Source organism: Tympanuchus pallidicinctus, unplaced genomic scaffold, assembly GCF_026119805.1.
Source record: "Tympanuchus pallidicinctus isolate F22 unplaced genomic scaffold, pur_lepc_1.0 scaffold9, whole genome shotgun sequence".
NCBI classification, from domain to species: Eukaryota; Metazoa; Chordata; class Aves; order Galliformes; family Phasianidae; genus Tympanuchus; species Tympanuchus pallidicinctus.
In genome coordinates, this window is record NW_026294813.1 from 11,646,493 (window position 1) to 11,790,671 (window position 144,179).

A 144,179-nucleotide genomic window follows, 5' to 3' on the forward strand; every position below is an offset into this window, starting at 1 on the left:
GCAGCTCACTGTAAGTGGCTCAGAACCATTGGCTATGCATATGATCCTATGTAAATCATTAACTCAGAAAGAACGAGTCAGAGGTGTGAGAGTTCGCTAGAATCGAGCGTTTCTCAGCAGGTTTATGATGAGAATTCATATCACTTTTGTTTCTCTGACTTCCTCCCAGTTCTGTGATTGTCCATAAAACAAATGACGGGAATGTATTTTAAATAATTTGTTTCCAAGTATACATCACAATATGAACAAACAAAGAAAAAATAAAAAATAACAACAACAAAAAAAAAGTAACAAAAAAAGAGAAAACAAAATTAAATGGATATGTGACATTAGGCAAATTTTGATGTATTTACAAATAGTTTTTCACTACATGCTATGTGGATAATTTCTTTAGTGAAAAAAGCTGAAACATTTTCTTATGAGTTTATCTTAAGATTTATTTCTTGAATATGAATGCTCTGTACTCTTTAAATTTAATCATTTCAGTATTTCAGCCATTCTGCGCTCTTGTAAATTACAGTGTCTTGTTCCTGCTCAGCTATCTATCCAATGTTAATATTACTGAGTCTTTCAAATAATGTGATATCTAAATCAACCTCATGAAATCTGAAAAGGAAATCAATCTTTTTTTGTTTGTTTGTTTGTTTGTTTGTTTGTTTATGCTAGCTTCTGTTATCACAAGAATTATAGAATTATGCAAAAATTTTCCTGGCAATGAAGGCACCTTACCTTTGAAAATCTGACCTTTATTATCTTTGCAATTTCTCATGTGTAGAAACTCTATGATATCTAACCGGTCTTTGCATTTTTTTTTCTTTAATTAATAGAATTTAAGTCTAGATAGGAGCACTGTAATTATTTAATCTGATGTTTTGCACAGGAGTGAGAGTGACTGATACACAGAGCTTTGCAAGACCAGGAGAAATTTATTTTGCTTCATACAATGAAAGAAGATTGACAAGCTCTGCTCCTTGCACTTGAATTATACCCTACTTTTCAGAAAGCTAATCAATTTACAGACTTCAGGGGTGAAATTTATCTACAGTGATTACAGCTCTGGTCTTTGGTGATTTTGTAGATTCTGTCTCTAGTCAACACAGAGAAACAGCCATGTCAGTAGGCTGCCACACTAAGAATAATGGGCTCTGTACCCTCCAAGAGCTGTATGTCTGTTCCTACTGAGTATGGAGGGAACCTAAACAACAGATTTTCACACAGAAATCCCATCTCAAGTGCTAATGAACATGCTATCAAGTCTCCAGTGACAGTACACTGGTTAAATACACTCTTTTTTTTTTCCTAAGTATGCCTTCCCACCATCTACACTTGCGTGGAACTTTGATAGATCAAACTGTCTTCCAGGTGAATGAGAAATCTTCTCCTTATGGCACATGCTAAAAGATAGCAATCCAGTGGAGTTTCCAATCTCTTTCACAAATATAGTAAATCAATTTCTTTTTAGTCTCCATAAATGAGGGCAGATTTTCCAGGCCATGAATTAACTATACTGTTGCTATAACATAAAGAATCAGAGTAATGCTACAAAAAATAAAATAAAATAAAATAAAATAAAATAAAATAAAATAAAATAAAATAAAATAAAATAAAATAAAAAAGCTTTGGAGAGAATGTTCAGTCCTCCTCTTTTTCCAAGGGCAGGACAAAACATTCGCTCAAGACAGAACATTAGCTAATCCTGACAAATATTTGCCTAAACTGTTCTTGAAAGCTTCTAAAAGTGGACTTTCCACAGTTTCTGTTGCTTAACCACTGTACTGCATCACTGTTTTTCTTATAAGGAAGTTTTTCTTAAGGTTCAAGCTTCTTTGGTGTGGATGCAGTTTGAAGCCCATTATCACTGCCTTTTTAGTTTTCAAGTCTCTGGATATAGAACAGGAGAAGTTTTATGAACAGCAGCATGTACAGGAAGGGCTTCACAAAGAAGAATGAGTATTTTGTCTCTGTCCTTTTTTCTCTTTTAAGTTCTGTGTGGAACATTTGTGTTACCTGACGATCTCTCTGACTATGCCCCGCTGAAATATTTCCTTAACTTTGGGATGCTGAGCATAGGTCACGCATGAGTAACAGTCCTTAATATGAAAGGGCACATTCAAAATGTGATCTGTAGACAAACTGAGTACAGAAATAAAATGGCTGTGGGAAAAACATTCTGTTCCTGGGTAACTGTCTGCCTTCTCCAGATTAGAAAAGACCATCAAACCATAGCAGCTGACAGGCTATTGTTCTTTCCAGATACATGATCTGAGCAGACAGGAAGGTGAGGAGATGAGTAGCTAAATTTGAACTTGCATGCAAATCTCTGACAGAACAAACAAGCTCTGCAGATCATTTCCTAGCAAGGAATCAGGGATATCATTCCACTTCAGGAACTTATGGCCAACAGAAAGTTGCTGAGCTAATGATGTTCCCATCTGAGTGTCATGCAAAATGCCATGAACTTCAGAAGTACAAATCGTCCAGTGAAAATTGAGGTCACACTCAGCAGGGAAAATAGAGGAGCAGACACACTATTTGGCTTATATTTCTGCAACTGTGTGTGGTGTGAATGGAAATCAATGCCATTTCACAATGATTTCTGCACGTATACCTTCCTATTGTGCCCTATCTGAACAGAGCAGCCCTGCAAAGATAAACAGGAGATACATGCAGTATCTCCTTAAGTCCACATTTTATCTAATGAAAAAAAATACATATTTACAAATTGGTAAGTACTCTATTTCCTTTCAGATTTAGCCTTCAGACTACTCGTGTACTAACCTGGCACAGAGCCTTCTAGACCAATGCTAGATACCCATTATATGTGTCGTAGAAATGCAGGAGTTAAACAGAAACAGGTGCCCAGAACCATTTTGAACCATACTTGCATGTCAACAATGGAATATTTGCAGTAATTCATAAGTAGAGCTTTGCATTCTTGATTCTTAGTTTAAATCTGAACAGGAGCTTGAAATGAGAGCACTGCCTGAAACTGTTATGTCAAGTGTCACGTTGCTTTACTATTTGGAGAGTTGAACAAACTAGAAATGCTAGAAGGAACACAGACCAAAAGTTAAAAAGGTGTGTGCTGCACACAAAATCTGATCTAAATTTTTTGAAATTCAGAGAAAGATAAAATAGTTTTTCATTGTTTTTTGTTGTTGTAGTTGTTGTTTTCTTTTGACACATTTTCTTCTGTTCATCTATGATGCAGCAATACTTCTGGAACTCCTTTCAAGAAGAGACCCATTGTAAGGTCATAGCTGAATACTTTGATATCCACCTTCTTCAGAGAATGCAGCTAAGCCAGATAGATAGATGTGATCTATTATAACATCTCTATTTCTGACACAGCTTTTGACTCGAGCCTGCATCAAAATATTTGCTGATTGAAGAGCCTCCTTGTGTGATTTATGGCCAACCAAGCATGAACAGTAATACATCAGATCAACTCAGTGCACTGAGAACAATGGTATGGTCTAAGCACAGTGTTACAAGAACATGGAGAAATAAATGTTTTGTTTGGCTACTGAGAATGAATTGTCTTCCAGTGTCAGTATGAGTGTGAATGGAGACTGATAAGAAAGCAGAGAGAGAGGTAAAATACAGCTGCAGAATAAAAAAACAGGTAAGTAAAATTTGCATTATATCTTTACTGCATTAAAATATGTCATAATTTCACTAAGTACTTGCAATACACAGATTTCAAATATTATAAATATTATACATACTATAAATAAAATACGTAATCATTCCAGCAGATGACAGATTTCAGATGAACTGACTCTTTATATCTCATCACTGAGCCCTCTCCAAATCTGATTCTTCTCCTGACCTGTGAATTTACTTTCTGGCTTTACCTTCTGTATTACCATGAACTTACCCAATCATCTTGATGCCTTGCTGAGCTTGGATACCCTCTCCAGGTCTTCTCTGCTCACCTCCTTCAGCACTGTGGGGTCTGGGCACTGGATGATGTTCTTTGCCACCTATTTTTGTGCTCAGCCCTACTCTTACCATAATTCATGCATCTGCCAGTCTCCACTGCTCCCTAAAAAATCTTGCCAATCATAGAACCATAGAATCACAAGGTTGGAAAAGACCTACCAGATCATCTAGTCCAACAGTCTCCTCATCACCATTGCCAAACCACATCTGATGCTATTGCTTCTTCAGATGAGTTCTTTTCAGCTTGCAGCAAAGCTCAAAATATTTGTATTACTTTTCAGAGGCTCTCTATCAGGACTTGGTACTAATTTATTTTCTGCAGAAATTATCATGCATACTTTATTTACTGTGATATACTTTAATGTTTGGTAATACACGTAGCATTTTTGGTGCTCTGTGATGAGTTTCCCTGGAGAATGGGTCAAAATTACCAGAATCAGACCTAAAATAAGGCCTGAATTTAATTCTACTGAATCCTTCTGTTTGTTATTTAGGATTATGCTAACCACAGGTTGACAGATGAACTGGAAGGAGCTGCAGGCATCTGAGCTCAAAGGATACACATGCATACATACACAGTACAGTGCAGAGGGTGTGGAGAAAACTTCTACCTTATTAGCTCCTTTGCTAAAGCAAATACATCCTAACTCTTGGACTAAGCTCTCTGCCAGGAGATAAAATAGCAAATCTATCCCCAGGTGGTTTCACATAGATTAATGTATCAGCTCCATAGAGCCAGCTGAGGTCTCTAACAGTACATTGTGTTGTTGATTGATGTCCTGTATTACCAGGATGAGTACTTTAAAGTGAAGATCTCTCTTTACAGCTACATTAATGCAAGGGTTTACCAAAGATAGTAAGCAGGACTTGCTTGCTGAGATGTGTGTTCTTGGCTAACAGATCTGCTGTAGAGATTTTTATGTGGATGAGAGCTTCCAGCTATGAGGAATAGCTGCTATAGGTACTCACAGAAGTGATAATTTCATTCAGTTTCTCCCTAAGAACGTAACCTGAGGCACAAGTTCAGCTGTGCTTAGATTAAAAGTTAGATCTGTTAATGGAAAAAGATCCCCAAAACATCTTGGAAGAAAGGGAAGTCAAATAGTTAAACCAGAGGCCAAACCAAACCAAAATGAGGCTTAGCAGTATCTACCAGAATGAAAGAAAGAATAAAGATCCTCTCAAGTTTTTTATTTATTTATTCATTTTTTAAAATCCAAAACAAACTCCAGGATTGCAAGCAGTTTTTAATATTTCCTTTTTTAAAGGAACAAAAAAAGCTAACTGCAATACAGTTTGTGTCATTCCACCGCAGCCTATGATTCAAGTTTCACCAAGCTACAGTAATAATCCTACTGAAGAACTCAAATAAATGCTTAAGTGGTCAAACTTTAGTATATAGATATCTGTATACAATATTAGGTATTGTTCATAAAGTAACTGGGGCATGAATTTCTAAATATATTTGGATGTAAATTTTCCATGAATGAAAAAACTTATCTTTAATTTTGTTTCTTTCAGATAAATAACAATGTGCCTGTACATGCAGCCATATAGTCCTCCTCTTAAAGCCAGATTCCTACTTCTGCTGTCATTCCTGTATCTGCGTTACCAAAATTATGCTTGCATGGCTGCTTGCACTAAGCTTGACTGTACAAGCTGCTCAAATTAGAAGATGGAGATGAAACTGAAGACAGCCCACTGGTAAGTGGTTAAGCAAACTTCTGTCTGTATTTGAAATTATGATACACAAACATGACAGCACAGCTATTACTTCTGAACAAGGGAGCAGAAACTTGCCTGTGCCTTGAATATTGTCTGATTGTACAGGAAACATCCAGGTTTGAATCTGAAAGCAGTTGCTTCAGGAAATACAAATTCATCACAAAATAAATAAGGAAATGTAAGTACACACAGTCCCACACACGCAAGAAAAGCAATAAACATGGAGCACAGTTTATTTACTTGGTTGTTAATAAAGTTATTGTGACCATGAGGGACAACCGTATCTCAAATGGGTGAATCAGTCTTTCAGTTAGAAGTATGGCCTAAAACTGTGTAACTCAAGAAATGAACCAGACTTACAGAGTGCTTGTGCCCTGCTCAAATTTTGCATAACCATGAAGTCTTCGTTGAGTTCTTAATCACATGGACTTTACTGGAGACTTCTAAACTTAAATATCTGAATCACGTAACTACCCAACGGGCCAATAGCCATTTCAGGGACTGCAGCAAACTTGAGGTCATGTTCTTAATGAAAGTAATTTAATACCTAGGTACAAAGCACAAAAAATATACATTATATATATGATACATATATTCCTGCAGAATTAAGCGATGTTATTACTGCTTTTCCCTGTCTACTAGACAGTAGCAATGATGTTCGTATCTGCCATATCTGGTTTATCTATTTATTTATTTAGCTAAGGAAACCCCTTCCATGTATGAACAACTGCATTTTTGAAAGCTAACTATTACACAGTGAGCTATTAACTTTAAACACCCTTCATTCCTGAAAGCTATGTAGTAGAAACACCTTAGGTTAGGGCAACTGCGCTTACGTAAGAGAGTTTTTCTGCCAAGTAATTGCCTTAGAAGGCCTTTATGATACAGGTAAGTGTTTGTACAGAGATTTCCACTTCTCGTACAACAGATTGCTACTGGAGAAATCAATGCCTTGCATATGGCAAAAGCAGGAGAAAAGCAGTCTTGAGCTCGATAAAACAGAAGCAAAACCTCTCCGAAGAGTTCAGAGAAAAAAAAACCCAGATGCTGAACTGTAATTCTATCTCCTGTGGAGTCCTGCCTATTGCTGCTGCTTCCAGCAAAAGCAGTGATATGCTGACACCTTGCAGAAGCTCCAGAACACCTGGCTGTCTCTCAAGGGTAAGTCTAAACTTGTCTGTGAGCTCATTAGAAAAGCACTGGTATGTTTTTCCATCTGATTTTTCTTTTTCAATTTGCCTGAAGATTCTCAGTGGAGTTTCTCCTTCTCAGATTTTCCAATGAAGAAATATTGATAAGCTTGGCTTGAAACTGAAAGTGCCAAGTTAAGCAACTGTCCTGATGGTCCTGGTCTCTCCTGGGTGTTTGAGGTTTCTATGACCTTGCAAAAACAATAGAGAAGTTGACATAAGCACTGTATTTTTCTCTTTTCCCTGGTTTGCTGGTCTGGGGACAGCATGTACTAGCTAACAAGTTCTGCCCCATCCTGTTGTTATTCTAAATTGGTACTCTGGTCAGACAATTAGATCAGGCAATTAGAGGGCTGTGTTATTAGGCTCCCCTTTAGCATGTATTTAAATGTGTAGCCTGAAGACTAATGGGAATGTCTAGCTAGATCCATACAATACATTTTGGAACTACTAAATCAATTTCATTTTTTTTTTCCCCTAGCCAGGAAAAAATTAAGGGTGTCTAAGAGGAAGGAAAGAGTTTTTGTAGTCTGTAGTCAAGTGATTTTCTATGAATGAACTTAGGGAAATCTGAGAATTCTTGCAAAGGAAAACTTCCTTGGCCCTCAAAAAAAGAAGCATGAACAAAAACCTTTCAGAAGGTTTTTGCCTTGGTTTCCACTCCCACTGGAGTCAGTTTGAATACCTGGATTTGATATCAAAGGGAGAAAAACACACCAGTGTTTCTATAGAAATGCCATTTTTCATATACTCAGCATGGAGGCTCCAAAGTTTTGACCCTTCTCTAGAAAATGTTATGGAGTTATCTCCAAGGAAAGGGAAAATTGGCTGCTATGTGGATGTGGAAACATTCATTAATCACGGGATCAGTAGTCTAAACATTTCCTGTTTATATCCAGAATAACACTTCTTTAAATGATATTGCCAGCTCCAATTTGGCATCAATGTCTTATTTTAATAAAAACAAGCTGTTATCAACTTTAGCAGTATTAGAAATGTTTCTGGAAGATTGTGAATGGCCTTTGGTTCAGATCTTACTTCAGAAAACAGTCGTTCATCAGGAGCTGGAATCCAGTCATCTGAAATAGAAAAGTTGAAGGGAATCTGCTTGAAACAATAAGTTTGGAGATGTTCTGTATTATCCACTTAATGAGAAAAAAAAAGAGAAGAATTATTATAGAGATTTCTAATTCATTGGCTTGGCTTACAGTAAGCATGCCTCTGATAGATGTGTTGCTAAAGAGAAATTGCACTTGTACAGCTCATACGTCCAGAGACATCCATTCTGATTCTTGCTGTTTGTGACTCACATTCTTTCAAAATTACCAAGATCAACAATTCTCTCTCATTCTTTATTTATTTTCCTGTCAAACTGAATGCTGCCTCTTCCTTTTTTGTGATCAGAAGTCCAACGGCACAGATTTTGCGTATTTGAATAACTGCAAGAACATATAGGCAGGTAGTGCAAATAGAAAAAGACAACTGTAGGAAGGAAGAAGGTAGCTTAACGACAAACCTAACTGTTCAGTATTTCGCTTACACCACTAATCTTCAGCACAACAAGGCAGGCTTATGAAACTACATGTGTATTACCAAATTGCTATACTATGTGGAAAAAAGCTCGATTTAACTGGCATAGAATATCTGTGCCTATTCTGTTGAGGTCTTTCACCCTCCAAAACATGCTGGCTATATCCAAACATCCACATGGGACAAGTTTCAGGGAGCATGTTTAGGAAATGCTTGGCTTCCAGGTGATAATCAGGAAAGTTCATTCTGAAATATTTTATCTGCTCTTCCTCCATGAAGGATCTATACAGGAGGGTGCTGAGGGCAGAGGCAAGCTCCATGTATCCTAACAAAAACGTGGCTTATAAAGGAAAAAGAGAAGTGAAACTATTTGCTCCGACTCGACTTTTTTCTGTCTGCTTGTGTGTCAGACCCACCAAATTAATGCAAAAAAACTACCATTCACAAAAGTCTAACTTCTGTATCTCTTATCCACTGGAAAATGGGTGGGTGACCCAATCACCCAGGAAAGGGATCTTAGTATAGTACTTACCAGAATCTAGGTCTATTTCTTTCTTATTTGTTTTATTGCTTCAGAACATGAAAGTAACAGGCTTTAGTGGCATTTAAACTGCTGATAACTGTTTTGCCATATCGTCTGAGCAACTCTGATTCTCAGGGTTGGTTTTGCAAGGTAGAATGTATTTAGCAGCCTTGGCATAAAAAGGTTCTTAGTGCTTCAGAGTTTTGGCATTTTTATATCAAGACAGAAAAAAAAGTCAAGAAGGCTGTAGTTTAAACAAAGCAAATTCAGTTAGGTTCAGAGAAACTGCCATTATAAAAAAGTGCTACACTATAACTTAACCTACAATTGTCTGCTAAGTGTTTATATGTTCAGGTCACAGGCCAGCAGAGGAATTGTAAAACTTTGGTTTTTCTGTTCAAGCTCTCCTGATGTTTATTACCCACAACAAAGCAGTCAGCCTTCTTCTATACAACACTGCCTTGTTCTGTGGCAGGGCAAGGAATGCAGGAATGTGGATCCCAGCCAAGCTGCTGGGAAGAGAATTCCCTGAACCTGGAGGATCCCAGCCCTCTCCACTCCACATCTTTGTCCATCCATCTGCAGTGTCCACTCCTCCATGCTGCCACTGTTCTGGCTCAGCCTGGGTGGCCGCTCTGGGTTTGTGCACTGTGGGGCAGCCAGGATGTGGCTGCCGGGAGGGCAAATGCAGGGAAGGCCACAGCTTGGCTATATGTACATAATATCAAAAAAGTCAATGTTCACAGGCTGAGAATACCGCAGTGTCTGAACTAAGGGAAGCTCTTTGTTTGTTTTTTCTTGCAGCAGTGCCTGTGTTACTTGAACCTAACAGAAGGCTCTTTATTTTGTGCTCTGTGAGCCTGACCCATCACAAATCAATCACAGAAAGCTTATAGGAGATCTCTCCATCTCCTCCCAGGAAGGGCAGCTGAGAGTAATTTGTGAAGAACAAACTCCATAGCTCCCAAAGAGACTTGTGTTTGGTGAGCTGCAAGTTCTTCTTTCCGCTTCAAATTCACTGAGAGAGATGATCTTTGAGTGTGATAGTGGTGGCAGGAGTAAAGGCATTCTATCCTTCACCAGCATTGTGCCTCTGATATGCTCTGTAACTTTGGAAAACATCTCTCAGGGGTAAAATGTGCTGAGCACTCTTACAGCTGCAGTACAGCAGGGCTCTGGGCTCTTGCTTTAGTTTTACTTCAGGGTTTTCCACAGTATGAAAATACTAATTTCTGGGAGGTTTAGGGTTAAAGAACAGTGGTTTATTCCTCTGCAGTGACAGGAACTACTGTGAATTCAAACTGTGACACTGGGTCCAGATGTTAAAGTTGACTGAGGCCCACCACCTCCCATTCCAGAGTCAGTGACAGTTTACAAAGGAATGAAGCTAATCAGGAAGGATTTAAATGACAGCTTTTCCCAAAGTCTGTTTGTATTCTCTGCTTTAATCATACTTTCACTGTGCCAGAAAATAATAACATTGTAATAATGTTGTGCCAGATAAGCCACTTAAAAACAGGAAGAAATAGAAATCACAAACACTGAACTGGCAAAGAAGAAGACCACTAGAGATTGCCCAAATGGTGCCAGAGTGTCTGCAAACAGTGCATGGAGACGATAGGAGACAATACACGGGAACAGAAACCCATACTGGATGGGAAAGTGTTTGTTCAGGGGATAGATGATCATGGTCTCTGAGGTTTGTATTTGATCTGCTTCATGTATGGACATGTTTTCAACAAGTATTTAAGCACCTAAAGATCTAAGTTTGTATATGTGAGATTTCAGACAGGAGCCAGGTATCTAGGTGCTTTTGAGGCCTTCATAGTTACTGCTCTGCTGCTTTAACACTGATGGAGTCTGGTTTTTCGAGCCTGATTTTCTCGAAAGTGCTTGGCTTTCAAACAAAAAAACCTGAGATCTGCAAGCACTGAATGGTCTCCATATCTATTCACGCTGTGAAGTACGGAGATTCTGTCCTCAGTGCTTCCACACCCCTTTACTTAAATTTCTTTGCTCCATCATAGCCTTTGATCTCCATGAAATTGCTCCAACAAGTAACAGTTTGTTACCAGCTTTTTAACTTTTCTTTCCATCCTGCAAGGGTGTTGTGATGCATAATTTGAGTTTGTAAAGTGCTCTGGCTGGAAAGCACTCTGATGAGCAATGTGTTGAGTGCTACAGGGGGTTGGTTTTATTCCAATAAGAAAAAAGCAACAGGAAGGGATTTTATTTAATTCTCGGTTTTTCTAAATGCATGTAGGATGCAGCTAAAAAAGCCCAGAGATCTCCAGATGTAAGACAACCTGGGAATATGCGTGGTTGCTCTTTATGAAACTGTGTTGAAACTTTTCTCATACCATTAACTATTGCATGTCCAACACTGCTGGATAATGCAGATTCAAGAGGTGCCTCTAGTTATAAAGGGTGGTGAAGGCCCCACAGCTTCACCCTTTCAGAGGTTTGTGGGTGTGATGAGTGTGACGTGACGGTCACAAGGGATGGGAGAGGATGCTCAGTTCATTGTGGTCATTCTGTAGTGGAGGAGATGTAAATGTTTATGCAAGGACAGCATCGTCCACAGCAGACAGCCTCTGACTTCTCACATAGTTGTTAGCTAACTTCTTTAACTTTAGAATTTTATCTTAGTTAAAGGGAGAACATTGGAAATTTGGAGTTTGTACATTCTTGCATCATTTTACTGGGCTTAGGAGGAGAGGTATTTAAGCTGCCTATGCAGCATGAAGATCCAAGGACTGGATGTTTGCTATGCTGACTCAAACGTTTTGTGCCACTCTGGTTTAGTGCTTAACCAGTCCCAGCTATTACGTGCAAAGAGGAAGCAGCTGCCAGCTTTTGAATCTTTCTAGCTGACAGAATGAAGGAGGACTTGTGCAATACTCACCGCCTTTTTCTCAACTGTAGAGACCTTACAGATTTAGGATTACATATCACGGTCACTTCATAAAGGAAAATATTTGGTGGAATGATCAGAAGGGAATGGGCTTACACATGGGGCCGTACAGACACATATGTCAACTTGGAATTTTATTAAATAAATTTTGAATGTGTATACGTATATAGGTAACACATACATGTGCACATATATAGAAGTAAAAATATGACAACGTATCCGCAAGAAAAAGCAAGGAAAAATTGATAGCTATCCACAGTACATATGCCCATGGATGAGCTGGTCTCTTCACATTTCCTTGCAGACAGCGGCAACAAACTGGCACTGAGCAGAGCACAGTTCACTGTTGTCTGAAACAGATCACATTTTTAAAACCTTTTTCTCTCCATTACCTGGAGGGGAGCAAAAGGTAGTATCTTGGGATACAGAGTGTCATGTTACAGAGATGAAATGAATTCTGCCTTTCCTGTCTGAGCTCTCCAGTGAATTCTGCATATTCTTTACTACATTACATGTTGCTTACAAGGCTCTTTGTGTGCATGGAGTCTTTGCATACTGAAAATCAATCAGTAAAAATGATATGAATCCAACTGAGGATTATAGCAGATTTTTCAATGAGACAACCCTGGTATGTATTACAATGTGTAGCACTTTCTCAAATGCAGTCTTTCCTCTAAGAAATCTTCAGTTTTTGCAGTCTTCTGCTTAGAATTTATTCTATTTATATGGATTAGAAACTGACTCCTCAGACATTTGTGTTAGCACAACTAAGAGAGCTCTTCCCCGTACCATGGGTCAGCAGACAGAAATCTCTTAAGTTAATTTTATCTGCTAAAATTTGTGTCAAAAGACGAAATGTGAAGGACTAGCCCAGCACATGGTTGTGGCAAGTTTACTTCATCAACAAAATAAGCAGAGTAGAATTCCAGGTATATACAGAGCAGACAGGTCATTCCTCAGGAGAAGTAAAATTAACTGTACAATGTTCATCCTTCAGTAGCACTGGCTCTGATAATAATTATTATATAACTTAAAGAATATCTCAGATGCTTAGGAGAGTTCAAGTTTAAATTATGCTGAGAAAACATCAGATGACAACATACTGGTAGTAAATCTTTTCTTATTTGCAGTAGAGATAGAGATATAGCTGAAACACAGGCATTACCCGCACTCACTCTGTCTAACAGCAGCTGCTGAGAAGCACAAGTCAGAAGTCTAGTTGTCATAACTCTCTGGAGAGTTAGTGGAGAGAGAAAAAGATGTACCCTCAAAGATCAATTCAGATTCAGATTTAAATTGTCTCCGTAGATGCATCTGTCCACTCGCTGTAGCAGGATCCCTGATAACTGAGAGTGACTAAGAACCTAATGTAGGTGCTGTGCTTGAATAGATGAATGTAGAGGTTATTTCTGTTGGCCCCTTGATAGACACTGTAAGGGATTCAAAAGGTCCACAACAGGACTAGATCTGTACTTGGTATCCAGGAGAAGAGCCTGCTTTTGCTTAGTTACTCTAGCACATTTACTGGTCAGCTAATCTCAGGACCCCTTCCTGAGAATGCTGACAGAAGGTAAATGGCATAGATTTCCAGACTGTATTATCTAAAGGGAACAGTGCCTGCTAACAGTTCATTAACTCCACTTACATTAGGTACTTACACAGCGGATGTTTACTTGCTGTCTTGGCTGTAGATATAATGGTAATTCGTTGCTAGGAGGCAGGAATGGATTAACTCTAAACAGAACGGCAAAGGAAGAATTTGCTTTTGAAAGCAAAAATGTCTGTTTTCTTAAAAATTGGAGAGTGGAGTGCAAGTACTCTATCCTCAGAAAAAAGCCCATTGGACCCAGGTAACCAGCCCAAACTTGCAGCAAGGTCTAGGGAACTGCTGAGTCCTGATTTACTGCCTCCAGTTTTGATGCTGCACTGCAGAGAAGGAAAGACAATGCTTCTATGTTTAAAGTTGCAGAAAACAAACAGAGATTCTGTCACATTTACAAAGCTGACTCCTGAAAATTATGTATCATGTTAGTAACATCTAATGCATTTGACCTAATATCATATATTTCTCATTTGATAAATCTGATAACCAGTGCCAGTCAAAAAAGTATGATATCCCATTTGGAAACAAACCGTCTGTTTTCTCTGTTCATTCTGGAAATTGTGTGAGGAAGTCCTAGAATAAGGAAGTTGATGAAGTTTATGCAAAATAATCATTTTAAAGAAAGAATATTCCCAGAAGTAATCTTGTGAGACTTTTTAAATTTAGTTTGGTTGGTTTGAATCATAGAATCATGTATTCTTTTGAGTTGGAAGGGACTCTTAAAGGTCATCTAGTCCCCTGAAATGAACAGGGGCCCTACCAACCTTACTGCAAAAAACTTCTTTTTTATACCCAAACTAAATCTCCTCACTTTCAGTTTGAAAATATTTCCCATTGTCCTATTATCACAGGTTCTGCAGAAAAGTCTTCTTTCTTATAGCACCCCTCTAGATACAGAAAAGCTGCCACCAGATCATGCCAGAGCCTCCTCCACACTGAACAGCCTCAGCTTTCTCAGCCTGACCTCATAGGGGAAGCATTCCATGCCTTGGCTTTCTGGGCACATTTCTGGCTCATGTGGCTTCCCATCCACCACTACCACCAAGTTCTTTTCATCAGGGTAAATACTGGTAGAAGGGGCTGTGCCATGACCCAAGTGCAAGATTTATTGAATATGAGGTTCACCTGGGCCTTCTGTTCAGCCTGTTTCTCTAGATGGCATTCCATTCCTCAAGCATGTTGACCACACCACACAGCTGAGCATCATCTGCAAGCTTGCTGAGGGTACACTCAATCCCACTGTCAATGCCACTAATGACGATGTTAAAGAGCACTGGTCCCAGCACTGACCCCTATGGGAAGCCAACTTGTCTTTGATGTTCATCCAGACATTGAGCCATTGACCACCACTCCCTGTGTATGATCTCATAACCAGTTGCTCATCCATTGAACAGTCCACCCACCAAATTTGTATCTTTCCAGATTGGAGAGAAGGATGTTATAGGGGATTATGTCAAAGACCATACTGAAGTCCAGGTAGATGATATCAGTGTCTCTTCCCTTGTCCACTGACACAGTCACTTTGTCCACTGATGCAGTTAAGTGGTTTGATTTTGGTTTTGGTTGGTTATTTGGCTATTTTTAAAGGAGTTCTATATTGCAAGAGAGTGGGCAGCTCCACCAGGGAACAGTGTGCTCTTTGCTGTTGCAAAAATAAGTTACAGTATGTGGCAATATCCACATTTTTTCCCCAAGTATGAGATACGGAGGTAGAAGAGAAGCAAGGCTTGGCGTGATCTCGTCAGTGCTTACAAATACTTGAAGGGAGTTGGAAAGAAGAGCCAAGCTCCTATCAGTGGTGCCCAGCAAGAGAACAAGAGTCAGCAGCACAACCTGGAACAGAAGAGGCTCCCTCTGAACATCAGGAGATGTATTTTTATCGCATGGGTGACTCAGCACAGGAACTGGTTGCCCACAGAGGCAGTGGGATCTGGTGACCTCCCCATTTCCTTTCAAACTCAGCTGTTCTTTGATATGCGAGCCTGGAGAGCTGCTATGGATTGGTGGTGTCAAAGCTCAAGACAAAGAGGATGTCAGCGGAGAAGAGACCATTTCCAGCTTGTTCTTGTGTAAAGCTGAGAAATTAACTCACAGGCTAGCACTAAAGTTTGCAGAACTGGGGGCTGTGGAGACCACATTCCTCGTGGGCAAGGGGAGTGGCTAAGAAAAATTGCTTCATTGTTACTGATATTTGTTTGCATAACCAGGAGCCAGATTGCTTTGGCTTCTTTCTACCTATGAGCCAGCAACCTGGTTTTGGTTCAGCTGATCTTTTGTTTGCTTGTTACTTCAAATACCGTAGACGCATGAGGTTAAAAAAGCAATGGAGAAAATTCCAGTAGCAAAGGATGAATAAGAGTTTGGATAAGCAGAGTAGCCTCTCTAGGCTGAATAGTCTCAGGTGTCAGCCTTTTCTCAGAAGGGAAGTACTCCAGGCTCTTGACCATCCTTGTGGCCTCCACTGGACCTTTAAATGGATGGAGGAGGAGTTGTATATGGTCAAAATAATCCTGCAGGTGTTTTACCCACGTAGTCCTGATAAATCTCTTCTTTGACTTTCAGCTGCACTCAGCTGTTAGTTTTTGTGCTCCTTGGTCATATCTGCAACCCTTGAAACAAGAAGATCTTTCAGCATGACATAGGTCCTACATCTGACGTATTCAAAGACCTTTCCAGTCAGCAGTATGGAAAGTCTCTCTGAAAAGAGGGCTGAAGAGGAAAATGTTACATGGGACAGAGTCCTCTGTTTTTAAATCTAATTTTGTGTGTGTGTGTATATATATATATATATATATACATGTATATGAATATAATATGTATATACATATATATATATATAAAACATGGAAAATCTAGTCTCTGTGTACACACAGAGGACAGAAAAGTTACTAAGATTTATGTAAGCTAAATGCTTCCTGTTGGTACTTTAAAGAATACAGTGGCAGCCTTAAAATAACATACTGGCTCAAGAAGATCTTTAAATAGCACAGGGAATGTGCCGAGCTCTGAGTCCACCAGCAACAACATGGGAAGAGGAAAGCCAGAGTTCAGAGAAGACTTTCTGTAGCAGGACGATGGTGGGATGATTTATTCCTCCAAATGTTACCATGTGTTTGACCTTGATACAAAGAGACTCTCAGTAATAAAGAGGACAGTCCCAGGATGTGTTATACTTCCCTGATTATGGAACCCTACTGTGACACAGACAGAAACCACACACTCACCATTGGTGGCAAAGTGCATATATGGCGTTAAAAGTATGCTGCCAGAGAAATATGCAGGCAGTAGAAAGCAGAACTGGAGTGAGCTGCAGAAAGGGGCAATTCAGTAAAACTGTCATGCTGTCTTGCCTGAATTCAGTGCTCCAGTGGCAAAAAATAATGGATTGGTAAAAAGGCAATTCTGGTTACTCTGTAAAAGGAATTTTTCTTACGAACTCAGAGCATTGAGCTTCAGGATCTTTCACATGCTGGGCAGAAGTATTCTTGCTATCAGAGATTATAGTTCAATTTTACAGCTATAACAGTATTTCAAATTATTGGGAAAAAACCCTATTCCTGACACTGATACCTCGCTGCTGTTAACAATACGGCAGAGCTCAGCCCCCCACTCCTTTGCTTGTTGATTTTTATGGGTGTTGCCTCATAGAATTAGTTGATAATCTCATTATAACTAATCCCATTTGCTTCTTCTACGAAGCAATCTTGTAGTGACTGACTGAGCTCCTTTTGTTCTTATTTCTCCTCTCCCTTAGTTATTTCAGAGATGTTCTCTGGGAAACATGAACTCTCTGTGCAAACACTTATCCTGTTTAGCAGCTATAGTTCCAACCTCATCAAATTAATCTCCTTGCCCAACCAACAAGTATTTTCTTTTTGAGCCAAGCAGCAAAGAAATATTATCTGTAGTTCCTTTACATTCCGTTCAACAAACTGTTCTGTGCTGAAGCAATTAAAGTTTCTCAAATTCTATTTCATGATTACATTATGCCTATAAAAAGCACTCCCCTTTACAAGATTTCTTTACAGGCATTAAAATACAGATGGCCCATAAAACTTCAGTTATATGCTAATTTTTTTGGCAGTTGGATAATAAAGTGCTTAGTAAGGTAGTATCACTTAATCCAAGATATTCCTATAACATGACTAATCATAATTATACATTTGGTAACCAGCAGCTCTTAATGAAGTTACTAAAAGCATATAAAGGTTGTTGAGGTGAGGACAAGCATTAGAAGCATGCACACACCAAGCATAACTGTAAATTGAAGTTTAGGAAGGTGAGAACCATCTACCTGTTTATTTTGCTGAATGCTAATTATATTCATAGTTGAATATAATTATATTCAACTATATTTATATTCAACTATATTTATAGTTAATTCAACTTAATTATATTCAACTATAGTATGTCTGACTGTAAGAAGATTTGCACAAATGTGCTTAGCATTTTTTGTTTTCCTTATTCAGTGCTTGCAGTAAGTGCTGAACAAATGGAAGTCTTTATTCTTGCTGATACGACTTAGTGAACAAACCCATTGCCCAAGGTTTTGTTTTGGTTTTTATTTTTTATTTTTAATCAGATAATCCTTTTCTGGAATGATGACTTTCAAAAGTAGTGAAGATACTTCTGTACACCCTATTCAGCACAACAGATCTAGGAGGTAAAGAAGGCTCATGAGTTTACTTCTGATTTCTTTTCCACAGCTATAAAAGATATTATTTAGTTATATGGTAGTTATTCTTTTTTTTTTTTTTTTTTTTTGTCTCAGAATTTCTGCACTAAATGAGGCAAGGATTATAGGAGATAGTAATGTCTTATTTTAATTCATCCTGGAAAGAACAGATAAGCTTCCAGTTGGTACATACCAAAAGTAGTTCCACTCAAAAATCTTGCCTTCAAACTCTGGACCAAGAAGTATGTAACAAGTCTATTTACAACCTCAATGCTAAGTATGGCTCAGTTATACTGTACATGGGGAAACAAATTCATCATAGTTACACAACCCACAGTTCCATTACTATACAGCATCTCAGGATTGCCTGCCCAGAACTGCTCTGAAAGGCAAGGAGTGTTGCTCATTCCTTATGATTATTTTGCATTCAGGAGCACCTTAGTCAAGATCCACTGAACAGACTATGCCTGCCAGGAAAATTTCCACTTTAAATAAGAAAGATCATCTGAATATGGCAATGCAGAATTATTCTGATTGTTAATGAGAGGGAGAGGAAAAGGTGTGAACACAGACAGCAACCAAATTTGTGAGGACAATTAAGCACCTACATATTAGGCCCACGTATCAGTACCATGTTACCAACAAGAACTTCTATGACAGAGTCATTTGCCACATAGCTGTCCAGCTGTTCAAAGTATCTCTGTCTCTGACTTTAAAATGTTGGCTTCTGAAGATTTTATCGCTAGGTATTAGGCTTCTGCACTGAGATTCAATTTATAAGACAGATAGAAAGTAAATGGAAATGGAAGATTTGGGTTTGAATCTTACTCCGGTTAATTAAACAGGAAAGAATTTTTTAACACAGCTTTACCACATCCCAGATGAACATCCTGGTCACTATCCTCTGAAGCGTTCATACTGATATTTTCCAGACCCTTCAAGCTTTTCTGCTTCCCGCAGAACACAGAAATTCTGCTTGGGGAAGGGACAGGAATCTCTGTGCTCCAAAATGATACCTTAAGCACCAAGGCAGAAGCCTTGTCTTTCTTGCCTGAAGACAATTTCAGTAATTAATATAGAAAGGGTTAATTTCTGCAGGAGAAGCAGAAAAACCTTATTTGACAACAGAGCACTCGTAGGAAAGATTTGGTCTCAGATTTGAACCAGAGGAGATCTCAAGTCACAGTCTTAATGCTTTATTTAACATGCTATGAAGCATTAACAGTTTTTCATGAGAACAGCTGATGTGGAACAAATGGATCCAGAGGAAGTGGTGCTGAGTAGAAACAGGAGGTACACGCACAGAGATACTCCTCGAGTGACAGGAAACCCATGTCCCACTGAGAGGTACCAGTATGGGAGATAGGGCCTGTGATACAACCCAATAAATACATAGCGTGTTGTTGTTTCCTCTCTACACACTGCTCTACACACTGCTAGCTTGGTTTCCTGGCTCCTAGGATGCTAGTTATTAGGTCTGTCATTGGCAAGAGATGATGTGTGAGGTACTTGGGTGTTTAGCTAGAGGCTGCTATTTCTGTCTAGGCAAAGACAGATTCACACAGTACTAATGCTGAGTGTTGTTATACTCATGCTTGGTGATGTTCCCAAAGATTTAGAGTCATGGAAACTAAATAGTGTGCCCAGACATTGTAATTTCCATTCTAGTGCCTTGCTCTCTACAAGATGCTTTTCTAGCAGTCTGTGGAAATGATTCTTAAACTAGGAGAGACAGATTTACAAGCAAGTATCCTGTGGTGGTGACAATGTACAATAATGTAAAATGAGAATCCATTAGAATTGAACCTGTTATAATGCCATAGAAAGTGCTCCAAAAATTTACCAGTACTGGTTTATCTTCTTTAAGATGAGAGCTTCTGTAGTGCAGAATGTTAGCAGAGCATATTTCCTGGGTACTTTATAATGTTGGCATGGAAGGTAAAGATTTTCCAGATAGCTCTTCTGCTTTCTTTCTTTCAAACGCTGGTCTTTTTATCTCATCTTGGTTTACTTTTACCTTGTCTTGCAAAGTCTTGCAAAGCTCTGCACAGACATACAGTGCAGTGTTTCCAGTTGGGAACACTGGAACATCCTGTCCAAGTCAACCCTGGTAGACAAACACTTTGAAATGCACTTCATGTGCAGCTTTGAAGTAGAACTTGGTTCAGCGCTCTGTAGGAGGACTTTCTGAAGTCTTCTGTACTGTTAGTTTTGAAACAACGACTCAACAAAGCATTTCAGAATACAGTTACATTTTAATTGTATTGTCAAGTTCATCTTTATTCAACAAGGAAACTGCATATACATTCAACTTAAACTTACTTACAAAATTTCCTGAAATGGCTCTTTAAAGAAGCCCTGCTTCTTCTTCACAGTGCTCTATTTTCTACCTTTTATCTGCAATCTTACTTTCCTCAATAGCAGGAAACTATGATCCTGACACCATGCCCTAAGATTACAAACAGTAGAATTGGAGATAAAAACATTCTGAGGATAAATTCTACGTCATCTTTTTCTCTTAAGGATTAAATTACACCTACAGTAGCAATCCCACTCTGCAGATAGGTGCAGTCAGACACAGATATATAGACAGATACACTGAGAAGGGGTATTCAAGCTCTTTTCACTTAATAGGACACATAGGGTTTGGGTTCTTCTGCTTTACGGGAATTCTTACAGACTTGAAGACGCGACACTGATGAGAGCATGCTGTCTCCTGCCTAAACAATTGCAAATGGTTTTATTAAGAAAGAAAAATCTTGGAATAGCATTTGCTTTAATAAACAATTTCTCTTTGTTATCCTAACGTAATAGGTGCTGACAGAAAAGAGCACAGAAGTCTTATCTGCCATGAGGCATCTCAAAGTATCTGACAGCTGCATTCAAAGCTGTGTTTGGGCTGGAATTTTCAAAGGAGTGCAAAGATGCAGGTACTCAAATTCCATGTGAATTGGAGCCTTAGTTCTTGAGGTACTTTGAAGGTAAGCCTTACTCTGCTGCAAGAAATACTCTTTGCTGCAGAGAGATAAGATGTTCTTAATCCAAACTGCAGTGAAGCAAATACAAGATGACATGCACATCATAGCCATGCTAATTAAGTTTATGAAATCCATGCTGGTTTACTCGGGGAAGACAATGAAAAAATGATTTAATGGAAATAAAATTTTATGGCCATGGAAAGAGAGGCCCATCAGTCCCAGGCATTCTCTAAGGGCTATAATAAAGGAAGGGAAGTTACCCAAGTATACTTCTGCTTCTTAGGAAGAAGTATCTCTGGCTCTTTTAGCAGCAAGAATGCTGGAAGAAAGTCAAGAAGGAGGAAATTATGTCTCACTGTATCTCCACTGGAATTTTGTCAAGCCGTTGAAATTACATTATTGGCTTTTATTGGTTTTGAAGCTTACATTAAGCACACTGTCCATATCTCCATCTGATGAGGCAGCTAATGTATTAGGAGTGAATAAATGTGCTCCAAGGAGAAAAAAAAAAAAACAAAAAACTGCGCAACACCATAAAATTGTAGAATCATGAAAGATGAATTCTGGGCTGATTGTGATACCGTCTCCAAGAAGCTTGCCAAGTGTGACACCAAAATAGCAGCGGATGGCTGGGATACCAAAGTAGAATAGGAAGATGGAGAAGACAGTGGAAGAGATCTGATGTTTATGATATAAAAACTAACAATGACATGATGAGTTGATTTTGTAACAGTTAAAGCACAGAAAATCTCTTTAAAATGTTCTCAGGCATAGATGTCTATCTAAAAAGGTAGCCCCTATGAATCAGATTACATATTTTGTCTCAAGACAAAGACTGGAAATGTAAGAATTAATCATAGAGAGGTAGTACAAAAGTAACAAGGAAATTCAGTAGAGTCATTAAAGATCACAAGATATTAGAGATATATTAAAGAAATAGGCTGGAGAGATAATTCAGGATAATTCCAAATATAAGAAAAAAGGGACTGCTTGCAAGCACGTGGGAAAGTAGATGGAGACTAACATGCAACAATGAGAATGTAACTTTCAGTCTGGTGTCATGCTAAACATGACAAGGCCTAAGAAGAACACATGGTATTTAAGTCTTGTATTTATTGAGAGTTTGCAGGATTTAGTGGATAAAATGCAGCAAGAGGAAAATGTGTGTAATGTGAGAGCCATTTATGAGAGGGAGAGAAGATCAACTGTGAGTGTGAAAAAGGACAGAACGCAAGAATGCAGTTACGGACAGTGGGAGGGAACTCTTTAATGACTTTCTTAGTACATAGATAGTTGAGCTATTTGTAGAACAGAAAAAAAAAATCAGAGAATTAAGAGGCAGTTGGAATTCTCAGAAACAACAAAGGACAAAATGTTGGGAGTTTAAGAACTGAATTACTGAAACCAGAAAGATGATGGAAAGGTCTTTGTTGGACAGTGACACAAGATAGTTTAAGAACCATGGAAACTGACTTTGTTGGAATGAAAATAGTTTCTCCAGCATTTTTTAAAAAGTTTTGAGATAGATTATAATAAGGATCATAACACTTCCTGTGTGGTACTGTTTATAAATTCCTGTTTGTGACATTTTATATACCCACCTCTTACACAGAGAAGATAACAGCTGAAGAGCAATCTAGTTTCTGGAAAATAAATTGTGGGAGTAGACACAAAGATTGACTCCTTCATGTCTCCTTAATCTCCTTGGAGTCATAGCCCAATTAAAACTATATTATAAATATATTTGCAAGAGGGACTGAAATTAGATGATCCTCAGATGATCCTTCTGTTGTTACTAATAATTCTAGTGGCAACAAAAGGAAAACAATATGATATAAAAGGTAATTGGAGATCACAAGAAAGTAGAAGAAAAAAAATGAGGCTCAAGTTAAAAAAAGGTAAAACCAATTATTGCCTGTAATCCTACAAAAGGATTTTAGACGAGCTTCTCTAGCAACTGATAACAACAGATAACAAATCTTTGGTGATTAATGGTAGTGCTCAGAATATTGCTTTATGAGATAAAGCATATTATCTCATAAAGCATCATAAAGCATCTCACATCCTCACATCTGAGGAGGTAAATGGAGTAGGAAGGTGTGTTCCTTCATTTTAAAGTAATTTTTACTTTTGGATCATGAGTAAGAAGACAAGAGATAGTAGACTATTGTAACATATTTTGTTTTATCTAGAAGTGAGATTTGATTGCTCACAAAAAGGACAGATGAAGAAAACAAATATCTTGAGAAGTAAAATATGTGGATGAAATTTCATTAGGAATGGCGGTGGATGAATAGAGAACATATACAGGGATTTAATGGAATCTCCATAGCTTCACTGGACAAAGTGTGTGATTAGAGTGACACAAGAAGCATCTATGCAGAACCCTTCCACTGCTGTGCAAGGCAGGTCAATCAAAAATAAGTGAAGCAGAAACAGTAAGCTGAAATAATGTTCTTAACATACATCCTACTGAACAAAAACATGCCCTAAGAGAAGGAATCTGGGGCAAACTGAGAGGATCTGTGAATCATTATAATTCTAAAACCAGTAAGGAAGAAACCACGTGAGAATTCAATGGACCACTAGTAGAGACTTATACTCTGCAGGCATAGCCACATGCAATCAGAGACAGCTCCATAACAAACAAGTACATTGAGATTATGGTCTGCTACACAGTGAGCAAACCAAGCTGTAAGCCATATCAACATTTACATCGTTCTTGACTTTACTCATCTTAAAATAAACAAAATTTAAAGCTCATGTTCCAAAAGATCCTTTTGTAGTTTGAATATCAGACTGGACATATTCTCTGAGTCCAAAGTGATGTGGGGAATATTCAGTTGTTGCTGATATGAGGGTGTCTGAGGTGAGTGTGAGATGGATTTTAGATGCTCATAATGCAGAGCATACTGCTGCTCTGGCCAGTATTGAAAGTAATAACAAAAATTAAGATGTAGTTTGTTGCTCGTTTGATATACACAGCAGAAGCTGCATGAGGATCTAATCTTCCCATAATTATCAAGCAGACTGTGGATTTCAGGATAGATTTAATTGCCAATATGAAAGAAATATCTTTTCCTCTTAGTTTCTGTTGACTGCATCTTATTGCCAAAGATTTTGAAAATGCACACACTGCTGCCCTAAAATACACAACCGTAAATTCCTCCCAACTCTTTTATTTAAAACATTAGCCCTGGAGCTGAACAATACCTTTGTATCAGTTGGATCTATTACAGAAGTGCACTGGAAAATCACATTACATTAACTTGCAGTTCTCCTAATACAAGTCAACAAGGACAAATTCCAGGTATCAGGACAATGAATTGTTGGTTTTGTTTATATTTATGCTCTTTCTATAATGTTAATTTGTCTGAATTTTGGATGTTCTTGTGTAAGGGTACTTTCTGATGTAACACAGGTGTACACAGTCTGTCCTTGTCCACTTGTGTGCTACTAACCACAGCTGATTCCCAAATTCTTCCAGTGTTTATCTTGTATGTTCTCATAGAACCATGAAGAAAGCATCATTTTTGGGCTTGGAAATATAGAAGAGGGCTTTTCCTTCCTCTAAATGATTGTATAACACAATTATTTTAATTACCAGCTTTTTTCTATCTACAATTGGAAATGGAAATAAAAGCTTACTATTTACTTCTGGGAATCTGGTGGCACCAGAGAGAAGACAAAATATTTTACAAATATCTTCCAGATTTGAAGGCAGAATACAGCAAGAGAGACCATACAAGCTGACCTGAATTTGAAGCTAGGTCTATATTTTAAGAATACCAAAACAACCAAGGGTGAGTCACTGGGGAGGCAAAAGTAACCACAAAGTTCAAGCACAGTCTATACTGTGAGCTTGACATGGTTTCCAAAACCTTTAATTTGGGTTAGAGGAACTAAACACATCCTTTAAACAAAATGCTGTGCTTTTATAAAGTTTATGCTTCGCAAAAATAGGAAAGATACTGAAAGCATTAACTCTTCAGTGCTGTAATCACAACAAATGCTGTGTATCTGGGAGATGTTATCTAGATTGATACCTAAAATAAATCACTAAAATTTGCCTTTGTGCAACTTCTACCACCTACTGAGAACACACAATACCTACTTCGCAGATACTTACTAAAAAGTCTATGTCAGTAAAGAAAAAAATCTGGCATCAAAATCCAAGCAGCTTATCCAAAGTTTAGTGAATTCAAAGGGAGCTTTCCACGAAGAGGATTTCAATAAGGCCGTTAATACTAACAGGCTATCCTGAAGAGAACAGTCGGGGTTCTTGAAGACATATTCTACCAGTACCAATGTGATTTCAAAGCAAAGAATTTTACTGCCTTCTGTGGAAGCAGACTGGTGAGGCAGGTATGATAGCTTGTATAAAGTAACTTCTGTTTCTTTGCATGAAATGAAAAAGAAACACAATGTACCACCCTTTTAAAAGATACTCATTACTTTGCAAGAAGGTTTTACTTAATATTTGATGATATACACAGAAGTTTGGGATGATGATAGTAATGAAAATGAATGAATCCCCTTGTGAGGGATGTTGAAATCTTTCACACGTATTGCTTCATTAGTGGAAAACTTGAATGCATTTTCTTTAAGTGCATGTGATAGGACAACAGTGTGCTTTTCATCCCCACTATGAAAAACAAGTAAAAAGACTTCAAGTGTCATGCAGCCGGAAGAATAGAGCAGGAGCCTGAGTCCTTAACGCAGTAATTGAGGCACTTTCATGAACTAATGGCTACCTGGGTTCTGGTCCTGCTTAAAGGACTGTTGGTGAGAGACAGTAACTGGGTTCAGTATGTAAACTGTCCCTGGAGCAGGGGTTAGAACTCACATTTTCTCTTTCTTAGCAAATATTTAGCACATTTGAATGTCATTCTCATGATCTTCCCCCATTTTGATAGGAATCTGGGGAAATGTGTATCATCTGTATTTTGCACTGGCATCTTTTTCCAATGAGGGCACTGACCTAAGACAATTTCCTCCTCTTGAACTCAGATTTGGTTTTAAGAGCCAAATGCTTAAGGGAAAGGTAATGTCTGGCTTTGAAGTATCTAAGAAGCAGATATTGGAAAACAGGCTTTCAAAAAGCCGGTTCAAAGCCTTTCCTAGCCTCAGGTCTGTTTATCTCAGTAGGCATATGAATATAACTCCACTCTCTGGAACAAAGTAATTTCCTGTAGATTAATATTCAAAGCACTAAATCTACATTTGTGTAACGTTAGTACTTGTGTAGCAGTCTTGCCTATAAAGGTAAAAGTACTATGTGTTAAGGATGGAAAATGACATAAATGCTGCTTAGAGTACAGGAGAAAATATACTGAAATAAGTCATTGTTTGGCTTTTATCTATGCAATATAGGGGCCAAAAATGTTGAAAACAGATCATTTCTCACTGTTTATATTGAGGAAGAAAAGGTTACCCAAGGTTTTCTATGCATTTGGCTCAAGGTCTCCGCAATATGAGAACATGTGATTTGCTAGGGAAATCCTATGTGACTCTTCTGCAGCAGCTAACCAAGTAAACAAGAAGTGAGCTGGAACTTTCTGTACAAGGACTTTTTACTGGAATCATTCAAAAGCTTACGAATATACTCAGGCTTCCTCGGGTGGTTCCCTCTGTGTTAGATCTGCTGCTGCAGGCATTGTCTCTCAGAGAAATGAACTTAAAATCATGGACTTACATCCCTTTACCAGTTCAGGATCATGTCAGCATAGTGGTTTCTATTTGAGTTGATAGGCTTTTAAAAAATATGCTCTACACCACTGACTGATTTTAAAAGAAAGGAACAGCATAAATATGCCTTTAAAACTATAATAGTCTTGCTAATAATCTTCATGCATTGAGTATCTTCATAAGGCCACAGCTCTACATTTTTGCATAGCTCCACATGTGGCTGGAGCTGGCATCTGCCTGTGTCATTAAGTCTAAAACGACTCAAAACTTCCTACGTTATTCTGAGCCTTCATTTATGAAAACCACTTTTCTTGAATCCAATGAAAAGCATATGGCAATCACTGGATGATGAAAGTCCAAATCATTTAAGGTCCAATTATGGCTCCCAAGAGAAATCAGCGGTGAAGTGTTCTCAAAAACTCAAAAACAAGAGATATAAAGCACATGATAATTGCTAAAAAAAGTTTTAACTGACTAAAGCACCTTGGCTCATTCTTATCAATGATTTTAGCCCTCATTCTGCACTGACACTTCCACAGGTACATCCCTGTCAGCAATTCTTCGAAAGAATTTGTACCTTACATAATTTTTAAAATGTTCTTAAAGGTATACATTATACAAGCTATCATGAATATAGTTGTATTCAAAAGATGAGGAGGAGGACATTTGAGTGCATTTGCTTCTACTTTTTTTCACCAGCTGTTTCTTCTCACTTGGTTTTCTTAGGCAAGCTTCCCGCATTATTTCAGAGAGAGGATCTCAACCCAGAGCTGTTGGTTTGTTGTGCTTGCACTTCCAGCAGGTACAAATAAGAAAAGTAGGTGCCGATTGTCTTTAATATTCAGCTTCACTAACTGTACCTGTTGCTTTAGTGAAACATCATAGCAATATTTTTTGCCAAAACTGGAGGAACACCAAGTTTCCAAAGCCTTGTCCATTGCCCTCAATGTAATACTACACCTTTTCCACTCAACCACTCCTTGCTTTCAATTAGTATCCAGTGCAGAAATAGTGAGAAAATCATTTATCATGTGGACATCCTGAGTTTGTACTGAAGAATAAAAATAAAATGTAAAGTTTTCAAATTTGCATACTTGTTCAAGACTTATTCACTTATAGATGTACTAATAAGCTGCTCTCTGTGTATTTAAGCATGTATTTTCAGTTTACCTTATGTTTAGTCAGTCACTATCGATCTATACAAACATACATTAGAAGAGTCCTACCAAATGTTCAGGGCAGGAAAACGTATCTTATTTGAAACTAGTTTCTGCTGATTTTTTACAATTTTTTTTAATTTTAATTTTAATTTTTTTACCAAACAGCAGTACACTCACACTTTTCATGGATTTTGTGTGTGTGTGTTAATTCTGCAGTTCTGAAATGCTGAGAAACTGGGTAACCATTGGAATGGGGCTACAGAACAACACAAGACAGAGCTATGATCTCACCTGAAAAGAAAGTATAACAATTTCACCTGGAAAAAAGAGCACATGTTTTCATATACCTCCTTTATAAGTTGCGAGATCAGCACTGAAATATGTTCTTTGTAGAGTTTCCAAGCTCTTGTCATCAAAATCTGTATCACTAAGATCACACTTCAAAAAGTGTTGAGAGAGAAGACATTGCTAGTGACGTGGATGCTTTCCCTTCTCTAGGTTTGAATCTGAAAATCTTCTCTTGCTCTTCATAAGCCTTCAGGTTTTGCATGATGAATTAGTCATACAAAAACAGTATAGCTTGTAAATGGAGATCCCCTTCTGCTCATGGAATATCACAGGTTCTTCATTGTCTAGTTCAGGATTATTTAAAATGTTATCAATTTATTCTGTTAAACTGATTAAGCTCAATAGGAGATTTTGAAGGTTACAGACTATAAAAGCAAAACTTTGTGGAAAATACAGAGTTAATCATTGCCCTTTCTCAGTTTTGAAGACAAACTGAATAAATATATAGTAATGATGCTACAGAAGACTGAAAATATACATTTGGAGGAACAAGTCCTTTATAATCAAAGGGATATGTGCCGTTTGTATAATGGTTGTACACAGAATGGTCAGCAACAAATACAGATATACTAGGATTGCTCAGAAGCTGCCTAGTGTTGTCTTTTGCCTAAAAAGAGGAAAAAATACCCTTCAAGAAAATTAAAAAAAATATATATTGATCTTGAAATTTGGAAAGATTATTCAACATTCCATTCATTTCATCACTAAAGTTGCAAAATCAGGAAATATCACAGAATCACGGAATTGCAGGAGTTGGAAGGGACTTCAAGAGATCATTGACTCCAATACCCTTGCTAAAGCAGGTATCCTACAAAAAATCACATGGGTAGGGGCCAGGTCTTGAATATCTCCATAAAAGGAGATTGCACAACTTCTCTGGGCAGCCTTTCCAGTGCTGCACCACCCTTATCATAAAGAAGTTCTTCTGCATGTTAGTGCAGAGCTTACTATGTTCAAGGAGCCTGTTGCTCCTTGTCGTATCACTATACACCACCAAGAACAGCCTGGTCTCATCCATTTGCCTCCCACCTCACTTCAGATATTTATAAACATTGATCAGATTCCACTTTCCATCTTCTTTTCCCCAGGTTGAACAGGCCCAGGTTACTCAGCCTTTCCTCACACAGGAGATGCTCCAGGCCCTTTTTCATTTCTGTGGCCTTCCACAGGACTCTTTCTAGGTGATCCCTGTCTTATTTGAACTGGGAAGCCCACAACTAGACACAGTATTCTAAATGTGGCCTGACTAGAGCAGAGTTGAGGGAGAGGATAGCCTCCCTTAACTTCCTGGCCATGCTCTTTTTAATGTACCCAAGATACAATTGACATTCGTGGCCAAAGAGCACACTGATGGCACATGGCCAACGTGTTGTCCACCAGGACCCCACAACTATGTATTAATCAGGTTTGTTTGCAAGAGCAAGCATTAACACATCTCTCTTAAACAATATTAATTGTCTTTAGAAAGGAAATTATGAGGAAAGAGTGAGTCATAGCATTAAAGTATCAATCTTTCTAATTATAATGTCATTGTCTCTGCTCCATTCATCTTTATCAGAATGATTTTGTGAGGGCACAGGCCATGAATTAGAAAGTCCAATGATTTTCTCTCTAAAACAGACAGCAAAGGTTTGCATAGACTTCATCTGCCTCTGCATAAATAAGACAAGAGATTCATACTCACTTTGCCTAGACAGATTTGATATTAAACATTACACTAGTAACTGTGAAGATGTTTATGACCCTAAACAAAGCTTAGCAGTTACACAGCTATATCTTTCCAGCTGCTGGGAGCAGAAAAATGACTATCCAAACACAGAGATAACTTTTTCTCTCTAAACTTAGGAGTCTCATACTTCTTATTTGTTTCCAATGCAGAAATTTCCTGTGAAAGATACTTCTCCATACAGAGCTGCAATTAGCAGAGAAGATCTCTGGGAAGGTATTTAGTAGCTAGGCCTTGCAACATGTTGGTTTATCTCAAAAGGTAGGAATAACATCCTTTTTGGTCAGTGATTGCTGTCATGTGAAATGAGGACCACATCTCTGGAGATTTCTACAACAGAGGGTAGTCCTCTATGTAAAAGTGTGGGACCAGACCTTTGAGCAGTTTTGGAATAATAAAAGAGCAGAGAGAAAAGGATGCAAGGACAGTAGAAGGAAAAAAAAGAAAAATGAGAGAGCATTGGCAAAGCAATAGCTAGATAGAATTTTTTAGCATTATTGATCTTACTGCCCCCCCGACCATCTCAAATTGAAATGCTTGTTCTGGGTCAGTCAGAGACTGTGCTGAGTAGTTCCCTTTGGAAGCAGATCTTACTCTTGCTCTATCTCTTGCCAGCTGTGGGAACCCATCCCACAGGTGACTCGGTACAAATTCTCCCTGGAGCGTTTGGTACACTCCCTCCTGGAACCAGAGCCAGCTTCATTACTAGGACGGATCTCATGTCCGTGTGCAGCAATAACAGCCAGCCTGCAGTCTTTCTGGTGACCAATTCTTCAAAAAAAAAGCAATGATTTATGCAACCATCATCAAACCTTTCTCTGTAGTGCATGAATTTTTCTCCCTATTCTGGAGTCTCACTGAGCTGTGGGCAAGGGAGCCATGAGATGCCTGCTTTGGAATTGTTGAAAGACACTGCTGTTCTGTTCTAACTGCTCAGAACAGGATTATCAGTTGTTACCTCCCGTGGGTTACATTTTCTGCCTGCTACTGAGCTTTGGTTGGCATATGTCAATGGCTACTGCAGTCCCTGCTGGAGCTGTGTTACAGACAGAGCTCAAACAGAAGGGAATTACACAACATTTAGGGAACTCCTGCTTCCTCCAGATGTGGAAGGTATAGGGAAAGTTTTTACCAATGGGACTCTAAAGAAAAGAACTGTTACTGGCAGAACTTATGTTAACTTTAGAAGGAGAGTAAGCTTCAGCAAGTCTTTCTCTTGTGTGGGTTTCTCTGTGGGAGGAATAAGGTCTTTCTGGAATAAAACCCCAAAGAGTCCAAGAGTTCCTCCGAGAAAATGGTAAGATTGCACAAGGTTGGTCAAGGTTGTTGCCTGTAATAAGGGACAGACTGAATCATAGTGTGACTGTCATGGGTAAATACAAGTTTCCCTAGCTTCCTCATCAAACTTAACTACTCAGTGTGAAAAAACACAGCTTCAGCACCTGAACATACAAAAAATGCACCAGCATTCCCTGGAGCAATGGCCAGAAATTTGCACTGTTGGCACAATCATACACCCTGCTCCTGCCTTCTCTGTCCCTATTGCTTCGCTTCTGCTATTTAAGGGATGGCCACGCTTCAAATATAGAGTGGACAGTGCCCTCTAGCCTAATGATGTGGTCAGAGCACTCTGGACAGGAGAAATACCCTCTGGACCCTCACACCCCAGCTTTCTAGCCTCCCAGCAAGCTTTTCATGATTTCTTGAGCTGGATGTGATCTTTCCAATCACACGTGACAACATTTGTTGTTTCTCCCACTTAACTTCAAAGGCAGAAAATTCCCTGGTGTTTAAATTCAAGAGAGAGTTTCAGGCTAAAGTACCAACTGGCCTGAGCATTGAGCATAGTCAGAACAGGAGAAAATGCAGATCAGCACTAGAGTTGATCCAAATCCAGGAGAGACTCCATCTGGATGTGACTCCACACAGAGTGTACATTCCATATCTTAAAGGTTGAGACATGTCTTCCTTGGTATTAGTCTTGCTAATCACAATCGTAAGGAGGAATACATACATGTGGCCAGAGGTCCAGAACAAGGTACTGAGGAATTGCAGCCTGTTGGTGCATGTAATAGACAACAAAACCTTATCTTATGGAGCTGCATAGGAAAATAAAGCTAAGAAAAGTAGCGAGATGACAGTAATTTGCTTTTGTTTAGGAAGAATGACCAATGCTCAGCAGGTTACTTACTGCAAGCCTTTTTCCCTGTCCACTAGATACTTGCATGGATTTATAATTACATATTTTAGTCTAGCAAAGACTGTGTCTGGACTTCTACATTTTGAGTTCTTAATTTTCCTCTAAATGAAGAAAAACTATCAGTCTAACTCAGGCATGAGGACTGTTAAAATGTTGAGTACTGCTGTGCATGTTCTGCTCCCAGTTGAATCCTATGGCAACACTGTGCATGAAGCTGGGTAGAGGCAGAGGCTAAAGGAGTACTCAATAGCCAGCGTGCTAAAGCCAGGCAGGCCAGTGAACTGCCTCAAAATTAAAAATTAAATTAAAAAATACTTCTTCAGGTTTTCCTGTAAGCTGAATATTCCTTCTCAGCTAGGTAATTCCCATGTTCTAGTGGGTATCCAAATGTCTTATTTAAAGAGGTCTGTGGAGGATAAGTAGTACTCTCATGTGCTGAGGAAAGGAAAAAAAAATACAGAAAAGAATCAAGATCTTTGCAATTAGAGACACAGCTTTGCCCTCTCTGCTTCCTCAGTTGTCACTTTCATCAGACAATGGTCAAAGTCAAGTCCTCAGTTTTCCCTGCCAGGATCAGGCCTCTGCTCAGTTGTGAGTGCACTTGAGACCTTGACCATGCCTGAAATACTCCATCCAGTGGCTAAGACTCATAGCTGAAGGATGAGCTCACCAGCTCTCCCAGACGAGGGACAGCCTGGAGCTCAGCACTGTGGTTTGACACATAGCAGGAGTGCTGCTTCAACTTTTGCCCTTGGATATTCATTCCAGCCTTAAACCTTTGCCCTTGGCTATTTTTTCCTGTTTATTCGACTTCCTACTAGCCCTCCGGTGGCTTGATGTTTGTGTTCAGAGTAACAAAGCAGGGGAACTATTCAGTTAAAAAAATACCTTCAGGGGAGGTTAGTAAAAAATAATGGAATTGTTTCCTTGATCTTTCTGTATGGATATGTACAAAGATTCATACTAACTTAACATGGTGCAGAATCATAGAAGTGACAAGGTGGATGCTCAAGTTCATAGTGCTGGCTGCAAAAGTACCTGCCAAAGCCTAATCGAGGCATGCATTAACTCAGACTGTGCCTCGTGCACTCCCAGTAGATGTCTCAAAAACATGATTTACCACCTCAATGGGGAGCTGTGCTTCACTGGTGGGAGCACTGAGCAAAGCTGCATGATTGTGAACCACTGCTTTTGCCCAGTGTTAACAAATGAGAATCGATGACACAGGGATGGCTGCATTTCAAGTGACTCAAGAGGCAAAAGAGATTGCCTACACTTCCAGCTTGGCAAAGATGTGGCATAAGAAAGAGCATGCTCAGTAGTACAGTTTTAAGCACGTGAGTACCTTCCTGGTGTCTGCATTGCTGCCCACACGTGTTCTAAGAGTTTTTCATAGAACAGCTTTCTGCCTGAAGAAGTTTAATCTTACAGCCCTGAACATTAAAAGAAATCATTCCCTGGGTGAGAAGCCAGGGTTGAGATTGCTGCCCATCCGCTAACCACAGCTTGCCTTTTAAAAACACTGGAATATACTTGTTTATTAAAGTTAGAATTTCTGCTTATATGTTTTTATAGACCTTTTATTAGCCTGCAGGAGAATTGTGGTTAACCAGAGCTCTCTTGCAGGCTAATAAAAGGTCTGTACTGATACACTAAATAATAATACTTGCAAAGTCAAACAGAAAGGATAAAGCTGCTTCTAATAAATGAATTTTGCCATGGCATCTTCCAAACCCAAGCCTTAAGGTATGTTACTTGAACATTATTTAACACTACAATATCCCAACCTCTAATGCACTACGCACAAAAGAAGTCCCAAACACACTTTTAACCCAAGTTTTCTTCCACATGTCATCATATAGAAGTCAGTGATTACTGTTCAGTGTGCAGTCCCACTTTTCCACTTGGTTACCCTCTGCAGCTTTCATGTATCAGTATGTACTTGGGCATAATGCAGACCCCATACCCTGGAATGCATCTTGGAGAGATCACTGGAGTTCTTCATATGATATTGTGGGACTGCATGCTGCATGCTGCAGCCAATTCAGCAGCAGAGATCTCTTGGACATGAGATAGATGCTCTGAGACAGGAGAATAGCTGTGCAGCAATGTAAGCAGAAAGGACTTCCCATCCTTAAATTTGTCCTTTAGTTTGCTTTGGTTACACATGGGCTGTACACAGCCCATGGGGCTTTAAAGATGTAGCACATTATATTGCCTCTAATAACAAAATGGAAAAACTGACAAAACAAACACAATGTCCTGTGTAAATATAGAACTTCATATGCTCCTGCAAAGCATTTGCTAGTTATCTCCACCTGCTCTCTGACTGAGCTGTCTCCATCTTCCTACTTTTATGCTGATGCACAGAAATTTGGTTCCAAGCAGTGAGTGGGCTCACAGCTCTGTCCAAGGGTGGTATGTATGGAAGAAGATATAATTTTTCCCCTGGATTTGGTTCAGAAGGGTGTGAGGATGTTGGTGCCTGGAAACTTTGTGCAGGGAGAATTTTGATAATTTTAATCACTTATTCACTGGTACTGACTGCTCAAGTGAGTTACAGGAATTCTCGATGAATGGCTCCTGATGGCGTAGAGGCCAGCTCCTGAGTGCATGCAAAGTTCGTCAGAGCTGAATTATTGCTTCAAATTCATCCAGCATTCATCAGACATGTTCAGGCCATGTTCTGAAGAACAGATAATCTGAAGCATCACACAAGCATTGGCGTACTAAACTTTATAGCACAGGACACATTTCTTTGTCTCTTAGAAATAGAAAAAGCATGGCAATATCTGCCTGATAAAATGGAAAACAGAAAAATGTGACAGACAGGAACAGCTACACAGAAAAAGGAAGTATGTTTGAATGTGATACACTGGTGCTGGGAGCACTGGAAGGACTTGCAATACAAAAAGTATATGAATGTCTGAGATGCCCTCTTGTATATTTTACTTGCACATTTTCATGCTTGTCTGGCTATCACTAATCTAAATTAGCCTGTGTCTCTCATAAATTCCTTTTTTCATGATGCAATTAGGCTTTTCCACTACTATGCAAAGTAAGCCTCTTTAGCTTCATATCCATAAATCAGATTTAATTCTAGGACTGGTTCCACCAACCCTTCCACAGCTAGTAAGACTGTTACCATTTGTCAGTGTTTATTGTGTTCTTCAGAGATTTATATTTAGCTTCATTTTCTTCCAAGAAATATGCCGTATCTTATTTCACTGACATGAAGACTGACCTTTCAGGCTACTGTATGGAACACTGTATGGAACTCATCCCACTTGATGATTAAGCACATGCTGAACTTCACATTGGCAGCACAGACAAAGGCAAAATAGCACACCTGCTTAAACTGGGAAGCAATTGATAATGTCTACAACATGTAGCAGAGCAACTTCAGCAGTAGTTTCCTTCTCAGACATCAGTTCACTGCAGGCACTGTAGCCATGTGTAACCAAAGTATTAGGACTCCAAGGTCTGAATGAAAATGCTTGCATGTGGAAATATCAGCAGACACAACAGAGCAAGGGCGGAAAGAATGGATATGAAAGACAGTAAACAAAACAAAGAATGGTGAGGAATGTGCTTTTTTGCATCAAGACTAGAAGAACAAGCATTCCGTTTTGTTACTAACATATAGGTATTTTTTACCCAAAACTCATGCTCTGATAACACGGGCTCATATAACATCTTCCCAAGAGAAAGACAAACAGTAGCCATAGAGATGGCAAAACAATGGAATACAGCAACAAGCAGAAGCTCTTCTTAAGGTTCCTGGAGAATATGGCAAGGTTCTGAGGCAAAATCACTGCATAATAACTGCTTCTATCAGTACAACATGAAAGACTTGTTCAAAAAATATTTGTTGTCGTCAGCCAAGAAAAATCTGACATACTTAGGGAGGACACGAGCTGGTGCCCTTTTCCTCAGCAGTCCTGATCACATCATGTGGACAGGAACGAGACACTTGGCTGTGTGTGGCAATGAGATGCCCTTGCTAGCATCTCTGTACTGCGTGGGTGAAGCTTACCTTCAATGCTAACCATAAGGGTCTTATTACTGGTAGTGATTCTCATATTTCCACCCAATGTATTTTTCAGACATCTGAGGTGGATTTTTTTCCAGTGAGAGGAATGCAAGTGCCCTCAGCATAGTTGATTTTGGCAACTAGTGTTTTTCTTCCAATTTCTTGTTAAATTCATGGCACTATCTAACTAGCGCAGGTCAGCAGATCAAAGTCATTCATTGTTTCTCCCTGCAAAAAGACAAAGCACAACAAACTACATGGGTTTCCTGCCAATCAGGGAGGTCAGGGAATTTTTTGAAGCCTTTTAGCAATATATTGCCAATATGTCACTGTGCTCTGCAGGCGTAATTCCCTAATGACAAAGAAAACTCTCTGCATTTGAAAAATACTATTTACAAATAGATTGTATCTCTGGGGTCAGAATACTCATTTCCAAGAATAGCTCTGATCCAGCTTGACAACACAGAGATGCTTCCACTGAGATCTCATAGGAAAGAACTGTTGCTTTTTGAGTGCACCAAAACATATGTGCTACCCAGTGCATATGAATAACTTGAGGTTATTCTTGGCAGAGCAGAGCCTGTTCCTCCTTGTCCTATCACAGCCAGTGTGTGTTTTGTTATTGGCTTTCCTGAATACATTCAGTCAGGCCCAAATTCACTTTGCTGGTTGCATTATACAATCATTAAAAGAACAAAAACAAAAACAGGAATAGGTGATCCATACAAAGGATAACTGGCAGACATTCTCTCACAATATTACATATTTACAATCTCTAGCTTTTATAAATACTGGTAGAAATGCTCATCACACAGTTCTGGTTAAATGTTAGGATTTGTAAAATGTGCACACAACGTCTCAGAAAAGGAAGTTCTTTAATATTCTTTATTGGCTGGAGGAAAGTGGGTGCCAAATACAACTGTGAAATGGGAAACAATGCACAAAGGAAAAGTTCCAGAACATCAACACATCCGTTTCTTTCCTGCCATAAATAACCAACACACCCATAGCAGCAAGACTAAATGGCTCCAGGAAACTCTCATTAATGAAAATGTCCTAGCTGAGCTTCTCACTTTCAGTTGGAAGTTTTCTGACCTGGACAGCAGACAAGTTGTTCTGTAAGTAATAGGAGGCACTGAGATAAACTCAGATAAACTCAAACTAGCCCACTATCCGGAGGGACTTAAATCTTCCTCTCCCATTGCCCAAGCATTAACGGTGAAAGGCAGAGCTCTGCTGCAGTTAAAATCAATGACAAAATCCTGCACTAAATCTATAAAGACACAGCATTTGTTTCAGCATCTGCTCTTCAATTTTCTGGAAACCAGAGATAAGGCAGGAAACAAAAATATGCGTATATGTACTACATGCAGATAAGTTTTGTTATAAAATATAGCAGCTGTGACACTTTACAGGGAAAGTTGCCAGGTGAGTCAGGATGCATAGGCAGCGTATTTTCTGCACATCAAAAGCTAAACGGTAAGGATAACCATAGCATCATTAGTTCATGGGGTATTTTTATTTAAATTAGCATATTACACTGTATAACAAACAGATAACAGAAACTCAACCATCAGCTTTAGCACCTTGACACTTTTACTACAATACTGTCTTAAATTGCAACTAGTCAAGAAAGTTTCTTAACTTCTAATGGTGCCACTAAACACCGAGCCATTAAATACAATACCAAAACAACCCCAGAAACGATCCCTACCTCTGATTTGTCCTGGCAGCTTCTCAATCAATCTGATTTCACAATCAAATTTTCCTGCTCAAAAAAAAAAAAAAAAAAAAAAAAAAAAAGCAACAGACACTTCTTTCCCCAGTTCCTGTACAGAATGTATACAAATTACAGGGAAGCTGCCTTTCTAATTAAAAAGAGAAAATGGGCCAAATGAATAATATTTGCCATGCAGAAAAGGAGCCAGATCCTCTGTAATTAATCATGGAGAACATTCCTTGTTCAGGAAGGCTTCCTGCCAAGTGAGATGCCAGGGAGCCATTATGAAGAAGAAAGTAACACGAGCTGCAGGAAAGGAAGGTGGTACAATTTAATTTGACATATACAATGCCTTCAAAAAAAAAAAAAAAAAAAAAAAAAAAAAAAAGTATCATGCACCTTTGGTGCAAACTTGCATTTATGGGACTACCATCCACAGCACAGGGATGAACTGCATCTTGCCCAGCCTGTGGGTCAAACACAACAAAACTTCACCATAAGCTTTCTGGTGCTGTGGATATTACTGGCTCCACTGTAGCTCTGGCTTCTATAACATAGAAAGAGGGGATGCAGAATGAAAACTACAGAAAAACAAATGCAGATTTGGTTGTAGGCAGCTGAAACAGCAAATCACTGTGTGCCTGGACTGCAAAGAGCACAGAATTAGGCATCCAGCAAGCCTTTGCAATCAGAAGAGACTTCAGACTGTGAAGAGATGGTTGACAAGCCAGGAAGGTAACTGCTTAAATCTACTAGTTGGAAGACCCCCAAGGAGAGAGCTTGACAGAAGTGTGTCCATCCTTGGAGATACAAACGTTTAAATCTGTAACAGGAGGAAACATCATCTACGGCTTGGGATTCACTGCCCAGGGCTTCACTTCAAATGCTGTTACCCTGCTTTCCCAAGAACAGTACAGTAGTGTATAAGGAGACGCAGCCAGTCCTCTTAAGAAGGTGACACAGGTCAATGGATAGACAACTGTCTCAGGAGGCCTGAAGTCAAGCATGCTCTTGAGCCAGAAGAGACCCAACCACAAGGTTCGTGTTGCTCTTGCTCTAGCATATAGCAACTTCAATTTTTTTTGCACATGCAAAAACATTGGAAAGGGGAGGAAAGGATGGAAGATTTCATCTCTACAAAATAGTTTGCATTCACTTAGCCTGAACAGGGAATGTGCAGGGCTGTGGAGAATGGCCTTGGAGACCTGAAATATACCCACATAGCCAAGGTATGACATGTCTGGCTCAGCACCACAGAATCACAGAATGGCCAGAGTTGGAAAGGACCTCAAAGATCACGAATCTACAACACTCGTGCCAGAAGCAGGGCCACCAACCTCCACATTTAATACTAGACCAGGCTGCCCAGGGCCCCATCCAATATGGCCTTGAACACCTCTACGGATGGGGCATCCACAGCCTCTCTGGGTAGCCTGTTCCAGCACCTCACCACTCCCTCTGTAAAGTAATTCCCCTGACATCCAACCTAAATCTTTCCTCCCCCAACTTAAAACCATTTCCCCTTGTCTTGCTGTTATCTACCCTTTCAAAGAGTTGATTCCCCTCCTGTTTGTAGGCTCCCTTTAGGTACTGAAAGGCTGCAATGAGGTCACCCCGCAGCCTCTTTTCTCCAGGCTGAACAAGCCCAGCTCCCTCAGCCTGTCTTCATAGGGGAGGTGCTCCAGCCCCCTGATCATAGAATCATAGAATCACCAAGGTTGGAAAAGACCTAAAAGATCACCCAGTCCAACCGTTCACCTATTCCCAATAGCTCCTACTAAACCATGTCCCTCAACACAACATCCAGTCTTTCCTTGAACACCCCCAGGGTCGGTGACTCCACCACCTCCCTGGGCAGTCCGTTCCAGTGCCTGACCACCCTTTCTGAAAAGTAATACTTCCTAATGTCCAGCCTGAATCTCCCCTGCCGTAGCTTGATCATCCTAGTGGCCCTCCTCTGGACCCTCTCCAACAGCTCTGTCTTTCTTTTACTGGGGGCTCCAGACCTGGACACAGTACTGCAGATGGGGCCTCACAAGAGCAGAGTAGAGAGGGAAGAGCAAAGTAGAGAGGGAGCACCCTCATGGAAGTACATGCAGTTCCTTACCATGTAAGCTCTGCAAAAAGCCATCTGCAGCAACATAGAAACCCCCTGGAGGAGAGTGCAAGCAGGAAAATCCAAGGAAAACAGAGAAGTTGCTTTTTCTCTCAGTCTTGCTGTGGTTTACTGGAGAACAAAAGAGGAGCCATAGGGTTGCCAGCTCTTCTGGTTTCATGAGCCTCGTGGTATATATATATATTTTAATTGTTGACTCTTGAGACTGTGGGATTGTGAAGATTTGAAGTTTGATTTAAAGGAGAAGCTGGCATGTAGCTATTGTGGCTTCAGAGAAATGCTGGAGGTCGAGTCTCAGACCTCAAAAACTGTAGGCAAATATAGTCAGTCAAGAACTGCCCGCACTTGAAGGTCTGGCCCAACACTTTGAACCCCAGATGGCTAGTGGTGTCCAAGATGTTGGACAGAAGGGTTTTCCGAGAATGGTATTTGATGGTTTCAAAGGGAACCTGAAGTGATCACATTTGTGACTTCAGTCTGCTTTCTACAGCCTGCTGGGGACCACTGGCTGCTGAAGTATCTTCAGCAACTGCGTGCTGACCAAACTCTGATGCTGAAGTCGCACATTATGACCAAGGAGAAACTGAAATCCTCAGCCCTAAAAAACCATAACCACCGCTCCTCCGCCTGGGCACAAGCGCAACCTCAGCCTCGAACGCCACAGGCAGCGCTGCCCAAGCGCAGCCCAGGGGCGCCAGGTGGCGCGAACAGCCGCGCCCCAGGGCAGGCCCGCGGGTGCTGCCTCCCGCCTGGGCAGCCGCGCCGCCGGGCGATGAGCGGCGCAGGCTCCTCCCGCAGGCAGCCCGCCAGGCCCTCTCCTCCATCCCTCCCTCCCTCCCTCTCCCTGCCTGCTCCATCCCTCCTTCCTGTCGGCGCTGCGCACTGCTGCCCGCTGGAGCTGGGCCGCCCGGGATCGCGCCGCGGACACCGCTCACACCCCCGCGGCATGAGGCCGCCGCAGGGCAGGGCGAGGCGGTGGCGGGTGAGTGCCGGACCCGAGCCGGGCTGCTTTTGCCGGCGGCGCCTCCGCGGTGGGGGCTGCGCTCGCACCTGGGAGGGTGCCGCGCCGGGAAGCGCCCCCCGCGTCCCTACACCCGCCTCGAGGTGGGGCGAATGGAGGCGGCGGGGCCCGGCGCGGGGCGAAGCGAGGCGGCGGGGTTGGCGAGCTCCGCGCTGCGCTGCCTTCCCGCGGTGCTTCCGCGCGGAGGGGCACGGAGCTCCCGCCGTGCCGGCGGCGCTTCGCAGGGCCGCGTCTCCCGCCTTGGCCGGGGCTCGGCCCGGAGACAGGTGGCGGCGGGGCCGGGGGCGCGGCGGGCGCGGGCTCCCCGGGGGAGAGCGGCGAGGAAGGCAGCCGCTGGCCGGAGCCGGCGGTTATATAGAGGCTGTGTTGTGTCAACAGCTCATTCTGCTGGCCGGCAAGTTGGTGGGTTCAAGGACCGAGCAGTGGGTAAATATTTATGCCTCTTTTTCCTTGCGTTTTTATTTATCATTATTTATTATTATTATTATTTTTAAAGTAGCATATTTCCAAAAATTAAAAAGAAAAGAAAAGAGTCCTTGGGAGGGACTTGCAGAGCCCTTTCTGTGGCCAGGAGCATCCAGACGCACCTCGCACACCGGCAGTGGCACGGCAGCGTCAGCTCACCGCCTCTATTTTAAGGGATTGAATTTATAGTGCCTTTAGAGAACGTGCTTAAAAAAAGATCACCCTAAGCCTCTAAGGCGGTTCTGGAAGGAACGTCATTCCCATGTTACAGCACAGTGTGAACGGGGCATGTTGTGCTGAGTGCTGTGCTGGTAAGAATTAATGATAGATGTGGCCTTTCTGTTTCCTAATTGTAAGTGACAGGGGACATTGCTGTAAATGGGAATCGGACTTCAGATGAGTATTGAAATTCCCTTGTATCTGGGCAACCTCAGCTTTGTGCTTATGTGTAGGAGCTCTCCCTTTGATTCCCTAATCCAGACATTTCATGCTTAACATTTCTGTTGCAAAAAGAGTCAGATTTTCATTTTCCACAACCAAGTTGGCCACGTTGTGTTAAATTCCTTTGGAATTTAACAAAACATCAGACAGGGAATAGGTAGCTTTCTTCTGTATGTGAAGTTTGGCTTGTTACTGAAGCAAGGCAATGTGACTTTTTTCTTTGATATCACACCTGAAAGTCTTTTCTGCCTTTTTTCCTTTTCTTTAAACTCTTCTTAAACCTTCAGCTGGTAGCTTGGACCCTGACCGTCAATCAGTTTTGGCAGGTCTGTCATCTGTGTGGAAGATGAGGGTCCGTGTCGTGCCATATTCCCTCTCTAAGGGAACTGTGTTGTTTCATGTTGTTCTGTTGGTGCGCATATGTTTTATTAATACATCTTTGTGCATCCTGTGGGGAAAAATGCATAAACTTGTCAATTTGCAAAAAGTCGTCTTGTTCTCAGCTTCTCAGCCATTGTATGCTGTATGGTTGTGGTGATAAAGATAAGCACGTTTGTTTTTGATGATAAAGGACAGTGAGCACTCCTGGACTGGGCCCCACTGATTCGAGATTAAAACAAAAATGTTTGATGAAGGAAGGATTAGGATGTGGGAAAGGCAGAAGCAAAGGCAGGGAGAAGTGCAGAGTGAGCAGTGCTGTGCTGCCGCCGGGTGCTGCTCTCTGAGCGGCGGCTGCCAGCTGTTAGCTGGGCAGGCGTCTGCAGGTCTCTGCTGAGAGGTCTGCTGAGGCTGCAGAGAACAGCCTAGCGTCCGTCAGGAGGCTGCAGGTCTGCAGGGATGCGTATCTAAGCCAGAGGATGATGGAGACATCCACCAATCAAGAGCTTAAAGATTACTGCCTTGGATCTGCTTTAGAATATCGCTTTCAGGTAGTAGAAGACCCGATTTGTTTGGTTTTTCTTTCTGTTTACTCAGTCTTCACATTCTTTCATCTTATCACTGTTTCACCTATTGCAACTTTTATTAGTGTTATTAAGTGATAAGAGTTTCCATTGTGCACTGTCCAAACATACCTTTTCTGTCACTTAGAGCATCTGATGGCAAGGACTATCAGGGAGTTAGGTTGCAGAATCCCTTTGCAGGTGTGCTGAGGAAAGGGAGAGATGTAACCTCTAGGTGAGGGCATGCCTGTGGACTTGCCAGACACTGTGGAGCGGGCAGGAGCAGCCAAATGGGTGGAGATGCTCTCAGAAAAACTTATTTTCACAGGTAGAAAAGCTGCTCCTGCAACATCAGCACTGAGCTCATGGGGCTTTAATTTTCATGTGCTAGATAAGTTGCCGTCTATTGTTGTGAAGTCAGGTCCGTTTCATCATCTTGCGCAGCCCAGGCTTACTCTAAGAACTTTAGTAAACATAATAGATATGGTTTTATTTATACATCTTTATGTGTAATGCTGTAGCAGAGTCTGTACTATTGATAAGAAGCAGCTCTGTTAGAGCATGAATTGTTTAATCTGGTGGGTGCCTGAAAGCGAATTTTGTACCATGAGAGCTGATGTATTTAAGCAGAAGGGTTGATGTATGCTGGTAAGAATTATACCTGAAAAATTAAATGGTACCTCAAGTAAAATATGTCTGGCAGTCTTAAACAATGGAGATTTTTATGGATTCTGACTCTATCTTGCAGAGTGCAGCGCATCATAAGGATGATGCAGATGGATTATGTTTTTCTGCAAATGACTCAGTAGATGATGTGGCCAGGTAAATGAGGCTTTTTTCCAGTTATTCTGTGTATTACTGCTCAGAGGAAAGCAGAGCATGCTAAATTCAACCATACTGCTTTGTAAGCCAAGAGGTGTTCATACATTTGCTAAATGAAAACAAAAATCTTGCACATTTTTGAAAGTCAGGTTATCTTGTAATGAGCTTACTAGAGCTGTTGAATTAAAAAGACAAGGATCTCCTAGAAGTAGTCCAGTGGGTGGCCACAAAGATGATAGACGGCCTGGAGTGTCTCCTTTAGGAGGAAAGACTGGGTAACCTGGGCCTGTTCAGCCTGGGGAGAAGAAGATGGAGAGGAGATCTGATTAATGTTTATAAATATTAGAAGAGAGGTCAGAGGCAAATGGATGAGACCAGGCTCTTGATGGTACATAGTGATGGGATAAGGAGCAATGGGCTAAAACTTGAGCATAGGAAGCTCTGTGCTAACATATGGAATAACTTCTTTATTGCTAAGAGTGGTGCAGCACTGAACAAACTGCTCAGAGAAGTTATGGAGACTTTTTTTATGGAGATGTTCAAGACCTGGCCTTGTGTGATTTTTTTATAGGGTACCTGCTTTAGCAGGGGGGTTGGAGTCAATGAACTCTTGAAGTTCCTTCCAACCTCTGCAATTCTGTGATTCTGTGAATGTCAGCTTTCAGGGAAAATGCAGATGGAAATCAGGAAGCTCTATGGGGTTGATTTTGCTCCATTTTCAGTATACAGATAGAACATGTTTGTAACAAATACTGAGATCTTGTGTTGAAACTGATATTGAAATACAGAGTTGACTTAAGTGGAGGGGTGTTATTTAGCAGTACGAGAAAGACTTGATGAAGGAGATGTAAAGATATTTGCTTACGTAAGTTTCTTAAGACAATATATGTTACTCTGGGTTAGACATCAATCCATGCCCACTGAGATGTGGAAAACAGGTGCGGAAATCAGTTTCACTGCTGTTAACGAAACTGACTAGATTTACCTGCAGTAGTTTTGTGTCTTATTGTGCCTTTTCTCCTGATATTGAGTTACAAATCCTTTTTGACTGCTAGGCATCTAATTTCTATCTAAAAATGAGAAAAATGAACTACTTTCTTCTAGATATGGCATGAGAAGTGATTATACCCAAAGGCCATTCCATGTACTTCACTCCATAAGCAGCTTAATATAAAAGACACAAGTAATCTCTGGGAGCAGGGCTCGGAGCACTGGGTCCTCCATTCTCCCTCACAAGGACACAGAGTCCTGCTCTGAGTCAGAGGTTATTGAAGCCATGAAGAGAAATGCCATTTACAGAAAGACTGGGGAAGTCTCCATCCTGGCTTGTCTCTTAATCTCCTGGTCACAGATGCTCCACAGCGTGTTCTGTACTCATTGGACCACCCGAGCAAGTAGAGCTTTCTTTTCTTGACTACTTTTTTGGGGAACCTCATGCTGGATGGCTGTATGTGACCTGTTCTGTGAACATTTTATTGGCTGGCTTAGGTGAAAAATAATTGCCTTGTGAATTTTGAGCATATAAGTGTTAGGCAGGTTTTCTGGTCTTATCAAACTTGAAATATCTGCATATATGTGTGTTAATGCTTATGTAATTTATCATCTCTCTTCTCCTCTCCTTTTTCTCTCTCCTTTTTTTTTTTTTTCTTTTTCTTTTTTTTGTTCCCATTAATATTTAGCTGCAGCTAAATGGGATTTTGGAGCGTGTTCTTCTAGGCCTATGCATCACAAAATTTGATTTTATATGTGCTTAAATGTCTCCAGGGATTTCTTCCAGAATCTTCTGGATTTCTTCCAGACTCATTACTGTGGCAGTGGTGAGGGCTATATAGATTCCTAGATTGCTAGAGCTACTTTCTTACCCACCTTTGTAGGCTAGGGGACAGCTCAAATACCAGCCACCCACAAACAAAAAATGCCTTGTTCCTTGTCTGCTTTGCTTACTGAGTTATGAGCCAACAGATATTAAGTAGAATTAGTGATACCCACCAGTTTGAAGCTCTGGATAAGGTTTTCTGTAGTAACCTCCAGACTATTGTGGGTCATTGCTGTCCTCTCTCCTCTGATGAGTGTGTAATTTCTGGATTTATGGGTGATGGGAGCCATCTAGGTGTGTGACTGCAAAGTCCTTGCCCTTATAAGAGTCAGGAGCTCGTAGCAGGGTCTTTTGCCCCTTCACTACTGCCTGCCTTTCTCTACTGCTCTCTCAAGTCACTCCTAGCAGTGGATTTCACTGCAAGGAGAAAATGCTTCAACTAAATATAGCTCCTAATCCATTGGTATGAATGCTGGTCAGAGTGTAAAGTTTTGAAGGGCATATGTCTCTGCTGCTTTCCATGCACTGTCTGTAGCTGGCAGTGAGGTGATGACAAAGACTGTTGCTACAACAGAAGCAGCCTTCGCTTATCCCATAGGCAAAGAACTGCTGAGTTGTCAGCTGTAGAGTCCAAATTATGGCTTTTACCTCAGGGAGCACAAGTTATAAAAGCATGTGTCCTGGAAACAAGGATGGCACTGTAGCAACTCCCTGCTCCTCTGCCTCACTTCCTACCATGCCAAAAAGCAGAGCATGGGCAGTCTGTGTTGCCAGGTTGGTGTGGGAGTAGTAGGATGATTTCCCCATCTCTTAGGCCACGTGTGTCTGTGAGCAGAGTCTTTTCTCTTTCGTAAACCTAGGAACTGAGGGGAATCATCCTTGAAAACCAGAAAGTGCAGCATACTGGCCAGCGTCAGCCACCTGAAGTCTTCAGTAGCTGAAGGTGGACTTTGGGTTGTTTTTATGCTCCAGCATCTTCCATGCCAGCCAAAAATTTTCACTGGTATAGTATACTTGATTAGAGCATTATTGTGGGGCTTCAGGTGCATCGATAATAGCTTTGATAGTATTGACTGAAGCATTTAAATTCATAGTGAAGTGGCCTGATTTGCAGTGCAGAATCATGAAATTTATGTACAGCACTGTGTTTGTACTGTAGATAATAAATGCTCTCTGAAAAGTATGTGGGAAACTTTTGTACGCGTGTGTAATTTTATTATTATTATAGAATTTGCTTAATGGTGTAATAAGTTCTTTATGGGAGCACTTTGAGCAGCTCACAAAAAGCTGGTTTTCATGGTTTCTATAAGGTTGCATTTCATGTTACTTGGACATTTGGGAGTGCTTCTACAATTGTGTGTATCTTGGAGAGCCGAGAGGACTGGCAGATTTTGACAGGCAAGAGAGGAGGCATGGCTGTGCTGAGTGTGGGCCTGGCTTGGGCAGGCAGCTGCTTTCAGGGCTGTCTGGCAGTATTTCTCTTATTCTGGCAGCCCTCCTTCCTCTCAGATCAGGGCTTGTGCTGTCACCCAGAAGTACTTGTGCCAAGGTATCTCTGCCACTTGCCCTGGGACTTAACCCTGTTTGGATGGCAGATCGTGGATTTGCCTCTCTTGAAACAAGTATCACAGAATCACAGAATCACCCGGGTTGGAAGGGACCTCAAGGATCATGTAGTTCCAACCCCCCTGCCTAGCAGGGCCACCAAACGCACACATTCAGATCAGGTTGCCCAGGACCCCGTCCAACCTGGCCTTGAACACGTCCAAGGACGGGGCATCCACGACCTCCCTGGGCAGCCCGTTCCAGGGCCTAACCACTCTCCTTGTAAAGAACTTCCCCCTAACATCCAACCTAAATCTTCCCTCCTTCAACTTGGATCCATTTCCCCTAGTCCTGCTGTTGTCAGCCCTTCTGAAGAGTTTACTCCCCTCCTGGGTGTAGGTTCCCTTCAGGTATTGATAGGCTGCAATGAGGTCACCCCGCAGCCTTCTCTTCTCCAGGCTGAACAAGCCCAACTCCCTCAGCCTGTCCTCATAGGGGGGGTGCTCCAGCCCCCTGATCATCTTAGTCGCCCTCCTCTGGACCCTTTCCAAGATCTCTATGTCTTTCTTGTACTGAGGGCTCCACACCTGGACACAGTACTCCAGATGGGCCTCACAAGAGCCGAGTAGAGAGGGACAATCACCTCCCTGTCCCTGCTGACCACCCCTCTCCTGATGGAGCCCAGGATCCCATTTGCCTTTCGAGCTGCCAGAGCGCACTGCTGGCTCATGTTCAGTCTCTCGTCCATCAGGACCCCCAGGTCCTTCTCTGCCGAGCTGCTCTCAAGGACCACTCCTCCCAGCCTGTACGGGTGCCTGGGGTTCTTCCGGCCCAAATGCAAAACCTTGCACTTTGCCATGTTGAACCTCATTAGGTTCACCTGAGCCCAGCCCTCAAGCCTGTCGAGGTCCCTCTGAATGGCATCCCTTCCTTCCACCGCATCAACCGCACCACTCAGCTTGGTGTCATCAGCAAACTTGCTGAGGGTGCACTCAATTCCCTCATCGATGTCCTTAATAAAGATGTTAAAGAGCACCGGTCCCAAGACAGACCCTTGGGGGACACCACTTGTTACCGGCCTCCACCTGGACATAGAGCCATTGACCACCACCCTCTGTCTGCGGCCTTTCAACCAATTGCTTATCCATCGGGTCGTCCACCCATCAAATCCACTTCCCTCCAATTTGGAGATGAGGATGTGGTGGGGGACCATGTCAAAGGCCTTGCTCAGGTCCAGGTAAATGACATCGGTTGCCTTCCCTTCGTCCACCAATGCCGTCACTCCATCATAGAAGGCCACAAGATTAGTCAGGCATGACCTTCCCTTGGTGAAGCCGTGCTGGCTGTCTCGGATCACATGCTCATTCTTTATGTGATCGAGCATGTTGTCCAGGAGGATCTGTTCCATGATCTTCCCAGGCACGGAGGTGAGACTCACCGGCCTGTAGTTCCCCGGGTCCTCCCTGCTCCCCTTCTTGTATATGGGAGTGACGTGACCCTTCCTCCAGTCATCTGGGACCTCACCTGACAGCCACAACTTTTCAAATATGATGGAGAGCGGCTCGGCAACCACCTCAGCCAGCTCCTTCAGGACCCTGGGATGCACGCCATCTGGCCCCATAGACTTGTATTCATTCAGTCTAAGGAGGTACTCTCGGACTTGCTCTGCCCTTACAGTGGGGAGGGATTTACCTCCTTGGTCCCCACATAGAGGTTTGGGGATGCAGGGTTCATGGACGTGAAGAAGACTGGAATCCTGGCCACCAGTGAAGACCGAGGTGAAGAACTCATTCAGCACCTCAGCTTTCTCTTCATCTGTTGAAGCCAGTTCTCCTTTTAAATTTACCAAAGTAGGTACGCCCGTTTTGGCCTGTCTCTTCTGGCCAATGTACCTGTAGAAGGTTTTCTTATTGTTTTTCACGTCCCTTGCCAAGTTCAGTTCTGCCTGCGCCTTGGCTTCCCTGATCCCATGTCTGCAAGTCCGGATGGCGTTCCTGTACTCTTCCCAGGTGACACAGCCTTGTTTCCAGAGCTTGTACACCCCTTTCTTTGCCCTCAGTTCTCTCAGCAGGTCCTTGCTGAGCCATGCTGGTTTCCTACCTCGCCTGCCCACTTTCTTATTCAGAGGAATGGAGACCTCTTGTGCTTCCAGGAGGGCATCTTTGAAGAGCCGCCAGCTCTCCTCAACATCCCTGTCTTTGAGGGCAGCGCGCCAGGGGATCTTGGCCAGCAATCCATTGAGTAGCTTGAAGTCTGCTTTTCTAAAGTTCAGTGTCCTGATCCTGCTCTTTGCCAGGTCCACATCGCTTGAGATCACAAACTCAACCAGGGCATGGTCGCTGGAGCCCAGGCAGCCTCCAATCTTGACGCCTTTGATGATCTCCTCGGCGTTGGTAAGCAGCAGGTCTAGCAGCGCTTCACCTCTGGTCGGTCTGTCCAATACCTGAACCAGAAAGCTATCGTCAATGGATTCCAAGAGCCTTCTGGAGCTCTTGCAGCTTGCCGTGTGGTTTTCCCAGCAGATGTCCGGATGGTTGAAGTCCCCCACCAGGACAAGAGCCCGTGAGCCAGACATCTCACACATCTGGAGCAAGAAAGCCTCATCAACAGCCTCCCCTTGATCAGGTGGTCTGTAGTATACCCCTAACACCAGCTGACCTATATTAGTCCCATCTTTAATCCTAACCCACAGGCTCTCAACCTGTTCCTGACTGTTTCTCGTAGGGAGCTCCTCACAGTTTATCCAATCTCTGACATAGAGAGCAACTCCCCCACCCCTCCTACCTTGCCTATCTCTCCTAAAGAGTCTATAGCCGTCGATGGCAGTATCCCAATTGTGGGAGTCATCCCACCATGTTTCTGTGATAGCAACAATGTCATAACTTTCCGAGTGCATCACAGTTTCGAGTTCCTCCTGCTTGTTACTCAGGCTGCGTGCATTGGTATAAAGGCACTTCAGCCGGGCTATCCGTCTCTCCACCTTTATAAGGGATCTAGGATCCCCTAGAACAGGAGCATCCCCAGCATCCCCCTGCCCTAGTCCTTCCCTATGCACTCTGCCGTCATTGCCCATGGAGTTTGGTACAAGCCCTCGAATGACCTGTTCAACCCCAGTAGCCCTTATTTTGTCCCCTTCCCCCTTCATTCCTAGTTTAAAGACCTGTCAATGAGTCCCGCTAATTCTTCAGCTAAGATCCTCTTACCCCTCAGGGACAGGCTGCATGCATCAGCAGCCATCATGCCAGGTGCAGTATAAATTGCAGTATAAAGTAGTCTAATAATGGCCTCTCCTAACTATAAAATCAGTAAGGATAGAGCTAAAAAATGTCTTTCTCAAATAATTGGTTTTAATAGTACTGCAGGGAAAAAAATGTGGCTTAAATCAAGGGAACCACAGGAGAAAATTACAGTGGTCAATCTTACACATTGGGCTTCTGTGAGCTCTGAAGCCCAAGGGTGAATATAAGTTGTATGTGTTTGAACTGCAACGAATTTTCACAGTGTTTCATGTTTTGAATCAGGTTCATCATTTTCAGCAAAAGAGAGATTTGATCTCCATGATTTTACAGCTCCTGTTGAGCTAAGTCTAGGAAGTTTAATGCTTAATCCTAAGTGGAGTTCTGAGAAAGGGACAACTTCAGTGTTGTCTTGAGCTAGCTGTCACAAACATCAAAGTACTGTGTGTGTGAGTTGCTGTGTGTTGTTACTTGTTGCATGCTTCTTTTACTTCTGTTAGGGTTTCTGCTTGCAATGAGGCTAATAATATCTGTTCCCTAGAGTCAACCTGTTCCTCTTCCTTTTCCCCTCCTTCCCCCGCTCCCTACTCCAGCAAAGGTCATAGCCATGAGAAGTCTTTAGTACACAGATCTCCAGGCATGTAACTCATAATTCATCTGCTAGAATAGCATTGTCACAGTTCCCCATATAGAATGGCCTTCTCTTCCAAATTGAATGTTATTGGCCGGTTTCTTCTTCAAAATGCTCGGAATTTTTCAAAAGAAGATATTTTTGGTCTAGTCTTACTACATGTTTCAAACGATGGAATTGGTGTGGATGTAAAATCCGGCAACTTACCATGTGGCTTATTTTAAATCTTACCTCAAAATTGGTAGTTTGTCCACTGTATATTGTCTTCCTCCAGTATTAAAACAGTTACAAGTTCTGAGGGATTTTTATGTTAATCTGTCTCACATTAGTGTAATATGAATCTGAAACTTAAATTTTGGAATATTTGTGCTAAAACCATATTTAGAATTATTTTCAGGAATGCATCTGATCTTGAGATTTCAAGCAGTTCATCCAGTCCTTGGAAAGCTTTGTCAATGCCTACAGCGTCTGATGCACAGACTCAGATGTGAACTACCCAAATAGTTTATTACAAGTTCTCCCATCACTTACATACTTTCACAAGTTTTCTTTTTCTAGCTTTGCCATGTTTAAACCTTTTTTCTTTGTATGTAATTGAGAAATGTAATCAAGTAACATTGTTAAACTAAGTAGTTGTGTTATTTCAGGCTTTGCAGCAGCAGATTATCTCCCAGGCATGATCTGCTCTATGTAACTTTTTCATTCTGCATGTAAACCAGCAGTAGACCATTTCCACTGCCAGTGAATGTTTAGTAGTTCTCTTGCAGTGTTTGCTTGAATTCTATAAAGTAGCCTCATCCATACAGATTAAGTTGTGAGGACATTTTTTTCAGTGACTTTTAATGTATATTTGGGTGATGCTAAAACTCGTACTCTGAGAACTGAATTTTTTCCAATTACTTCTCCATGTTTCAACTAATCAGCAGTGCAGGTAGCGTTAATGTGTGAAGTACATGTCCTTGAAAATATTGTGTTCTTTTGTTTTGTCCTTTTGCCCTGCTGTATGCTTTTTGGCTGATGAGTAGGTATCATTGGTTTGAGATGTGTTTGGGCTGTGATTATTGCAGACAATAATGTGAGCAAGCCCTCAGTATTACAATAGCTGCCTGCAGAATTAGATCATTAATGGGCTCTGAGCAGTGTTAACTTTTTTCACTACACTTGTAAGCACAGAAGGTATACATATAATTCAGGATCTTTTCTGATGGAACCTTTTGTGCAGCATTCTTCCCCACTGATTATATATGAATCTCTTAACTCCAGGTACCTACTGTGGCTGCCCGCTTCAGCGCTCAGCTCTGCTGCACTGAAGAGTGAGGACTGAGTCCATCAAAGGCTCCTGCATCTGAGCTCCTGCCAGCACTGCAAGTGTAAGTGTATGCATAGCTTTATTCATAAGGTCAGATTAGTCATAATCAGGAGCAATAAGCATATATATGTGGTTACTGAGATTTGTTTTCTCACGTAAATCAGCTCTTACTTGTATGGTACCCCTTGGCTTTGAACACCTTCATTTCAGAGGGCACAGTAATCTCTGATGGCATTTCGCTGCTTGGGTCATGGGACTTGTGAAGAAGGTTCTGCAATCTAAGCCTAGAGTTAGGAAGAACTGTTTATTTTAAAAGTTGCTTAGCAAGTATTGGCAATAATCATATCCTGTTCATCTTTTCTTTAGAAGTAAAGTGCATCAAATTTTACTATTTCTAATGAAAACTGGTTGGAATGTTTTAATTTTCTTAATTAAAAAAAAGGAAAAAAGGATATTGTACATTTCTGGTATGTGCATGCTTATTTGATCTTTTCAATCCTTTCTGCTGTAGCTCACAAAGACTTTATGTATATTCTAAAGCGAAATATTTATGCTCCTGTGGTATATGCACTGTTGCTTAAATACATTTTGTAAATGTAATACTTGCAAGATACAGTTTACAGGTCCTTAGTATGATAGAATCATAAAATCATAGAATGGCCTGAGTTGAAAAGGACCTCAAAGATCATCTGATTTCAACCCCCCTGCTATGTGCAGGGTCGCCAACTACCAGACCAGGCTGCCCAGAGCCACATCCAGCCTGGCCTTGAATGCCTCCAGGGATGGGGCATCCACAACCTCCTTGGGCAACCTGTTCCAGTGTGTCACCACCCTCTGTGTGAAAAACTTCCTCCTCATATCTAACCTAAACTTTCCCTTTCTCAGTTTAAAACCATTCCCCTTTGTCCTATCACTATTCAACCTTGTAAACAGTCATTCCTCCTACTGTTTATACACTCCCTTCAAGTATTGGAAGGCCACAATGAGGTCTGCATGGAGTCTTCTCTTTTCCAAGCTAAACAAGCCCAGTTCCCTCAACCTTTTCATATAAGAGAGGTTCTCCAGCCCTCTGATCATCTTAGTGGCCCTCCTCTGGACCCACTCCAAGAGCTTCATGTCCTTCCTGTGTTGGAGGCCCGAGGCCTGGACGCAGTTCTCCAGATGGGGCCTCCCAAGAGCTGAGTAGAAGGGGACAATCACCTCCCTCTCCCTGCTGGTGACTCTTTTTTTAGTGCAACCCAGGATATAATTGCAGAATATAATTGCAGGATATAGACTGCAGACTTGGGAAGAGTAGAGTACTTTCCAAAGGTGTTTGAGTTGGTGGTGTTTCCAAATGATATGTGGGTTCTGATAACTTCCAATAACTGGGTTCTGTGAGATTGGCACAAGTTTTTTAGAAGAAGGTTTTGCAAAAAGGAAAAACAGAAGTAATATGTCAGTGTTTCACACTGTAAAGTTTACGTTAGATGTTTTGCAGCTCTCTAGTTTAGACAGGTAAGGGTTTAAGAACATGCTTGACTTCGTGAGTCATGTGTGATATACCTGTTTAAATGCATAAGGAGCAGAAGTTTTCCCAAGGAATAGAAGTGTAGAAGTAAAAATACACTGAAGCAGAATAAGTGTTTCTTCTAACTTCACTGAAATATTAATGGTCCCATTAACTCCTCTTTACAGAGTTAGGTTTCATCTTGCCTCCTGCCTTCTCCACCCCTTGTCCTGACACTTCTCTCTGTAGCCACCAGCACGACCACTGAGAACAGTCGCACGTCTCTTGTTCCCATAGTTGGACTTGCTCAGCAGTTTGGGAACAATAGCTGCTTCATTGCTGAGTTGCAAAACAAAAAAGTCAAATGTATCAGCAACAATGCATGAAAAATGGGATGAAGAGCATTCCACAGGAAGGGATTTTTTCATGCCAGTATATATGTATGTGGGATTTCTGGGAGGTGGAATCTAATAAGTAAGAAATTCTCCTTCTGTAGATCATCTGCCAGCTCAATGCTAAGAGATGTAAACCATGAGATTTACTAATAATAGCAGGAAGGAAGAACCCCATTAAAAAAAGACAGCAAAATTGGAATGATTTGTGTGTGTAAAACCAGGGTTATTTTCCCTCTCTGTAGCCTGTTTTTATGCTCACCCTGGAGAAGATACCATAACAACAACAGATCTTCACTAGAATAATCTTGTTTTCAACGGAGGATTGAAGGACAGAAGACAGATCTAGATTACAGTTGTTATAGGAATGGTCATGTGAAAATGATGTGAAGATGTGAAATTAGGTGCAGTTGTGACTGAAAATTTATGATTCTTCTTATTCTACGCCTGTATCAGGTCAGGAGAAACTTATGGAACTGACTCACTGTGTCCCTTTAATAGCAGGCTCAATTTTCTGTGAGCTGCTTTCATTTTTAAATTAGGTGCAGCATCATTTGCCTTACAGACGCTGCTGTCTCAGCACTTGCTGGTGGGTTATTGTCAAGGATTCAATTCACTGCTTTTGCTAAATACTAAAAGGAATGTCAGAAAGCGCTGCTCTGTTCTTCACAGATAAAAATGATACATCTGAGTCCTACCCTTGTAACTATTATTTTAAAATGCTGAGATTTTAATGTTTTCTGTCTTTGGTTGTGTATTTTAATGTTGCAGAGTCTGATCAACTATTTGATCCCCTTACACAGTACTTTACCACAGTTCATTCCATTCTGAAACACTCCAAGAAACAGCTGAAGATCTGTTTATGTTTGTCATGCAAAATCAAGAAACATTGTAAGTTAAATGAATTCAGTCAACAGATAAGATGTGAGCTTCTCACTTGGAGTATTTAAAACAAAGTTTGGGAGTTTTTTTAGCATGTTTTTCAGTCTCGTGGACTGAGACATATCAGTCAATGTTTGAATCAGATTTGAAGTCATCCTACAAAAATGGAAAACAAAACCTGGACTTTGTATATATTTTATTTAGTAGTGTTCTGCTAAATATAAACTGAATATTTATCCTAAATTATTTGATATGGAAAATCGTAAATTAATTTAAATGTAAAGCAACAGAATCTTGTTCCTTCAATCTTGCAGACAGTGATTTCAGGTAGAGTTCAGTTAAGGAAGCAACACGTGCTTGTAGAGCTGAGGGTGACATCGAGCAGTGTATTAGAACTAGATAGCTGGCAGTGTGTCTATTTTCAGGGTGTGAAAGTTTTGTAGAGGGGTGGAAAGGATAATGTTAATGAGTTGGTTTATTTTGGTGTTCTGGATTGCCAGCTGTGCTACTATAAGAGCTGATCCATGAGTGGACCGTAAGTCCGTTGCCAAACACCTGGGGACTTCTGCGAGAGGAATATAGAAGACTAAGGGGAACAGCACAGATGGATTTGATATGCCAGTGTGTCTGTCCCCTGCGTGCATGGCTCTACTGATGGCGGTGACCAGCAACAGAATTAAGAGTGCCAGTACTGTGAAAGAGTGAGCAGGCTTGTGTGTGGGAGAGAGGGGGTCTCCATTTCCTGTAGCTGTGCTACCATGTATGTGTGCACAAATGCAGGAGTTGATATTTATCTTTTGTAGAGCAGTGCTCTCTCTTGAGGCCTACAAAAGTTAATTGGGAAGGAGGCTGGCTCTGATGCTTTTCAACTGTCAATATTTGTGTTTCTGAGTACTTAAGATTAATTCCTACGCTTGCTGCCACAAAAGGAGACTATGCATGTGGTATGCATAAATGAGAACCTGGAGGGGAATAAGAAACAACTAAAGGAATATGTGAAATAACTACACTTTCAAAATAAATGCCAATTGCAATGTAATTACACATGGACAAGCTTGTTCTCGTAGTGTCATGATAAACTGTAGGTCTTCCTTCTTTGGAGGGAAGAGAAATAGCAGCACTTGGATGCCAGCTTAGTTAACAGTGCAGTGGGGAGGAAAGGAAAGCATTTAGTCACCCCATTGGAAAGGGAGCCTACCTGTAATGGCATGCTCTTCACTGTGGAAGTATGAGAGTTTTAAAGACATGAGAAAAATTAATAGAAAGGGAATTTATCAGAAAATATAGATCTGTAGTTTCAGGAATCACTCATTCACTTGACTCTAAAAAATCAATTTCTTTCTCGTAAGTGACTCTCATTCTGTATATTCACGCTGAAAGGATATTGCATAACTGTTGCTTGTTATTCTCAATATATTATTTAATGCGAAAGCCACAGTTCAGCATTTGATCTATTTGTATATTGTTCATACACATGAGAACAGACTTCTTTGGATTCAGTTCATTGTACCTTAAAAATAATTTGAATACCACAGGTTTCACTGTAAACAAGGAAGAATTCCAACCCTCGGGTCATTGCCGGCTGTTTTTAGAAAAAACACTTTTGGAATTGCTTCAATAATTATCAGTGTTCTCTTATAAAACTAAATAGGCTTTTCCGGTGATGGAAAGAAGATTAAAGGTCATACAGTTCAAAATAACTTTTTGAACACTGCCAGATTAAGGAAAATGAAATCTCCCATTAATATAGTCAGCTTCTTTAAGACTTATCTGTTCATAATGGTGTATGAGCTGAATTTCTTCAGCCTCTTTCAACTTAATGGGACAACATGACTTGCCTAAGCCCCTTTCATAAAATGTGAGTGACAGTGGCCCTGCCCTTGAACCTCACATTGAATAAAGCACAGCTGACAGTGTGAGCAGAGTTTTCCTCTGAAGTTGTGCTGTTCTGAGAAGTAAACAGATGTTGCCCTGAAAAATTAAATTTCCTTTGGAATAGTGGATTAGTGTTTTGTTTCAGTTATGTATCACTAAAATGCAGCAAGTCTTAGAGAAGAAGAAAATCTTGCTTATGTAATTCTGTTTGAGTAGTTTTTCGAATGAATTTGTTGAAAAATGTGAATATATTTGCTCATATGCATTGTCCCAGTATTAAATATTGCAGAGATGTAGTGGATAGACATAGGCATTCGTGTTAATACGAATGTAACATACAATGTTAGTACACAGAGTGTTCTATACATATGCAAACTAATTTGACTTTTTTTTGGCCAGTGTACTTGTTCCAAGCTGTGTTGTGAAGTGCAAGAATTCAAGGAAGTATGACCGTAAGGTCACTAAATTCAAGCATATCAGGAAATGTGTGTAGCTGTATCAGATTTACGCAAATACCAAAGTAGAGTCCTTCGTGTTATTGCGCTATTAATTTGCCAGTTGTAGTATCAAGACAATTTTTGAATGGGTTAAAATACTAGTGTGTAAGTGACTCGTAGCTGTTTCCTTCTACTGCACAGCATAATAGCTAGAAGCTAAGTTTCTCATTGGCTAACAGTGTTCCTTAACCTTCACCCCTCCTCTTTGTTCTTTGTTCAAATGATTAGGTGTTTTCCATCTGCACCACTGTGGAAGAAGAATCTGTGCTTGTTAATTTGAGCTGACTTCCTAAGGAAGTCAGGCATATCTGATAATGCTTTGGCTGTTCTCTTACCCCTGCCATAAACTTTGAACATGCTTCCCAGGTTCAGTTTTCTCAGAATGGGGAGGTGAGGTCTCAAAATACTACTTAAAAGCTTTACGGAATTCTGCAGCTAGATGCAGAGACCCTGCTGAGGAAATGGCTGCAGCATGAAGTCAGCCTTCACCCTACTGCAATCCAGGCCTTTCTAGCATGCTTTCTCTGATGTCTAGTAAGGCTTAGCGTGTAAGCTTCAATCCACGATAACATTTTCCTAGTGTGTAAAAGCAATAAATCATGCACAGGCTTGCAGATATACTGAAAGTATTTAATCTATTTTTGGTATTATTAGGGTTCACTGTGTTCCTGAGAAGAATTTGTTTTCTTTTGTCACCATCTGGAGAGCAGTGCTGTATTCCTAGTAGTGATGGATGTTCATGTAGTTAACCACATGCTTGGTAGTAATTGATACAAACAGACTTCCAAACTTAGGATTTAGACACCTGATTTTCATTTGGAAGTCTTTGTTCTTCTGAAGGTCCCGCGTTGGGAGCATCACATGCAGCATGTGGGGTGGTGACTGTCTTCATGTGTGCTAAGCAAGGCGTGGCAGATAACTCTGGAGGACTAGAAGTTCCTGAGTTAGCCTATAAATTAATTGAAAGCAGGAACAATTCAATGAGAATTAAGTTTGTACAGGATACAAACTTAGCTTAAAAATCCCCCAAATACCATCTAGCTTGTTCTGTTTAAGTTGTGGTAAGAATAAACCATAGATTCCTACAGCATCTCTTTGCTTTATTCTGATCTTTCAGTATACTGCTCTGCTTGACTGCTGTATCATTGCCCTTTCCTCTCTCCAGCCTGGTTGTTCCAGCAGGAATGTTGGGACATTCCAATGCTACCTATAAGCCATGTAGTGTGTTCTTGTGTAAGAGCTTTTTTTCCTTAACAAAGAATCCCAATCCTTTTTCAGGATTGTATCCATTGCTGTGATCAAACCATTTCACATCTGTTTCACCTGTGTGTTTTCATTTTTTTTAATGGCAGATCTTCTGGGTATCAGGTTTTGTAATCAAGTATCTGTGTTGTGACGTCAAGGAAGCACTAAATGCTTTCCTGAAATCAGCTTTGGATTGTGGTACTTGTTCATTTCTTAATCAAATGCCTTCAACCCTTTCTCATCTGTGTCCTTACACAGAATACCTGCATCACCTTCCTCACATCAGGAAATCCTTTTCCGAGAGTTTTCTCTTGTCTCCTTGCCAGGTGCGGATGCTTTCTCATACTGATTTTCTTCTTTGAAGTATCCATCAGCTCTCAATCTGTAGTTTCTTTGGTTGTATTTCCATAGTGTTCAGGAGAACTGGGAGATTGGAAGCAAGGAGGAACTGGTAACAGTGAGAAGTGAGTGCAGCTGCTGTGTTGTCCTTGAGACTCTGAGCCAGGTGAAAGGGCTGGATTCAGCAATCTTTGTAAAATCTCTGGCTTTTTAGATGGCGCTGGTGACCAGCAGTTTTCAAAATCAGTCTGTGGAAGCGTTGGTCATTGAGCTGGGCTGGTGAGTTGTGTTTCGACATCCTCCTCCACCTTACAGAGCAGGAGCATCCTGCAGTGGCTTCCGAGCACCTTTGTGAAGCTGCTGCTGTTCGGCAGCCAGAGGAAGTAGTGAGGAGGGAGTTTTTCACTCGTGCTTCGCAGAAACAAAACACAACAAAATATGTCTGAAAGGACAAGTTATATGGCCCTGTGCCCTCTTGCACATTAGTTGTGTAATACCTTAATGCTGCTAACTTATTTTTCCTCTGCTGCAGATTAGGAGGCTACACTGGTGCAGATAGGCAATTTGAATTATTTCATCAGCTTTCCAAAAGAAAGCTAGTGAATTCTTAAGTTAATTCCTCAGAACTGGGGAAAGCCAGATTCCCAGATGGTCTTCAGCCTTCATTTATAAACAATTTTAGTGATTCATGTCCTGCAAATCTTTTATAACAGGGAATGCTGCCATGTTATAAAACAGAAAGGGAAAGCCTGCATTCAGATTGTTAAAGAGAGATTTTTGTCTCGAGTCTGGGAATTTTTTTAAGGAGATGGAAGAATGTACTCTGAAAAATAGCCCAAACCTCTCAAATAAATCTTATTAATTCTACTTCTCCTTTTTATATTACTCAGCTATCTCTAGAAGTCAAAGACTGTAGGCTCTAGGGTCAGCAAAGCTGTTTTAAGGAAAGCCACTTCGTCCTCTGTTTTTGTCTTCATTGTCTTTACTGTCAGCTGCACTGGCAGTTTGCTTTATTTCCCAGAAATGTGTACTTCTGGCATGGATTTTAGATAGGGGAATTTTTTCAAAGTATTCTGTTGGCGATAGTAGGATGTGGATGTGTAACTTGATCTGTGCATACAGATACAGGAGCATTGTCTCTCACTTTGGAGATTAAATTAATATATTTGTCTGGAAAAAAAATTCAAAGCCAAGTAAAATAAATGCTCTCCACCTGCGAAGCAGAATAGTTTTTCCGCTAGCAGTAAGGTTTTGATCTTGGCACCTTCATTTCTGCCTGGATACATTTGAGATGATGGGTATTCAGTGCCTCTGGAAATACAGCCTGACATCGGTCTCTACAGTTTTTTTGGTGCCATTCTATGCAATCATTTTCCTTGAGAGCATTTATTGTTATGTTTTTTTGCTAAATTATTTTGATGATAACTTTAATGATGGAAAGAAACCCAACAAAATATAACTAGAGATAATTTATTGATGTACAGATCTATTACGTTGATTGTGTTTATTATGTATGATCTCATCTAGTACTCTCCACTTATAATTTCTGTGAGCCTTCTGGGTAAGTTCACTTCTTAACCTTTCCTTTTATGTACCTGCATGTGGATCACAAAAATAGGTATGAAAGGTGTGACCACTGATCCTCAATTCATCAATTATTAAACCAGATCTGCAGCGTTGCGACTGGCATATCAGATTGCCAGCAGGAGACAGGCCAAAAAGGCTTTTTGATTTTTTTTTTTTTTTCAGTTGTTGTTGTTTGTTTGTGTTCAGAGCTGTTTCTAAGCACTTGACGATGAAATACATTCTGAGACCAGAAGACACAGAAATACTTTTTTTTTTTTCCTTTGTAATTACTTAATAGAACTTTGAAGAAGTCTTATACTTCAGGAACTAAGCTGTTACAGCTGACTAAGAAATACTTCTTTTTATATTAAAAAGATTCAAACAATTGATCAACAATATTTTAAAATACTAGGCAGAAGCAGTTAAGCCCAGAAATGCACAGTAAGAAACACAGTTGGCAGGAGAGATGGCAACTATCTTGTGTTTTCCCCTTTGTGCGGTTAAGGCTGGTGAGGCTGGGAATGTGTCAACGTGTCAATGTCAGACATTTCATGCTCCACTTGTTTTCTGAGCTTGTGACAGAACCCTTAACCTTTACAGCTGACAAGATTTTGAAGGAAAGATGTTCACAATTATTTTCCCAGACCCATATTGTTGAACTGGAAGTATCATCTCCTCTCTGTAATCTGTCTGATCTGCCAGTAGGTATGCTGCATGCCTCACAACATGTTTAGAAATCCACAGTTAGCATTAATTTGTTTGTTGGCTCGCTTGAGGCTGCTTTCCCAGTTTGTGTGCATGCATACCCTTAATTTTGTTTTGTTTTTTTAGGGACCATCATCCTCTGACTATAGTGATTAAGAATCTGAATCTGTTTGTCCTCCTTTAACTTGCCTGCATAAAAAGTGATTTAAAATTACTTCTTTCTGGCCACGAGGACAAGGACCAGTTCCACACCAGAGAGCCCTGAGCAGAAGTCAGAACATCTCCACGTACTGTAGCTTTCAGCAAAGTTATTTCGAAATCTTTTTTTTAGCAACTGATCTTAAATATGGGCAATTTATACACCAAAACCTTTGCTGCTGGTATGGCAGAAATTTGCATGCAGATGTCTTTTAAATACATGCACACTATTCTTCATGAGTGTGGAATTATGGAAGGCTTTTTCCTTATTTTAAAATCAGGAAAGTGAAAGATCTGTACAAGGAACTTCATTAAGATTAATTCTGCAGTGCTGAGTCAGGGGGCTTGCAGCCCATTTGAAGATGGGGATGGATTCTGAAGTGCTAGACAAATAGCTACGTGGCAGCTATATGCAGCAGCATCCGGGGCTGGATCACAAACTGCAATTGAGTCAACAAGGTCTGAACACTGAGAGAAAAGCAAATACAGTATGGCCTGTGTAAACACATACTACTCAAAGGTTTACCTTAGGAAAGTTCTTTCATTGTGCTTGGTAATGCTCAAGGCTTCAGGGGACAGAAATACCTTTGAATCTGAGAGTACAACAGCTTTGGTCCACACAGATGCATTCCAGGAGTTATCACAGATCTAGAAATGGGGACTGGGAAAAGTGAAAAAAATAGAGTTTTTAAGAGTGGAACTAGTGGAGACCTGATTCTAGTCATCTTATACATACAAGGTTGCTGTATGTCAGATGATAAACTGTGCTTTATTTTCTGAAAGAACAACAGAACAGTGTCCTTGAAAGCAGAATAATGTCCTTGGAACAAGAGGTAGTTGTGCAGCAGTTGGGGAACACCAACGGTGGAGTGATGTGAATAGATTTCCCGGGCTGATGGGACTGTTATGAGATGTCCTGTCACTGATGGATTTTAATATTCACTATTACAAAAGATTTAGCTGCAGTTGCTCTTTCCAGTGGAGAGACTAGATTTACCCCCTTCTTTTCATTTTAAGAAGATGCAGAGCTGAAACTGGAAGACGCTTAGCAGCGGTTGCTCCTGTTGCACTCTAGCATAGGGTTTTGACTTCTCCTAACAACACTGGGACCTCTTGTCCTGAATTTGTATCTCTTAATCTTATGTTGTCCTGTGCCATAGCAGTGTATCTGCTTAGAGAGTAACAGCTTTTCATTACTCTGCAGAGCAAGGTAAAACCTCCATATCTCATTAGTCTGCAACAAATGAAAGGCAGTTTTCATCCAAAGAAAGGGTACTTTCTATTTCAAAATTGCTTCAATTATTTTGTAACTTTGTAATTAAAACAAGCCTTTTAATGGGTATCTTTTCTCCTGACTAATGGCATTCAATTACTGGATGTGAGTCTTTGATTTGGCAGCTTTTCAGCAAGCTAGAAAATGTATATGAGAAGACAAGAGCCAGGGAGACTACACTTCTTAGGAAAGATTGTGGTTTACTAGATACTTGTCATGCTTTGCATGGAAGCACATAACTTTCCTTTGGTGCCTGTCTGATTCTGAAAAAGAAACTAAAACTGCTTGATTTAGGAGAGTCAGTTTTAGTCAGATTTCTTGGAATTCACTGTTAAAATGGTAAAGTATCCACACAGCATCCAAAGTACATATAAGAAAGCAGGAAAGCATATTTTTTGAACCACACACAGGCATGTGTAGCTGCTGCCTGCCTCAGAAACCTGGCATGACCAAACAGGTTCTGCACAGTTGCATACAGCTGTGTGTTTAGAAAGTGAGTTCTTCGGGGTTTTATTAACTTCACAGTGCAAAGTTTTCTCTGGTTCAGGTGCTATCAGTGCTTTCCTTTTTTTTTTTTTTTTTTTTTTTTTTTATTCCCTGGTTTTTGCAAGCTATCAGGATGCTGTCAACTTGAAGTTTTAATTATGAGCTTTATTGCAAACCTGAAATGGCTTTTTTAAAAAAATACTGTGAGTACTTGCAAACAGTCAGTTGTAATTTACATATACTTATTGAGTGGATGCCAGTTGTTCTGTTCGTGTTAACTCCCAGTTCTATCAGAGCAGTCTTCAGATTCAGATTCAGATGAAGTGAGTGGTTTGTGAAGGAGTTTAAACCTGGAGCTTACATCATAGATTTCCATGAGTAATGTGGACAAATATGATACGAAGCCCTCAAAGGACGCCAACATGCAGTGGGTGCTTCTGGCACTGACAGCATTATGTTCTATGTGCTGGCAGGTTCTTAATTAGTCCTTAACGTGGATTTGTCTACTTTTGATTTGGTCCTGAACAAGTTGCATGACATGGTTACTCCAGTTGAAGAATGTATGAAAACAAAAGTTTGGAACTCACTTGAGAATATGATGAAAATAGAATAAGTTTTAGGGATGTTTCCTCTCTCCAAATATAACGTTGACCTTTACTACAGAATCTTAGCTCCAGCTCTGCCTGTGCCATTCCCTCAGTCTGTATGCTGCAGACCAAAAGAAAGCAGTGGCCACTTGTGAACAGCTCTGGATTATCTGAAATAATGCTGCTACACTTCTAACACAGTGCACACAGATTGATGGGGAGTGCAGAAGTCTTTGTGGTGTTCCCAGGTCTCCTGTGAGGGAGACTTTCTTAAATAATAATAATAATGATAAAGATGTCTGTATTGAAAGATGAAGGAACATCTACCTGGGAGTGCTGGACTTTAGTAAAGGGAGGCTTCTAAAATTATTAGAAGCTTTCAGACCAAGCCTGTTATTCAGACGATGTGGTACATCTAGCCTTGGAAGAGACTTCTGGGGAGAGGTGGTTTTCCACTTGATATTTCTTTTGAAAGAGCTGGCCTGCAGGGTTAAAAAATTGCTCTGTAGGAGAGAGTGTCGCAACTGTATTCCTGTGTGAAAATGATCTAGCTCCTTCTGATCTATGTCTCTGGAAAACTCATGTTTTCAAAGCTTTCAGGTGGTTTGGGAAACAATGCTTCAGGAGTAGGCTGAGCTTGAACAAAAGCTTTCCTGCAGTTTTCATTTTGAGAACTAAAACTGATGATGTTGTCTGAAGTGTGGGTGGAACTAAATGTGTTCCTCAGTTTCTGATAAACATCTCTTTGGAAAATATGAAACCCATTCATCTTCAAAGAAGACATTAAATGTAATATTCTAGATTTTTGCCTTAAGGTCAATATTTACAGCAGCAAGTATCCAGGGATGCAGATGTGGCCATCTTTTTTTTTTTTTTTCTTTTTTTTTTCTTCCTCCTTTGTTTTTGCTCTAGAAATTATCATTTAGCAGCATATTGAACCAGCAATCCTCAGTTAATCAGCTTTGGTTCTGCCATCTCATAGGTTTGAGAGGCAAGAGTTATCACAGTGGAAAGGAAACCAGGTAATCAGACGAACTACTTCTCTCTCTTAGACCCTTGCCCAAAGCAGAGGAAGGACATTTGCAGTGGTGGTACTCAGGACTTCTGTAACTGTGATATACAGTCTACACTGGAAGAATCCCGTTCTAGAAGAATACGCTGCCACATCTATTCTGGCATGAGATAGTCCTGAAGGAGCTTTGTGTACAGTTGTGTTTTCCATATGTGTGAATCCTAAAATTATCTTTGAAATACCTTTCTGAAAAAGTGTGCATTGGGGAGTGGTCGGGACGGTGAAAAAGGTTTGCTTGCCAGTCAGAGAAAAGAATAGTGGTAACACACCTGGTAGCATCACTGAAAAAGAAAAATGGATGGAACACACAGTAGCGTTTGTGTGGTGGCAGCTCTAGAATTTCAAAGAGGTTTTTTTGTTCTTTTTTCTGTTTGCGATTTTAGAACTGACCAGCTTCTTAGAAGATGATGTTTATTCCTACTTGAAGCTGCCATTTGAGAAACAGAAGAAGAATGTGGACGAATCCAAACCTCCGCTGTCTTTTAGCGCTAGCTATTTCATGTTTAACAAGCTTAGTGCATAGTCGAGACATAGGTGAGTATGTTGTTATGTAATTCACTATTTACCTTTTTTCTGTTTCTACTGACACCACTTAATTATGGTGCCTTCCTACATTATGAATGTTCAGGAATTGCCGCCAGTGTGATCCCACACCACCCTCGAGATGAAAACACCACCAGACCTGGTCTCTCTATTCCAGCAGCCGTTGATGTCTTGTTAATCAGCATAAAGCTGGGTTTTAAATTCTCCATAATGCAGCTGTGGTGGCCTGCATGTGTAGTTGATGTAAATATCTGCTTTGAGGCCATTCTGCTGTATATGTCAGCTGTCTGTGACAGTTCACACATTATCATTAATTGCCCATCTATCATTAATTGTCCTCCATGTGAGACAATGGAGGAAAACAAAAACACATTAAGTTTATCATCACTGCTTGTGGTTTTGCCATTGGCCCAAAGCCTGCTTATTAGGCCAGGCTAGGAATGGGTTTTGTGGAGACAACTGCTTGTTTAGTGCACAAATATAAACCCAGATTTTGCATACCTCCAGAAATCCTTCAGTCCTTGGTTGCCTATAATCAGGCGCACTCAAAAATCGTGCAGTGATTTTAAAATACTGGCCAGAAATATGTACAGTAAATATGTAAACATAATGCCTACAGGTATGAGCCATAGTAGTTGTTTTACAGCTGGCCATTTATGACCTACCATTTTTTTTGAAAATGACAAAAATTTGTCATTTACAAAATTTTTGTGACTGTAGTTCTTATACAATTTCAGGTTCTCAAGGGGACCCCCAGAATTTAAAATGTGTCACGCACAATTTACGTAAAGTGGTCTGTACTTGGGATATCTCATCTAAAAGAAGACATGGACAAACTGAGTTTTGTTACACTACAGAGTAAGTCCTCTGTTACCTACTTGACTGCAAACTGCTGAACTGTGATTAAAGTATAGTTATACCTCAGTCTCTGCCTGTGAAATCCGTAATGCTTTTTTTTCCCCTGAGAGTCTGCCTGCCAGTTGTCCTCCATAGGTGCTCTCCACAGGCACTCAGGCAGTGGCAGGGTTTCTGATGAAGTTGTTTTCTTTGACGCTAACAGTTCTCCTGCCAAAATCTCCTCCTTGATCTCTTCAAAGAGCTGGAAGATGCTCTCTTTTACTCAGAGTTCTCTGAGTGTCTGCCTAGCCCTTACTCAGTTTTCATAAGGGACGTCTTCATACCAGGTTTAGTCCAAAAGGAAATGATAGTTGGAAGAAGCAGATCCCGATATTATGCGCCAATGAGGTAGAATACATAAATGTCAAGATTTACATGTGGAAAAAACATTAAAAATCTCTTAGTGGCTATCTTATAACCTATTTAAATTTTAAGCTGTTTGGAGGGTGTTTTATCAGAGTGTATGAAAATGAGTCCACATATCCAGTAGCCTTTCTGAAGTGAATGCAAGTGAAAAATTTCAAAAAAACATGAAGAAAATAAAATCTTCAGTATGTTTTTCACTCATGAAAATGCATGTGCAATTCCCCATGCTGCTGACTTGCCAAATACTTATCATGTGCTAGGAATGAGTTCAATTCATTTTTGTATCTTGATTCTTCTCCCAGTCCAGACTTTTGCGCTCTTTTTTTCCTGTTACTTCTGCAGGCAGCCCAAACTTTTCCTTGGGGTCTCAGGGCTTGGCTGCACTTCTTCCACCTACATGCTTGATTTCTTTGTTTAGTTATTATTCCTGCATTGCCAGCTATTATTTCTATACAAAAATTGCATATATGTGATATTTTGGCCAGAGATTAGGAGTGCAAAGTTCACAAGGTACTGCGCTCTGAACAACAACAACCTTGTAGCTGCTTCTGTTTTTCCTTAGCAAAGCAGATCAAGGTTGGGTCCCAAAGCAGAAAATAATGGCTGAGTTTCATGCAGACCTCCCAGAGGGAAAAAAATTTTGTTTTTCATTTTCTCAAACATCCTCTAATGATATTTCAGTACATAATAGGAATAGCCTTTATGAGCACTCAGGTCTCAACTGGCTTTCACTAGTTCAGAGTCTTTTGTGTGAATCAGAAAAGTTCAACCCAAGCTCTTGACTCCAGCAGATAGGAGTTCCAGGGTCCTGTTCCAGTTCATAAATGAGTAATAATCTCTCAGCAGGAAGTCTGGCATTGTTCTCATCATTTTCCTTCCTCCTATCATTGCCTCAAGAGGAAGATTTGGATTTTTTCAAACTTTTTTTCCTTTCTTGTTGCATATCAATGATTATGAGCAAAGGGACTTGACCCATGCATTGTTGTTTTATGTATGTATCTATGACCTTTAGACAAAGGCCAGATCACATTGTGCTGAGCACTGCATACTGTGTGCAGACTGCATTTCCATCTGGAATCTTAATAGTTCTCTCCCCTGCACTCTGTTTTTCCCCTGCTAGCTGATTTTGTTTTCAGGTGGGTGAACATACTGTTTACATCCACATGTCTCTCTGGAAAGAAATTGAGAGAGATGGAGTCAGGAAATGTAAGGAAAAAACTGTGGAGTTTTTCTTTTTTTTTTTTAAATTGTTTTGAAATACTGATTTGTAACAGCTATAGGTTTTAGAAAAGTATCTCGTGGTTAAAAAGTCATTTTTTCACTTTGAAGTGTTCTCTTAACTGGATGGCCACATTATACAACTATTGCATGGTCTACCACTTTGATTAAAGTGGCTTGAGGGAAGAGGACTGCCTATTAATCTGCTGCCAACCAAGTCCTGCAGCTCTTCACAAAGACGTATTTGATATGAAGTTCTGTTTGCTACATTTCAGAGAATCTGTGTTTTGTTAGTATCCTAGAGATATGACTTAGCTTGCCTTAACTTCCTATCAGCTGAAATACCTGCTTAAACCTCTCTGTCTTTTCAGTGACGTCATTCCAAAGTGTTTTAAAACTAAGGAGAAAAAAGTTGAGATTCCAGTCCCAGAGAGCTCCACCACGATGAAAATAACCACATACAGCATTTCTGGAACAGCCTTTGCTACTAGACGCTTTGAAATTCACAAGAAAAACATCTGTAAGTGTCGGGTTTCAGACCTAACATATCTGAAATGCTGTTAAGTGTAGATGCCTGCATTTTTGTTTGCCAGTGTTCCTGTATATAGAATGTTAATGAATCCACATGAATCTGGCCATATATAGTGTGTTATTATTTCTCCTCAGAGGAAAAAAAATCCTGAACCCCCTCATCACAGAGAATTCAAGGACAGAATGTGAGGAGGAAGCAAAGCCCAATATTGTTAGACCCTTCTAATCGCTCCGTGTTCTTGTTTTCTTTGCTGCATATTAGAAAGGATTTGTGGAATAGTTACTAGTTTACATTCTGAAGTACCTACATGGAGCATAAAGTGCATTTGCTTAGACTTGAGTGGGAGAAGGCAGATTAAAATTCCTAGTGCCAGTTCTCCCTTCTTAAATGTTGAACCACTACAGAACTAAGTTGTTTATTCCTGCAACTAGGCAATATTTTAAGATCAGTTATATCAATCATCATTCATGACAGACTCATGTTTTCTTAATACATGCTGAATTTGTCCATTCTGTTTAAATTTATGTGAAACTCAGCAAAGACATTTATGCTTAACACCTTTACTGCATCCTATTGGATGCGGTATCATAGTTTAATAAAACAGACTTTTTCCTACTTCCTTTCTCCCAAAGGTGGAAGAAAGCAAGAAAGTATCTGCAGGTTGAGGCAGTGGAGCCCTACACTAAATTGCTTCCTACCTTGATAATAGTACTGTGGCTTGCTTGGCTCTGAGGAATTTCACTGAACTTGGTGTCCAGTGTTCAAAAGGAGATCCCCTTATCTCATTCAATATGTATGCCCACAGCCTCTCTCCCTAAAGTTTCAAGTGCATGTTCTTCCAGGTTCTCTGTAGCTGTATTGAAATTATGACAGTCATCCAAAACCACTGCCATGTAATCTGCTCCAGTAGTTTTAGCCATTGACATTATGTTGTGTATTTCCAACTCTGATTGCTATCAGTCAGGTTTAACAGCACTACCTGCTTCCAGGCGTTTCTTACAGAAGCAGAACTTGAACTAGTCGACAGCTAATTTTTCCTTCAGCTTATATTTTCTGGTTCTCCACTTCCAGCAGCAACTTCACTGATCATCCCAGCTCCTCAGCTGTGAATTGAAGATAGGCATTGATGCCTATCATCACTGATGCACTTAATCATAATTTAGTCTTTGGTTCTGGCTAGAGCTGCTAGGAAATGTGAACAAAACAGTACTGAAAAATATGTGGGGAATGGATTCCCACAATGTGGTTCCCCAGCATGTGTCTGACTCCAGTCAGGAGGACCCATTCACGCTTCAGAAGACATCCTGGCTAGTGTGTTAATCATTCTGAACATGTTGCAAGCTCTCAGTCTTGGCCAGTACCCAAGTTGCATTTTAAAAACCAGATTTATCCTACACCAGAGCCAATACCATCTGAACTGCTGTAACCGTTGCCTCGCAGCCTCTTGCTTCACCACTGTCCTTTTGTAGAAGATATGCTTCTGTTTAATCTCCTTGTCATGTCTCTATCACAATGTCATGTCTTCCCTATTTCTTGTATCTTAAAATCATATTCCTCATGATCCTCTCCAGAGCCTCCTGTGAGCTTCTTCCATGCTGTGCTTCTGCTCTCCTATCTCTCTGCTCCCACTTTTGTTGAGTCACCTCTTTTCTGCTTGTCTCTAAAACCTTTTTCTTTTTTTGGTGGATTTTACATCCTTCTTTCTTCTTGTATTCTTATGTACACTTCAATTCTGTAGTACACTCTGTGGCGTGAAGTGAAAGTTGTCTGCCTGCCTTGCTACACATTAGGAAGGGTCAATTCATGATCACTGAATTACATGTCTGCAAGAAGCTGCTACCTGGTGACTCATTGGCACCTGTGCTGTCCTCAGCACTTTTCTGCTCAAGTAATGACAAAGCACATCTTGTTCTAATCACAGAGGTTGAGTTATATGTTTATATGGCTACTAGCCAGTTCAGAGCAGAAATGTGTCTGTTGAACACCTGTAGGGCTGGTGTTGCTGACTAATAATTTCAATATGTTTGTTTTTTTTTTCCTGCCCTCTCTTTCAAGCATTTGTTCCACTCGCTCCACACATTCTTAGTTTAACACCTGACTTTTCAACTTCCACGTTAACTCTGAAGTGGAGTGATAATGGATCAGCCTTCCCATATGGAGTGGACGCTTCTTGGGAGATTGAGATACTCCGTAAGGAAACAATGGAAGATGTCACACGAGTAAGTTCTTTTAATCTTGAAAAATAAATGTGCAGATTATGTCTCCAGTGTTGCAGTAGGTCAGCTGAATTAATCAGTAGGTATCTTGAGGTCACAGTACCTTCTAAATTTAACCAGAGTTTAGGAAACGACATCCCCAGTTTTTCTAACCTTATTTGTAATTCCATTACATTTGTTTTTTAGGAAAGGAAAAAAGATAAAATATGTATTCTCAGGCTAAAATTTACAAGAAATTCATGCTGAAAAAGTAGGCCCTGAATACTGGGATACAATATATACCTTTTGAAATGCACAGCAAGCTGCCTACTCTCCCTCAAATGTGTGCCCTCTGGTATTTCTGGCTGGTGGGCTGTTTAGCATCTTAGACTCTTACCCAAGTGAATTCATAAGGCAATTGAAAAGTTAAATGAAACACTGTGACCATCTATTGTGAGTTTATTATTAACCTCACTCACTTTCCCATTTGGTTAACAGCTCTAAGATTATATGTCTTTGCTAACAACCATTCATGATCTTTTTGTTTTTTTGGGGGAAAAACTTTGTAGGAATTTTACAATTCAAAACTGACCCATGAAGACATCATCCATTCTTGGAACTGGAAATCAGACATGCCTTTGGAGTGTACATCGCATTATGCAAGGATTCGCTGTTATATTAATATAACACAATTTGATGGCAAGAAGGATTGGAGTGACTGGAGCCCAGTAGAAGTAGTTCCTGGTATGTATGTTCCGTTAGTACCACATGGACTTTCAGTACTTTATGAAAACTAAGGCAAAGTCAGAGGAAAAGATTTAAGGCTGTGATGACTCAACGCTTTTTTGGAGGTATAATAGAGAAATGGTTAATGAAATAATGAAACCTCGTAAGCATTGATTTGGGTGCACTGGCTTACTCTTGAGTTAAGTTTTAGTTGACTGGCAGCATATTTATAGCAAATTGTTTTTGCTTTTTTTTTTTTTCCTTTTTTATTTTTCATTTTCGTTTTTTCCTTCTCTGATAGGAAAAGATACTGAGCCCAGTGGAAGTGGACTTTTTCCTCAGGACACTGTGGTGGCAGTGGGTTCAAATGTGACATTTTGTTGTGTCCATGAAGAAGGACGGCAGGTACAACGGATGTCATATGGAGCAAAAGATTACCCCCTAATACGTCTGAGCAGTCGGAGCAGTGCAATCAGAGTGCTAAATGCCAGTGCTTCAGATGCCAGTGGGACAAATATAGTGTGCAGAATGTCTGAAAATGGGATGGATGGAACTGTCTTGTTTGTAGGATGTATGTATAATTATGTTTAATAACCTTGAGGAAATGCTCTTGAGACTTTTTTGTCTGCTAGAAAACATGCTGTTGTGTCTTTCTTGCTCTTCCCTAGCTTTTGGCTTGTGAGGAAAAACTGGGATTTTACTCATATGATTAATTTCATTATGGAAACTCCAACACATGGAGAAGACACAAGGGCTGAGAGGGTGAGGGGTGGTGGGTACCCAGTGGCTACCTGTGAGAGTCTCCTAGAACCAGTCCCATTGCATCTTTGCTTCTGGACCTCTATTCCTGAGGCAGTTCTTCCTTATCTGGAGTACTTAGTAGTTTATCAGCATTCAAAGATTTATCCTCATTTTCTGTCACTTTTGACAAACATGTGTTTCAGTTTGTTCCTAATAAAGGTAAGAGTAAGAGGAAGAATTGTAAGTGAAGACTAATTTACCAACCAAACAAAAGCAATAAAACAGTTATGCTTGAAGCAACAGCAGATGCTCATCCAGAGCAGTAACTTCCTGGGAGCTAATTACAGTGAGGGAATTTGGCTGACAGTTCATTTTCCTTGGGAAATCTTCTAAATATTCTTTTAATATTTTTTTTAAAGATGCACCATGTATCTTTTCTATGTATCTTTGCCAGCCTCAGAAATCTTTTCCAGATGCAGCTACCTTTTGAAATTATCTGTTTCTTCTTCCCGTTAATTAATAAACCTCAGAGTTTTATGTGCTTTCACCACAATGGTTATGAGAGTTGCCATCTTCTAACAGCTCCAGTTTTCCATTGTAAGCACCCATCTTGGAATTTAGAATCCTTGAAACTGAGGAACTCGTTTTGAAAGTGTGTTCTAAGTGTGTTCTAATTCTAATCTGTCTTCTTGCATATTCCGTGTTAGAAAATGCAAAACAGCCTTCTCAGTGAGGTGCAGTTTTTATGTTATCTGTGCCCTGCTTGCTTTTGTGGAAGAGTCTTCCACATAAATAATCAGTGCTCAGTGAATGAAGACTATGATGATCTGGGATTATTTCATACAGTACTTTCTGAAGAGCGAGGCTGTAGTGAAGTCTGTGTCCTTCCAGTGTTTCTTGTACTTGCCAGTGTAGCTGCTTAATGGGAAATAAGACTTGCCAGCATACCGTTCCTGATGAGATAGATTTGGAGAAAAGAAAGTAGAGGGAATGAATGTATATCCACACCATTTTAGTTAAGGCTAGACCTGGCAAACTAAATGTTAACTCTTCTTTTCCTTTTACTGTTAGTCTAAACTAACCCTTGCCACTGTTGTCTCATGTTAATTTCCTTCTATATGGCAGCTACATGGATACTACTGCAGTACAATTTGGGGAAAAGTGTATGACAGTTGAAGTAAGACTATGCATAGTATCGCATCAGCCTGGTCACGCTGTCTGTTGGCAGTACTGTCCATTTTCTCCAAAAAGGCAGTCAACAGTGGTGTAGTGTGAGAGAGAAAAACGCTTCAAAAGGAGAGGATGGGTGCTTTCAAAGCAACAGTGAAAAGAATGAGGGAATCATGGTTTGCTTAAGTTTTCAAATTCAGGATCAAAATCTTGCCAAGGGGAACATCTCTTTGACATGACTTGCTTGGAGAATGCAAAGCAGTCGTGGAGCTGGCATGTGAAAAATTCCTACATTGTTTCATTGTTAAACTGAGACTCACAGAGTTTTAGTGAAGCTCTTCCAAGTCAGAACCTGGAGCTTGTGAACGTAGGTTTAATCAACTTACCTACCCACTTAGGAGCCCAGAGTCAAGCATAAATCAGTTGGCGCTGATAATAATAATTCATTTTATTTGCTCAATTAAGCATGTATTGCAGTCTCACTTATCACACTGGGATGGGAATACTTTGTCTAACTGTTTTGATTTTATTTTATCCTACAGATGGCCCTGATATTCCCGAAGACCTCAGCTGTGAAACATCCAACTTTGTGATAATAAAATGCACCTGGAAACCAGGTAGAGCCAGTGGACTGTACGGAGTACGTGGAACGAAGTACAGTTTAATTGAAAGGTAAAACCGATCAGCATTGTAGAAGTAAAAAGGTAGAACTAGAATACATCCTTTGCTGGCTGCGACTAATTTTTCCATGCCTCCTTATATGACGTAGTCTTCACTGTTTGGAGCCTGAAATATTTTTGTTGAAGTTGGAACTGAACTCCAAAAATAAAATTACAGGAACCTCATTTTGAAAATTGCAATGAGAATTGGAGATGATATTTCCAAAGACTTTTCTGGACGAATGACAAAATAAAGGGCTTATTCTGTCAGACTACTGCCAACATGATATAGCTCTGGTCTTGGGTATTACCAAACTGCTTTTGATTTATAAATGGCTGGGACTTAAGGATGTATCGTGGGCAACGGACTAGTGGATGTATCCTGGGCAACAAATCTTAATTTAAGTTTGGCAGGGCTGGTAGAAAGATGTTATGTATGTTACATTTCCTTAGCTCAGAAAGCAATCAAGATCATACTTCCAATGCAAATGTCTGCTGATCTGAACAAAGATACTCCAAATAAGAGATTTAGTTGTGACTTGTGAGGTAGTTTTACAGGACATACCTGTTTTCCAGGCTTTTGAGAAGTGGGAAGATAGAAATGTTATGCTAGTGAAAGAGAGGAGTTTCATGTGAGAATGGGGCAAGTCATAACTGATGCCACTTTAACTTGTACTGTGGTGTTAGATATGCCTCTGCAGTCAACTAATTCTGTAAGCTCCGTGTTTTAATGAACGCATTATTCTTTACTGTGTTTTTAATCTAGACTTCTGACTGTTGCTGTAAGTTACCTTATTCAAAAATGATATTGTTCCCTCACCATTTCTTACTTTGTAGTATATCTGGTAAAAATGTTTCCTGTGATGTAAATGAAATGAAGAAAGAACGTGTTTGTGGCTTTCCAGTTCTGGCTGATCAGAAAACCTACAGTTTTGTATTAGGAGTTTCCAATCCTATTGGACAAACAGAGGCATCACTTTTGGTTGACTTAAATCGGAGAGGTAAGTCTTGAGAGTTATGAAGGCAATTAGATATGTTTATTATACACTAAAGGTTTGTTTGGGGTTTGGAAGAGCACTGACACGGTATGCTATTGTTTGTGATTGTTTTGCTTTGTTGTCACGAGTTTTTTGACTCATTTTGTGATTCGAACTTAAGAAAGCTTAGCACATGTCCTGAGGTAAAGATAGGGTGTGCAGGGAGATGTCTGTACTGTATGTACTCTACAGCAGTACTGCTGGACTGTATATGCTGCTGTATGGATAAATGCTGCTTGTGATCTAATAATAAGCAGCTGCTGCTTATGTGTTGCTTCATATTCTATTCCAAATCAGCAATTAAAATTTAGTTGTAACTAAGAACTGCAATGGCAAAACATATCTGACCAAGGTGGTGACCTTCTATGATGGGCCAGTGGCTTCAGTGGGCAAAGAAGGGGCAACTGATGTCATCTGCCTGGACTTGTGCAAGGCCTTTGACGTGGTCCTGCATGTATCCTTATCTCTAAGGTGAGAGGTATGGATTCAAAGGCTGGACTACTTGGTGAATATATAATTGGTTGGATGTTTGCAGCCAATGTCCGTATAGTCGGGTGAAAACTGGCCTCGAGTGGTGTCCTCCAGAGATCCATCTTGGGACCTGTATTCTTTAATATCTTCATCAATGACATAAATGATGGGATTGAGTGCACTCTTGTCAATTTGCAGATGATATCAAGCTGTATGGAGCAGCTGACACAACAGAAGGAAGGGAAGCTGTCCAGAGGGTTCTGGACAGAATTGAAAAGTGGGCCCATAAGAACTTCAGCAAGGAAAAGGGCAGGGTCTTGCACTTGGGTCGGGGCAGTCCTGGATATGTCTACAGGCTGGGAGAAGAGCTCATTGGGAACAGCTCTGTGGAGAAGGACTTAGGGGTTCTGATGGATGAAAAACTGAACATGAGCCAGCACTATGCACTTGTATCTCTGAACAGTAATGTTCAGTAACAGTAATGTTAGGGCTGCATCAAAAGAGGGGTGGCCAGCAGGGTGAAGGAAATGTTCTGCTTTTATAGAGCCCCATCTGGAGTACTGTGTCCAGGTCTGGGGCCCCCAATGCAAGAAGGATGCAAAGCAGTTGGAGCGGGTCCAGAGGAGACCACAAAGATGATGAAGGGGCTGGAGCACCTCTCCTACGAAAAAAGGTTGAGCAACCAGGGCTTGTTTAGTTTGATGAAGAAGAACGTTTTGGGGAGACTTCATTGCAGCCTTCCAGTACTTGAAGAGAGCTCATAAGTACGAGGGAGGCTGACTTTTTACACAGTCTATTAGTGATAAGGTGAGGGTAAATGGCTTTAAACTGAAAGAAGGGAGACTTAAGTTAGATGTTAGGAAGGAATTCGTTATTTGGAGGGTGATGAGGCAGTGGCACAGTTTGCCCAGAGAAACTGTGGATGCTCCATCCCTAAAGGCATTCAAGGACAGGTTGGATGGGATCCCAGGCAGCTTGATCTGGTGGCTGGCAACCCTATCCACCGCAGGGGGTTGCAACTTGGTGATCTTTAAGCCTAGGTTCCTTTCAGCCTAGGCCGTTCTGTGATTCTTTACTTCAGTGTCTGCTTAAAGGGCAAAATACTGTACAGGCTCACACTGGCAGCATTTGGAGCATAAAAAGGCTGTGCTGAAAGGAACTAGCAAGGGTATTACTTACTGTTTATAATAAGCACGTACCTGTGATCATCTGCTGTTATGAACTTATTTCATTGCGTTCATGTTTTAAAGCGAAGATGATGACCTTTGTCATGCTGACTCTCTTCCCTTTCCATGCAGCCACACACAGCTGTGGATTCAGAGTTTCTAGGGCTTATGGCTTTCAGCCATTCACTCTGTAAAACTCAGTTTGTAGTTAAAGATAGCTCATCTTATTTATTTATTTATTTATTTATTTATTTTCATCTCTTAATGACAAGTAGCCTGAGACTAGAACTGTAGGAATACACAGGCAGGTCACTTTGGTATAACTTACTTCTGTTAATGATAAACTGTCAGTATGACTGCTGTTCTGTATTTGTTTCCTTTCCTTTTTTTACTCACTGTACACTTAGTTCCCAATGTAGAGCACATATTTTCTCAAGGGCAACTGGAGCATTTCCAACAGTGGAGATTGATTTTCTCCAACAGCTCTGAGAATGTATTGAATAGTCCACAAATGCTTCTTGAAGTGAGCTTTGGACAGGGGGAGGTAAAGAGGTCTGAATATTTTAAGTTCTAACTTGCCAGGTTCCCATGATTGGGTGAATTTCATGTGTCCTTACAGTCCTCTGAAATAGCCCATGTTTCACTGTTTTGGTAAAATAGCTAGCAATGAAATGTTTTTCTGCATCTCCAACCCCTTATTATGTATGCCAGCGGAACTCAGCATAAGTAAATCTTCCATGTTTAATAACTGAGAAGTGCATCAGGGGCAAGGCTGTTTTATAGGTGCCTCTTAAGCCCTATTTGGGTATTATTTATTCTTCTTATTCTCTTCAATCTTTCAAAACGTAATTTTTTAAAACTGAAATTAATGCTTTTTTTTTTTTTTTCTTAGAATAAATGTTTTTTCTTTAATTTTTAAGTTAATCCAGAAACTCCAGAAAAGTTAACTGTTTATGGGAACAGCTCCACAAGCGTCCGTCTGCGTTGGTTTATAAATGGCAGCTTTGCTGAGATCAGGCTTCTGTGTCAAATTGAAATCCGCAGTGGCCATTCTGAGCAAAAACTGGTAAGTGTTATTTTCAGTGGATTTTTTTGGTTCAAATGCTTATCTTTTTTCATATCTTCATTCTGATCGTCTTAATGCAGGAATGGCTAAGAGCTCATTTAGCACAATTAGATAAAATTCTACTCATTTTCATTGTTGCCTGCTGTTCCTTATTTTGCTTGTTTTTAAGTAGCTTAGGGGAAGTTTCAGTGTAGCTACAGTATTATTTGGCACTTCAAGCCCTCTCTTTGAGTAACAGTCCTTGTAGTCTGTCCTTTGTGCTGCAAATTGTACTAATGCACGTTCTTTCCATGGTTTGCTTCTGCCCCACAGACTTCCACAGTGATTGTTTCTGATTGCCTTTAGTAATCTGTAGTTGATTTTCTTTTTTCCATCCTTTTTCCTTAGAGAACATTTTATTTGCTTGCTATTAGCAATTGGCATGTGTATGACTGTAATACAGAGTTGCTAAACCTGCTCTTATGTCACTAGAGCAGAGGCAGGATAGGGAGACATTCTCCCACTGGCACAACAGAACGTAATCCTTGGTGAAGACCTCTGCAACTGCAGAGGAGGTGGTGGTTTTTGGGTGGTGTTCAGATTTCCAGCTTTCAGGCTGGAATTCTAGCTGCTGCCCAGCATTGGTGTTCTGAGCTTAAGGCACTAATTTAGACACCAGCATCAGATACCAAGCGCAGGTGGTGGAAATATCTCCCCTTCTTACTGCCTAAAGTAGTGTGTGGGTGATCTGTATCAGTGGGGAAGCCTAATGACTGCCTGTTCAGTTGGCCTCAGGTTTACCTCTAAGTTCTGTGATTGCTCATTGCTGGAGCATCTCTGAGCAGCTCAGGTGGACAGATGGTTAATTACCCAGACTTGGTGTAAAGAACCTGAACATGTGAGCACGGAAACCTCACAGACTGATTTTTATCAATGCTGGTTCCTCAGGAAGTTTGTAGCAGGAGTATTCTCTTACCCGATTACATTTAGTAGCATAGCCTTGTACAAAGTCACTCAAGTCACAGAAGTGAAGCAGTTGACAGTGAACACACTAATTTTATGTATGTTCTCTAAAATAATAGGGTAGTAATAAATACATGCTCATTTCTAAAACAATTTTGAAGCATTTACAGACTATGGAAGCCTTGAGATTGTCTATATTCTCTGTAGTAATATGTTTAGTAGTACTCAAATACTAAGTATTGCAGAGAAAATCAGTTCAGATGCCTTGGGAATTATCTGAGGAATTAACTTGCTTTTAGATGTAAATAAAAGCTCTAACCAATGAGCTGTATTGGATTTTGGTGTTGTGGTTACAGATACCCTCACCCACAGTTGCTTGCATTTTCTGCTCCCAGCAGTAACTGCTTCTGCTGCAGTCAGGAGTGGAAACAAATATGTGAGCATTACCCACCCCCAGCTCAGCTTAAAATGCCAAAAAGTAGTTTTGCACAGTTGTCTAGCCTGAATTACACTGTTTGAAGCCTGGAGAACATAATTGCTTGTGAACGCTGCTACCAGGTCAGTAATCAGGGGCAGTGGAGGATGATAAAGTCATACACTGCCACAGCAGTTTGCTTCACTGCACCTGTATCAGTGCTCTCCCTTACAGATACTTGGAAACACAATGCACAACTTGGTAGAAGCTCTTAAGCATTGTCACATTGTCTTTGGTTGCTTAATAAAAAAGCTCAAAGAGTTCTCTGTAATAAAAAAGTAGCTGTGAAATTGCTATGGGTATTTACATGGCATTTTGAGGATGTTTTCAGAAGCTTTTCCATCCGTATGAGAGATTGTTGTCATTTTTATATTTTTCAAGTTGTCGTTTGGCTTTAAAAATGCACAATTAATTGCAGCTTGGAGTCACTGAGAGTCCAGTTTTGGCAGCTGTGATGCACATGTGTTATAATTAGATTCAGTAAAGCGCATTCCCATGCCTAGGTTTCATGTTGTTCTTTTTAAGTGGTTGTGAAACAGAAATACTCTATAGACTTATACCATTTTAATAACAGGAGAGACTAGTGCTGTAGTAAGAACTATGAACAGAAGTCATTTGGGTTTTACTTGGATATTGTCTTTTGAGGGGAAAACGTCTGTCTGGTATGGATGCTGAGTGATAAGCTTTTTCTCAGATGGACTGTCTTTAGCATGCCTTTGTGAATGTGTCTTAGGAGTAAGTCCTTTGTCTGCCCAGTCTGCTGTGCACAGTCATGATGGGAGTTCAGATTATGAGTACCAGAGACGAAGCCTTGGTGGAACTTGTGAGCTAATGTTTCACTGCTCATAGGAGAAGGGAGGAGCTAAAGAGGGTTGATGGAAGCAGCAGCCTGCTTTTGCCTGCAGAGCTTATCCTCTTGAAAGCTCACACTTCTAGGGAATAATTGCAGCAGACAGAGTGTATGTCATATTTTTGTGCCACATACAACTTCATTCAGACCTCTGAATTCTTTTCCTTTTCTAGCATGACTGCATAGGAAATATTTTTCAATATATATATTTTTTATACTCTCCAAGCATAGTCACATTCTCACACTGTTTCTTTGTATACTCCTTCTCTCCTTGGGAAGGCTGCCTTCTGTGAGACAAACAACAGCTATCTAGAATTTGACTGTAGCATTTTTCCAGTCTATATGGGAGAAAACACCACCTTTTTTAGGTGTTGACTTTCAGCAAATTATATATATATGTATTTTTATATAGCAAGTAAAATTCTATCAATGTTTAACAGCACAATGTCTCCATGCCTGGTGGGAAGTTCTCAACCTACACAGCTCAGCTGAATGCATTGCACCCATACACCAAATACCAGTTCAGGGTGCGCTGTTCAGCTGCTGACCACTTCTGGAGATGGAGTGACTGGAGTGGGACAGAGGAACACACAACATTGGAAGCCCGTAAGTTTATCTGTTTCTTTGATGATAAAGAGTGAACTTGTGAAGCTGTGTGCTTTTTAAATTTGCTGTCTAAAAAGCTAACTTTCTAATAGACGATAAATTGTGTACAGTGCAACTTGGAAAAAGAATCTCTTTCTTTATCTTAGCTCCTGCCAGAGGACCAGATATCTGGAGAGAGAGAAGTCCTTCTGGAAAAAGCCTGAGAATCTTCTGGAAGGTAGATAGGAAACCTAACGTTATAACATATGGTGTAATTTAAGCGTGAAAATCCATTTTCCTACAGATTTATAAATGAATGAAGTTGATAGTCAATAAATCAGATTGTTTTTCTTATCATTTTATAGAACCATCCATGGAAAAAATATTTTTCCCCAAATGGAAATTTACTGAAGTTGTATTTAAAATGTACAGTGAGAAGCATTTCACTTAAACAATTGAATTTTTAGTAAATCCCAGGTAGAAATGAAAAACTTTGAAACCTTTGTATTAACCTCCAAATTTACACTTGAGTTACTAAATTTTCTGCCTTTCCTGTGCATTCCTCAGACAAGACTGGGATGCTAGAATCATATTATCCTATGTCTTCTTTAACTTTCTTCCTCCGTATTTTTTTTTTAACGTTTTCTTTGTCTGTTCATAGCCCTTATCACTTTCTGAAGCCAATGGAAAAATTGTGTCTCATGAAGTGTCCTGCTACCTGCTAGAGGAATCACTGGAGTATAAAGAAGTCACGGAGCCCTCAAACAGTACTGAGATAAAACTTGGAAGAAATGACTGTGTAATTAGTGTTGTAGCCAAAAATCATGCAGGCTCATCTCCTCCTTCAAGGATAACAAGCGTGGAACTTCCAAGTGGTGAGTGCTCCCAGCAGAGAGCTTAGCACCTTTATACCTTGGGGAATATGTTGGCAAGTTTGATGATTGAAAAATGAGATGAAACACGCTTTGCTTGTTTGCATTTTGATTTTGTTTCTTTTTCCCATGCAATTCCACTGCATGGGGGAGGTAAAAAAAAAAAAAAGCTGCTTTGCTCTTAGGGTAGTGTTTTTCCAATTAATTATGCTCTCTACAAAAAAGGATGATAGTGTACAGCCTCTCTCACTATTGCTTTTCTAGAGACCTCCCAGGAGCAGCAAACACGAAGCTTCAAAGCATTAGCATGGTTCTCTGATGTTTAAGGAGCTCAGTTTATTTCTGTGCATTCTTTTTGAGATACCGAGAAGTGTTATGTGCTGAAGAGAATCAGAATAAATATTTGGAGGTGTTGTGTGCCTTTTTAGGAGAGGGATTGTTGGTTCAATGCTCCTGAGCTCTGCAGGAGAATATTAATTGGGCTGTCTGGTAAAATGCTGGCATCCTGACTGGGAGCTGGGGTTTGTAAAGAAGGTAGGACCTTAACTTCCTAATTAAAATACTGCCACTCTTGCTGTGGACTTTTATAAAGCAAAATAGCTGAGCCAGATAATGATTTTCTGCTCCTAACCTTGAGCTTGTGGAGCAGATGATATCGCACGTGGCTATTGACAGTCCATGCTTCCCTACGTACCAAGAGGAGTGTGATCTCCAAAGATTAAACTTTTGGCTCTTTTAGCTGTTTTTGTGTAAAGGATATACTGCTTCTCCTTCTCCACTGAGAGTGCAGGTACCACAGGTAACCACAGTCATCCTTCTTCCAACTCTGGCTCTGGTAAGAAAATGCCATCTCCTGCCAGGAAGATGCATGCCTTGAATGAGATCTGTGAGAGATGCAGTGAGAGAAAAATGCAAAAGGAAATAATAGCTCCTAATGTTTCTTGTGCTTCTCCAAAGCACCAACACCTAAAAATATTTTCTTATTCTGCTTCCTGAAGGGAAAAGTAATTGTAGAGTAGCTAAATGAATAAAAATGCTTTTATAGCTCTCTTCATGCAATACCAGCGCTAGACTCTAGTTGCTGGGGAGGTCGCTGTAATAGATTTGTGGTATGGGACAGCTGATGGCAGCTGGAGCTTTGCAGTCATTTGTAGCTTTCTCTTGCAATGAGTACTTGGGATGTCTGAGGTTCCCCTCAGTGTTACCCAACTTGCACTCCTTGAAGGTTTGCTCCCAAGCTGGTATAGGAATTGTCTGAGTCACTGACTAGAGTCATGAAAGATGACTCATTTACTGAACTGGATGACATTTCTACCCAAACATCTTTTCTAGCTGCTTCCTGTGTGCAATCTGTAAGTGCTTTCAGTGTCCATAAGAGAGCAGTGGCTCTGGGGCTTGAGATCTGTTGAGGTTTTAAGGAGCCCAAAAACACAAACAAAGGGTACTTTGCCTTAATTAATTTGTTGCTGTCTGTGAAAAGTGCTGTTCAGTGTTCAGGATGCATAATCTGGCTGTTACAGACTCTTCTTCTACAGCAGTGCTATAGTGCTTCTCCTGCTGTAGATTGCAGCTATAAATACATCAAAATGAGCAATACTACCCTGGGTGAAACTCTAATCTTCTGGCTCAGGAAATAATATTGAATATGGTGTATTTAAGCATTTTAGAGGGTATGTGCTCACTATAAAAATAGGAAATTTTCATGTCAGTAGGAAAATTAAAGCAGTCTAATTACAAATATGCTCTTCCAGCATCACAGAAGAGTCATTTCACTGAATGCATAGTACTTTTTGGGAAAAGATATTACAAGACTTCCGGAGTTGATTTGTCTTTGTTTAACCAGATGTGGCTTTTTTTGCCTAGCTAGGAAGCTAGAAAATGATTGTATACTTAGAGCTAAGCAGTCCTTCATCATTCACAGCATGTCTGTGAGAGTGAAGTTTTCACAACACTGCTTTTTAAAAACTGCCATTGCCCTTCAACCTTCCATGGTTTGTGGATTTAATGACATGAAATAATAGACTCAATAGGGAGCATAAATGAGAGTACTGAATAAGGAAAAACTCAAACTCTGAACTTGTTTTTGAAGATCAGTTGTGGGGCCACAGCTGTTGCGATGGCCTTTGGAAAACATCTCTTAGCTCTGCAGGGTCCCATCTGTCACCAGGGAGGGAAGTTGCAGGAATCAGAAGTTATTCTCAGATCTGATTTGTTCAGAGGCATCCAAACCTTTAAAAATCAGAAACAAGCAAACAAACAAAAAAAAGAACCAAAAGGCATTGCAGGTTTGTTTTGGTTTGTTGTTTTGTTGTTTGTTTTTTTTTTAATTTATTTACCCTTGGCAGCCTCGAATTTCTATGAAGTTCACCAAGGACTCAACTTCCATTGTTGATTCTCAGTGAAAAATAAAGGTCTGTGGTCAGGCGAGTGACAGCAAGACACTCTGACAGAAACACAAAGCAAACTGTTAGCTGAAATAACAGCAGGAATTTATAGCTGCAGGCTCCTGCCAAATTGGTGTCAAGTCAGATTTGAACCTGCCATCTGCTGTAAATCCATACCTTGAAAAAGTGCTTTTTTAGCCAGGTCTGAGCTGCAGTACTTCTCATCATCATACTTAAGACTTGCTGTGGGATTTGCTGCAGGCTACATCTGATTTCCAGCACTTGAGAAAGCATGGCTGAGTGTGCTGCTTTGAATTTCACAGTACCAGGAGTGTGTTTCTCATTGCTAGAAATCACTGCAGTTTATAAAACCTTTGTGCTGTGGCTGGAAGTCTTTCTTTCAGCTTTGACAGATAAGTGTCTGTCTCTGATGGATTTTTTTGTTGTCTTTGTTGCAGACAATGTCAAAACAGATCGAGCCGTGGCAATGGGGAATGGAATTTATATTTCTTGGAATTCGTACCCCAACATGACCTGTGGCTATATAGTAAAATGGTGTCATTCATCTGGGTCAGAACCCTGCAGTGTGGACTGGCAGAAATTTCCTTCAAATACAACAGATGCAGTGATAAAATCTGGTAAGTCAGAAATCAGTTGTTGAGTTTTTCTGGTTCAGAATGTGAGTAGGAAATGAAGTGAGAGCAGTACAATGCTATAGATCAAAGATTGTTGCTCTGTGCTTGTGTATGCTGACGAATTTCTCCTTGACATTGCATTTTTTTAAATTTCTTACACAGCCTTACCAAATTCAAATGCTAGTCATCACTAAATTATTATCATCGTGCATTTATTAGCTATTTTGAAATTACCTTTTCTAGCTACACCCAACAACATCCTGTCACAGTACAACACATAATGGTTCATCGAGCGTTCAGGAGTGTATTTGGATTCTGAACATAAAAGCACTGCTCAGGATGGGGGGAAGACTAATCCATTGTTTTTATATCAGGCAGATTTTTTTTTTATTTTTTTATTTTTAAAGTGCGACCTCCATGTGTTGGATCACTTTCTGCAATTAAAGTTCCAGGTCTCTAGGTGCTGGTGGGGAGATAGGGAAATGAGTTTCAGCTATTGTGAGACTGATAGAAGCAGAAAAGACCAAAGAAAGATGTAGGTTTTTTCTCTGCTCCCTATTTACTTTCTAGAAGCATTTGCTATATACAAAGCTCCCATTAAAGAAAATGATTTGAAACTGTATACATAAAAAAGTTGGGTGGGTGCAAATTTAGTAGGTGAGCTTTCCTACTTGCAGTGACAGTGCTGTCTTCATGTTATTTTTGTTTGTGCTGGCTAGCTCTTGCTTTTTCTAGGCAGACAATACTATGTCTGTCCTAAATGCACTGCTCAACTCCTGCTCTCTTTCCTGCGATGCTTTTTGAAGTGTGCTGTGAGAGTTTCCAGGCTGTGGGGGCTGGGCTCAAGCTGCCACATTTACCTCTGTGTTTGGTCCTTCCAGAAGAGTGTCTCCATCTGGACCTGAATCCACATGACTTCTGTAGTGGTCCACAGAGTCTGCTTGTTTAGGAAAAGATTAATTGAGGTTCTGCTTGAAAATACTGACCTGCAGAAATCACAGGAAGTTGTAAAATATTTATACAAGGTAGTATTAAGCATCTATCAAAGGCATACAAAGCATACAAGTTTGACTGTCTGGGTTTTGTAGAGTCATTTCAGACCTGGAGTTTCATTTCTAAAGTGTTTCAGAGTCTCTTTTGAGACCTCTCTGAATTTCTTTTGCACTATTGCTGCAGTAAGTCTGTGTATTTCAAAACACGTTTTTGTTTCCAAAGAGGAGTCAGGATCTACATGGCTGCTGTGAGAGGAAAGTAAAGTGATTGTTTCAGTAACTTTAGTTTGTATTTCCTCGTGGAAAAAGCAATTTATGCAATTTGAGTAGCTTATTTTGAATCTGTTTGTTTAGAAACAAAATTTTTCCAAGAGCAAGATTTGCTTACTGCTCCAAAACTGTGACTAACAATGTTTATATCTAATACTGCAGTCTGAGGCTGTCATTTTTTTAATACACATTTTTGTGAGTATGTGCATTGTGAAAATTAGAAGCATCAGTGTCCATTAGTGAAACCTTCTCACTTACAGTTTTTCTCTTGCAGCTCTGTTCAGACCTGGCGTGAGATACAACTTTTCACTGTATGGCTGCAAATCCAGTGGATATCAGTTACTGAAAAACATAACTGGGTATACAAAAGAGCTGCGTAAGTGTACTTTATCATTCAGGATCTTTGCAAAGTGAGTTTGAACTGTGTCTGCTTTTAGCTTGATGTTGGCAGAAGATTGACACTGAAATTGTCATACAGTGCTACTGACTTCTGCTTGTTCTCTGTGCGTAATTGTAATATATTTCTTGATCCACTCCAGTTCTCAGCATGCAACAACTCTATATCCTCCAGCTTGTATTGTGGCGTAGGGTTTGCCACCACAGAGCAGAAGTTTGCTTTATGGACAGTGTTCTTCAGTGTTGAAGGCACAGTTACAGTGTGAGCCTCATTGATGTGGTCCCTTCTGCAGGAGAGGGGTCAACTTGTCAAGTCAAAGCAAACTTCTGAGAACTGGATTCCTTGGCTACTGTCATAATGAATACCCTGTCATACTGAGTTTTCTCATTTCAGCTTCTTGGGGTGTGGACTAAGGCTGAGCTTACTTGCCTGGGGATGCACTAGTGGCTGAATGCCTTCTACTTCCAGGAGCCTGAATTTGTCGTTGTTCTTTACAATCACATCTTCTGTGTAGAATGTGACTACAGTTCCCATTTCACTTTGAAGTTTAGCGTGGTTTCTCCTGGAAGATTGTGCTTGGAAAACTGAGCTGCTGAACTGATCTGATCCCTTTGAAAAACTGTTGTTTATTGCATTGCTAAAGCTGAAGGTGAAATCGAGAGAATTTTTCCAGGAACTCATCTTTCATTCATTTGCATTTCTGCAAAAATAAAGAACAGTCTCCCAGAGGGTTTTTCAGTATGCATTCTCAGCAGAATTAGAAACTTCCAAGACAAATAGATAACAGCTTTGGATAATAAAAAACGCATTGGACATCGGAAAATAAGGATATTCATTTTGCTGAAGGTCATAGGTTTATTCTAAACATCAGATTTGCCTTTGGACAGGTAATCATCAAAGATGATAAAATCAAAGATGAAATAGATGCATTCTCAGACGTGAGTTCAGTGCTGATAGATAGTCTGACATCAGACTATGTCCTGTTACATGACCTTATACAACAGATGTTTTCAGTAGCTCTAGGAATTGGAGTATGGACCTGTGATGCCTGCTAAGGCTGTTCTTTTAAACTGAGATAGACTTCCATAATAGTAGTGTGAAGTTTGTTTAATTTGAAGACAAGCAATGCAATCACAAAGCTAAAGCCTTTACAAGCTTAATAGTTAATATGTTCTGAATGCAATCTTTCAGCATTTGTTATGTGAAGAAGGGTATGGATCTGCAAAAACACTACCTGAGAAGAGATTTTTCTCTCAGCTGGTGTTATTAGATAAAGTTGCAGTACTTAATATCAAAGAGACCAATGTACTTGTGTCTTTGTAGTGTCACCTGTTCAGTTTTTGAGAGTTAGGGAAAGATGTTCAGGAAAAGCTGAACATGCCAGCCCTGAAATTAAACTGATGCAACACTTGCATGGATTCAGCATTTAACTCTAGAATATTACTGACTATCTTCTTCTTTCTTAATTCTTCCTGCAGCTCCAAAACGTGCACCAAATTTTACTGTAGAAGAAACTTCTTCAGATTCGATATTGGTAAAGTGGGAAGACATGCCTATTGAAGATTGTCAGGGGTTTTTAGAAGGATATCGGCTTTCCTTCGCAAAAGGTGAAAAAGATTCCTTAAAGCCTAGGCTTCTGGAATCAGGTAAATCTATAGATTATCATTCCCTTGCTCAAGCTTTTTTTTTCTTTTTTTTTTCCCACTCATTTTAATTTCATTTTTAAAAAGAAAAGAGATCTTATAGTTCAGTTGCATTAGTCACTGATACTGTTGATAGTTGGCCCCTGATACGTAACAATGGCATTTGAAATATCAGCTCTTTGTTTGATTAGCATAGTTGTTCTTTAATATAAGGCAAAAGTTGGAGAACACCCAGGTTTGCTGAGGGCATAGAGCTGTACAGTGACTAAGTGTCAGTGAGACACACTGCCCTGTGTACAGATGTCTTAGGTGGAAGAGATGCAGGCAAACTTATGTGACTATGTAAACTTATGTGACATATTGCAAACACACCTCTGTACAGGTCTGTCTCTCACTGAATTAAGAGGACAAGCACAAGTGTAAAAAATTCAGCTAAATGCTGTGGTGTTTGCTGCCATACAGCGAAGTGTCATGACCAGGAATCTCTGCTTCAGTTTTGCTTAAAACAGAGGTCTCCTTGGGTTTAGTAAGCTGACTTAAAGAAAATCTTGCTGATGCTGAGGATGGCTCTCTGAATTCTTTTTTTTACAGTGCATGCTTTTCTTTCTTCTAAACAAACAGGAAATCCAGAACTTAAAGTTAAGAATATCACTGACTTAACGAAAAAGTCTTTGAAAATACTTGATCTTCAAGGCAAAACGAGTTACCAGCTGGATCTACAAGCCTACACTGCTGGTGGGTTGAGCCCTCCAAACAGCCTCTATGTGGTGACAAAGGAAGACTGTAAGTTGAACATCCCTATGCATTAATGTTAGTTACTCAGGGGCTATCCAGTGTATGTAAAATTGAGGTGTTTTGGTTGTGGTTTTTTTTTCCTGGTTACTTCAGATAGTCTATGCCTATTTTTTATTTATTTAGTACCTTAAAAAAAAAAAAAAAAAAAAAAAAACCACAAAAAAGAGAGAAGGACAAAAGAGAGAGAGAAAAGTCCTTTCTTATTACAGCTACCTTATAATTCAAGCTAATGTATGCAGAAGAAATAATTTATAAACTTTTATTATAGTATGGAGTCTTCTTTAGCAACTTGTTTTTCTCAGTTTTCCCATGAAGAATATCTATCTGTTAATACGTGATGGGAAGAAACACAGTGTGAAAATATTTACCCGTTTCAGAACTATAAACAGATGCCTTTCTGCTTTTAATTCAGTTTTATCAATCCCCTGACAGAAACAAACCCTAAAAGATAGTTAGAAAAAGTGATTGACTTTAGGTAACAAGAATTAAAAAAAAAAGTCATGTGAAAGGAAGATTGAACACTGGGGTGCAACAAAAATACATGAAAAATCGAATGTAAGGCTCTTAACATCAACAGAGAAAGGCAGAGGGAATGTATCAGAGAGCAACCCTGGGAATTAGAAACATTGTAAACCGTATAAAAGCCAGTGCAGCTTGTGCAGTGTTGTTTGCCTATAAGAGCTATTACCAGAGATTTGAAGAGCTCAAGTAACCTCAAAGTGCTGTTCCAGTGCCTACTGAGAACAGACATCGCAGTGGCAGTCAGTCTTGTGTTGCACCTTTGAGATTAAGCAAGCAGAGAGAAATAATTGGCTAATTTCTGTAGCTGTCACTGAATCAACTCTATTTATAGATTGACGTTTGATCTTCCTAAAAAGTTTATGGTATATGTTCTGAAGTTTATGGTATAGGTCACTGTTTATGGGCCACTGTTAGCTGAGTTTCTGTGTAGGTGAGAGACTCTATTCTGTGGGGCTGTTAGAAAAAGCATAAAGCTTGCTGGAAACTTTGGATATATTTAGTACCTTCTCTTTTTTTCTCCCCCAGCTGTAGGACTAATCATTGCAATTCTCGTCCCTGTGGCAGTGGTTGTTCTGCTTGGAGTGGTGGCGAGCATCTTTTGCTATAGGAAAAGGGAGTGGTAAATATCTGCATTCAATTCTGAACGTTTTTAAAATATATTTGCTTTAGCATCAGTGTTTTTGATTGTTTGAGTAATTCCTTGTTTTCTGCGAGTGCCCAAATAAGTTAGTGGGCTTTTACAGACCTTTGTGTAAAAGAAGTTGGCAAAATAATGTTTTAGAAGGTGAGGAAGAAATTAAGTTGGCAGTAAGTGAGAACTAGGGATACAAAAGGGTTTTACAGGAGCCTGTCTCCCAGTGAGCCCTGTTTATTAATCATTTTCCAAAGCATAATTTGTGAGCTATCCACAAACACTCAGATAGACATCCCACCTTCATGTTCTCATAAACATGGCATCACAAGTTCCCTAGTTTAAAAAAAGAAAAGGAAAACAGAATAGTTTACTGCTATTTCCATTAAATACTCAGAGAAAGTACAACATACTGAATCTTTGTACCAGATGTCTTCAGTATTCTGAAGTAAACTGAAATGTTCTGACCCCTTCAGTGTATTGGCAATGTGTTTCAGGGCTTGGTAACTTTGATAAGTTCTGTCTCTCCTCTTTAAAGGATCAAAGAAACATTTTATCCGGAGATCCCAAATCCTGAGAACAGTAAGGCACTGCAGTTTCAGAAGAACATTTGTGAGGTAACCTTGATTTTAAATCTGGCATTTTAAACTTCTAGAAGACACTGTGAGCAAATAAGTTTCTGTAGGCTTTGAGTCTTCTACTCTAGTTGTAGGATAACTCTGTGGCAAAGAGGAACATGGCAAGATGCTGTGTAACTTTTGTCCAACTACATCTGAAACTATAATGTTCAGGTAGATACGAAGTTTGAACTAGGAAAGAGCTGATGCATTTCTGTCCTGCCACATAATTAGTGAGTCTTAGTAGATGGCTGTGTTACTCCCACATAGTTATTATCTTTGCTATGCTGGTAGGGGAAGTAGAAAGTATGGTAACATATAGTGGGCCCCATAACTGGAATTGAGTGTAATATTTAGATAACCTTCTTGAATGGATTATAAAAAGCTGAGATTTGAGGAAACAGTTCTCAAACACTTACTGCAAGATTTGGAGTCTCTTTAAATTGGCTGAAATAGTTTTAACAAGAAGAGGAATGTGTGAGGAACCAGAAAATAAAAATCAAAGCATTTATTGATTGACTGATTGATTGATTGATTGATTGTACTAATAGCAATGGAATGAGTGCAAGACACAAGCCAGCATGCAGGTTTAATTTGGACAAGCTGTTATTGTCAGGGTTTCCATGTCTTTTAGCTTAGTCTCTGCCTTCTTTTTCTCACTTCAGGGGAATAAGTCACTTAAAACACTGGAAATGAATCCCTGTACCCCAAATAGTGTTGAAGTGGTGGAAACACAGTCTGCAGCTCCCAAAATTGAAGACACTGAGATGATGTCCGCAACAACAGACACCATTGTGCCTGAAGATGGATCTGACTCAGAAACAGAAAACCATGTGGTTGTGTCCTACTGCCCCCCTATCATTGAAGAGGAGATATCAAATCCCCCTATGGATGAACCTGTGGGGTTATCTCAGGTGGTTTACATTGACATCCAGTCAATGTATCAGCCTCAAATTAAACCAGAAGAGGAGTCAGAAATAGATTTAGTGACTACTGCGGGCTATAAGCCACAAATGCAGCTGCCTGTCAGTGCTCTGAAAATGGAAAGTCACTCACCTGCCGAGGAAGAATCAGATAAGACAGCAGGTTACAGACCTCAAGCAAACGCAAATGCCTGGAACATGGAAGCTCCAGACTCTCCTGGATCAGTTGAAAGCAACAATGAAAATGCATCTTTTGGGAGCCCATGCTCCATTAATTCCCGACAGTTTCTGCTTCCCCCAAAAGATGACGAAGACTCTCCCAAGCCCAGTAACACGGGGTGGTCCTTCACACACTTTTTTCAAAACAAGCCAAATGATTAACAGTGAGTTATCATTGCACCTGAACCTGCCTTCTAAATAAGCTCTTATTCCTGATGAAACAGGATGAAAAAAGTACAAAAAGCATGCGTTATTCTTGGAGACAGTCAGCAGAGGTTCTAGTAAGCTGAATGTTACCATGTTTAAGTTAATGAAAGTGTTGATGTTCCATTTTAATAGAGGCTGAGGCCAGAATTATAGCAATCTAGTTATTATTGTTGTAAAATATATTGGATATAAGAGGTATTGAGTTTAGATCTCCTGATAAACATAGTCAGAGAACTCTGCTTACCTTCAGTGTTTGAAGGCTAGTGTGATCTCATACAACTCACAACTTGGAAAGATTGCTTTGCTTTGTTGTAGTTGTTCTCAACCATGCATACTCAAATGATGTAGTCCCAACAGATACACTCACTTGAAGATTTCATTTACTGAAAACTTCAGCCTAATGTTTTATAAGGATATGGTTGGAAACTCTTGAGATCTTTTACCTAATGATGAACTAACAACAAATCAAAGTTCTACTTTTCTCCCATATGTCACTGTTTAACACTTTTGAAGCAATGGCCGTTCAAAGCTGTTGCTTCTTAACTAGACACTAGTTTCTGTACCTACTGTACAGTGTTTATTCAGTGTTTGACTCAGGGGTACAAACTTGGGGAAAAAAAAGTGTAACACTGATTTAAACCTCAACAAGAACTGCATGAAGTTTAAAAAACAAAACAAAACAAAACAAAACAAAACAAAAAAAAAAAAAAAAAGCAAACAAAAAAAAAACAACCATAGAATATTCTATACTTTTTCTGTCCTGTTAAGGAGTTATATTTCTTGATGTATTGCACTAATGCATTTTGTATTTTATAGTTTGAGCTCCAGACCTCCTGCCTCAACTCATACTCTATTCAATTCCCCCACAGTATTCAGGAGTCTTTGCATTATGCAGCAATGTAAGCCATGGGGAAATCTCTGACCACTAACACTAGTTGTCCAAGCCATTTGGCACCAGAAATCAGATGCAGTACTACAGCTCTGTGAGAACAAATTTCTCTTTGGATGGTCTTCATTATGTTAGTGTTGCTACCTGCTGCCTGGCTGTTCTCCACATTGTCCACCTGACAGGACCTTTTCCTACACATCCTATCTAGGAGTGCAAAGGGGGATTTCTGCAGTGGCAGAAACCTTAAGAGGTTTTAAGGCCACTAGTTCTACCTCTCCTTTACTAGACATGTGATGCAAAGATATCTTAAATGATGTAAATTTGTATGCTTAAAGAAATTTTCAGAACAATCATCTTTGAATTTTTTTTCATGTATGCATCTATAGGCAACTGTAATTGTAGTATTTCACTGTGCAAATTTCCAACTTCAGCACACTGAGTTTCACTAGCTTACAATACAAAGTACTTTCTAATTTACCTGTTCCATATTGTAAAACACAGTGAAGAGAGGTCAGATCTTTAAGCACTTGATCAAAAAGGGTTTTCATAAAGTCATAATCAAATCTTAGTGTAGATTTCAATTTCCTGAACCAGCTTGTGGCATTTGAAAATAAGATGAATGAGTAGATTTCAATCTGTGATTTCTAACATATAAGGAGGCTGGATTGACTAAGTTTTTAGCTATAATGGTGTGAGAACAGACCAGAAGGGTGGCTAAGCTTAGCAGATGTTTGGTCTACCGAACCACATGACCTGGCCATCAAAGTAAAACCAAGCATTAGGTTAAACCTAGTCACTGCAATGGGTGTTGCAGTTTCAGATACTGGCATGTCTCTGCCATCTCCATAGAATGAAAACACAGAGGGATTTCAAAACAGACAGAACACTAAAGGCAAAACACTAAGAAGCTTCCAAATCATCATCACTAACAACTGTATATGCCTTCTGGAAGAGTGAAATGTAAAGACAGTAAGTTTAGATGTGTTTGTGGGCCTGACAGAATACACGGTCTGTCTGAAGAATGGAAAGTGCAGATCAGGTTCTGCTCTAGAGGATGAATTTTGAAATGAACAGGGCTGCAAATGAAAAGTAAGGCAGTGTGAATAGCTGGTGTCCATCCGTCGACAGGCATCCCTACAAGAGAGCATTTCATGCCTAACGTATTACTGCTTGTTATTTAGTACACTAAATTAATACATAAAAGGAAGCAGTTCTATCTTTGTGCTTGATAGAGAGGCAGCGATTATGTCCTAATAGTAGCAGTATTTTCTTTCTATTCCAAAGCTCACAGTACCTTATTTAAAGCCTGTTTTTTTTTTTCACTCTAACGTTATTTTTTTGTTTTCTAATGCATTTTGTTCTAATAAATTTTAGATTATGCTTTTAACTGAAAGCAGAAGATGTTTAGAACGGAAGGCATGGGTAGTGTGGTTTATTACATTTTTGTTTAGTGGAGCAGTTTCTCAACACAGAGGAGCAATTACTGTTATATGAAGATCCGTAGGAAAAAGGAAAACTCTGTAGGGGAATTGCTGATCTCAGAGAATAATAGTGCTTTCTTATGACTGCATTTTGCAAGAAGCAACACCAAACCGAAGTTGTGGTTTTTAACTTGGCGGACTGGAAGCCAGGGTGAGCAGAGAGCTCTCAAAGCTCACAGGGAGCAACCTAGCACCTTTTGCAGTGCTCTCGAGGAGAATCAGTTCAACACAAATATCACATAGTCAAATTCTCTTTCATGTTGCTCTTAATTTTCAGTAAAGGCAAAATCCTTTATTTCACCATGATTAGGTGGTAGAGAGTTCCTTTAACATAGGGCTGTCTTTAATGAACCATAGCACTCTCACTTAATTATCCATTGCTATTTTTAATTTTTTTTAACTTTATTTGATTTGTGTCCTGATTCCCAGTATGTAGGCAGAAGAGTCCCATTAAGAACAGTGGCTTACTATATCTTTAATCTTGGTTTATAGCCCTGCAGAGGGGCTTCATCTGTACACTACCAGCGAGGACTCCTTTCCAATATCTGTCTTAAATCTTCTGCAGCAAATCCAAATACTGTATTAATGAGAGAATATGTGCTTATTTAGTGTCCATGTGAAGACACCCCTTGGTGTACCCCCTTGGCAGTAAGAGTAGACTTGCTTTTTGAGCCCAAGTGATTTGTTAAACCAATGAAGCATTTTTAAGAAAGTCATTCATACCAAGAGCACTTTCAAAGCATGGTGCTGTTTAACCTCTGGATGTATTGATGTCAATTGTAAGGCTGAAACTTTGGGATTCAAAGGAGATCAGACTCCTTGTACTTGTGCCTTTGGGCTTCCCAGTGAGTCTGTGTGGTCAAATTAGATGTGAGTGAAACCCCTTCTTGTTGTTTCTGAAAGATGTATTAAGAAACTAAATGTAATGCATTTTCATCATTTTCTGAAAGATCTTTTTCCTTTATTGAACATCTATTTTGTTTTAATTCTTTTGAATTTTTGTTTGTTTGTTTTTTTTTCCCTAGAATAAAAAATGTAAAAAGGGAAAAGAAAAAAATTCCAGAAGGGTTCCAAGTAGAAGAGCTTTTGTCCAAAACACTCCTAACTCAGTGCTTCAGTCCTCTGGTTGAATCAATGAACAGAGATGTAGGGTGCCAATGTCAAGCTGTTTCTTTCTGAAGCAAGTCACCAGTGTTGCTGCTTTTTATTTTGAGCCATGACTATAATATGTGACAGTTGGGTTTGTTTTTTGTTAAGATTTTTAGTACTGTTCATTTGATGCATGGAACATTGGTCATGTCTGATGTAACATCATGCACTCTTCTGTTCGACTTGTTCATTATTTTTGTTGTTCTGACTGACATACAGGAGCATACTTGGGATCTTGATTTTGTGTGTTAAATTCTGGAGTTGTAAATTTGAATGTGATATACCTCACAGAACTACTAGTAAATATTTCAACAAAACAGTAAGCTAATATTACAGATGGGCAGTGTATTATCTCCCCAGCTATGTGGAGGCTGCAAATGCAGACTTAGGACCTAATCAGTGGTATTTGCTGTTCTTGCTGACTCTATTATCCATAGTTGCTGCTTTCATGGGTAAATTGTTTCTCAAAGGAAATCAGCAGGCATTTAATCCATCACAACACAATTGGCAAATGCAACACATTTTTTTCACATTTGATTTATGAGGGGGACCAGAACTTTCCTTTGCTGGGCACAGGGCATCAGGGTGCTTCTGCTCAACTCAAGTTTCAGGCTGCTCTGAGGGGACACACAAAAGTCTCTTCTCTCCTTTTTTGTTTTTGACAAGTCCAACAGAATAAAGTTAGAGCTGAAGGCAGTGATATTGTCTCTTATAGTGTCCTCCACACTCAATTGAAGATAAATGGTAGCAAAATTGAGGGTAACTGGATTTGTTGGAGGGAGAAGATATTTGAATATCACTATAAAAAGGTGACGAGAAATTGTATCCTCTATTTTTAGACAATAATTTCTTTGTAAATAGCGTATTTGTACCTAGAAGTAGATAAAAATAGAGCAAAAGAATTTGAAATATGCAGGAAGAAAATGTGATATTTCAAGAATCAAGTTGCTAACAAGGCTCTGTACCATAAATCTATCAAAGACTTCCCCTGTAAATAGCATGCTTTGCTCTGCCACAGGCTTTGAAGAAGACTTCAAATCCAATGGCATCAGAATTTTTAACACTAAGTAAGGTCCTAACTTTTCATGCAAATGTGTGATAGCAGTATTATGTACCTAAGTGTGTATTGCCGTACGATTCCCAAAGCATGGTTTTTGAGAGCCCTGTCCTTGACTATATGCCTTAGGAGTGCATTTTCTCACAGGGGAAATTGGCTGCCATCTGCACTCCTCCCAGCATCCTGTGCAGAGTTCGTGCTGCTGTGCATTTAGCAGTGACTGATGTTTAGAGATGCTGTCAGCACATCTGCAGATTTGTTGTTGGATTCTTCTTTGAATTGGCATTAGCAAGCCGGGGAGGACATTCTTCGACCCCAAATGTTGCATACAGAGATTGAGGAACACTGGAGTGTTTAAAAGCTCATTTCCTCATGCCTCTCCTAAGTTTTTAAATATCTTCATAGAAGCTGGAAAACACTTTCTTCATAACAGTTTTTTTTCCCCTCCTCCATCATTTATATAACTCTGGATTTTCCCCAGTGTTTCTATGATAGTGTTTATTTCCTTTTTGCACATTATGCAAACAAACCTCAAATTATATTGGCAGGGTTTTCCATAACTTTACAAGTTGTCCCAGTGTGCATAACTATGCCTCCTTCTCCCCCCTCCCCCCCCAAAAAATGTCTATCAACTTCTTCTATCAACTTCTCTCACTTTTTCAACAAAAAAACTCTCCAGAAAATATGTGAGGACTGAGCTTCACCAGTGAGCTGGTCAGTGAGTAGGGTGCTGCAAGGGATTGAGTTAATCCCTTGCCAGTCTCACCTTCTCTTTGTGTCTCAGTGATGCCATGGTGAGCCAGAGCAATTAGCATCCTTATCTTTTACTGTGTTCCTTAACAGCATCTGTAGGGAGGATTTTGAACAGTCCCAAATCTGCTCTTCAGCTGGTGTTACTGGAAAGCAGGCTGCTGAAGACAGCTTCCACGAGCACTCTGCCAGCCACACATTTTGCAACTTGCAAATCGTAGTGCCCAGAGAGTAATGTTTAACCAGAGAATGCATAAAAATTGAAGGTTTTCATTTTCTTTAGTTGGGATGATAAAAATTCAAAAAGCTCCATGTGGGCAGAGTAAAACAGATGCTTGTAAAGTCTCATGCCTTTTAGTAGCAAAACAAATACAGATACGAAACAGTCCTTAAACTTCACCATGACATTGTTTCTTTAATGTGATTTAAAGTGGCTTAGGGTAAACAATACCCTAAGTAAGGTTTGTAGCCTGTCAGATGGCCAGAAAAGAAGGTAACTCTCATCTGAAACCCTACCTGATGATAATGGTAGTTTGAACTTCAGTCCAGCTGTGGCACAAAAAACAGCAGAACTGGTGGAGTCATGCAAGTCACCCAAAAATTTGTTGTATTCTAATGCTGTTACTTTTAAGATATATACTGTGAACAGGTTCAGTGGTTCAATGTTCTGGGTTTTTTTTAGATCTTTTTATACCGTCTTTTTACAGCATAAGTAATTTTTTTAGAGATGGTTTTGTGTTCTATTTTTACAAATATTTTAATGGACTTCTGTTAAATAGTAGTGAAATATTGTTTGCCAATTTGAAATGTTCATCTATAAAATTAGTCCTGAGAATAAATCAATGAATCAATAAATCATCCTGTCAAAACAGTCATCCTAATGCACTAAACCTAACCAGTCCTTTAACATAGCTCTATTGCTGAATGATACTGAAGTTCTCCAGCTTCCAAATCTATTACTCAAAAAAGATTTTCACAATTTAAAATAATCATACAGCACTTTAACAAAGTTGTAGTATACCAAGTAAAATAGTGATTCAACAGTGTGTATCAATGAGAAAATTTATTGGCTTAGCAATTAAACATGCATGCTTGAAAATGGAAGCATGGGATCACGATGGGGAAATAATATTCTGGTGAGCTAGATGACACGTGAAACTAACCTAAGACACCAACTTTGCAAATGTTTTAAAACTAGTTTGCTTGGCTGTTGTAATTCCTGTTATATTGCTTGTGTGTCTAAAAATATGCATGTATTTAACAATTTTACCATAGTATTGCCATGGAATTTAATAAATATATTTTCTTACGCTCTTACATGTTTTGATATTCTTTGCTTGCATGTTTATTCTTAAATAAGAGTTAAATTCTGCACATGCTTCAGTGTAAACAGAGTTATTTTAACTTTGTGCCAGAATAAATAACCTCAGGATCTGGCAAGCATTGCCTTGGCTTCTTGATCAGTAGAGTAATGCAAGTACTCTCTGATCTGCTTCTAAGCACAGCCTTTCATAGCATGTAAGTACAGCATACACTGAAGCTCTTTGGTTCATGTCATGCAATGTGAAGAGAAGAAGTGGGCTGCCTCCCTTACCTGTGTCTCCCTCAGATCATGGCTCTAACACCTGGGGGTTGAGATGTGATTCCAAAGCTGAGGGCTTCTAGATGTGAGGAGACAGAGCTCCTCACCACCCACACCAGAGCTGTGTGGTGGGCGTCCCTATTCCAGGACGCAGAATGTAGAGGCAGGAGGAAGTGGTCCAGAATGAGGATTGTGGGTTGGTTTGCCTCATGTAGGACACGTTCTCAAGATCTTGTAGTGGAACTGAGATGATCAGCCTCTATGGTGGCTTCATGGGCCCCAATACGGGCCTTACATTTGAAGATATTTATTTATGCCACAATGCTTGTTTGTTCTAGCGATATCCAGGGAATTTTGTGTCTCGTCTGGACTTATGAGGAACAGCTGAGGAAACTGCGATTGTTTAGACTGGAGGAGAGGAGGCTCAGGAGAGACCTTATTGCTCTCTGTAGCGATGTAGAAGTTGGCCTCTTCTCTGGTGTACTAGTGATTGATCTAAAGGGAATGGCCTTAAGACATGTCAAGGAGATTCAGATTGGATGCTAGGAAAAATTTTATCTCTGACAGAGGCTGGAATGAGCTACCCACAGAGATGGTTGAGTCACTGTCCTTGGAAGTGTTCAAGAAATGTTCAGATGTTGTACTAAGTGATATGGTTTAGTGGGAAATATTGGTTGCAGGTGAGCATTTGGACTGGATGATCTTGCAAGTCTTTTCCAAACTTGGAGATTCTATGATTCTGTGATTTAACTACAGCACCTGGACCAATGAGTGGCCCACTGGCTTAGTACTGTGCAGACAGACAAGTGCTATAACACAGCATACAATATATAAGTGTTGCAGACCAGCTATCCTGCAGATCTCTATCACTGCAGTGACCAGAGAGGAGCAGCCGAGAGTACAGGCCCTTGAAGACTCAAGGTAGTCTCTGATCTCCCCATAATCAGCAGTAGTCCTTCTCTATTACTTGAAGCTCTGATGAGGCAGAAATCCCAGTAGTGCAGCTTACCATGCATGTGGCAAGTCCTCTCATTGCAAGGATTCACCTCTAGGTGCGTGCTTGTTTCCTAGTTGCTAAGTGAATGCAGAAATCAGTTACTGACAGCACCTTTTTGTGCTGCATTTACAACATACAGTAACTATGGAAAAAAATACCTCAAGCAAGTTGTGATCTGGAACTTTTCATTCTGAGTGCATTTGATAACTGGGAACCATTAGTACAGGCACTTTTTTAATTATTAAAAAATAAAAAAATAAAATCATATACCCAAAAGGAGTGTGAGGTTCAAGTTATGTTAGGGTGTTAGGGCCTTCTGAACAATGTAAGTTGTAACAGTAGCCTGACCAAGTTCTAAGGTTGGGTAGTGATGGAGGATTGGGATTTTCTGTTCCTCACCATGAGTACATGGGCACAGAGAGGGCTTTATGCTGCCAATGTTTCCTGGCCTCGTATCTGCATGCATCATTTTATGCTGCCTAACTTTATTTTCTGTGGTCTGTCAGTGCTATCTGCTTCTAACACATCACTGCCTGTGGCATTTGCATCCAGTGTTTCCCTGCATTTCCTGTTGCATTACATGAATAAAGGTTGCAGCATCCCTGTGTGTGTGCGCCACTTGCTAGTTCTAAAAAAAGCAGTATTGTGGTAGTTCAAATGAAACCTTGATAATTGGCTATTTCATTTCTGAATTCTGCTTTGTTGATGCCAACTTCAAAAGGTGTATTGAGGTCAAAAAAAATGGAAGCAAAATGAATAGTGAAGAAAATATTAAATTTTCTCACTGTATCTTCAAAAAATGGGAAAAGTGAGGGAAAATCTAATGTCCACAAAAAGTTATCACAAAAGCTGCTGCTGTTGCCACTGAAAACTACTTGCAAATCTTCAAAAAAAAAAAAAAAAAAAAAGAGTGGAAAGCCGCTGAGTTGTGAGCCAGCCCTAAGTTCTGTTGTCCCTTTTCTTCCACCCAGTCACAGTTTTTGTGGCTGTCTGCCCCACAGTGACCTTCACAACATCCCCACTCCCACTCCTGGCGTCTCGCCGTCACGTGTGGTGCAGGAAAATGCAACCGGTGGGGCTGGTGCAGGGAGAACAGCATTGGTGTTCCCTTAGAGAGGAAGATTGAAGGAAGCTTAAAAAAGACAGGGGGAGGAGAGGAACAACGTCGTCTTTGTCCTGCACACAATAAACAAAGAATAATGCTCTGACAGTGAGGGAAAATTCAAGAGAAACGGGGACACTCAGCCCACAGTGCTGCCTGGCAGTCTCCGTAGCGGGCAATTTGGAGCTGGCAGAACAGAAGGGGAAAAAAGGGGACTGAAGAGGTGATATTTTTGTTATTTTGCAGATAGATCCCGTCCAGGCTCAGCTCCCAACAACACGGTCCGCGCAGAATCCTCACCGGGCTGTGCAGGAGCACTGCTGAGGGCTTTTGATGCCCACAGCCTGGTGAGGCTGCAGGATGCAGCAGGCCCCGGTGCTGCTGGCACATGTTGAGCCCAGGTATAGAAGTCTCAGCCCCACTGTGGGGACAAAGACCCACTTTGCGCCATACCATGGAAAAAAACAGAGCAAGTGGGAGAGCCACCCCCTCCACAGTAAACTTCTAAAACCAGAAGTGACTCACTGTTGAGATGGGATTGCTGCTCTCTGTGAGTAGAATTTGGCAATGTTTTGGCCTCTGCTTTAAAAGGTTTTCCCAGAAGCAGAACCTGTGTGATGAAAATTCAGCAGGCTCTTCTGGCAAGATAATGCACCGGGTCCCAGGACAACCACCTCCAGCAGCCTCCTCCTGATCACCTCCTGGCTCCCCAGAGACGAGTTTAGAAACTGGGATAAAGCAGAGACCCTGGTCTTCTTTACTTTTGGCTGCCAAAAACGCACTGTTGCCAACATAAGGCTTTGCCTACAGTAGGCATCACCGCTAGGTCTGGCTTCAGTTTCCTCTGCCATCACTTTTCACTTCATCTTTTTTTGTTTTACATTTTTCCTTATTTTGCCCTAGGATGACCCAAGCAGACCTACCTGCCAGTACCTCAGCAGCTGGTCCTTGCAGAGTTGGCCTGAGATGAGTTTAAACCAGGCCCTCTGCCTTTGGCAGGGCATTAGGCAGGCAAGCAGCAGCTCCCAAAAACATGGCCTCTGCCCCACTGGGCATCTTTCTCTTGGGACAACACCATCTATTTTTTTCCTGACTGTCCCCTGGATTCCGCAGCTCAGCACAGAGCCTGCCTCATCCCACCCAATGCTTGCAGCAAGAGTGTCTTTCAGGATGAACGTGGAAAACTAAGAAGAAAATCAAGACCTGAGATAAGGTTTAGGAGGAGGATTTCACTCAAAGAGGCAGAAAGACCCAGTAATGCTAGCTGCATTTCAATGGCCTCTTTATCACAGAATCACAGAATCACCTGGGTTGGAAGGGACCTCAAGGATCATGTAGTTCCAACCCCCCTGCCTAGCAGGGCCACCAAACATACACATTCAGTTTTATATTTATAGCAGTTTTAATCTTTTTTTTTTAGTTTACTTAACTGCATGCTCCCTGTTGACCTGCTGCAAACAATGTGGAGCACCATGGACACCGGTTTCCCTGCCAGCCCAGCAGGTCCTTGCAGGAGGACTGGGAACAGCAATGGCCCAGGTAGGGATTTTGTCCCTGGATTTTTTTCCTGCTGTCCCCTAGATCCACCTCTGCAGTGAGAACTTGAAATGCAATGCAGAACAGTGATAAAACCCACCAAACAGCAGCACACCAGTCCTGCGGACTTTGGGAGTTACAGTGCACGTGAAAAACCCCAGATTCAGAACCCTGGTTTTTGGCTTGTAGAAAGTCAGTACTAGGGAATGGTGACCACAGGTTGGGCAATCTCTCTTCTCCATAGCACATATATATATGAGACCTGACTGTCAATGGCTGATCATGCTGCAGTTATGCCAAGCTTCTGATACATACTGGATGATATGTAATGTGGTTAACAAATGGCCTCAGTGAGTGAGCAGCACACCTGGGCCAGATCCTAGGAAAACAGGACAAAGTACACTGCCATGCACTGTCCACACCTCCCCAGTCCAGACATCTCCAATACACTGCCCACATGTCTCATGCAGCCCAACTTACAGCAAAAAGTTGTGTGCATTTTGGTTCATTGGCTGAACACAGTCCTGTAAGCAGCAGAAAATACACTGCCATGCTTCCCCTTTTTGATAAAGGAATTTGAGAACAGGCTTCAAGATTGCTGGAAAAAAATCCTCATTTTTTGGTCTGCTTGCAACTCCATCTTCAGTCAGCATAAATACACGACCTGGGAATCTTCAAATGGAGTGCAAAGAGTTGTGATCAGATACTCAATTAAAAAATCTGACCAGGCCTCTTTCATAAGCCTCATCTTACCAGAGAAAAACATCCCTCCCTTCACAGTCACACTTTATTCATGTCATCACTTTTTGGTAGTGTGTACATTTGTGACCAACTATTTTCAAGGATGATGCTTGGGAATAGTAAAATTTCATCAAAAATATCTGATAAATAGTCTGAGAGCTCACTAAGATCTGCAGGCACTGCCATGGAACCAGGGATTGATGCATTAGCTTCATGAAAACAGGGCAACATATCCCACTAGTTCTGTGGGTTTTTTTTTTTTTTTTTTTTTTTTGTTTGTTTGTTTGTTTTTTTAATAAAAGGCATGAAAGATTCAATGTTTAATTTCTTGTATACATAAACTATATATTTTATGAGGGCTGCTCTGAAAATAACGCCTCCTGTTTAATAATATTGGCCCATGATGTCAGAAGTATCAGAATCAGTGCCATATCAGTGTTACAGCAGCAGTGGCTAAACTTTCCCACCAGTATTTCATTACATGTTGTTGCCATGTGACAGATGGCAGCAGAGGGGCAGATGGAATGGCATCTGACATGGAAGTGTGTCTGACACAAAAGTGTGTCGTTGAGTTCCTCCATGTGAAAAAAATGGCACCCACTGACATTCAGTGAAGCCTGTGTAACATTTATGGAGATCAGTCAGTGGACATAAGCACAGTGAGGCAGTGGGTGGTGCATTTCAGCAGTGGCGACAGCAACAGTGGGTCAACTCTGCCAGTACAGATTTTTATGTGTGACATGCAGGTTCTTGTTCATCCCTAGCAAAAGTGCGTAGCTAATGATGGTGACTGTTGCAAAATAGTGCTTTGTAGCTGAGAGTTTGCTCTATCAAACATTCTTATTGTGTATGCCTTATCAATTGCAGTTTCTGCGGAAATAAATAGGCATTACTTTCAGAGCAACTTTTGTTCATGCAGCCTGTGATGATTTCTCTTCACTCAGTGTGGTCCAGGCCAGCAAAGAGGTTGGAGTCCATGCCCCAGGTTCTGAGTCCCCATGCCAGGTCAGATGTTCCCATGGTCCTGCCGCCTACTTTATGCTCAGCCCACTGAGCAGAAGCTCCTGTTCCCAAATCAAGCCTGGGAGAATCGCCAAACTTCACTAAGGAGACTGCAAATGTATGAGCAGGGATGCTCCCCATCTGGAAGCTTTTCAGACACTCTATAAGAGAACTCAGAAAGGATCTTTTTTTTCTTTAGAGGAACCAAACATCACAGCATCTGTGCTATCTGCACCCTCACACACACTCCTTGTGATGCTGCACAGCTGTATTGCCCATGCTTTGTTCTCTGCTGTGGTGGGGTGCTGCTGCTAGTGCCAAATTCCCATGCAGTGATACATGCAGTTGAAAAGAGGCATTTAGAGAGTTGTAGTTTGCTGCTTTTCCTTCCCCACAACACCAGAAATATTTCTTACCCACTCCCTCTTCTCACTTTTCAAAGAGCAGCTTTTGTTCTGAGAAGCGCTGCCTTGTACCTAGCATTCTATACCCTGCAACAAATTATCTCAAAATGGACACCTCACACGCCAGATGTCTGCCTTGGAGCTGCTCTCCTATGGCAAAAGTGAAAGGGGACGGAGGGGCACACGTGGCAGAGCAGAGTGATGCTGTCAACACACCATTCTCCAGGATAGGGGGTGTGGCCAAATCCTGCTGCCCTTTGCCAGGATGGTCAGGTCACTGCTGCTTGGGAAAACCCCAATGCACATAAAACACAGCTCTTTCCTCTCCAGCGGCTGGCAAGCCTGCTGTCTCTACAGATTTTCCTTTTCACTCAATTTCAAATTTCTCTTTTAAATTCTATTGCATCAAATGCCTTTTACTTTCAGTTTAAAGACATGTCCTATCATACACTTCAGTGACACTTAGTTCATGCATTATCCTGATTTTTGCTGACCATATACAGGCTTCTGTCTCCCTGTGGGGATCCTCAAACGTGAAAACCTTTGTTCCTCCTGGGCGGAAAGCTATGTGTGCCCCTCTGCCATCCACCTATTTCCTCTGCAGCTTTTCTGCAGTGTGTTTTGAACAGGGGAACACAGGTGAATATGCTAAGTATGAATTATATGTTTTAGCAATCAGAGTCTCTGTTTCAGCAAGCAGAATGACTGGGGTCTCCTGGGCAGCTATTCCACACACTCAGATCTAGAACCAACTACTATTTGTTCTCTCCATTCTACAGCTCAGCTGCTCAAGGACAGGTTTATATGGGACAAGTCTCAGGAACATTACAAGGAGTATCTTGGGCACAGTAAAAAGCAGCTGAAAGACCTGGCTGCCCGTTGCCCTCGCCACATTGCATCATTTCAGCACAGTACAACTAAGAGGAGCCAGCAGGGAATTCGTGCATCTCTTATACCCCTGCCCCCTGACATCTTGGGGCTCCTCTTCAGCTAAAGAGTTAAGAGAACCCAAAATTTCTGAACTATGAAATTTTGGAATGTTTCCTTACTGTCTCGACAGCACTCAGTTTGCCTTCTTAAATTACAGTTTGGCAATCAAGGTTGCACAAGTGTTGGTCCAGTGCCTAGAAATTATTTTATTTTAAGAGGATTGTGACCTACTGAGGTCTCTTGCACATTCCTTTTTGTCATTTTTTAGGATCAAAAATTGTGCCTCAAAACACGACAGTAGGAAGAGTTTGATCTTTTTTCTCCTAAACTTTTAATCTGGATAGGCAGAAAAACTTCATAATGTACAATTTTAAGCTGTCAAAATTTACAAAACAAAACAGAACAAAAAAAGATTTAAAGCTGATTATAGTTCACAAATATCCCCAACAAAAACTGTATAATATCGATCCTTCTGTATAACCAACTGAAACCACAGGTCACTTTGCTGTTTTTTTGGAAAGTGTGCAAAGAGCTAAATGTATAGTACACTTAAATGTTAAAAGTTATACCACATAAGCAGGTATGTTAAAAGTTATACCACATAAGCAGGTCTGCTGCTGCTATAAAAAATATCAAAGTACAAAATTACTTCTACAAAAAAAATCGGTCCATTGATTTTTGTTGCTTGTAGTAAAAAAAGTAGACTTTAAGAACTTTCTCCTCAACAAACAACAATATTTTTAACCAACTACTGCAGGCATTATTTACACAGGTGAAACATAATTTAGCTAAATCAGAGAGCAATAAGAACTACTTATACAAAGACATACATTTGAATGCATAGATACATTTCTGCTTGCGTTTCTGTTGCACAACATAGTTGTTGTACCACTGCAAGATGGAATGAATGCAGGTGTTTAATGACTGCTCTTTCTGACATAAAAAAGACACCTACGGACCACAACACAGCCACTGAGCTACTTACAACATCACACAGTTCTTTGCTGTTTGCACCAACACACGATCTTTAGCACTCACTAGACACGCAGGGGGAAAAGGGATGGCTCCTATACAAAATACTCAGTTTGGTCTGGTCTGCTGAGGAAAGGAGAGGGAAAATGTTTTTTAGGGTATCCCCTTTGGCTCTGTCATCTTCCCGGATGGCAACAGTGGTCCAGCTGTGGAGGGCTGCAGCAAGATGGCTTTCAGCTGCACACACAAGCACAGGACGGGTCCTCACCACCCGGGCTCTTCTCTTGTCACTTAGTCCCACAGGTGTTGATGTTCTTCCCATCGGCTGCATCCTCCACCAGAGAGATATGATAGTCAGTTGACAGTGTGAGGTGTGAGATGCAGCCCACCAGCCCCCGCAGGTACTGCCTGTTGGTGTGCAGGGCTATCTCCTTCATGCCTCCTGTGGGAAAGAGGTGAATTTTAATATATGTATTCTGTTTTTAGAACTAGCTTTGGACAGTCAAAGGGGATAAACAGAAGAGAGTGAACTAGGATTCTGATTATTGCAGAAATTGTAGCACTAGTAAGCTCTGAGAAAGCTTGGTGCCTAGGCTCCCAGTAACACACAGTGTTTTTCCCTTAATTATCTCCTGGTGTACTGCAGTGTAACGTTTGGTGCTTATCCCCTCTCCTACAGCAGTATCCCCTGGTGAGACCTCCCCCAGAAGCCAGAGGAGGACCAAAGGCCAAGGCATGGAGCCTTCACCTTATGGAAAATGGGACTAGGATGCATTGGCTTGCGGCTGTCCTCACAAGCAGAAAAACACAGCCATGTGCTGAACACAAATGATGATCACTCACCTACATAGAGATCTCCATTGATGTTTAGCTGCCTCATTTTTCCAGGGGATTTACCAGTCCTGGCTCCATAATCGTCCACAGTTACCTTGCCAGACTGCCCATCTCTGAAATGCAAAGCAAGCAGCTCTCATGTATCCAGCTTACATCCAAGCAGGGGGAGCAGCAGCATCTCCTCCATCCAGGAGACCAGGACAACCCAAATTCTGAACTCAACATCCATCCACAAGAGAGTGGATTCTGGGTGCCCCACAGGTAGCATTGGGCTGCATTGATTCTGACCCTTTGGGATTATGTTTTCCATGGACATGCAATTATGGGGACACATTTCTGGGGGAAAAACAGACTGGAGAAGTTAATTGCACAGCTCAGGAGGAGGGGAGAATGCGCATGTGCTGACAGGCATTTTAAAATCAGATACATAAAACTAAACTGCAGAAGCTTAGACAAGAAGAGGGGGAAACGATAATCCAAGATATTTTTGGAAGGCCCATTACATACTCAAAAGACTTCTTTCTTGCTTGAGCTCTTAGGCTGCTTCCATCTTACAGACGGTCAGTAACCTGACCGACAGAAGAGCCACTTGGAAGGCCTTACTCCTCACTTTGGTAACAAAATATACTAACATCGTTCTGTGACTTCCATGGAGCCGACATCTCACGAGGCGAGAGATGTGTGCTTTTTCTGCTGGGCCTGATGGCTTCCCATGAGGTAATGAGCTATAAATATGAGTTATATATACACTGTGAGATGTCTGCACCTCCCTCAGATAGAAAAAGCAGGCATACATGGTCCGTGCTCCAGACATTGTGCCAGCCCACAAAGTGCTCCCTGGGGAATTTCAAAATGCAGACATGAAAGAGAGATGCAAGAACCCCATATGGCATGAGCTGAAGAGAGAGCCTGTCACTACTGGGGAGCAGACTGCCTGAGGCTGTGCTGGTCTCAGAGCTGGCACTGCCACCTCTTGTTCAAAGATCTCCACGTACGCCCTTCTGCTACAGCCAAACTGCTCACAGCTTAGCTAAGAAGTGTTGAGAGAGCACAGGGTGCAGTGGCTCACACCCAGATGGCAGCCCCATGGCAGGAGGTCTCCCAGGGCCTCTGTGGCAGCACGCAGCCACTCACCTAACAGCCTTGACCCGGTGCCATCGGCCATCGCCGAAGGAGCCGTTCACCACTATGGAAGCAACGCCACTGCCTAAGTTGTAGCTGAAATGAAAAAAAACAAAATGTAAAACGTTACTGCTTCCTCCACGAGGACTGGCTTCTTGTCATTATGACAGAATACCCTTGCTCTGTGCCTCATGCGCCTGCTCAGCTCCCAGAGCCTCCTTCCTTAGATTTTGGAGTGTATCAGTAGCTTCCTTCAAATGCCAGGAGTGATGTAGTTCTTTTGCAAAGTCAAGATCATAGAATAATATAAAAAATTTGCTCCTAACCTGTCTCATATGAGAGAGGATATCAACACCAGCAGCCCAGGAGGCAAGGAGAGGGCTTCTGCATGGCAGCTCCTCTGAGCACCAGGAGGCTGCAATGGTCAGTGATCTACAGAACTTTGGCCTAAGTGCAGAGATGAATGGGAGGATGCACACGTGGCTGATAAACTACTACCATACAATAAAACATGCAACTTACAGCAGGCTCACAAATCATCTGAATTATAGGGAAGGTTGAGTCCTGTCATGCTAGAAAAGGTGAAGCCTACTTATGTAAAGGTAGAGATGCTAATGAACTTCTCTTCACTTGCAGCTCTGAGTATTTCTTTGCATTTGCTGCTAGTGAAATTACTCAGCAGATATTGCCATCATATTTACACTTAAAGCATCTTAATTTCTCAGCTCCAAATACCTAAACCTACTTTCACAAACGGAGGTGATGATGCAGCACTGAGCTACTGGGTGTTCTGCTGCCTGAATAGTCTGACCCCCAGCTGCTGATCAATGGCCTTCTGACTGTATTGACTCGGGAGGCTAAAGCCAACATCATTAAATATTCAGATAAGATTGATCCTGGAATGAAGTTCAAGGCCAGAGTTAAGCACTTGAGAAAAGAGTATTATGCCAAGCACTACCCACAGCAAAGCAGTCAACCTAAATTTGACTACTCACAAAGACTTGAGTGTGTCTCAAGCAAGTATCTCCTCTCATCCTGCAGACAGAGGAGGAGTGCTGCAGGAAGATACAGCTGTTGCTAAGCTCAGCTTTATAACTCAGTGTTATACTCTTAGTTACAAAATGAGATTCATATCCCTGATGAACAGAGATTCTCTGAAACAGAGGTATAACCTATTGAAACACAGAAGAACAGTTTACAGCACTGAACAGGGAACCCATCCCTTTTGGGTGGGGAAAAAAAAAGATTATTTGAATTTCAAACCAGAGCACAGATATCTAACTTTGTGCTTTCTTACCAAATGAAGCCTATGATTTTCTTCTGACCTAACCTGTCATGAGCTGCTCTTTTCAAGAGTAGAACGAGGCTTACTTGCTGTGAAAGATGATACATTTTTTATACATTTGTCCTCTCATCATCTCCAGTGCTCACTTTAATTATGCAGTGATGGTTTGCATGAATTTCAATCTGAGATCTTAATTTTAATATTTCCTAAATGTATAAGTACAGTTGTCTCAGTAAAACAAAACAAAACAATAGCTTCAGTGTAAAACCTTTGTGTTTCTTTACACTGTGCTGAGAAAACAGGCATAACAGATCGGCCACTTACTAACCAGCATCTTGGAAAGACAGGCTCTGCCAAAGACAAAAAATGCACCACTTTTGCAGATTCAATTCCTAATTTATTAAACAATGAGGTAGCTAAGAGTTATTAAATGGTTAACCACAGGAAACCACAAGATAATATCTTTAAATAAATTAATTTAAATAGAAATACGCATCTGTGTTTGTGTATCTGTGGTTGTGAAGAACAATCAGGGAAGTCAAGTAAAAGGTAGTTCCAAATTAGGTTAAATGGTTAACAAAATATTTGTAATTTAATCAACAGTCATTCATAATAATCCATAACAACAATGAAATTTGTAGTTTTGTGTTTCAGTATTTGTCTTACGCAATCTTAACGTGGCTCACATGGAAAGATGCAGCTTTCAAAAGCAGGAGTCACAAAAAGCGCCATGCACAAACTTGCACTGAGTCTGCCTAAGTGTCTGTGGGGGAGAAAGTAATTCTGAAGAGCCAGCAGACATCTTCAGTCAATTCCCAGTACTCCCTGGTTTCAGCTTTTTGATGATAATATTACTCAATTCTTAAACAAGTGGTTTTGTCGGTAGTGTCAGTTACAAAGAGTCTGATGAAGACTGAGTCTACTGTAAGCACAGGCATTAGCAAGGGTTTGTTTCTTTGACCTGTTTTGTTTGCAAGCCCTGCATCTTTCTACTTAAGTGAAATAGCAAATACTTCAATAGACATGGGGGGGAGTTACATTACTTTTACCACCACAGGATGACTTTCAATACTTAAAAGATGATGCTCTAAGAATGGGTAGGAAGAGTGGAAGAATGACTGCTGTGAAGCTGGCCTAGACAAGAACTGGACTATCTTTGAAATCTGAAACCATGAAATCTGAATTGTCCCACAACATACCAAAGGACAAGTGCACTGGATATGCAGTAGAGATTCTTTTGAGCATGAAGTGCATTGTCTGCCAAAAAAAACAAGGAAGTGATAGTTCACCTGAATATTAATGCTCCTTCTTGAAGGCCAAGAGAAACGAAATCACTATTAGGTCGCATAGGACTGTCTCCTCTCCACATCAAAAGACCTTCCTTCATGGTGGTTTTAAACCTCATGAAAACATTTGTTCTTGATCCTGATACCCTGTTTAATGTAAAATAAGAAAATAATAGTAAACATTTAATAGTGCAGTCCTCTTTCAAACAGACCTAAAAGACAATACAGTATTCCTTCTTCACTGATCTTGCTCATTTCTGTTTAGTAACTTGCCCATGTAGTGATTTATGAGACACTGTGGTTCACAGGCCCGTTTCCAACATTTTGGGGCGAAGGAATTGAGCTTGCTTCTCCAGAATCCCAAACACTAATTTATACTACACAAAGAAGAGAAAATACTTTCTGTCCCCACATCATGTGAGCTGCACTCTAACAAGCAGACTTTGAGAAGGTCTAATAAGTTTAGCGAACTGGTGGGTGAGAGGTACTGAGCTGCAAGTGAGAATATTTAGGAAGCCTCCCCCCAGCCAATGGCTGAAATACAGGCAAGTATTCACTGAAATGAATTTTTCAGACTGAGCATCTTTTAGGGTAGAGAGCAGGCAAAAAAAAGGAAAAGAAAAAGAAAAAGAAAAAGAAAAAGAAAAAGAAAAAGAAAAAGAAAAAGAAAAAGAAAAAGAAAAAGAAAAAGAAAAAGAAAAAGAAAAAGAAAAAGAAAAAGAAAAAGAAAAAGAAAAAGAAAAAGAAAAAGAAAAAGAAAAAGAAAAAGAAAAAGAAAAAGAAAAAGGAAGGAAGGAAGGAAGGAAGGAAGGAAGGAAGGAAGGAAGGAAGGAATGAAGGAAGGAAGGAAGGAAGGAAGGAAGGAAGGAAGGAAGGAAGGAAGGAAGGAAGGAAGGAAGGAAGGAAGGAAGGAAGGAAGGAAGGAAGGAAGGAAGGAAGGAAGGAAGGAAGGAAGGAAGGAGTTTAAGGATCTAAATTTTATCTAGCGTAAGAGTTTAAATCCTCTGTCTGTGGATGTGGGATCTTTATTATATGTCTGCTGTCTGCTCTTGGAAAGTGAAACCAGCCCTTCTCCATGTAAGACATATGCCATGAATATCACTTCTTTGAAGTTTGCAAGATCCTTAACTGTTATAGCAATTTGATTGATAAGCATATTAATAGAAAACATATTTTTTCCAAAAATTTAGAAATTGAGAAATGTAGCTTAAAATGCTTAGATAAATAACAGCCTCCTATGTGAGTATTCCAATATTATAATAGTAAACAACCAGTATGATCACTTATGGTCACAGGAGATACATTACCTTTTCAGGATGTCTGGATTATCATATATGAGGTAACTACGACCAATGAATTGTGGGATTTCAATTGCTTCTGTAATGGCTGAAATGTATTAAAATAAGATGCATGTTAGCTGTCGAAAGGAAGGAACCAGAGACTGTTTTGTTGACTTACTTCCACATCAACACGTGGCCCAGAACCCAGTTGAACTTGCTTACAATGGCATCCAAAAAGGCACTGCTAGTTTCTATGTAAATACAAGGGTAGTAGCTGACGCAGGTCAAAGTACTGACTTCATGCCAAGGGCCTAATGTATTTCTCCACCATAAACATCACTGTAGGAAAAGATGAAGTACTGGGAAAATGTGGCAGTTTTTTTTCACTCCCTGTTATGACATTCCTCCATGGTGGCCCTAGCACCTCTAACAGCAGCGCAGAAAAAGGATAGTTCTGGGAGGACATCCAAGCTGCCTTTCATCGTTTTATGCCTCCTGAAAGCAAATGACACTATTCCAAAGGCTGCTGACAGAATGTACAAAGCCTCTCAACTGATGCAATCAGCATGCACAGCAGTGCTGTCCAGGAGGGGTGAGTATGTGTTGCTCACTGATGCTTCCACAACACCTTACCAGAGACAGCCCATAGCACAGCTGTGTTGTGCAGTCCCAGTCCTTGCTGCAAGGTCAGCACGCACCATAACCAGTGCTGGAGATGGAGCTTCCCATTGGGAAAACTTTGATTTGTGATGCATCCATGACACAGAGTGTGCGGCAAGTGTGAGCACTGCCTTGAGGAGACTTTATTTTGAGTGAGCAGCCTATAGCTAGCTGCTGAGCTCTCGTGACTGCCTGTTGCATAAATATAAACCAATTTCATAAAATCAATAAAATAGCTAACTTCATCCTATTTTCCTCTTGAGAACTAATCCCCTCAATCCATTCCTAATCCCATCCATATAAATTGCTCACTTTTCAGAGCATGGAGGCACACTCTCTTTGTACAAAACTGAGTCTGGCTGGGCTTTAAAAGTTCACTGTGACACAAAGCAATTGCTGTAGTCTGGCAGCCAACAACAGCAAGAAAAAATTGAGCTCTTGGTTGCAAAGGGTGAGAATTTTAGGTAGTGACAAATGTCTGTTTCCATCCTTAGCGAAATCAGGAAAGCTGCCTAATGTGTCTAAAGAAACTGCTACAGCCTGCAGCCTGCCAGAACTGTTGGAAGACATGAGAAATGTGTTATGCACATTCAGATGCTGCCCACTTGGTCTTTCTGCACTGGACAGCCTCTGACCATGCTGGAAGATTGCAAAGGGTTTCAGGAGCCCTTCTCCGTCTACTCTATTCTGTGCTGGTCCTACCGCCTTGCTGCTTCTGCCTTCAGCAGGAGAAGGGGCTAGTGCCATGCACAGCCCTTGATCTCACTCGGGTTTCCTCTACAGAGTAAAGCTTTGTGGATGTTTATCTCTTCTTGCTCTTCACTATGCTCTTCTCCTGTTGCACAGTATGTAACTGCAGAAAAACATGTGAAGTTAAGCAGTACTTTGATACATGCAAGATCTTTGCAAATGGAAGGGAGTAGGATGAACAAGATGTCATAACAAACACCTTCACTCCCAGCTCATCACTATGCTGTTGGTTGGCACCAGAGCTCTCAAGCAGGAGTGAAGTCTGAACAACTACAGCGCAGCATGAGGGAGCACCTAGAGCTGCAAAGCATCTGCTGCCTCTACTGCTTTGCAAATGCAGGGACCAGCTTTGCAGCCACTACACTGTACTTGGCAGGTGCTCTGGATACAGTTTCAAATGTCAACAGGACAAGGCTGAAGGAAGTACAGTATAATGCTAGAAGATGTTTTGGCTTATTGACAGAAAATTGCCAGACTTAATGGCAATCCGGCATTCAGCTTGCTAAAGCAGACACAGGCACATAATGACAGAGAAGTTTTCATATCATTTGCAGTACTTACTGTTGAGGCAGTAATTTCCACACTCTGCAGTGAGTAAGCAAAAAAAAAAAAAACAAACAAAACAACAACATTCTGGTTTTATTTTTCTATGGCATAATTTTCTCCCATTCAGTGGTCATCTACTTTCATGCCCACCTTTCATGCACAGGCATGATACCCACTTCCCGTTTGCATATGCAAGTATAATCACCTATGAAGGCAGCACACATGAGTGTTTTACCTCAACTATACATATTTGCCTGCCAGCCCAAGACACATAAAGATGCAGTTAGATAGGACAAGCACCAAATTTCTCTGCTGTTTTCAAGTATTAGCAACTCCCCATGGCTTATGTAGGGATCAACTCTACACAGAGCATAGTGACAATTCACTGTTCTCTTCCATTTTGCAAGTATAAATAACTTTAATACTTAGCACAGCTTGGACAGAAAATATAAATCGCAGTAATATCCCGGTAATGCTCTATTGAATTCTCAGTCAATGATCCACTACAGCATCCAACTTGCATCTCATATCAAAACCACTTGAGTTTTTCAAAGTATGTATATAACTTTGGAGAAGGAGGCACAGTACCACACAAGCACTTTGTTTTTTCAGTGCCTGGAGTTACAGCAAGCAGGATAGAGTCTGTGCTGCCAGCCTTTCTTGCAGGGGCTGAGTGCACTAACCAAAGCCCTGTGCTGAAATAGTAGTGTCCATGCATATGCATGCTGCTTCAGCTTTGTCTACAGCCTACTGACGAGATACTGGTAATGGTAATTCTGAGAAATTTACACTGAGTTCATAAGGGTTGCTCTGGATAGAGGTACAGGAGGAGGGCTTTCTGCACTCTCTGCGCATCCATGAACACATGCCCCAGCTGCAAGCCATTCTCTTGCCTTAGCTCACTCTGGAGACCTGGGACTGCTGCAGATACCATCTTGATGCCAGGAGCGCAGCACTCGGCAAAATCACAATTCTTCCTCCTCCCCACTGAGAAGCTGGGATAAATGACGCTGCTCCTGCTATTAGCTAGACCGCAATAACGTAAGCGAAGGGGTTTCTTGCATTGTTTTTTAATAAATGTTTTTGTTCTAAGACATTGTCTTTCTGTGGAAGAAAAGGTCAATCTATTCATCATGATTTAACCAAAGCAACTATTTTTTACTTTGATGTTTATGCCTGTGATAAATGAAAGAGTGGGTGAAGACAATAATGTCACTCAGCTCTTTTTAACTTAGTTTGCTATTACACAGGAAAGCATTTCCTTAGGGATTTTTCATGACAATTCTGATGGAAGGGAAATACCTCCACCTAGTGGAATCACATTTATTCCTTTATTCAAGGTTTTTCATGCAATGTGGACGTTTTCCTGAGTCTGAGAAGTGAAATACTGCAGTGGCTCCGAGGAAAAAAAAAATACAGTGCCTAGGCAGGCTCTCCTCCTTGGTGGTCTCCATTGCTATACTAAGGCAGGATCTGTGCAGATGTTGAAACTGCTGAGTAGTAATGTCTATAAAAGGATTAGTCTTTTCTGAATATGAGAGCAGAGTTTGTCATTAGTACTGGGGAGGATTAAATTACAAGGGTTATCCATCCTCGTGCTTCAGAATGTAAAATAATCCCTGGCTGAAGGACACTGGCAGGAACTGCCCCTTCATATAGTCTGTGTAACCAGTGAGGTGGGAGGTATATGAAGTGTTCAGTGCTGAGCACTGCAAGCAATCAGATAGCGGGCTGCTGTCTATGAATTATTGTTCCTTGCTGGAATAACAGTTATGATGTTCCTAAATAACAAAATGAATTCTTCCCTGAGTACACAGAACGTGCATGAATGCAAAGGGAGCCCTGTCCTCCAGGATTTCTATTTCAAGAAATGTGTGCAACAATTGGAGGTGTTAAATGTCTCCCTGTTTTTGCAAACAATTCTCGACTGAGATGCAGCCATTATTACCTTTCTGGCAATGCTGTCCATCAAATCCCAGGGGACAGTCACATTCATAGCTGTCCTTCTTGGGAACACAGCTGCCTCCATTTGCACATGGAGAGCCCACACAGGGGTGGGCAGCATTTACTAGGTTGACTCCAAAAGTGAAATCCTGTTTCACATCAATTGTTCGGTCATTCAAGATAATCTAGAGGTTAAAAAGAGAGAAATGGAGGAAGAAAAAAATGCTTATTAAAGTCTTAAAGGCTTTTCATGTTGCACTGCTAGTCAGAAGACTTCTCTGTAAGACTTCAGAGAAAGGTAATCCTTGAAATATGGCCAACAATCTGTTTCTTGGGATCAAAGTGTTTTCCAGGAACTGGTCCAACAAATTCTATTGCTCACTTTGACCTGTTGAAGATAAATTTCTTTTGTGTTTCATGGCAGAGAACTAGGCAACCCCTATATGGAGAGAAGCAGTGTGGGATTTACTGATCTGTTCTCCTAATACTGAGCCATGAGCAATGTCTGGAAAATCAGATGAGCACTGCTGAGAAAAAATGTCTCTGAGATCAGGAATCCCCCAAGAGACAAGTGTTGACAACAGGAACACTATGTAGAACAGCTTGTTTTTCATGTTTTCTATTGCTTTCTAGCAAATCTTGCTGGAAAGATGTTTGAGTTAAGAACAGAAGAGAAACACAATGACCTAACAAAACAGTCTGTGTACAAACCAAGGAGAATTGTTAAATGCTGGGATTTTCCCAATGTGTCAGTAACATATGTTCTCCAGTTAAACTGACATTTCTATAATTTCAGCTGACACCACAGGTTACATCTGTGCATTCAGCTCCTGACCTCAGCTACATCAAGATATGAAATCTATTTCCACAAACAAGGTCAGAAGTGAGCATTTTAACTATTAACTCAAATTACAATTAACTCAGACAATATATCTTAGGAAAGGGGGAATTGCATGAAGACCTTATCCTCTGAGACAGCGCTGAACAACTTCAACAGTAGTCCTGTCATGAGTAACGACCAGTGAAGAGCCCATTACCCTTCCAGCTTCTTTAACTTCCAGCTGCATTGTGCCAGAAGTTAACACACTCCCACTCTTACAATGTGTATGTTATTTCTGCATTTAGATTGTCTTCAGTTTCCTGAACTGTCCCTTGTTTCACATTGTGCCTTTTCCTGCATCATTTGGAAGAAATCTCATACTCATACTGAAATTAGCAGATCACAACAAAGTCAATTCCTTAGCCATAGCTGAGTCCTCTAAGTAGACTGAGATCTTAGGCCCTTCCTATACCTATCTCCAGTGCTTAGGGATGTTTGCAGCTTTGTTTCTATTCCATTCTTCAAAATTCTGCTATGTGTGAACACAGCTAGTCTCCAGGGCCTGAGAGGCTGACAGTACTCTTCTCTGACTTCCCATCTATGCTCTTGCTACATCAGAAAAATAACAATGAATACTCCACATTTCTAAAACATCAATGCCTCTGTACTCTAGGGTACAGTCCCCCACCATGCAAGTGTGATCTATGTCCTTTACTCCCTCTCTGGTTGTTCAAATCACACCATATTTGTCAATTCACCTTTCCAAACATATTCGTGCAACTGACCTGTTCTCACCACTATTACTGATTCCTTCAGTTCTCTTGTATTTCATGTTTTCCACTAAATAGCTGACACAGATACTGAAAAATGGTAGATCTTGATCATTGGATGAAACCATTAACCATTGAAATTATTCTTCTGTCCTTGATTAATTATTATGACATGCATTGCCAGGGCTTTATATTTGTTAATTAAAGTTGATGCAAATATTTACTCATTTTAAATACTGAGAATTGAAGGCCAATTTTTGGGCATTATCCAAATTATTTTAGATATGCTTAAGCTAGATCACATATTACTTCAACCTGAAATCCTATTTAAGTACTTATTCAGAGTGTTATATTAATGTGTATCTCTTTTCCAGAAGAGGATTACACCTATGCAAATGTAGAATGTCATGTATAGTTTGCCAACAATGAAAAAGATATTCCCCATGGGAGTTGGACTCAGTGATCTCTAGAGGTCCCTTCTGATCCTGCAATTCTGTGATTCATACACCCCAAATAAAAGCATAGGAAGGGAAAGAAGAGGGGAGAGCAACTGTTGTGTGGTACAACATTATTCTAGCTGATCTGGAAGCCACTTAAATTTGCATCTATTTGCTCATTGTTGTACTGGTTCTATCATGTATTTAGCATCTCAGTGTGCAGTCCTTGAAGTATCTGAGGATCTTCCTTCTATTTATTTATATATGTACATTAATGTATATATGTAACATTAATGTTAACACGTAACAGTAATGTTAAAGAACACTTCCAGGACTGTAATCTAGAAAATGGATTATGCATCTATCTCCACTTGCTCCTGCATGGCTTTTGCTCTCTCTTTAGTGCAGAAGCTAATTAGGACACACTTACCAGCTGTTAAAATTAGAAAGAATTTCCATTGTGAAATATGTGTTTAATCATTTCATGTTGCACTCCAGAGGTGATTTTGGATACTGTCAGTACTATATGGTCTAGTTTACACATGAAGAGTCCACTGGGTGGGATATATGGGAGAAAATGGAAATAAATGACTTTAGCATGTTACTCTGGCACATACCTTTTGAATGCTCCCAGTGAAGGGTCTGAGGATCCCAGAGTTCTTCTTCACCGTATCGTAACTGGGGACTCCACCAAGAAATATCTCAGAGCTGCACTTAATCTGTGTGAAAGCGCCCTGCAAGAAACACAGGAGTAGCATTTTATCGGAGTAGCTGGAGCAATGCTTGTTTATTTGGTTTGGCTTACATTAGATGTTACTGCTTATTTAATGCCACATTACTTCTATTAACTTCATATCTTCATGCAATTCCGTCAAGAAAGCTACTACAGAACACTCCTTAATGCCCAACTTTATCCTCATTGAGCCAGCTGAAAAACCTCCCACATTTCAAAATGAGAAAACTGTAGGAAGAATCAAGAGAGAGCTTTGAAGCAACACCAAATTTCTTTTCTCCTTACTTACTTATTCAGCTCACACTCTGACTGCTGACTGCACATGTAGCTATCTGCAATGTGTTGAGGTACACAGAACCCAAATGAGGCTTGTGAAGCTAAAACCAAGGCAAGGTCTGTGCAACAGAGACTCAATCAATGTTTCCAACAACGTTGGAAGTAAATCCATAGCAAAATGGAAGAAAAGTTGGGTTTGAATTAGTTGCTAAAAGTATTTGCTAGGATACCTGATGGACTATCAGTTTCTTAGTGTGAATCATTTACCGGGTAAGGACAGGATAACTATGCAATGCCATATGCATATGCAAATGCAGCTCCCAGACAACTTCCTTCAGCAGTTGCACTGCAGCACTTACAGAAAAAAATGAGTGTTCATCTTGACCCACGTTGTAGAGGAATCTCAACTGTGCTTGAACATTTTCCTACTCAAGCTGCTTCTTAAGAGACAACTGGAATTTCAAATGATTTACACATTTCAAGAAAACTCTTTCCTTTAAATGGTTTCCTCATTTGAATTAAAAAAGAAAGAAAGAAAGAAAGAAAGAAAGAAAGAAAGAAAGAAAGAAAGAAAGAAAGAAAGAAAGAAAGAAAGAAAGAAAGAAAGAAAGAAAGAAAGAAAGAAAGAAAGAGAGAAAGAAAGAAAGAAAGAGAGAAAGAAAGAAAGAAAGAGAGAGAGAAAAAGTAGATTCTTCTGCTAATAGAATTTAGAATGAGGTTTTATGGCCAGATTTTTCATTTGGAAACTATAAAAGACATTTTATAGTAAAAGGCAACTCTAGTCTCAGGTAGTTAGAATAAAGAAGTACCTCTGTACGTACATTCAAGGGAAATACCCTGCGTGGCTTTTTGCAAGCATGATTTCACCTTATTAAAACTCACTATGACCTCTCAGTGATAAAAGAATAAAACGTGAACCCCTGTGAGTGGGGCAGGCCTTACTCTGCCATAAAAGTTGCTTTTGCAAGGATAAGACAAAGAAACAATTTTCTTTTGACTTACCTATCCAACACAATATTCAGAGAGATAAAAACAGGACTTTGAGCACAGATTTTTCATTTCACTTTTCTCAAGATACTGCATCTCATGGTGTACAGTTTCATGGTTCAACTGACTCAGCTAGAACAATTAAGTGCCAGGAAAAGAACCTAAAGAACTTGAATGAACTCGCAGAAATGTGAGTCCAGCTGCACAGTGTGAGCAGGCAAGGCCATAGTTTCATCTGCCTTTATAGAATTCTTGTACTTCCAGGGAAGACAATGTTACATAAGGGAATGTGTCCCTGAAGTGTACTTTTGTCAGCTTGTAAGAGCTTTGACAGCCTGTTGGCTTATGATGTGATTATTCTACAAACTAACAGCTGTATTCATATATATACTCACATACATATTAATGAGAACTTAGATCATATGCTCACCTCTGCCATGCCTTCTACTGGCTTTTGTTTGTCCACTTGTAGGATGCCATTCTTCGCAGTGCGAGACACTCGCAGCTCATGCCATTGACCCAGACTGACAGGTTCTTCACTCCTATTTTAAAAGGAAGAAAGATTTAAGTGTCTTATACTTTTGTCCTTCTAATATTTTCAAATAACTGTGATGCTAAAAGTCAATTTTCCTTCGGATTATTTTCTTAAAAAAATAATAATCCATCAAGTTTCCGTTTAGCTACAAGGAAGAAACATAATGCCTGAGGCTTATCACTAAAGAAAATAAGATTGTGTTCCTACCACAAACAACTATCTGTTTACTCTTGTTTATAAAAGAAACATCTAAATAATCAGAATTCACTTAATCCAGCTCCGAATTACTTCTTATGCTCAATCATTTGTAAAGTGTAAAGGAAATTTTTTGGCTCAGTTGCACATTCTTATTTCATGATGACATAAGCCTGGAGATAAAATTTCCCATTTAATGTTCATTTAGCCCCCCATCCTCCCTTCTCTTTTAAAACAGAAGTGCTTTGTACTGGCTTATCAGCTCTATTTATGCATCTTGTTCCAGTGAAATCCACACACACACACAAGAAGCCTGCACATTAAGGGGAAGTAACTAAAATATGATCCTAATGATGTGATGAAATCCTGGACAGGAACAATAATCCCCAGTTGTGTAAAGCATTCTCCAGTCTCAAAGCAAGTCTTTGAAGACTGTTCTTAGAATATCGATTGGTTCAATTCTAATTCGAATAGCAGAGTACTTAATGGTCAAAAATGTTTTCCCCTGCAGAAGTTCTACAGAACTTGCCAATTAGTATAAAAGTTAAAACATTTTATGTCTAAATGATAATTTGCAGCCATTCCCCCAGGAGTGATAAAACCTGTGTTTCATACACCAGTCAAGCTGAAAAAATCAGAAATGGTGTTATTTGGGATACTTCAGCACTTTTTAGCTTTTTCTTTATGAGAAAGTATAAATAAATATGAATTTTTCAGATTGATTTAAATGCTGATTTAAAAAAAAAAAAGATGTATCAATTTCAAAATGTGCAAATACGAGCTCCTTTCCTTTTTTATTTCTGTATAATTTGAAATATTTTTATTGCATTTACATCGCTCCTTCGAATTTCTTCAAAGTTTGTATCTGTCTTTATTTGGAAGATATTAACAATAATTACTTTGACAGTTGTTTCAGAGAACCCGAAAAAACACATATCACTGAGCAATGCTAATTGCCTTTTCCTCTTTTTTGTGTGTGGTAGCATTTATTGTTTAATTACTTGGGGTAAATTAATAGGTAACAGAATTTCATCACCTTAGTATATAAATATTTAATAAGAAACCAATGGGTTTGGATGCCTAATAAGTGCCACTACATATATTTCATCTCCTCGCTGTCACCACTGCTCAAATGCACTGTGCATCGCCTCACTGTACTCGAACCCACTGTTTGGTCCCCAGAAATATACAGCAAGCATCAATGTATGCCATTCAGTGACACACCTTTGCTTCATACATGCTCCCATGTCAGATGCCATTTTGTCAGACTGCCCCTCTGCTGCCATCTGTCACACAGCAACATGGAACAGGACATTGTTGGGAAGGTTCAGCCTCTATTGTCATACCACCAAGATCCAGCTCTGGACCAACATTATAAATAGGAGGCATCATTTCTGGAGCTCCCTCATATTTCTTGGATTCATGGGGATTTTGAAAGCTACGAATATGGTAGTGCTTCTTTTCAGTACTGGAACTTCTGATTCTTTGTGTGCCGATGGGCTAATGATTACTTTTTCCAGGACAAACTGGACCTTAGAAAATACTCCATACAATAAAATTATTGATCCTGCAACATGTGGCCATGGGATACAGCAAATTTTTACACTCTGGTTTTGCCTGGCTTTGGTTTTGCCTTCACTCAGCAGCCCTTATGCACACTATGCTTCTTCCAGCTTGGCTCATCTGTGGCAAAATCCTGATTGCTGCTTCTGACTCACTGAAATACCTTCTGTTTTCCATATCCTTAATTACAAATACATTGTAGTTGTGTTCCAGTCATATTCTAATATTTAACAGCTTGGTCATGTGGAAGAGATAGGATGACCAGAACTGTATCCCCATAAAAGGTAGGACAAAAGATAGGTGAGAATTATTACGATGAAGACTAAAGCAGACTTTTAAGCTGGTACTGCATAAACAGGCATGCATATTTCATTTAAGAACTGACATAACTGATGGCAGGGTGCAAGTTGCCCATGTTACAAGAGGATGTAAAATGGAGACAGGGCTGAGCACTGGTATGTTCCATGAAGATATGACTGGAATAGGCAGCAGAATACAGGTTAATTATACCAAGACAACAGCAACCTGATGTGCATCAGACAGGGCAAGTTCACTACGACACCTGGAGTTAAGTAGTCAGTGCCTGAGCTGAAAATTAACTACCCCCCCTGAAGCTTGTGTGCTTGGGCACAGGAAGGGAGGGAGCAAGAAGTTACAGCTCCAGAAATGAAGTTAATGCCATGTAAAGAAGGTAATCAGTTGAATGTAAGAGGAACCAGGGTTCATGGGTTTTGATTCACATCTAAAGGCTGAAAAGGATTGCTCTATGCACCAGTGCTATGCCTCCTTAAACATAAACTTGTTAAACTGATGATGCACAGTCAACCTCAAACTTGTCCTTTCCTCGTCTAAGTGCCTGACCATGCAATTGACACAACATGCATTGAAAATAAATGTATCTAAGTTATTGTTTAACAGCTTCTCTAATGTGTGGAACAATTCTGGCAACCTTCCACTCATCTTGGCAGCCTCAAAAATCTCCCCCCATTACTCATCAATCACACCAGACTCATTCCTACTTCACTCAACTCAGTGTTAATTGGTGTGCTGCTCTCTCTTGTGCTTTCCAATAGAAAGGGGCAGTTTCCAACCTTAGGCACAAGCTTGTGGCTCTCAGCACATTTTACAAGCCCCATACCTCTTGGCTGAACTTTAATCCAAGATGTTCTGCAGCACAGTATTCTTTGGTGGGAAAATGATATCTACTTTAAAGTACTGTGGTTACCAGTAGGAGGAATTAGATGTAATCAGAAAGAAATTGAAGGCTATTGTAAGAGTCACTTCGGGTTCGAGCAAAGGTCTTTCACATAAGATATTTCTGACAGTTTGGTCAGATAAAAGAACAGGGCAAGTTTGGAATGATACTTTCCTTGATGTATCCTCCAAGCTTCTGGCAACATGTTATTTAGCAATTTCCTGAGTTGAAGGCTGCATCCGTACAATTGTGTTTGATCTCCCTCAATGGATCTTTCTTTGGATTTGTCTAAGTTTTTTTCTGAACCTATTTATAGTTTTGGCATCTGAAACATGCAGTGACGATTAGTTTCCACAACTTATTTATGTGCTGTCTGGGAAAAAAAAAAGTCTTCTATGCTTGTTACTATTTGTTTTGCAGTCTCCTGCACAATTCTTGCACAAATAAAAAAATGCAGAATAATCATTTTTTGTTCATCTCCATGTTCCATTCACACTTTCAAAATCCTAATTGTACTTCCATTAGTCTCTTTGAAATGATCTTCCACTTGTGGAAATTGTTACTTTACCTTTCCTGGATATCAACGCTATTCCTCTTCTTTTAATTCTGCTGATTTCTTTTGAAATTAAGTGACTACAGCTGCAGGAAGTTTTCAAGACAGTGTGCATCATGAATTTTTGCAGATGCATTGTTCTTTATTTCATTCCTATAAACTCTTTGCATTCTAATTGCATTTTTGTATTTGTCTCCAAGCAGCTAGCTGTTGGTTGCACAGGACTGTCTATGATTACTCTAGAATCCTCCCCTATGTGACAACACTAACTACATCTCCACAGCTGCGAATTGTTGGTATTGTGCATTATTTTGCACTAGTCCTAATGATATTCCATCTTTGTGTTTATAATCTGAGTGAATTTGTATGTCTTAGTCTTCATTCAGTGGAAAATCAACGTATTTCTCTTAATTTGCAGTACAGCCATAATTCCTAGTGTCCACAGAAAAGACATGATACACAAGACTTGCAGGCACTGTGTATGTTTTTCATAAGCTTTACACAGATTATTTCTATATATTAGGTCAGTCTGGTCAAACCGGGACTGCAGCCAAGGTACTGAGTGCCTCTGTTCAACTCACTGCCTTTTCTGCAAACACTGGGAACAACTATTCAAGGACTGGGCACTCATTTACACACAAAGAAAAGCCCTTTTTGAGGCATCTCATTGCTCCTGTCCTACGCCATTATTTTAGGATGAGATGAATCATTCTCAGACAGTGTCTGGGAGCCTGGGTGACTCATATAAATCAGACAATAATCTTTAAGACTGCTAGGTAAATTGGGTATTACTCTTAGATCCCCAAAGAAACAAGACTATGCAAAAGACGGGACCTGGAGTTGTATCTTGTTGTGACATCTCCATCCCAGTACTTACTGCCTGCAATCAGGCAGGAGACCAGGGAGGATAATGATCACAAGACTGCTGCAGTACAATTCTGTGTCTAGAAATATATATGAACATTTATCAACCTCCTAATTACCAGTGGCACAATGTATGGAGGTAAGAATGAATTTCTGCAATAACACACAGAAAGAAAAATAATATCTGCAGTAAGACAGTGACATGATGTGGAAACAGTGAGAAGTCTTTGAAACAAAGTAAGCTGTTGTCCCTGTAAGTGCAGTGATAGTGCTTCTGTGCCTTCTTAGAAGAAGCAGGCAGTACAAACAGATGGGCTTCCATACTTCATTATACAATATTCTTTTCAACTCACTCCTCTCCTGGGAATGATCTGTGGCATTATTGGAAGGGAAATATGACAAATGAGATTGTACCTGATAACAGCTGTTCCTGAGCCGCAATCAAATCTGAACTCCACGTAACCAGCCACCATATTGATAGAGAGGAAGTCTTTGCTGTTTGTGTCATAGCTGTACAAAAGGACACCAGTCTCTAAATCTGGACGAAATGTCATCTCAAACTCCATGAAGGAAAGATAGTTCTGTGGTTCCAAGGGCCAGGGTGTGCTAGCAAACGATCTTAAGGATTCATTGAACTGAGGTATGGCCAGGGTGAGTGCTGGAAATCCAGAATACACAAGTAGGTAACTCGAGGCTCAAACATAAGGAGTAACTAACCTACCAACCAGTATCAGTTCCCTTTATTTTGTGCTTAAAGCTAACACAAAAGGAAACAACTCAGGAATTTCGTCATCAAAATTAGAAATATTTTTTATCATAGCCAGAATCATTTAACTCCTTTATCTCTCCTTCTCCCAAGGATGCTATATGTATTAGAAAATTCTGTGCTTTACTGTGATTAATACATCTCTGTAGACATTTACTACAGTGTTTTTCAAAGTAATAAGCAATGCGTGGCATCATGAAAAACTGTATTCCAAACACTAATTTGGTAACTAGTTATTTTAATCTCTGCAATTTCAACAAAAAATTGATATTTGGTCCTTTACATTTAGAATACAAAACTGATGCTGGTTAAAACAAAACTGTGGATTTCTTTAGGGTGATTGTGTAACTGTGGAGCTGAAAAGGGAGACTGAGAAGCTTAATTGTAGTTAATTTAAATAGTTAATTTGAATAAGAGGCCAAGTTTAAGAATCTCTAACTAAATAGAGATTGCATGTAGCCCCAGACTGAGTGTTGGGCAGGATTTCAATGTGTGATTTTAATAAGATGAAATAATATTGAGTACTTGTCTTCTATCAGTTAATAACATAAGACATCCTTGGATGTCACTTGGATGATATTTGGAAAAGCACACTGAATACTAAATAACAAAAAGAGATGCAGGCAATCCAGTACACTCTCACCTTCTTCGCAGTGGTGACCTTTAAATCCAAGAGGGCAAAGGCAAATGTACGAGTCTGCCTTGATTGCAGTGCAGGTACCACTGTTGATGCAGGATGCCTCGTCACAGATTCCACTGCTGCACTCACCTAAATACAGCACCACAGTAATGATTTATCAGAGAAGTTTGTCAAAGATTTACTTAATTGTTGGTCATTGCAACTAACCAATACAATTTGCTCTCCATCCCAGATTCTTCCCCCAGTTGTAAAACTATACATAGTTCAGCCAAAGTAGCTCGCTTTTAGCACTGGCTTTATACTAGACCTTAAAATTACCAGAAATAAGTCCTCATTAGCAAATCATGACAGCCAAGTCTTTCAATAATTCCCCAGAATACTTTTCTTCTACCCTCACTCCTATCTTTGTTTTCTCTTAAGTGTTAATTGAAAACTGTATAGATCGTTCAGAAACACCGTGATTTGTTTTATTTCAAATACTGTAAGTGCTTCTTTGTTCACTGTAAGTTTGTGCCTTTGTAAGCCTGGGAGGTGTAATGAGCACTGTCCCCCAGGGGTCTGTCTTGGGACTGGTGCTCTTTAACATCTTTATCAATGACATCGATGATAGAATCGAGTGCACCCTCATCAAGTTTGCTGATGACACCAAGCTGAGTGGTGCAGTCGACACGGTGGAAGGAAGGGATGCCATTCAGAGGGACCTCAACAGGCTTGAAAGATGGGCCTGGGTGAACCTGATGAGGTTCAACACAGCAGTGTGCAAGGTTTTGCACTTGGGTTGGAGGAATCCCAGGCATCTGTACAGGCTGGAAAGAGCAGTGCTTGAGAGCAGCCCTGCAGAGAAGGATCTGGGGTCTTGACAGATGAAAAGCTTAACATGAGCCAGCAGTGTGCCCTTGCAGCTCAGAAAGCAAATGGTATCCTGGGCTCCTTCAGAAGAGGGGTGGCCAGCAGGGACTGGGAGGTGATTGTCCCTCTCTACTCTGCTCTTGTGAGGCCCCATCTGGAATGCTGCGTCCAAGTGTGGAGCCCGCAATACAAAAAAGACAGGAAGCTGTTGGAGAGGGTCCAGAGGAGGGCCATGAAGGTGATCAGGGGACTGGAGCACCTCTCCTGCAGAGACAGGCTAAGGGAGCTGGGCTCGTTCAGACTGGAGAAAAGAAGGCTGCGGGGTGACCTCATTGCAGCCTTTCAGTACCTAAAGGGAGCCTACAGAGGGGAGGGGAATCAACTCTTTGAAAGGGTAGATAACAGCAGGACAAGGGGAAATGGTTTTAAGCTGGGAGACAGAAGATTTAGGTTGGATGTCAGGGGGAAGTTCCTTATAGAGAGAGTGGTGAGGTACTGGCACAGGCTGCCCAGAGAGGTTGTGGATGTCCTGTCCCTGGAGGTGTTCAAGGCCAGATTGGATGGGACCCTGGGCAACCTAGTCTGGTATTAAATGTGGAGGTTGGTGGCCCTGCTAGGCAGGGGGGTTGGAACTACATGATCCTTGAGGTCCCTTCCAACCCCGGCCATTCTGTGATTCTGGGATTCTGGGATATCACCCCTGAGATGACACAGGTGCGCTCAGGCAATGCTAACAATGCTATCCAATGGTAATATGACATGGACCATGTCATATTGCACTGAGGCCTGAATGCAGCCCTCACTAGACAGGGTCTAGGGATTCAACCAAGGAGCATAACTGAAGCACATTGGAAGGGAACAAATTCTCCTCCTGTTGCAACAAGATGATTACCTTTCAAAATGGCTGCCCCACACCCAGCTGTGCGATGCTCATTTAGCCATTATTTCCCTTTCTGATGCTCAGTGTTATTACACGACAGAGAATGTTTTGTAATGATTACCTGCACCTTTCCTGAAGGTTCTCCCCAGGCCTATGATGAAGTTCTCAATGGCTACAAGAGCTCTCTGGTCTGCAAGAACTCTCATGTAGTCATCACTTTTTGCAGTGGAAACAGAAATAAGCAGTACCAGATTGGTTTTATGGATGGGAAACTGAGGCAAGATGTGGGACAACTAGAAATTCATCAAGTCTGAGACATAACTAGAAAATTCAAGCAATGCTCGTCTTTATCTGCAGTACTAACAATGCTGGTACTATTTTCAGAAAGACCGAAGTGGAATTTTTAAGTACAAGAAAAGAAAGAAGGCAGCAGCAGTGGTCAGACAAGCTGTAGGCTCTCTGGTTTGAGAGCCAGTTTGAGCTGCAGCAGTCACGGTATGTACTGCCAGGCTGCTCTCACAGCATCATGTGCTGGTGGCTTGTCCTGCACAGGGGCTGGGTGGCCCCTCTCCTGCCTGCCCTTAGTGCTGTGGTCCATAAATCACAGCATTCATGATTTATACACTGTACTAAAGAAAAAGAAACAAAAGGCAGGCTAGCAAAAGCCATCCTTAAACCTCAGTAGAGTTCACTTGAAATTTATTTATTTTAAGCTTAATGTATCATATATTGCTTGCAAATCTCTCCTGGCACAGTATCAAATAAGAGTGTGCAGCCATGTAAGGAAAGTAGGGCCCTATCACTCAGTTTTGAGTCACACATGGCAGATCCAAGCATTTATTTTCAGTGATGTTGATTGTTAATGCAGTAGCACGTGAAGCATTCCTAGATGGGAATGAAACCAGCTGCATCACAAGAGGCAATAGAGATCAGGACTTGGAGAATTTCAGCAGGGTTTTCATCTATCTATATAAATTCCATAGATTCTCACTCTGTCATGAAATTACTGTCTGCTTCCAAAGCCTTATTCTTTTACTATCTATTTCTTAGGCTGCACTATTCTCCTCCTGTGTAGCACAGAAGTTCAGTCATGTTATCTAGAGAATACAGGGTGATTGTTGGCAGGTTTCTCATTAATCACTTGCTTCTTGAGAAGCCAAATGCAAAGCTATAGAAGAGAAGAAAGATGACTTTGTGGATGAAGCATAGCAGAGAGCATTCTACAATATGGGACCAATTTCCTGCCTTCATCTCTTGCTTTCTGACCTGGGGGTTACCCTTCCACTTAAACTGATCAGACTAGGATGCCATTAAAGCAAGGATTTTGTTGTTTTCTGATTGTCCATTACATGGATGAAGTAGGGATTACTAAATATATATAGAAGACAGGACTTGTTAATTAACTTCCCTACTTCTCCATCTTTTCTTCTGTGAAGGGGAAATAATGTTATACACCACCCTCCAGAGCTATTGAAAGAATTGATATATATGTATTCTTAATAGTGTGATCCTGGAACTGAAAACAATGGATGGTAAACAGGAAAGCCTATTTGCCTCAACAATAATGGTTTTTCATGCGAAAAGTCCTTTTAATGGCCAAAGCACTGCTTGGATCTGAAAGACTGTTGTGTTGCTTTGGAGAAGTGAAATTATGCGTGTAGGCAAAACACATTTTGTTGTGTCCATAGTGCTTTGCACAAACTCAGTATGCATTCTATTGATTTCTGCTGGTGACTGTGTCAGTCAGTGGCATGGAAAGGTAGCCTAGAAGCTGCTGACAAAAACACTACTGCAGAAATAACTATATCAGAAACAGTGAGTTTCCTGCTTGCTTGTTGGGAGTAGGCTTTACCATTGTGTTGGACAGCTACATCTACAAGGGTTTGGGATATATTTGATTGATATTTACATGGACAGTTTGGTAAAAGCCTCCTACAACAGACCCAGCTACAGCAATGCATAAAAGCACAGAGAAATATCATGCCAAAAACTAGAATCAGAACTTCGCACTCTCAAACCTATACGACTGCTCAATTTTCCTTCAGGCTAAAAAAAAACCAAAAAACTGGTGAGTGGTTTAGCACTGATTAAAGACTGCACACTGTTACACTTACCTACATCAGCACCACTGAGTGCTTTCCCCAAAGGCCAGGGTCTCATATCAATCATTTTCCCATTAATGCTGAGAAACTGAACACAGCCCTGAAATCCACGGTTGGTGCCTGCAGCTCTGACCAGCCAATACACACTGGGGGCACCGCCAACATAGAAGGGAGTCCGGAAGGTAATTTTACTGTATTGGCCCTGAAAGGAAAACATAACACAACATAATGTAGAACAGACAAAATACAGGGTAACTTAAACTACACTGTATGTAATCAATGAAAAATTGCCCCAGTGGATTTACAGGCTGCTCGTTGATGTCCTTTTCATTGCTTATTCCCTTGGTCCATCTATAACTGAAAAACACTTAAAATATGCTACTTTTTGCACCTACATCCATTACGATAACATGAGCTACTTAAAGCAAAATATGAAGTTTGAAAATCACTGTATTCTAACAGAGCTTTCTGGATATCTGTCTTTTGCTGCAATTTCTTCCTTTGCTTTTGCCAACATTGCTTGTCTTCTCAACTCAGCCCTGGGGGACACAGTTTAATATGGTGCAGCAATTTGGACAGAACTCAGCAAATGCTGAGAGTTGAATAATAATCAAATGAAAAAAGATAACAGCAAACACCAAGACAAAACATAATCTGATACCACTAAAACTTCAGGGGGATTCTGCCCACTTTACCAGCACTAAATTTACTCCTGATCTTTTATTACTTGATCTCAACTTACCTATGGAAATCTACACATACAAGTTTCCTTGCACTACTGCAATGCATAGGAAGGAATGAAAAAAGCCTAAATGGAACCTTTTTGATCATTAATTTAAACCCTCCATAATGTGGGAAACTGAGTCATAATTCTTTTCATAAATTGATCAAAATATTTATTTTGTCTCCTACTCAAAAGCTGTTTCAAAACATCTGTGACGTCTAGAATAAAACATTTAAAATTCCTGCTTTTATTCACGGCTAGATTTTACCTAGTGTGTCCTGAGAGCTGATCACTAGCCCAGACACTTTCTGGACTTTTCAGTCTTGTTCTGCCTCCATGGTATTTATGACAATAAATCCTGTTTCCAGGGGCTACATTTTGCCAGGCTAAGTTAGCCAAGGTTATTGAGTCCATGAGCATATGCTGCACAGTACAGTGCAGAAATACATCAAATGGATCTAGATTTCAGCAGTGAAATAATTCATGTGGAGGCTGTGGTTACAGAGAGTTCGTCTATCCACAGGGTTTCATAGGTTGGCATTTTGCAGAGCTGTGAGCACACCATCCTCCTGCTCTCCTCCACTGATTGCCAGCTCCAACAGCCTTTGATGTTTTCCTGCACATGTCTGTCATGTTCCACCTCTTATGGGTACTTTCAAACCTCTCCAAAGAACAGATCAGATATGACTGCCATTTGTTGACACCAGTCCAGGTAATTTTAACTTGGAAGGGCTGAGGAAGAATCAATGGAGCAATAACACTGTCAGAGCTGCAAGTTCTGGTGGAGAGCTGCAGGAGCAATTGACTATTTTTCTGGTGTATATGCAGTTAGAAAATTGTTGGTCCACTATCAAACTCTTCTGGTGATAGACTCTGTGGATCACAATCCTCCTTCTTTGCATCTCTTCTCCATCAACTTGTCTTGTGTACAGGCAACCACATGTAGTCTCACCAAAATTCTATGCAATAGCATAACTCTCTATTGGACACATCTCCGATTCACTCTGAATTACATTTGCCTTTTACGTTGCCTTGCAGCACTGGTAACACATAGTGACAATGACACTAAAATCCTTCTCCTCTGTCATTTTCAGCTGATGAGCACTCTATGTGAAACAGAAGTTCTTTCCATTAGGCTCCAAGCACACAGCATTTATGCTGACAAGCTTCATCCCTTCCTATCATTCTAGTTCTTGATATTTTTTTTCTTTCAGAGCCTGCACATGGAAGTGTAAAGCAATAATATACTAGAAGTCCCTTTTTCAGTGCCAGGGATGGCAAGCTAATAGTTCTTATTAAAAGGAAGAGGAAAGACATCCAAACCAATTTGCAATTGTCTTTTTTTTTTTTTTTTCTCTGTGTCTTTATTTTATTTCTCTTTTCTGATTTGGTAAGAGATGCGAAAATCAAGACAAGACAATTTCCTGCATTATATTTTATCCTAGCAGTCTCATGTGAGACTGTTGGTATTAATTTTAATCAGGGCAGAATGCCTATCTCCATTATAGTGCTTAATAGTATACATTTATTTATACTCTACTATACAAATCTTGTGTGGCCATATGTATATTGTATATAACTACACACAAACACACATATGAGCAATCTGTTCTGGTTGAGAAAGTGGAAAAGCAGAGTCTTGAAAAAGAAACTAACAGAGCCAACAGCTGTAAAACCTGGCAAATTTCTCACAGCAGATTGTTATGAAAGATGAAAGAAGTGCAGGAGTAGGGTGCAGGGCAAGGAGGGAGCATGGCAGGATAACCTGGACGGGATTCAGCATTGGGATATCTATTTACATGAATTCTAGACTACTCATGTAGAAAGGTAATTTGTGCATTGATCCTGATTCACACGTAATGCTCCAAAACTGATGATGGAAAGTGGACCTTTCAAATCTGATCAGATTTCTACTGGCAAGAAAAAAAGTCATAGCAATATTGAGAGAGCCGTAGGTCAAGCTGCAAGATTACCTACCTGAGACTTTCCTGTGACTGGAGCATCATTATCCATCCTGAGCCAGCCATTCAGCCCATCTCTGAAGAGTGTGACACTGTGCCAGTTCCCCAGTTTGATTTTGTTTTCACTTGTTATGACTGCAACTCCAGTGCCGCAGTTATATCTGGTAGTTGTAGACAGAGAGGGCAGGGTGACAATTTCTCAAGAAGCAAATACCAAATATTTTTATACTTCTGAATATTCCCTCCTCTTCTGGGAACATCTCTGTTTCTCAGCACATATTAACAGGCAACAGGAAAATTAGACAGGAGGTCTAAGTATGATTTGTTCCAGATTTCAAATTGTATTATCCCTCATGGAGAAGGTCTTGAAGTTTGCAGCTATATCAAGTGCATTGCAAAGCTTTTTCACAGCTGAAGTTCTTTCAAGATGCATGGTATTACAACCAGAGTTCCTGACATCACAGTAATTTATCTTGGGAATTTTGCTAGTTGCCTGGCAAAAGGTAGCAATGTATTAATAACACCGGGGCTCTGTACAAAACTCAAGTCTTCCAGTGCACACTGACAAGGAGACCTCCACCAGAGTCTCTGTGGAGCTGACCATGCACAGCACATCATCTCTGATTGCTGTTCAATGCAGAAGGTGAACAGAAATAGAGCTTTAACAAGCCCCGTTTTGTTTTTCCCCACTTTCTAAGGAGTCAGTCTTTCAAATGAGAAGACCCTTGAGAGACTCCTTCTCACATCTCATATCAGTGGCAATGCAAGAAACTCTCTCCCTCATCATATAAAAAAACTACATCTTCCATCCAAACAAGGAATATGGAATGAAAGCTCCAGACACCTTGCTGGCCTAATATCCTTTACTGTACTATATGATCTGCAACTCCTTTTGCTGCGAGGCAAAAACACTGAGTATGCAGTGCCCCTAAGAAAACTGATCATTGTAGTTTTACACCGAGGTCTGAGTACTATTAGTTCAATAGGGCACATATTCACACACTGACTAAGGATTATAGAGGAAAATATGTAGGAACTGTACAGTGAAGCAATACTATCCATTTTGTGCACTGCATAGGACAGAAAGTCAGGATAGTTATTTATCATTTAAAGTGTCCCAGGAGGTAGCAGTGTCCTCTTCTCTTTACATCAGATTTAGAGTAAAGATGGGCCTACTGGAAATCATTCTTTTACCTGAACTGGACACTCCGTCGGATGATTGCCAGTGACATAAAATCACCACGGCCATGTTCATTTTCCCCACAATAGAGTAGCAAGCCATCTTCTGATTCAGCCTGCAATGACAGCATCAATATGAAAAATCAATAACCAAGCCTCAAAATGACAGATAATTGTACGTAATACCGGGAGAATTTTCTTCAGAAAAGGAGTTAAATTGTAAAAACATGGTCGATCCATATGAATCCTGACTAAGAAGAGCCTAGCACACATTGTCTTAATGCTTAAATGATTTAAGAATACCTCTTCCATAAACAGAATGACATTATCAGATCTACCAACAGCTGTTAAGTGTAGAGACATGAGACTTGCCACACATGAATACACACACCCTTCCTCACACCCTCAGAGAATCAGATGCTTTTCAAGCCAAATAACCTGGGCAGGCAAGATTTATCTGTATCCATATGTGCATAGCAGCAGAAGCCGTGGCTTTTCACAGCCATCCTACAATTTGAGTTGACAAACTGCCAGAAAAGTGTTAGATCACCACACGAGGCAACAGGTCACTACCGCTCCACAACAGGTTTGTATCTGGGCTGAGATGGTAGCCAGACTGCCTTGCACAGGATGTAAACGAGAGCTCATCTACAAATGCTGCCTTCTCTTCAGACAGCCCTATCAGCTCAGTCCTAATTTGGACAATAATGGACACGAACACTGTATCTAGATTACCCAAGTAGTTTGCATTCCTTGAACATGAAGACAGATCATTAGGGATGAAGCTTACATATCAGCTCAACACAGTTGCATTATGAACTGCACTGAAGAAGAGTTAGTATCCTGCTGTCCACATACAGGACATAGTACGGGATTGGAGCTCGATGATCCTAAGGTCCTCTAATCTAAACCATCCTCTGATGCTATGAATCTATGAACATCAGAATAAGTGAAAAATCCAAAGCACCAAAAAGAACATAGAATTGCTTAAACTCACCCTGAATTCAAGGGTAATTTGAAACGTCTGATAGGAGTTTTTCAGTGGTTCAAATGTAATATATGAGTAGCCATAGAACTGAGGATACTGAATAGTAATATCTGAAAAGTAATGACAGAAGCACGTGATTTAGCAATTTTCTACCAACATAAAAACTTATACACATATTTAGCAGTAGGTAAGATCAGGGGAAAAGGCAAGGTAGAGCTCCTCCAGACACAGCCATTAGTCAGCAGCAGTGAACAATCAGTTAACCTACTGTCTCATCATTCCACCACCTGTTACAATTCCTCTACTCTCAAGAAGGCTGGTGAACTTGGAAAAGAGCAAGATACTTTAGGCCAAATACTGCTAAACAGCTTAAATCACTGACTTCAGAAAGTGGAACTTTCTGAATTTCATCTCTGTTTCAGGAAACAGAATCCATCTATTTACTTATCTTCATTTAAGAAACCACCCAATACAGAGACAACAAATGAATTTTCTGTTTTACAAAAACCTAATTGGGAAATGTACACTGAGCCAGTATCCATGATGCATTACTCACTGTTGCTCCATATCTGCCATATCTAGCATCTGGAAAAGTCTTGGGTGATTGCTAGGAGCCCCAAGTGCCTTTCTCCCATCAGCTCAGTGGAGAATGCTCAGGGAGGGATGGGGAGAGGAAAGTTCCTGCATCTCCCATTCCGTGGGTGCAGCAGTAACCTTCCATATTATTCATCGGATGGTGTCATCAGCCCTGGCCATTTACTATCTTATGTCAGACCACCATCCCAGCTTCAGCACAGAAAACAAGAGGGGCATGTCTTACTGCTACATTTGCAGCTAATTTTCCCAAGAAACACAGAGGATAGATGCAGTTTCAGGCCTGAATTTTTGCCATAGATGTAAGCCTAATAAGGTAGGAAGGATGAAGAGTCTTATTTCATTTTGCTGTTTGAATACTGAGTGGATTTTTCTTGTGTACTTGGAGCTAGATACAGCTCTCACAGCTTCTTTGTTATTAAGGCAAACAAATAAAATACATCTGAGTCTGAGGTGGAAAGAACTGGTGCTATAATCCTGAATCAACCAAGTAGTCAGAATTAACTCATGCCATGATCACAAACAGCCCTGACTGGACCAAAGAGTCACTCAGCTGCTGACTGTAAAGAAAAGTCTGTTTTCATTCAGACTAATATACTATTTAAAAATACTGTCTCCTTTGGAGAATCTCAGTACAAAGCAATATTGATAGATGATGCTACTGCTTACCAGTATAAAGGAACAGAAAACTCCCTTGTGAAAAATGGTGGTTTTGGAATCACATTAACAGACTAACACTACAAGCTGTATACAGTTCAAACACATCCTTGACTTTTCATACTAGATCAAGGCCAAAAATCACATCTGCAGTTGTTCCCTGTGGCTGAGTCACAATGGACTGGTTTCAGAATGAGCTCTGTCTACTCTTGCACTGGGAGGAGAAAATAAAATACCGCAGTGCAAATGTTGCTGATGCATAATGTAGTGCATCAGGAATATTCAGAACGGGCCTGCGGAAAAAAATACATGTCCCTGGTGTTCCTTCTTGGCATGTGGGACAGCACTATTATCAGTAACAGGACAGATCTTTAGCACCTCCCACATACATCATGAGCAATAAGATGTAAGTCGTGACACTATCCCATGAGAAGGGACAGCATTTCTCTGTCAGTCTCCTTGTTTAATTCTTTTGTTAGTTACCACTAATTGCAACCATCTGTTGCAATTTCAAACACCTGCTGTCAAGAGTTTGACACTTGACTGGGAAGCGATGCTTGGGATGCTGTGTAGCAGAGAAGCAGACCTTCCTCACTGAGGGTCAACCGAGCCAGCTTTGGGTCTGGGCAGACCTAAGAGCACCACACAGGTATGTACCTCTTCCCTCCTCCCTGTGCATAGCCTCACCTCTCACTTTGCACAGTTTCTGGCATTTCTGGGCCCTTGATCATCAAAGCAACAGACAAATAATTCCAGAGGGAAAAAAAAACAACAGAAGTCACTCACTGCATGATCAGCTCCTCTCAGGGCTGGCAGAAAGGAGAGGTTTGGCCTCAGCAGAGCAAGAGTCAAAGGGGTATGAATGCCTCAAATGAAAGCTGGAGATAGCACGGCTGGACACTGCGAGGCCTAGGTGCCTCTCACTCCCAAATATAGGAGGTAGGATTAATATGCCCCACATAGCTATAGGTGTCTGCATTTGTCTTTCCCAGCTTTATTAAAGACTAATTTCTTCCAACATGGTTAAGGAAAGAGAAAAAATCAAAGGAACTGATATCTGAACAGAAACATGGAAGTTTCTGCTGTCCTTAGGCACCCATTAATCCCAACCTGATAATTCAATAAATGTACTTCTGTTGTTTTACTACACAGCTGCTCCTTGCCTAAGACAAACAAAACTAGAAATCAACCTCCGTGTGGTCTAAAAACCTGGGCCACAGCCAGGCCCTGCTGCTGCACGTGCCACTCCACAGAAGCCTCAGACATTTGGTTGGCCATCCCTGGGGGGATACCAATTAGGAAGCCATTGAGGAAGTACAGCCCTATGTACTGGCGCACAAGGAGCTCTGCACATAGAAATGTACCTTCTGTGCACATCTCCCCTCCTTTCCCCAAGTTGCAATGGCAACGTGAGCCTCCTCGGTCATAGTCATTGACACAAAAGCTGTCTGCAGAACAGATGGTCTCGTCGCAGGAAAGATCAAAGAGGCGTGGGGCAGAGGACATGCTGCCCCTTCTTGTGGCCCTGGCTGTTGTAACCCTGGCCGTGGTGGAAGGTTGTGTGGTGGTGGGAGTGGAAGTGGTGGGCTCCGAAGTGGTTGTAAGGACCCGTGACAGCAGCCTGGAGCTAGACCCTGGCGTGACCTTAGTTTCAACCAGAAATTTTCTGTTGCCTCCTTTGATAGCAGGAAGTGGTCTGAGCTAAAGGGAAAGAAGTAAACACAAATTAGTAAAACTTAATTTGGACACTGGCATGACATGAACACTTTCCAAGAGACAGATCTGAAGTAACAAATCCATTCTCACTGAAGAAAAAGAAGAAATTATATTATTTTATCTGAGCATATAATATCTATCTGATAAGATCAGACACTTCAAAACGTTAAGACTTAAAAGGAAACAGAAATGTCGAAGTGGAATCTTGATATTTACCTCTTCTATGTAAATGTCATAGTCTGAGTCATCCACATCAAATCCATCATCATCACCAGTGACTGTTTCTGTGATATAACGATGTCCATAACTTCCACTTCCTAACTCTTCAGAACCTGAAAAAACACAACTGGTGTACTCAGTTCATATGCTTTTTTTCTCTTTACATAAAGCAGCTCAGATGTTATCTTCCCTGACTTAGAACAGTGAAATAAGAAGCAGATCACAGATGTTCATTCTGTACAGGCAACAAACGTGTCAGCCTGAAGATGGACAGGCCGCACAAGTGACACACACCCAAGTTAAAACAAAACAAACTAAGACCTTCATGGTCTGGGTTTCCTTAACAAAGCAGGAAAAGCTCCATACTCCCACTGTAAACAGACTTCTATCTATCATTCCTCCAGTTGAATGGCTCCAACCATTTTTTCAGCATGGGACCACATTTTAACAGCCATATTCGTTTAAATCAAACCCTTCCTTTTCATAAATACCCCATCACTTGTTCACCCCACTGTCAACCAAATATCCAGAAGAGCTCAGGGTTAAGAATATAAGGTTAAGAATATAAAACATATAGTAAGCAGTGAAACAATAGACATCATACATCAGCTTTCCACAAAATATGCTGAGGTCACTTAAGAACAGCACAGGTAATCCTGGCTTTGCAGAGCCTCTGAAATGGCTGGCCACGTGTCCTGGTTTATTTTGGCAGCCTCAACTTTCCTATACTTTCCTGCAGGCTAGCAGGTCCCTCTCACCACAAAAGGCAAAGACACAAAGTCCTGTGGGGCCAGGAGTCTGCAGGAAGGAGAACTGGCAGGCCAGAGATGCCAGAGAGCCACTTAATGGTAGTGAGAGCTTCACTGATACCTCTGAACAACCTGATGCTAAGGTGAAAGATAACAAGGCCCGGCAGGTTTAATGCTATGAAATCGAGTATGTGTGAACCAGATAAAAGCACGTGCCCTGGCTTGCTGGCCACCCCATTGTATGCTCCTGGGGAGCTGCTTATCAGTGGAGTTCACATGGCACACTGACACACAGAAAAAGCAGAAGCAAATGAGTACAGTTAATCCGGCACACACATTTCCAACCAAGACAGACCAGAATAAAATATGCATAAGCTCAAACTCCACTCAAACTTTTATATCTAATCTTATGTAAATAATACAATTTAACTGTATAATTTAACTGTAAGTTGAATTATTGAGCATTGAGTTCTAATAAGGCATGTAAGCAGAGAACTGATAGCTTTGTGGCTGGTAATGAGAAGAGGCAAATTGTACAAAATACAGATTATTTTTGTAGTGACAGTAACTTCACAGGCAAAGGATAACAAGTGGAGAAATAGGCTGCACGTTTTACAAACTGGTCCCAATCCTGCATTCATTATGGAAAAAAAAAAGTATTATCAAAATGTGGCCACAAATTCATATTCCCAGTATTCACCTGATCAGTTACTAAGATTAATTGCCACCTCCAAATAATTTTACTCCAGCAAGGAAGGCAGGCTACTCCTCTTCTATCCATCCATTAATGAATCAGAATCTTATTCTTTGGCAAAAAGCAATTTTCTATGACATGTATTTCTACAAAAGAATTTAAGTGTTCCCAAACTTACAAAAGTGTCTTGTGGTTTACTGGAAATTGTACTAATGAAGCAAAGCCCACCAGTAACTCAGCTGTCAGGAGATGCCCCAAGTTGCAGCTTGCTGGAATGCTCTTCCTTTCAATTCAGGTCAGTAATATTACTTCTTGCTGTTAGAATTACACTGTTCATAGTGTTTGTATTTCAGAACAAATTTAGATCTTCTAATAGATGAAACCGTAAATTATCTAAGAGTAACAGAAGTCATAAAACTTAATTGGGGAAAAAAAAGAAAAACCAAACATTACTGATCAGCCATATCACAAAAAATCTAATCTGTATTCAGACTGCAATACACAAACTCAGTTTTACAATTTAGAGGGTATAAACTTTAAAACAAATGCCTGCTATAGCCTAAATTCTGCCACATTTTTTCTCTTCTCAAGCAAGTTTTCTGTTGACTTAATGCATTCAGTAAGGACTTCAGTAAGGATGGTAGAGATGAAGTGATACAGAGAATTATGTATCTTTATATTCATTTGTTGGAAAATATTTGGTCCTAGTTTTGCATTCCAATATGTAGACTTGCTCACATGCATTATACGAGATTTTAATGCCACACTGTTTCACACAACTGTAACTCTCTTGAGTGGAGTTATCACTAAATGACATCAATAGCCATCAGAGCACAATGAGAGTTGGTAACTTAAACATGGTTCTCCAAGCATAAGGTGTGCCTCTTTCATCTGGCAAAACTATATGTTCCATGCTTTTCCAGCAGAGGAATATGGAATACAACATGTACACACTTTTTTAAACCAGATAATGATTTCTTTTAAGCTATTTGAATTGGTATAACATTTACATCCGGGAGAGAGCAGAGAAGGTATGGCTTATTGTGGCTGACAGAAAGGATTGCTTTGAGGCCCTTCTTCAAAGGCCTTCAAAATTTAAGTTTGGCCTCACCAGGAAAAGTGTAAGTTCAGAAAGTGCCCTGATGTCCACAGTTCTCTTAAATGGCCTAACATTCTCTTTCTCACTCTTACAGATCCATCTAAGCTTCAGATGACACATACTACATTACTTTACCTGCCACTGTGTGAGTAGTTTTGGCAACACAGTGAAGACAAAGAAGTTTGCTTCTAACTATGTTTGCATGCATACAGGTGATGAATATTCACCTAAGTGATCAGACACTATCAAACATCCACTGGCTTCTTGGTCGCTCTGCTCGGCCTTACATTTGATATTAGGTGGGTGTGACATGACACTCACACATGACAGGATGTAACAGAGCTACAAAGCAAACAGAAAGCAGAGAATCCAACAGGACTTGCTGTACAGAATCCACTGTGTTAGCCCATATTTTAAGAGCAGTGCATAGATTTGGTGGAGAGCTCACCTCATAATGGGTGGCAAACCAGGGATAATAAAGCAAAGCAATCCACTGCAAATGCCAAAAAGAAACAACTCCAGATATGCACTGTATTTCTTTACATCAGTGTGTCAGTGTACAAGATGAAGCCTGTTTAAGACTCTCTACCAGATCTTATAATCCTGTTTTATAATTAATTAGAAAACATGTGGGTGTCTTAAACTTAAGACAGCCTCTTTCCAAGTAATCAGGATTAAGCTATATCAAAGATATATTTTTTAAAACAAACAGGAAGCCACATAAACTTCTGTTTTACCTACTAGGTAATGAGGACCACAAGTACACCAATCAGAAGAGGCAGGAGGTTGGCCAAAGAGGGCAGGCTGCATGGAATTGTAACAGACTGATCTTCACACAGACGATCTCACAGGTCTCAATCCAGAATACATAGGGGCATTTTTATCTGAGTTTTATTCCTGCCAGTGACTCAGAGGGAAGCAAGGAGTATTGTTTGCTGGATCTCTTGCTTTTTGTTGCTTTTTGTATAACAGGGACAACATTATTTCTTTCCTCTCTAAATTGCAGACACAGGTTGTAGGTGTTTCACTTATATGGTTGTTGGGATTTTTGGTCTGTCAAATCTTTCAAAAAGGTCAAGGACAATTGCTTGAAAACAAAAGTTTTCACGTATCAAGTTTAGTAACAACAAAAGCAATGAACTGTCCCAAAGAAACAAACAAAGTGCCCTCACCTGCATCACTTAAATATCTTTAATCTCCTGGGGAAACAGATGGTGTTTGCACTGTGTCTGGAAGGTCACCAACCTTGGGCTTTGCCAGACTGACAGAGGAAGTGCCTTATGTTAAAAATACCCTCCTGCTCGTCCCCATGGCAAACGTGACAGAAGTAGCCGCTTAATCTGGGTACATCCTTTCCACTGGGCCTAGCCATCAGCATCCAGCTTCTCGCAGATGGGAGCATCTGTATGCTCTGACTTGTGCTGAAAAAGGCATTGGCACAAGTGTTTGTTTTGCACAGAGAGTGAATGTGCCTGCTGAGGCTCGGGGCAGGAAAGGAGCAATCCCTTGGATCCAGACACTGATGGAAGTGATGGCGATGTGTCTAGGAGATACTGGATGGAGAATGTTTTCTGTAGGTCTGCTTTCCACAGGTCTCCAAAGTCTTTACAAAGGCCACATTTGTATTTGTTGTCCCTGTTATACAAAAAGCAACTCATTTTCTTCTATTAAAAAACAAACAAACAAAAAAAAAAAAAAAAAAAAAAAACAAACTAACAAAAAAAAACCTGAAGTAAATTATAAATACATGAGAACTTTTGGGGAAACTTGCCCTCTCTTTCCTCCCTGGAAACAGACCAATGTAATATAAAACAAATATGCAATTTTTTGTATTTTTTTTGGAAGTGAGCAACAGCTGATAGTCAAGGCCACATGCTGTACTTGCAAGGAGGTCTGGGAGGTCTGTCACTCTAGGTGATACAGTCAGCATTCCTTCAGAGGAGTATTTTATCAAACAAAGCCAACCATTTCTTAAGCTGAACTGAGTGAGGAGTACTGCAAATCCAGCCACTTTTCTAGCAAAAATAAGACAATTACGTGTGAGAATGAGATAAGCCCCAGCAGAAAAAATGCCCAGGTTGTGTGGACTCTGTATCTGTGGGACTTGTTGTCTCAGTCCATTTAGAAGAACTATAATAGTCGCTAAACAATGCAACATGAAGTATGGGAGCTGCATTTTGCAGTAATGCTGGGAATTCACCTTTCACTTAAAGTAAGTATCAGAATGTTATTATTTTAAAACAAGCATAAAAATCCAGGTTATGCAAGCATAAAGCTCCACATTTTTAAAATTTATACACACTAAGGATCTGAGCACCAAGACTTACATGACCAAAGCATTCAGACACTGTATGGACTTCTGCCAGCTAAGATAATTCACGCATTTCTGAGTACTAATGCCCAGGCTGTCAGAAAACAGCACCACATACGTGGGGCATGCTTCACTGCTTATGTAGGAGAACAATTGTAATGAAGATAATAATTTCTGAGATGAGTACTCTGAAAAGCAAAGATACTCCAGTTACAGACATGCATGCTGTCTGTCTGACACCCTTCCAGCAACAATATGACTAAGAGCTGTCTGCTTGCACTCTGAGAGATTAAGGCATCTGGTGCCATCTGAGATGCATTATGGTCCTAGAGACATCCCCAGAGGGCTGCATGTGTCTGGAAGAGGTATGGGAGGCACTTGTCCTGCAAAGATAGTCAAAAACAAGCTGGTGTAATCCAGAGGATCTCAGATATACTGAATGCCTATACCTGAACAAATGAAATGAATGATTAGGTAGGCCAAAGGTAACTATTGTCTTTCTGGCTACTGGAAGGGGGAAGGTAATTTAGTAGCTGAAGATGCATAATGTAAAGTAGGAATTTTCAGTGCAGAAGCTTAGCTTTCCTTGTAATATGTAAGGTTCTCATGTATCTGGTTAGCATCACACCAGTTTGACACAGACATTGTTACTAAAGGTAAATGATGGTTTTATTCTCAGTCACATTCCTGCTTCCTAAAAGAAGAATTTATTTCTTAAGGCACGTATCCTTTGTCACCTTTGTACACCACGACTTTCTCTCAAAAAGCTGGTTGTTGTGAAGACTGTTACCCAGAAAAAGAGAGCATGGTCTTTCAGGTGTGTTTGGAAGCCTATCTGTAAAGTCAGTCCTGGAAACCAACACCAGATGGGCCAAGTAACCAGATTTGCATTGTCCACTGACTACAGAATGCAGACACACACCAGAGATAAACAGGACACTGAGGAGCATGTATGTGTGGCTGAGGCACAAGAAGCTGAACCTTGAGGATCCAAGGCCAAAAAATCTCACAGGGCATTACACCTTCATGATTTTTATGACTATTTTCTTCAGACATTAAGAGTTCAGCTGCCACAACAAATATCCTCCAAATTGTTCAAGGGATTTCAAGAATAGCAGGGGCAAAAAAAGGATGAAAATCACCTTACAAGATTAGAGAAGACAAGAGCTTT

General features: G+C 40.5%; 2 protein-coding genes across 7 annotated transcripts in view; one reads left to right on the forward strand and one right to left on the reverse strand.

Annotated features, from left to right (window-relative positions):
- The first annotated feature begins 5,540 nt into the window (after positions 1–5,540).
- LIFR (LIF receptor subunit alpha) lies at positions 5,541–98,296 on the forward strand. 6 transcript variants are annotated; one of them, XM_052670331.1, is made up of 22 exons: positions 5,541–5,649; positions 6,599–6,831; positions 52,256–52,362; positions 65,291–65,441; positions 66,188–66,308; positions 68,303–68,451; positions 70,519–70,682; positions 71,228–71,402; positions 71,686–71,955; positions 73,838–73,967; positions 74,792–74,955; positions 77,549–77,694; positions 80,402–80,567; positions 80,714–80,784; positions 81,208–81,421; positions 84,261–84,440; positions 85,974–86,075; positions 87,575–87,742; positions 88,361–88,522; positions 89,582–89,675; positions 90,226–90,304; positions 90,970–98,296. In XM_052670331.1, exons 4-22 carry the CDS (start codon positions 65,360–65,362, stop codon positions 91,606–91,608), a joined length of 3,276 nt encoding a protein of 1,091 aa, XP_052526291.1. In that variant the 5' UTR covers positions 5,541–5,649; positions 6,599–6,831; positions 52,256–52,362; positions 65,291–65,359; the 3' UTR covers positions 91,609–98,296. The 6 variants fall into 6 exon arrangements, with proteins under 6 accessions (XP_052526291.1, XP_052526292.1, XP_052526293.1 ...); XM_052670333.1 differs by lacking the exons at positions 5,541–5,649; positions 6,599–6,831 and adding exons at positions 40,916–41,056; positions 54,954–55,106; XM_052670332.1 differs by lacking the exon at positions 5,541–5,649 and having other exon boundaries at positions 6,566–6,831.
- A 7,586-nt stretch (positions 98,297–105,882) lies between these two features.
- EGFLAM (EGF like, fibronectin type III and laminin G domains) overlaps positions 105,883–144,179 on the reverse strand; it is a 74,539-nt gene continuing 36,242 nt past the window's right edge. Inside the window, exons 8-23 of the mRNA XM_052670399.1 lie at positions 138,153–138,268; positions 137,585–137,921; positions 134,979–135,079; positions 133,997–134,097; positions 132,819–132,963; positions 130,130–130,319; positions 126,290–126,415; positions 125,295–125,538; positions 120,406–120,517; positions 118,597–118,713; positions 115,957–116,137; positions 112,080–112,158; positions 110,776–110,919; positions 108,214–108,297; positions 107,089–107,192; positions 105,883–106,687 (exon numbers count right to left, since the gene is read on the reverse strand). Of these exons, the coding sequence (XP_052526359.1) occupies positions 106,533–106,687; positions 107,089–107,192; positions 108,214–108,297; positions 110,776–110,919; positions 112,080–112,158; positions 115,957–116,137; positions 118,597–118,713; positions 120,406–120,517; positions 125,295–125,538; positions 126,290–126,415; positions 130,130–130,319; positions 132,819–132,963; positions 133,997–134,097; positions 134,979–135,079; positions 137,585–137,921; positions 138,153–138,268 (2,336 nt within the window). The 3' untranslated portion in view covers positions 105,883–106,532. The remainder of the gene's footprint in view (positions 106,688–107,088; positions 107,193–108,213; positions 108,298–110,775; positions 110,920–112,079; positions 112,159–115,956; positions 116,138–118,596; positions 118,714–120,405; positions 120,518–125,294; positions 125,539–126,289; positions 126,416–130,129; positions 130,320–132,818; positions 132,964–133,996; positions 134,098–134,978; positions 135,080–137,584; positions 137,922–138,152; positions 138,269–144,179) is intronic.

Coding starts and splice junctions, on each gene's coding strand:
- LIFR (XM_052670331.1), top strand. CDS start 65,360: ATGTGGACGAATCCAAACCTCCGCTGTCTTTTAGCGCTAGCTATTTCA. Junction 65,442..66,187: donor AGTGCATAGTCGAGACATAG/GTGAGTATGTTG, acceptor ATACAATTTCAG/GTTCTCAAGGGGACCCCCAG. Junction 84,441..85,973: donor AGATGCAGTGATAAAATCTG/GTAAGTCAGAAA, acceptor TTTCTCTTGCAG/CTCTGTTCAGACCTGGCGTG.